The sequence below is a fragment of the Ictalurus furcatus genome, chromosome 20, assembly GCF_023375685.1.
Source record: "Ictalurus furcatus strain D&B chromosome 20, Billie_1.0, whole genome shotgun sequence".
Taxonomy (NCBI): Eukaryota; Metazoa; Chordata; class Actinopteri; order Siluriformes; family Ictaluridae; genus Ictalurus; species Ictalurus furcatus.
In genome coordinates, this window is record NC_071274.1 from 6,321,711 (window position 1) to 6,465,889 (window position 144,179).

The 144,179-nt window shown below is 38.1% G+C and overlaps 6 protein-coding genes across 12 annotated transcripts in view; 1 reads left to right on the forward strand and 5 right to left on the reverse strand.

Annotated features, from left to right (window-relative positions):
• Nucleotides 1–1,645: 1,645 nt before the first annotated feature.
• On the forward strand, nt 1,646–40,225 carry LOC128623923 (tyrosine-protein kinase receptor UFO). The gene is made up of 19 exons (XM_053651105.1): nt 1,646–2,516; nt 5,742–5,952; nt 6,578–6,678; nt 7,886–8,068; nt 12,320–12,400; nt 12,565–12,680; nt 16,184–16,379; nt 23,518–23,657; nt 26,426–26,567; nt 26,696–26,719; nt 28,252–28,381; nt 29,129–29,220; nt 34,017–34,112; nt 34,216–34,293; nt 34,460–34,552; nt 35,345–35,466; nt 35,901–36,170; nt 36,575–36,711; nt 36,811–40,225. Exons 1-19 carry the CDS (start codon nt 2,453–2,455, stop codon nt 37,265–37,267), a joined length of 2,733 nt encoding a protein of 910 aa, XP_053507080.1. The 5' UTR covers nt 1,646–2,452; the 3' UTR covers nt 37,268–40,225.
• Nucleotides 40,226–42,305: 2,080 nt separating this feature from the next.
• bace1 (beta-secretase 1) lies at nt 42,306–66,726 on the reverse strand. The gene is made up of 10 exons (XM_053652310.1): nt 66,662–66,726; nt 65,504–65,735; nt 60,437–60,525; nt 58,232–58,448; nt 53,821–53,958; nt 53,575–53,709; nt 53,291–53,392; nt 46,062–46,211; nt 45,623–45,794; nt 42,306–44,907 (listed from the first exon to the last, which is right to left on the reverse strand). The coding sequence occupies exons 1-10, from the start codon at nt 66,724–66,726 to the stop codon at nt 44,663–44,665; spliced, it is 1,545 nt and encodes a 514-aa protein (XP_053508285.1). The 3' UTR covers nt 42,306–44,662.
• A 308-nt stretch (nt 66,727–67,034) lies between these two features.
• On the reverse strand, nt 67,035–74,675 carry LOC128624536 (T-box transcription factor TBX1-A). Of its 3 annotated transcripts, none has more exons than XM_053652284.1 (8): nt 74,138–74,675; nt 73,841–74,012; nt 72,613–72,714; nt 70,230–70,401; nt 69,987–70,142; nt 68,255–68,322; nt 67,861–67,978; nt 67,035–67,362 (listed from the first exon to the last, which is right to left on the reverse strand). In XM_053652284.1, the coding sequence occupies exons 1-8, from the start codon at nt 74,142–74,144 to the stop codon at nt 67,204–67,206; spliced, it is 954 nt and encodes a 317-aa protein (XP_053508259.1). In that variant the 5' UTR covers nt 74,145–74,675; the 3' UTR covers nt 67,035–67,203. The 3 variants fall into 3 exon arrangements, with proteins under 3 accessions (XP_053508259.1, XP_053508260.1, XP_053508261.1); XM_053652285.1 differs by having other exon boundaries at nt 67,854–67,978; nt 74,138–74,673; XM_053652286.1 differs by lacking the exons at nt 73,841–74,012; nt 74,138–74,675 and having other exon boundaries at nt 72,613–72,911.
• Nucleotides 74,676–75,708: 1,033 nt separating this feature from the next.
• On the reverse strand, nt 75,709–77,609 carry LOC128624198 (apolipoprotein A-I-1). The gene is made up of 4 exons (XM_053651653.1): nt 77,547–77,609; nt 77,005–77,054; nt 76,770–76,914; nt 75,709–76,608 (listed from the first exon to the last, which is right to left on the reverse strand). Exons 2-4 carry the CDS (start codon nt 77,045–77,047, stop codon nt 76,014–76,016), a joined length of 783 nt encoding a protein of 260 aa, XP_053507628.1. The 5' UTR covers nt 77,048–77,054; nt 77,547–77,609; the 3' UTR covers nt 75,709–76,013.
• Nucleotides 77,610–79,439: 1,830 nt separating this feature from the next.
• On the reverse strand, nt 79,440–81,171 carry LOC128624199 (apolipoprotein A-I-2-like). The gene is made up of 3 exons (XM_053651654.1): nt 80,724–81,171; nt 80,494–80,638; nt 79,440–80,373 (listed from the first exon to the last, which is right to left on the reverse strand). The coding sequence occupies exons 1-3, from the start codon at nt 80,764–80,766 to the stop codon at nt 79,779–79,781; spliced, it is 783 nt and encodes a 260-aa protein (XP_053507629.1). The 5' UTR covers nt 80,767–81,171; the 3' UTR covers nt 79,440–79,778.
• Nucleotides 81,172–91,092: 9,921 nt separating this feature from the next.
• septin4b (septin 4b) overlaps nt 91,093–144,179 on the reverse strand; it is a 66,814-nt gene continuing 13,727 nt past the window's right edge. Inside the window, exons 1-12 of one of the 5 annotated variants that reach the window (XM_053651106.1) lie at nt 105,191–106,004; nt 102,984–103,295; nt 100,705–100,801; nt 100,514–100,600; nt 99,856–99,979; nt 99,160–99,294; nt 97,446–97,563; nt 96,590–96,691; nt 96,274–96,370; nt 95,942–96,104; nt 95,611–95,710; nt 91,093–92,887 (exon numbers count right to left, since the gene is read on the reverse strand). In XM_053651106.1, coding sequence (XP_053507081.1) covers nt 92,819–92,887; nt 95,611–95,710; nt 95,942–96,104; nt 96,274–96,370; nt 96,590–96,691; nt 97,446–97,563; nt 99,160–99,294; nt 99,856–99,979; nt 100,514–100,600; nt 100,705–100,801; nt 102,984–103,295; nt 105,191–105,358 — 1,572 coding nt within the window. In that variant the 5' untranslated portion in view covers nt 105,359–106,004 and the 3' untranslated portion in view covers nt 91,093–92,818. Of the gene's footprint in view, nt 92,888–95,610; nt 95,711–95,941; nt 96,105–96,273; nt 96,371–96,589; nt 96,692–97,445; nt 97,564–99,159; nt 99,295–99,855; nt 99,980–100,513; nt 100,601–100,704; nt 100,802–102,983; nt 103,296–105,190; nt 106,005–111,805; nt 112,409–129,953; nt 130,149–144,179 lie in introns of those variants that run through there. The other 4 variants (XM_053651111.1, XM_053651108.1, XM_053651107.1 and 1 more) reach the window with 4 other exon arrangements.

Sequence of the window (144,179 nt, forward strand, 5' to 3'; positions counted from 1 at the left end):
AAAAGCACAGCAAAATCAACCCTCACAGAACCTATTTTAAAATCAATTCAAGTTTGCTTCTAATTTGTATTGGCTATTTACTAAAATAAATAATAACTCTAACCTAAGCTCCAAAGTCCCATTGGTGAATTAGATTAGGGAACTGTTTAGGGAAAAAATGTTTTAAGGGTGTCATGGTGTCACATAATGCATCGTTGCTGCCTCACAGCTTCAGGCTCCCCAGGTTGGATCCTGTGCTCTACACTGTGTGTGTATGGAGTTTTGCATATTCTCCTCATGTCATCATGGATTTCCTCCATATTCTCCGGTTTCCTCTCACCTTCCAAAACCACACCGGTAGGTGGATTACCTACTTTAAATTGTCTATAGGTGTGAATGCTTGTGTGCATGGTATCTTTCAATGGACTCATCCAGAGTGTATGTTCCTTGGACAGACTCCACCTCCATTATAACCCTGACCAGGATGAAGCATTGACTGAAAATGAAGATGACAGAATGAACAGATAATTGTGGGCACTAGTGAACCTGCTTCTGTTTGGCATTCATTTTCAATTTAACACAAAAGTTTCCATTAAACTTAGCATTAAAAAAGTGGTGTCTATGTGCTGTTCTTACGATATTACCTCCCCAACAAAGACTGATGGTCTGTGACCTAGTGAACCAGTATCAGGATGCATTTACTGATGACTCATGAAAGTCACTCTGTATAAGGGCGTTTGCCAAATGCCATAAATGTAAATAGAAATATAAAAACTATATTATCAGCAACAAATTAAGTGAAAAGTAGAATCTAAGAAATATTTTTAGGAATTGCAGAATTTTTTAGTATTTGTCCAACCCTCCCCTACCCCCCCAACTTTTTTTTTTTTTTTTTTGCTTTAATGGTAATGCGCACTTAAACTGGCACAGACTCCACGAGTTTGTGTAAAACCTGATGATCCTTGTCCCTGATGATCAAATCCATCAGCATGTCATCGGAACACGTTTCAATAGAAGGGATAAGACTCATGGGAAATCTGACCTTTTGTACAAAGAGTTTAAATAGTGTAAATAGTGACCTAGAAATTCTGCAATATCTTGAACATTAAACAATCAAGATGTTGAACGTTTCCTTTTTTCAATTTAAAAATTTTTCAAAATTCTACAACGTTCTGTTTATTTCCAGTTTAATAAATACATAAAATATTTTCAATGTGGTATCAGACTTTTGGACGCCACTGTAGCGCTGTATAAAGTGTATGATATGATGTTTCTAACATTACAAGGCATTTGAGTCATGTTGTTGCTCTTTATTTAGAATGTTGGTATTGGGCTGAGTTTGGGGTTTGTTTTGAACGTTCTCAGCTGCTTTCTTGTACACCTGGCAACCCTAGTTGCAACTTTTCATAAAGAAATCTTACAGCTAACTTTGAATAACATTATTTCTCACATTAAAGCGCAACAAAAGCTGGTTCTTGTCGGAGAAATTTAATGCATTGTATATAATCGTTTAGAAATGGATTTGGAACACCAAATTCAAATCTAAATGGATTTAGAATATATTCTAATTCAGGGGATTATTATGATTTTTGTTTGTTTGGTTGGTTTTCTTTTCCCCGTCCATGAAGAGAGACAGAAGTTAAATTGTATTCGTCTTGTTCCCCATGGATGTTTTAAGTTTAAAAATAGCAGAGCTGTGATTTAATGCAGACTCGATGGGAATGAATCGGTAATTAAAGAGCATGAGTGCGCATTGTGTCCCGGTAAGTGAAGGCGGCCCCTCGGTTTTCTGCGTCCTCTGTGAGAAAAGACGGAGTCTCGGAGGGAGGGATGAGAAGAAGAGAAGGAGGAGGGGAGAGACAGAATGGAAAGAAGTTGTGTTGAGGAATTTTGAGTCTTGTGTGAAGTTAAAGGCTTTGGTGTTGTGATGGGAATGTCCTAGTTGGAGCTGTGGTCTTGAGGGGAAAAAAGAAGAAACAGGAATTTGGGGATCAAGGAGACACCTTTTTTTCCCCCCAGAAGCAAAACAAAAACTTTAAAACAACTTTGATTGGACAGTGAAACCTTGAAAATTCTCGCTTTGATTTTCATCAGTGAAACACTTGATGGACATACGCAAAACTTTCTTTTCCTCAGCTTTATTGTTTGTTAATGGATTTTTTTGTTTGTTTTAAATTTGAAAGAAGACTGAAGTGCTGACGCTGCTGCTGAAGTGCAGACTATTTTTTTTTTTTTTTTAATTATTATTATTTGGTGGCTTCCCCCCCCCCTTTTCGAAACCAGAAACGAGAACTTGGGAGAGGAAAAGCAGATCTAAATAAGACAGCGGACTTTAGCCAAGAAAAGACAGTTGTCTAAGCGCAACCTCTGAGCTGGTGTGTGTGTTTTAGGTGGATATGTTTATGAAGATGCACTGAAACAGAGACTCTGAATTATAACTAGAAAGCAAAGGAACCGAGAGGATTTCTTCAAAATGAATCTGCTTTTTGTGGTTTTTGCGGTTGTGCTACACATCCAAGCTTTCGAAACTGTCTCAGGTAAGGAATGAATATTGTTACTGAAAAGCTGTCCTAATCATATCATGTTCGTATTCTGAACCGAAGCTGAACCGATTTGGAATCGAATCGAACCGGAGACCAGGGTGCTAAAAAAAATTTTTGGAAGAAAAAAACAAAACAAAAAAAACCCCAAAACACTAATAGAATATTATTGAATAAAAGAAGTCATCTGATGCTTAAAAGATAAACATAATAAACAGATCAACAAAATCCAATTTTGGATTTGTTTTTGTTTGTTTGTTTTTGTGAACAGTATTGGTGAATCTGAATCATTTGAGAAATAAACCAAAATTGTGGCATGGAAAAGTTTGCATTTGATTCATTGATTTATTTTAATGGATTTATGAGAAAACTATGTTGCATCTAAATGCAACTAAGAGTTTTCCTTTGGTTATAAGCGTAGTCTGATATCATATACATGTCAAATGTTTCCTTTAGCTTTACAGCAAGTTGTAGATGTACCATATCAAGTTGTTCGTAGAAGCCGAACAGGTTTTACCTGCAAGTGAAATATGTCAGCAGGAAAAAAGGGCAAGTGTACTTTCAATTGAAACATTACAGCTAAAGATACACACTAAAGGTACAAAAGATATACGCATGATGGCATCACCCCAATGACAACAAAAACACAAGCATTTAACCAGTATCAGTCAGCACAATGGGGTACTTTTGAATGTCTGATGCATAATGCTGTTAAAGCCAATCCCTCTGATGTTATGCCAAGATATCAGAGCTCTAAACATTTCAAATTCAGTCTTATACCAGTGCAGAGTATCAAGTTAATATCAGTACAGTGCTGATACTCAGGAAAGGAACGGACAAGTATGGGAGTGGAGGAGAGTGACAAAGTTGTGAGTCAGGACCTCTTCTGATATAACAAAAAAAAAAAGAATGATACATTGAGCTAGAAAGACAGGAGAGATGAGCGCTCCCACATTCTTCTCAGATCCAGAAGAAAAGCCAGTAACAAGGTGAGAAGAATGAGAGAAATGAGGAGGAGGGTTGATAAAGGCAGTGCAGTTTGTTGTTCTCTCCCCGTGCACTCTGTTGTCCTTGGCACTCCACATTTCACTGTTATCACCAGGAGGGAGTGGAGATGACGGGGAAAACGAATGAAGAGGGAGAGAGTGAGAAAGACTGATGAGGCATGGTTACAGAGCGTTTGCATGAAGATCAATCAGCATGGCATACTATGATAAGGACATTACTGAATGGTTACGTACTTAATATTATGTTGTAGTGGTGTGAACGGTAAAATTACTTCTGAAACTCATGAGGTTTTTTTTTATTCTGAACTACTCATTTGACAAGTCTGTTTCAAAATTATTCCAGCTTGTTCCCTAACCTAATGATTGAATACGGTAATATACCAAAAATGGTTTTAATGGCTGTGTTTATTTTGAGACTTAATCTAGCTCATTCCTCAGAGATCAGGAAGACATAAAAGGAGAAGTACCAGAAGAAACAAGGCTTTTAGGCAGGAAAGGCTATACTACAGGAGAGAGAGCCCAGTTATGACAGTTTAGTGGGCCTCATACATTTTATCTTGGGAGTCGTGTATCTTACAACATCCTGATGTTTTTCTCTTTAGTCAATGTTGGGCATAGTTAAGTTTGGTTCTGAATCCCACAACCCCCAACCACACCTTGCACCGCCACCTCCAAATTTTATTCCTGACTTAATGATGGCAACAAACATGATCTCAACACATTTACTGAGCAGTCCAACAATTCCACAGTCATTCATGTTGTTTCTGTAGTGTATTGGTTATTATGTTCGCCTCACATGAAAATGGTCCAGTTCAAAACTGGGCAGAAACAAGCCATGGCTGGGAGGGATGGTGAAACTGTCTCTCTCCTGTCAGTCACAGCTACACTAGGTAATTGTAGGGGTTTATGAGCTCATGTATGCGGAAAAGGGTAGATAGCTCTTTCCTCTGAGTGTGTTATGTGGCCCTGTGACACACCATTAGCTGTGGTTTGAAAAGATATGGTTGGCTGGTATCTTGTCTCAGAGGAAGAACATGTTAGCCTTTCCTTCATCAATACTAAATTGCTGAACTTCAAACAGTTAAAGATCAAATCCAGTCCTGGAGTTAACATTAAAAAAGAGGAAGAGGAAATAAACACTTTGGGTTGTCATCACAACAATCCAAAGTTGATTCATTTCTAATAACAGCTTGTTTCGCCTTTCTGTTCACGCTGCTTGTTTTAGTTTTACAGTAATTGGACGTTCTTATTAAAGGTCTAACTTTCCTTAAATGTGTCTGTCTCTATTATGTCTTAGCTCTGCTTCTTAAAGGTTTGCCATCAATAATGAATGTTTATATGTATGTCACCATTAATGTCATGAGCACAACAACCCAGGGGAACGAATGATCTAATGGAGGGAGGTCGGAGTTCAGAGCTGTGATGTCAAAGATCAAATTGTATGACCAGCTTGAGGGGAAAAAAAAGTTAGCAATGCATCAAGACAAGTCAAATATCTTTGGATTAAACTCAAAATTAGATAAATTGGACTATTTGCTAATGCACGCTGAATTAGACATACATGTGGTATCTTTCAGCTTCAGTAACAGGGTCTTATCAGGTCCATGCCAGCAGAGGAATGTAAAACAATGCTATGACGAGACAGAAAACAGGGAAGAATCCAGTGATTCATGCTGGCTGTGTTAGTGGCCTTGCAAGTGTTTGATGGTCCACAGATTGCCAGGCCTCAGTCTGTGTAGCATCATATAAACCCATACTAGAATGGTTAAGTGATATTTTTGAGTTCTGTTACTCTTGTATGGATGTGTTTACATGTTGAGATTCTTAACACTCCGAACGAATTCATTCCAGTTGCAGATTCTAAAATGAATTCAGCAACCAGGTGAAAATCTTCATTTCACTTTACTGTATGCTACTTTAATGTAGTATGTAATCTAAACTAAATTCATACAAATATAAGAAGTGGCAGTTAGTCCCATCAAGTAGCTAACACCAGCATTTCATGAAGTTGGTTTCACTGTTTCTGTTGGTTTGAGTAGATGAAAGGAATTTGGATAAATTTGAAGGCAAAATTGCAGGTATACTTCTCAAACTTATGTAATCTAATAATTGTCCTAGAAAGTACTGTGAGGTTCTCTGTGGTTCCTTGGGGTTATTTAAATACCTTCATTTATAATACTTCGGAGCTGACAGGTTCTCCATGTTTCTTCTTCAGGTTTGCGCTTCAGTCAAAGCCCAGATAATATAACTTCATCACTGGGGAAGCCGGTGAAAATGCAGTGCATCCTGATGATGGGAGATGCAGGAAAAGAGGGCTCTCCAGACATTCTGTGGCTCAGAGAGGGGCAGCAGCTCGAGTTCTCTGACACCAACCAAGTGCAGATGCCTGTCGATGATGACACGGGGCTCGTCATCAGTACACTTCGGTACACTCAAATTGGCACATATTGTAGATAATCGATCACCAAATGACAAAATGTTTGATGGTTGACATGTAGCCCTATTTTAATTATGCTACAAGACTCATTGCTAAGTCTTCATGTTCTTTCTTCAAATGATATTTAACTAGGCTTGTAACTTTTAGATAATAAAAGTCACAAAACAGCAGGTGCAGTCTGTCTTTACATCCACGTTACTTCTTTAGTTGTTAGCTACATTATCCTTTAGCTCCAATGTACCCTGAAAGAAGCACATATTGGATATATATAACATAACATATCTTGATGGATGAAATACAACCGGAGTAAAGGAAAATGTTGCAAAGTGGCTTTACTGTAACTTGCCATACTTGTTTATCCATTTGTCTTATTTTCACCTGAAAGTTAGCATATTCAGTTTCATATGATGTTCTCACATGCTAGCATTACATTTCTTCTATTCTATTCTTCTATATTAGCAGTATTTAGCGATAAACATTAAATCCCCTCACATGTAGCATGGAATTTGTCTTATTTTCATAATCCTGTCATTTAAAAAAAAATCTAATTGACTGTTTTTCAACTAAAACAGAACATAAGAGTTAATTTAAGTAAAGATTTTATTTGTGTGCAGGATTGCAAAGGTCCAGCTGACAGACATGGGCGCCTACAGCTGTGCAGTGATCATTGGGGATAATCAGACAGTGTCCATGGAAGGACACCTTCAACTGGAAGGTAAATCTTAGTACATGTTGTCAGCATGTGCGGTCTAAATAAGGGGAAGGAATGCAGTTCATATACCGGTGTGGCATAAAATCTGACTCATCGACTGTTATTGTTAAGCGACTGTTCGGTGAAGTAACCGGTTGAGTCAGATGCTTTGAAATGTGACACAGTGCCAAATGAGTGAATGGCTTCGTTCAAAATTGTAAAGGTTTTCACTGAATCAGTGCAATATGTGAGCAGTTTTGCAGTCTTGTCCACTCAGGAACCATTTCTCCTTCAGAAAAGAGACACATCTTATTATAACTGGAAGAACATAACCACTACAAGTGTGTGATCTGGTTTGGAAAATACATTTACAATAAAATTCCTTTAAAATGCTAAAAATGCACTCCTTATACTTCATACTTTATGCATGTATGGTTATAGTTACAATGATAAAGCCTCATAGGTGAAATATTAAAACATGTTAATGATACAAGCCGACTGCTTTAGTATAGGAGGATTCAGTCCTATCAGGGACATCTGTGAGGCCATGTGTGTGGAACTCGACGCTTTCTTCCGAGTTTTGTGCACAACATGAGCAACAGTTTGAGCAGTACAAGCCATGTTGTCAGAGCAGAGAAGGTAAATAAAATGAAAAAAAAAAAATCTTCCATTTCTGATTTAATATCTCTAACTCTTTAGCTATTTTCTGTTCCCAAGAGCCACTTTCAAATAAATAGTTTACACAAATAAGCCAGCATAGAGGATCTGCTATAGAAGCGCTGCTAGTTCTTGTTTAAAAATCTGGCATCACTGAACAACCAGGTTTTTTTTCTCTCCATACATTGAATAGCTCAATATTTTTTTCAGTTCTTTAAGCCGAAATCATCTGCTGGGTTCACACCCTGACTGCATCCTGACATTTCTTTAATATAAATTAGGATGCATTGTCTTTATTACAATATCAACTCTTGTGTATCATCTCTTGTGTTGAGTCTATTAAAAATACACACTCTTTTTAAGTCTATCAAAATGAATGTGTATTGTCATTAAAACGGTCTATCTATCTCTAATGTATATGGCATGTATTGCTGCCTTAAATCTAAGGTTTTACAGATTAAAAATCGCCCGAGTACATTCCATAAATTTGTAGATTTGTTTTTTGTTTCTAAATTACAACACTCAACTTCGCATATTTATCTCTCTCACTCTTGCTCTCTTGTTTCTTTTCTAGGTCTCCCACATTTCTCTGTTGAACCCCACCACATGTCCGTAGTGGCGAATGTGAGCCTGAGTCTGCAGTGCATTGCTCACGGGCCTCCTGAACCAGTCCACATCATATGGCTTCAGGATGGAGCCCCTCTCAATAAGCTGGACGACCCCATGTCTCTGTCTCCATCCAGCCTCAACCTCACAGGTCCTACTGGCTTTTTCATTTAGCAATATATTTGTACAGCTCACTTTAAAATATCTCGGATTGTGAGCAATGACAAAATGACACAATCTACACAAGGAATTTTGAAGCCATTGATTTCCAGATCTGGAGAAAAAAAATATGGAAACTGAGAAAAGCCAGCGAATGTTCTGTTCCAAGGTTCTCAGTCTGTTATGTTTAGACATTTAATTATTTTCTGCACTAAAAAAGCTTCAAGAATGCATATCACATTTCATGTAACTAATGAGCTAAGCAACAAAAAAAATACATAGAAAGTATGGAAAGTTTAAAAATCCATTGAATAACTCATGAATGCTAGGAACTCTGAGCTCTATGATATAGATCTGGTTAATTAGATTATTTTGGCCAAAAAAAAAAGATTGTCTAGTGTTGCATGGTTTTTAAAACAGTATTCCTTTACTCTAAGTAAACACGGGACAAATGTAGACAAAAAGAATATAACGATTGATTAACCACAGTAAAAATTAATTCATAAGTTTATAAAAAATTTTATTTGATGTGCTTATATAAAGAATTTTAGAACACCATTTTCAGCATGAATGCAGTTAAAGTAAGTAGGTAAAGTAAGTACATAGTTAGTTAGTTAGTAAATTAGTTAGTTAATGATGATGTTCTTTTAGTGCAACTCTGGAGTTTCCATAAAACCAGCAAAAAAAATTTCTGCGCAAGAAGGAACTTCATATGTCTGCAATTGTTTTCTGTTCTGCTGAACAGAAAGACACACTAACATACCAGTTGACAAATTAAGACACTTTTTTTGAGGCAAAAAAAAGTCACAAGTCATTCCTTACGTAACATTCAATTCAGCAAACGTCTGTAACTTTTTTGTAACAAAAAACCAGAAAGATTAGTTTTCTTTGTGAAAATGAAAAACAGGTCTGTATAGAAATTTCGAACACTCTTGGTGAGACACTGGGCTTTTTAAAAAAAAAAAAAAAATAAATCAATGAAATTACAGTGCCTCTACAATCCACGTTCTTGAAGCAATATGTGACAAAATAAGCATTTAAGCATTTGGGCTACAAATGCCTTGTTTTTTAAAGTAGTGTTCTACTTAAGGAATTAGTAAATGATTCCTTATACAAAACACAGTAACTGACCGATGCGATTCCACAACCAATGACCGGCCGTACACACGTTCGTTTAACTTGCTCATTCCTTACCTTTCCATACCTAATCAATCACGTATCTAATCCTTATGCAAACAGTGTCACTACAAGTTGAATTTCATAAGAGTAGATTTTTCAACACAAAGGTAACAAGTATAGAAGGTAGTATGTTAGTTGTGTGAATTTAGAAATAGAATCAGATGCTTGAATGGGGTTTTGTGTGTTTCCCCATATGCTAGTGTTCATTGTTTGGGCTGGTGGCAGTACATATTGCGTTACAGTGAAGAATAGCTGGAAAAGAGATGAGAAACTTCACACTACTGTGACTAGTTTTGTAGCTCTCTAATATCCTGACAGCTAACTGCATGATTACTGTGTGAGCAGAGCAAGTGCTATACACTCTACACTTCGTTTCATTAATGCTACATTTGTCAACCGGCTTGTTACCATTTCTCAGTGCAAAAATCGACATATATCGACGGAATACGCTTCATTATAGTGAAGAAGCAACCACCCAGAGTACCAAGTCTCCATAGAATGGAATGGACTCTATGTACCTCACCGTTTGGCTGACATTCTAATAAGTGTTAACTAGACACAAACTCTAGCATTTGGGGTGGAATCAAGGTTTTTGAGGCCTTTTAATCGTTTCTTGATAAATTGTATGTTTTAATGAAACACTGGCACACAGGAAAACTTGTAAAGATGTTTAAGATCAAAAGTGGGGTATATTACTGTCATTCAACACATACTCCGCACACACACACGCACGCACACACATACATTTATGTGTTGGCTGCAGGCCAGCTTGAAATCATTCAGTAAGAATCTGCCCTTTGGTGGCTGCTGAAAGAGCGGCAGTGTGGAGGGAGATAAGAGGAAAGTTTGTCGCGGAAGAAAGAGAAGGAGAAAACGAGGGAGTGCATTTTGAACAGTTGCCCATGCCAGAATGATGCGGCGTCTGTTGTAGTTCCAGCTGCACAGACCTGCAGCTCTGAGCACTTACTCACAAAGGCGAGAGAGGGAGATAGACAGACTGGCAGACAGAAATGAGGGGCTGCTGAAGGGGCTAGTGGTTCTGAATCATCGTGAATGGTTGACCAGTGGACACACTCACAGCACTGGAATGGGACGACTCATGCCAGCCACCACACACACACACATCTGTTGGCTCTTTACACAGACCACTGGCTTCTGGCATAAAACTTAACAGCTCTGTTTTTCACCATACACATAAAGTATGTATTTGTTCACAATCAGTTATACCATAAGAAAGGAATAAAACTCTTCAGGACATGTTGTTATATGGAATTAATAAATGAAGGGCTGGTGTGAGGCAAGGATTACCGCCCTGAAGTGGACTATTTTCCTATAACAGCATACCTTGATGTCTTTGATTTCTTTTCTTCCACAGCAATACCATTTTACTTCATTCAAGAACGACACGTTGTGCTTTCGATGTGAATTACGTTTATTAAGCAGCTATAAACAGGTGTCCCATCACCAGTCACCCTTTTTCTTCTCATGTTATTGACAAATCGTAAAGCTCTGTACTGTGCTGGAAAATCTACCGAGCGCTCTAAGGCACTGACACTGAAGACTCCTTCCATAAATGTTAACTTACAGAAAGAAAGCGCCACCAAATCAGTGATTGTACATTTATCTTTGTTAAATATTAACCTGCTTGTTAATATTTATTATTAGGTTTAGATCATGTGGTGCATCCTATATATAAGTCCCTGTCAATTCCAGTAGCAGTTGCTGTGGAAATGTTAATGTATTAGAACAAGCATCATATTATATAAACCTTGCAGTCAGAACTAGTGTCAAAGCTGCCGCTATAGAAAAGTAGTCAACACCTTCTGACCAATCAGAATCAAGAATTCACCAGCACTGTGGAATAAACAGGGCACAACACTCAACATGCAAAACAGTAATAGAACTTTTTTGTTGTTATTATAGTGTATAAATAGTTGTACATGTTTTTGAAAACAGTTTTGTACTAAAGGCGTATTTTTTTGTACTTAAGACTGAGATACTTTTCTGAGTGTCACATACATGTGCCACTGCTCCTCCACTGTTACTCATGCTAGCAAGTTTTTCTCATCAATGTCTTTGAAGTTTTTTTTTGCAAATGTTGCATAAGAAAACTCTGAAAACTTTTTTTGGAATATGGGAACACTGTTGAACTGAACCCCCCGAATCCCCCTCCATCCTAACCAAATCCCTAACCCCCAACGTTGAACCCCCCCCCCCCCCCCCAATGTTTTGTCAATACTTTTTCTTGTTGCTCTTTTATTTGTCTGTTACAGTTTTTTTTTTTGTTTTTGTTTTTTTTTTACAGTTTTTTTTTATTACCTTCAGTGCTTTTTAACGCTACTGTAATAAAAGACAGTGCTTGTAAAGTTTACGGAAACTTTGAAAGGACCCTCACCTTGTTTATTATAGTAAACACATCAGCCTCTTGTGCTGAGGAAATTAGTTCACAGTTAGTTCACCTGTAAATGACGTTAAATGAGATCTTGAACCTAATGAGCAATTGGAGGGTTTCAGGGAATGAAACCAAACAGAGTTGTATTTTTTAACATTACACACAGTACACAAACGCAACTGTACACACACTCATGTGCACATCCACAAGTCAGCAATTTTAATCGGATCTCGTGACCCTCTGACCCCCTGTTTGGCCATAACACAAAGGAGGCACAGTGTTCCTTAATGACACCCTTGAACATCAGTTTTTCAGAACATGCCAAGATTCCAGTGTGTGTATAAGTGTGTGTATGTGTGTGTATGTGTATTAGTCACTCTCTAAGACAGCTTCTGTTTCACTGGGTTTTGTGAATGTCAGCATGTGTTAGAGTGTACATCTGTGTGTTTCTCACTAAGCGAAAAGCAGAAGCGGCACATTCATTCTCAGCTCTTTTTTAACCCTCGCATTGGATCACAAACTTCTTTTCCTTCTCCTTAAACACTTACTCACCCAACATCACCCTGTCAAAGATCATCAGGTGGGCCTGAATGATAAAACAACTGAGTGGTCATATACCAAACCATAAGCTTGCTGACACTTCTGAAGTATTATTTTTAACTTATTTTCCAGGCCTGAACAAGACAAGTTCGTTTTCCTGCGAAGCTCATAATCGCAAAGGTGTAGCATCATCCAGCTCTGGAGTGATAACGGGTGAGTGTGTTTTTTTTTTTTCCTGTGGCAGCTGAAGAACTGAGCTCATCCTCTTTCACATCCTTCTTTAGTTCTATTTTTTTTAACTTCACAGTTCAGAGGTTCTGTCACAATAAACATCAGTCACCCTTTTTTTCTGTTTTTCCCCCCATCTCTCTATACAGTCCTCCCTTCCCAACCACAGGATGTTAAAGCTGTGGAGATAACTAATTCCAGCATTCGTCTGTCCTGGTCCCCAGGCTTTGCAGGAATTTACACCATCAATCTCTGCACAGTTCAGGTATGAACTCTGGTAATGAAAAAACGTAAGATAAATTTCTTACTAAGGGAAAAAAATAACGATTATGCATTCTGCATACACACTTGTCTGATCTGATTGTATAGAAGAACCACCTGATGTTCTTTTATAGCAAAGATGGAAAAGAAAATGGTCTATCAGTTATCAGGTTACACTCTTCGAGGGGCCCTTTTCAGTCCTGTTGGAACTCTTCCTTTGTATGTGTGAATGAGTATATGTGGGTCTACGATTCACTGCAGTCCAGCACCACCCCAAAACATCTGTCTCTAATAAAAGCACCCCATTTTGTGCCCCTGCAATCCTGAACCCCCTAAGAGGGAGACGAAGGGGCTCGGTATAGGAAGAGAGAAGGGGAAACAAATCAAAACAGTCCAAAATGTGGTGAACGTGAAAACCTGAAAATGATACAGTACCTTTGGGAAAGAGAAAAAGGCGAACACAAAGAAAGAATGTGAGTAAGTAAACATGAAAACGACAGAACCTCAAAAGGTTTTAGTATCACAGAATAGGGTATATGGGTTACCTTCAAGAAGAAAGAAAAAAATCTGAACACAGAAAAATCATTTTAATCTCTGAAAGTATGAGCCAGGCCAGAGGAATGCCCTACAATATATGACTCACAATCCACAAGTGCTTGTCACTTAAACACCACTGTTTATTTTGAATAGATTCTGAATCATTGAACCATGACTCATTGATGACTCCTCCTGCTGCTCGTGCAAGCCTCATAACTTTCTGCAATTGTGCCAGGCCACGATCCTTCCTGTCTTCCAAAGAATGACAGAGGCTTCTCGATTAACTGCAGAACTCTGATTCATATATCACTCCACTTATCCATTCATCCTCCTGTCTGTGGCCACTCGTGCTCCATTTATCACTGGTCTGTTATCACCATCTTGGGTTTCGCTTGGCATGTGACAAAGTGTGCAGGCAATTGCTTGCCATACTGGCATTGAAGTATCACACTTGAGTGTATTGTATATCACAGAGACACAGGCAAAGTCTAATGAATGGTTTCATATCTGAAGAACAGCAATGAAATAGATTTGCAGGGTTGTGCTATGATTTGAGACATGGATGATAATTAAACAATGACAGGCAGTTTAATGGGGTGACAAGCAATTAAGAGATAGCAATAGATAGAAGATAAAAGAGATGAAATTGCAATAAGCAATAGATGGTGTAAATGACTTGTTAATGGTAATGTGAAGTAATAATAATGAGCGGTTAAGATTTTGGGCTATTGATCGGTAAGTCATGAGTTCAAACCCCAGCCCTGCCAAGCTGACACTGTTGGGCCCTTGAGCAAGGCCCTTAACCCTCAACTGCTCAGATGTATAAATTAGATAAATGTAAGTCGCTCTGGATAAGGACGTCTGCCAAATGCATAATGTAAATGTATATAATGACTTCATGGAAGATAATTATGGCAAAAAAAACACAAAAAAACAACTTACTCTGGCACTTACACCTCTACTCTGCACACTTTGCTTCTTCTGGAACTCAATTAATAGATTTTGTATGGTAGCACTACTTGTATTGTTCTCTGCTTGATATATCGCTTTGCTTGTATTTCCTCATTTGCAAGTCGCTTTGGATAAAAGCATCTGCTAAATGAATAAATGTAAATGTAAATAATTTGAGAAGCCAGATGATTGACGGTAGAGATTCATACTGGAGGGATGGGTGCAATCCTAGGGTCCTTGCTTCGGTCCTGTTTATTGCCTGTGCAGAATTTCTCATGTTTACCCCATGTCCACTGCATTTCAAGTGGGTTCCCAGTTTCCTCTTACCTTCCCCCACCCCCAAAAAAAAACACAAGGTGGATCAGCTACTCTGAATTGCCCCTAGGTCTGAATAATTGTGTGAATGTCTGCGTGTATGGTGCCTTCTGATGGACTGGTGTCCCTTCCATGGTGTATGCACACAGAATTCCTGGGATATGCTCTGGATCCACCATGATCCTGACCAGGATAAAGCAGTTACTAAAGTTAATACAGTTTTTACATTCAAAAATAAGAACCAGCCCAAATAAGAGCCAACAGAATTTGAAGTTCTAGTTCAATTGTTGTTCAGTTGATAGTTCTTGTCAAATTTTCACCAACTTGAGATACAGATTTTAAGTGTGTGGATTAATCCCAATTGATCAAGCCAGTGGTGACGGTGGTGAGGAAAAACTCCCTAAGGTGTTAAGAGGAAGAAACCTTGAGAGGAACCAGACTCAGAAGCGAACTCATCCTCATCTGGGTAATAACGGATAGTGTAAAAGCAAAGGAAATTTCATTATGGTTTTATATGAAGTCTGTTTGTTTTATTAATCCACTCATTTGATCAATCCTTTGGTACTTGTGCTCCAGCGTTTCATCATCTCCTTACTCACAGCCTGCATATAGATCTAATTTAGTGTTTGACACACAAAAGGAAAGAAAAACCATATAACCCTGGTTGCATTTTATCCTGTCATATACAACCTCTCATTAAATGTCTACAGAGACATTATGAAGGAAAATTAAGCTTGAAAGGAAGTAGCAAAGATTGTTGGTGCCTCTGGTGAGTGAATGTAGCTAGTACAGCTTGCTTTGCTAATCTGACAGTGCAGCTTGTCAAAGCCTAGCATGTAACATGTAAAAAAATTCTGAATAAAAATTTCACACTGATTATAGCATTATTTAATTTGTGTTTTATTATTTAGCGACAACAGTAGAGGTTGCTACACACCTTAGCTTACAGCTTGCTAGTGTGAATTTAGCATTATTCCCATAGCTTCAGCACAGGAAAACAGAGTATGCGTGTGAGAAGTAGTAAGATCTCCCGTCTCTCTGCAAAAGCCACCGTTATTGCATCCACTACACCGATGCAGACAATTTCGAGGCTTTATAGCTTTTTCATGTGGTTTAGGAGCTGATTCAGGGAAACTTTGGGCTGCTGCTCAGCTCTTTGATGCTGTTTATTGTGCAGGTTTTGCAAAGGCAGCACGTTCTTCCCTCCCTGCTGTTTTTTTGCTGATCTGAAGGGATTTCATTTGGCCTGCTGAGCCCAGAGTGTGTCTCGCGCTGCAAGCCGAATGCTAATGAGTTCTATCAATAAGAGTACAGTTCACGAGTCCGGAAGCAGCCAAGAACAGCAAGGCAGCTCCTCAAGGGCTGACTGTTTGCGTATGTGGCATGTAGATGACCAAAAGCATTGATTAGATACATGTCAGAGTGCTCACCAAACACATACACACACACACACTTACAGCCATAGGGAAGAGGGAATAATGGAGAAAGGGAAGTGGAAGGGGCTGCTTCTTGTTTGTAATGAATTGAAAGAGAAGGTGTAAAGTGTGTTGCGTTAATCAGGTTATTTATGTGGCTTCATCACCATTTTGCTCCTTACAAGAAATATATTAGTTATGATTACTTGCATAAATTAAATGTAGATGTATTTTCAAGGGAGTAGACATAACTGCATTTTATGTTAATTCTTATGGTTTGGTGTTTTAGGTTAAGCCATCAGGAGAGGACTCCATTTTGAATCCCGATCACATGATCCACAACCAAAATGTTAACATTCCACCTGCCAGTCACCTGATCTCCGACCTGAAGCCTTTCACCCAATACGACGTCAGAGTCGCCTGCCAGAGCACCCAGGGGGTCTCTGATTGGACGCCATGGGTGACCTTCTGCACCAATGAAGGAGGTAGGTCTTCACTAACTCAACTACTACAGATATATAATAATGTTTCTCTTATGAATAAAAATGGGAGTTATTACAACCAGAGGCAATGGTACACAACAGAACATCCTCTGACGTGTGAACAGCAAGAGTCAGTGAACTTTTGCTGAACTGCCTAACAATTGCTCATTATGTTGTAACTTCATTATGAAGTTCGGTGAACCAGATGTACTGTATAACTGAACTAATGCCGAGATAATAAAAAGTGAGAAGCAACTTTTTTCATATATAAAGTGAGAAACTTGATCAAAGAGTATAACTTATTATAAATCTTGTATTCAGAATGCGTAGCATACATACTGAGCATCGTTTTACAATAACTAATACAACCCTGTATAATTATTCATAAGTAGCACATTTATAGCTCATTTATAATAATAGCACATGTATTTGATTTATAATGTCAGGCCACATAATGCATTATAATAGCCATTCACAAGAACGTTGCAGACAATAATGTTGTAATGCACTTTATACCACATCACTGTTGAATTCTGAATTCCGATTGGTCAGAAGGTGTTGATTAATTTTCTCTAACATCAGCTCTGATAATAGTGCCATGTAAGTCAAATCCAGGTTTATAGTAATGTACTCGTAGTAAGTCTAATAATATATAATAATATATCTATATATGTGGATTAAAACATGTGTAATTGTTAATCGCATGATGATTTTGGCAAGGGGGTGGGGCATGATGACTTAATGGTTAACACGTTTGCCTCACACCTCCAGGATCAGGGGTTCGAATCCCACCACAGCCTAGCATGTGCGGAGATTGTATGTTGTCCACATGCTTCACAGGTTTCTTCCAGGTACTCCGGTTTCCTCCCCAGTCCTAAGATATGTGCTGTAGGTTGATTGTCATTTCCAAATAATCCGTGGTGTGTGAATGTGTCTATGATTGTGGCCTGCGATGGGTTGACCAGGCTGTCCCATGCCTTGTGCCCAGAGTTTCTGGCATAGGCTCCAGGCTCTCCCATGACCCTGTGTAGGATAAGTGGTATGAAAAACTGATAGATTGATGGGTAGAGAACTTTGGTAACATGACAAGCTGCTTTTTTTTGTCTTATTAATTTTAAGAGAGAGTTTTATTCCTTACATAACACTGCTTGTTGTACTCACAATCCAGAACTGCAATTTAGGACCGTAGGATTCATCAGAAGTGTTACCGGTAACTGTCATGGTGTCATGGTCTGGGTCAGAGTAGAGAAATAACGACTGCAGTGTTCACAGCTAAGGAAGCTAGAAAAGGTGTTTACAATCAAGCTCACACACTGCTATTTCTGTGCCCAGGGTAAATGAGCTATGGGATGTTTATAAAAAGTATGTGCAGGATGTTCGGCCGTTTCTCCTTCCCACCTCAAGACGCAGTTTCAAATGTAAACTGCCTGAGAAGAGTGTAGACCAAGCAGGGAGGGGTGAGAGGAAGAGGATTACCAAGGGTATAAGTAAAGATGTGTATGTGTGTGAAGATGAGCGTGCGGTTCTTTCAGAAATGTCCTGAAATGGCAAGTGTGGCTCCGTGGTGTCTGTGTGGCAAGACTGCGTTTAGGTTTGAACCTCAGCTGGGTTTTTCCACCCCATCTAATGGATGAAGAAGTGATTTTAGGGGGAGAGAGAGAGAGAGAGATCGAAAGAGAGAGGGGGGGGTGGGAAAGGGTACATTCCTTAAAATGCCATCAATAAAATCTTTGCCATAAACAATAGTGGGGTGCTGGAGTAAAAGGTTATAGTCATCTAGTAAAATCTAGACAAGGGGAGGAAATTAAGCATTAAGCAGGTTTCATACTAGTTTCTAAACAGCATCTTATGATGCGTTTGCCCAAATTATGACGTTCCTTCATGCACAATATCACCACTGGAGGAGAAGTGAAAAAAGATGGGTCAAGGATTTGTGTTTATTTGCTAAATTGAAGAGTAAGCAAAAAGAGATGGGAGTTGTTGTTTTGCTGCAAAAGAAGAAAAGAGAAAGAGACGGAATCTGTGTAGCAGTATCAAAATAATAAATAAAAAATATTGTTCAGGAGAAAGGGCAGGATGGATACAGGGTGAGAGAGAATGAGTTAAAGTTGACTCATTATTCCATGTGTGTTTTTTTACTTTTGTCCCACTGTCCTGTAATACTCTTGGGCAGCGTTACTATGAATGTGTGTGTGTGTGTGTGTAGCCAATGTGGATGGTTAATCTTTTCCCTGTGAGTGTGTGTAAGGTGTGTTTTGAAAATCAGGGGTGTGTCACGTGTTCAGTACACCATGTCAGTTGCTGCAGTATGATCGGATTATGACCCTAATCCCATTCTGCCCCTCCTTTCTCTCTCTCTCTCACTCTCTCTCTCTCTCTCTCTCTCTCTCTCTCTTGCTCATCGTGGCTACGGGCCGTTCTTCAAATTCCGGTCAGGAATGCACTTCCTGCGCTCCCCAACAGGCTGGCCATGTCCTTTCTCTCGATCCTTCCTTTCACCTCCGTGCTCCCGGGGTCCCTCTCTAATGACCCCGGATGACCCGGAATTTCTCTGCGCCCGAATAAGAAAAGGATGAAGCACAGGCATGAAGTGTGGGAAAAGGCAAAGAGATGGAGGGAGCAGGAAAATGTGGAGGAGGGAGTAAAAACAACATGCTCTTTGCTTGTTTCCCAGAGCCAGCCTGGCCCTAGGGATAAGTGTTATATAGAGAGAGAGGGATGGGGTTGTGTGTGTGTGTTTGTGGAGGGGGGGACGGGGGGGTTAGACAGAAAGAGCCAAGTCATTCATCAAAAAAAGAGAGAAAACAGAAATAAACTAAAAAATTATGAATCACAGAGAGGATTTTTCTTTGAGAGGATTAGGAAAATGCTTACAAGTCTTATATAGCTGCGTAATAGACTTCATTCATTTGATTCTTGAAACTAAAATGTTATTTCTCATCATGTCTTATTTAAATGTCATCAGTTGTATTGTCAGTATACAGAAATGTAGGCTATATTTCTGCTATACTGCTAAAACAGTCATGTTTTCAGCATGTTTGCACATGATCCACGTCTGCTGTGATCACGCCTTTGAAAATTGTTTCATGTAATGGTGTATCTAAGTGTAAATGCAGTGCCATTTTTAGTCACCCGATTTTCACTCTGCCTCTACGTTGTTTGTGCTAGCTAAATACCTAGATAGTCTCAGTAAATTCCAAGTATTTTTGGTCATGTGGCGTCTTTTCTTAATAATTAACTGATACACCTAAGGGAGATTTCTGAGTGGGCTTTCGCACTGGCAGTTTAGTCTAATGTGAAATCTGTCATGTGGACCGGGAAGTGTTCTGCGGTACTGAACCTGAAACTACCTGTAGGAGGTGGACTGAGTTCCGCTTGACCAAAGGAATATATAAAGCAGCATCTGCGTGTGAGTCATTTAACTTGATCTCTCACTGTTCTTTTAAAACGACTGCGGCTACAAACAGCAAACAACGCTGATTTGTGACTAATTGCAGGGAGGCTAAAAACACGGTTCTGGCCTCGTAAAGTGCAAGACGCAGATGTGGCGCAGGGCTTGATGGGAACCCTTTGACTCATTTAAAGCCTCAGCCGCCTGTGACTGCTTAGCGGTGTGCTAACGGTGAGCTGTAACGTGTTTGGAGCCAGGTCTCCCAGTCTAGGATAGAAATCACAGATGACTGCTGTTAAAAAGCGTGTTATTTTGGTTTTTTTTTGTCTTCAGTTCTGACTAATATGGACCGTGTACACAGTGAAGGTTCAGTTTAGGGAATTGCTTTTCCATTGAGCTGTGCCACGTTTTTGCACATGCTTGGCGAAAGAAAATATGACTCATACACATTAATCCCAGTGCAAGATCTGTCAGTAGTCTATGTCCTCCACATTTTTGTGAGCAGTTTGTGGCTTCTGTCAGTTATTCTATTTTCTTGCTTGTTTTTTCCTCCTCTCCGTGTTTACTTATTCCCTCGTATTAGTCGTGTTAGTCACATGTGGGTTTTTTTTGTTTTTTTGTTGGCTTGTCCGCAAAAACAGGAAGATTGGGTGTGTTCGGATAGACAGAAAGAGAGCAGTATGTGTGAGTTAAGCTTGAGAGTTTAAGAGATTTTGGCTCCAAAACACACCAGTTGTTTTGTTAGCGTTCCGCCAGATCCACATGTGGTAACAATCAGGCACGAAACGCTGCCTGATAGCATCGTCAGAGCTCTACCACGTTCAGAACAGCCCAAGCACTGCGACATGGGAGAGTGTGTTCCTGCAGGCCATGTAGAAAACAAGGAAACGAAAACCCACTGTATGTTTTAAGTGGGAAGAAGGAAAGAAAATTATACTTAACTGAACCAGTTTGTGGATACACACTCACACACGTATACACACTTTGCTATTTCTAGCCTGTTATTCATGTTTTTTTTTTTTTCCCCTCTTGCCTGATCTTGGCCTTCTGGCTGCCAGTGTGCGTTTTTAGTTTTTCTCCTTGTGCTCTGGAGCGGAGACAGAGGGACTGGGAGAGAAAAGGGACAGGGTACAAAAGGAAAAAAATAAAGAGGAGGTAGAGGGGGGGCCCAGACAGAGACACAGAGCCATGTGTGTGTGTGTGTGTGTGTGTGTGTGTGTGTGTGTTTGTGTGTGTGTGTGTGTGTGTGTACTGGGTGGGTGTGAGATGACTTTTCTCTCAATCAACCTAATGCCCTCGGTTAGACTTTTTTCCTTTTACCACTGACCTCTTTTCTCTAGTAAAGATACATTCTCTGAATTCCCTGACAGCACGTCCTCACAGCTAGGACAAACACACAAACAGCTGGAAAACACATTTTGTGGGTGTCAAAAAAGGACAAAGGCTTACTTGGTTGTTACGCAATACAATATTAAAATACCAGATTACGACCAAGACAAGTAAATTTTTACCGTTTTTTACATCTCGACTTCTGGATAATGACTTATACTTTATGTGTTATTGTTTCTACTCATTTCAGTCAGCAAGAACATTTAAAAAAAAATTATGTTATTGAAGACTTTTGCATGAAACAGACATAATATATGTGCCTATAATATAAAGTAAAAGACATAGGAGACAATGATTCTCATCCCAGGTCCTTCATATTTTCCATATTGTAGAAACACATTTGAGTATTTTCCCTGCTCTAAGACATCCTATTAATTATAGCAGGTGAGGTAAAGTAGAGAAAACAACTAAATACTGTGTCCAGGGCAACGGCAGAACAAGACCAGTATATATATAACACTGTCAAATATTAACACCAGTAATACAAGAGTGTTTCCAATGGCACGCTGAAATCACTATACAGCACGTATGGTATTTCCTGATACCCGGTTAATGAACCATCTCACACTCATCATGGCTCGTCAATGTATTTTGTTATTTTGGCTAAATTTCTCATTTTCGTATTAGCTTAAACATTACAACTTTTTCCCCTGCCTTCTCTACAGTGTAAGCGCCAGAGTGTGCATCAGAGGTAATTTGACAACTTGTATTTGTACCATTTACAAACAGAATTATGTCCATTTCACCATGGCACGTAACCAACAACTTGATCCAAGCCTGACAATCACACTTGCTAGCTAAGTGTGTTAGAAAAGCACACTTAGCTAGCAAGCTAGTATTAATACAGCTGACCACATTTGTTAAGCTGACTCCTTATTTACATAACGCAATCTTTAAATGAAGCCCAGGGAAGTTTAGGAAGTTAATAAAGTGATTCCAAAAGGTTTTGTGGAAATATGTTTATGGTTCATAAAGTAGATGTGTCAAATTATGTTCGGCGGGAGAAGAACCAAATTTTTGTCAATTTTTGTTCATTTGTGGCTGTTTGCCAGATTTCATCCAGCAGCTTTTCCCAGACCACAGCACATTTGAAATACAAAGCTGATATACAAAGTGCACCTATAGTATCAGCTAGTTTTACCTGATTCATTTACCAGTCAGTGTAGATACAAGGCAGGTACCTAATATGGTAATTAAATGTGTTTGCTTTGAAACATTACAGCTTAATAACTTGTTATTTCAAGATATTTCTGACTTAATATCTCATTATTTTTTAATTAATGCATTGTTATTCCAAGATATCATGTTATTATTTTGACTTAATATCTCATTATTTTGAATTAATACATTGTTATTCCAAGATATCATGTTGTTATCTAGACTTAATATCTCATTATTTCAACTTAAAGATTTGTTATTTCAATATATCCTGTTGTTATTTTGACTATAAAATACACCACATTATTTTTACTTAATAACTTGTTATTTCAAGATATTTCTGACTTAATATCTCTTTATTTTGACTTAATAGCATGTGATTCTAAGATATTATGTTATTATTTTGTCTTAATATCTCATTATTTCAACTTAGAGACTTATTTCATCAGGATATCATGTTATTCTAACCTAATATCTCATTATTTTGACTTAATAGCTTGTTATTTCAAGATATTGTTCTTTTGGCTTCATATCTCATTATTTTGGCGTAATAATTGATTAATATTACTAAGCATGCTTAATGACTTGTTACATCAAGATACTATGTTGTTATTTTGACTTTCAAATTAAGTACTCGTAAATTAAAGTTAATATCTAGATTATTTAATAGTTTTGGCATATTATTTCATTATTTCAACTTAATATTTAACACCCCACAATCATTAAGACTAATATATTGAATATAATAGCTTATCCAATAATCTTATTCCATATGCTGTTTTGCAGATAGTAAGTAAGTCAGTCTTGCTTTAATGGAATCCATGTGACAGATATATGTCGAATGATTGGTAAAAAAAAAAAAAAAAAAACCCAAAAAAGTTATTAAGCTGAAATAGTGAGGCATTGAGTTAAAATAATGACATACTATCTTGAAATAATGAGATTAATTCAAAATAAGGACATCATATATTGAAAAAAAAACAAGTTATTAAGTATAATAATGAGATATTAAGTCAAAATAATAACATATGCTTCCCAATGTACACATATCTGATATTTAATTTAATCGGAATAAGGAATAGGATAGAGATGTTAATTCCATTGCTAGGAAGCACAGTAACATATGTAACATGCACCAAAGTTTTTTCTGTGTGTGACGTATGGTTAATACTGTACTTAATGTGCATATGTGTGTGTTTTTAGTTCCAGAAAGTGCACCAGTGAACGTCACTGCTATGCTGAACGAAACAGAGTTGCTGATCAGCTGGGCCAAACCTGACGGCAAGATTAATGGAGAGCTACAGGGCTACATGATTGAGTACAGCACACCTAATACGGAACAGGTAAAGTAAACACACACACACACACACACACACACTAACCATGCAAATTCCTCACAGTTTTCATCTGTGTTGTATTTCCTAATTAATACTTCCACAGTTACTCTTGTTGATGTTTAAGCTTCCTATGAGTGCAAAAAAATCATCTGCATTTCCTCTGGAATTTTGTAACATTACACAATGTGTATAATGCGTATTGAACTCAAGTCAAGTCAAGTGGCTTTATTGTCATTTCAGCCATATATATATATATACAGCTGGTACAGTACACAGTGAAACGACACAACGTTCCTCCAGGACCATGGTGCTACATAAAACAACACACTAAACACATAAGACGACACAGAACTAAATAAGATCTACACATTTCTACATAAAGTGCACGTGCAAACGTGTGCAAACGTGTCTAAACAGCGCAAGACAGTACAGTAACTACTAAAACAGGAAAAACTCACAGTAAGTGTAGCGCCGACCAGTACACAGTTCTAGTGTTGAAGTATCCGATATAACAGGTAGTTCAAAGGAATAAAAATATAATAAAAATGCTGAGAATGTAAACATAACATACTATGATGTAGTATTCAGCAAATAAGCGTATACCATATATGGACATAGCAGTTATTGCGGTAGCAGCCATCCATTAACCCATTCACCTCATTTCTTAGACATTGTGATCTACTTCTAATTCTATCAAATGATTCTTTGCAATGTGTTACTCATGAATGATTGACTTTGTAACATTTGCTGTTTTCACCTTAACACTGCTAAGTCATTTTTTCAGTAGCAATTACATTGAAGTCATGTTCTAGCTTAATGTGAATGTGCTTGCTTAATTTCAGGTGTGTGGTGATCACCATTAAATATTTTCAGTCAGGGGTGTGACGATATATCTGTAATCTGAAATTGTTATATCAATATATATATTTATATTGATATATTTTTATATTCAGCACCACTGAATACTTCATTCTGTTTGGTCAGAAGGTGTTGATTAATTTTCTATAACAACAGCTCTGACAGTGGTTCTGACAGTAATTCTAATCACGTGTTTACAATAATACACTCGTAATAATGTTATCGTTTCTATAGTAAACACTGGTTCACTGGAACTTCTATGGTAGACATGACACATTCTATTAATACTAATAATAAATGGATTGAAAAAAAAAACATTATAAGAATATTCTATAACTGTTGATCTGGGGAAATGTTCTATTTTTAGATGCTTATTTGATATTTAAAGAATGAGTTTCCAGTGTCAGCGCTTTGTAACAGCCAGTATATTTTCCACTACGGGAAAGTCTTCAGGACAGAGGTTTTTGTGCCTAGCGGTTTCTTGGTAACCGGGCAGATTTGTCTTATTCACTTGAAGAGAGAGAGAGAGAACAAAAGAGGCTGGTAAGGGGAATAATGATTTATAGCTGTATATAACATAAGTGATAAGTTGTGAGGATCTTGACTCATAGACATACACAACATATTGTAACTGTAAATAGATAAAAAGTATGACAAGTCATTGTTTAACTTTAAAAATGATCATCGCTGGCAAACTGTCGTGGTATAAGAGGAATAAAACACTTTGGGAACTGCTGTTATTGGAATATAGTCAACTTTGGTGTGGTAACAGTCAGTGCGTTTACATGGACAGCAATAATCCACTATTAACCCGATTAAGACAATACTCTGATTAAGAAACTACCATGTAAACAGCAATTTTTAATTACCTTAATCCGATTAAGGTCATACTCGAAGTAAACACAAATCGAATTAAGACATGTGGAGTACTCCTGTTTTAGTCGCATTATCGAGGTGTATTACAGACATGTAAACACCTTAATCACATTATTAACGTCGTGTGAGAGTTTTCACCGCATTTTGCGACAGGACACAATCACACACGGCATTGCTCAACCGTTTTACGGCAAACAAGAGAGCATGGCTGCGTCCCAAACCACGTACTTGCCTACTATAGGCCTATAGCAGGCGAAATACATGTATCTCAGCTACTATACAGTAGGTAAGTACGTGGATTGGGACGCAGCCCATGGCTTCAAGCAGTCGTCTATTAGCATGTATAGCATGACAAATAATTAACCGCACTGGAAGCGTTCGTAAAAATTTAAATAAAAACACCCAAAACTATATATACAGTACCATAATGAAGATGAACTGTATGTTGATACGTGAAATTCTGGAGGGACGTCGGACGGCGTGGCGCGGTGACGTAATGACGTGTGCCGTTAATTTAATTATGTTCTATAACATGTAAAACAGGAACATGAAAGGAGTATTCAAAAAGCGACTCATGTAAACACCTTAATCACATTATTATCTTACTCAGAGTAAGGTCAATAATATTACTGCTGTCCATGTAAACGTAGTCAGTAACTCTGCTTCATACAATAACTACCAGGTCACTGGCTAATTGTTTTTCTATAACAGCACACCCTAAGTGTGTTATTTCTTACTTATTCTGCAAGAAAGGAGACAAATATACAAAGATGATGGATAGTGTGGCATGTCTCATGCTACATGTCCAGGTTCTTTTTTTGATAAGGATGAGAACAATCCTCTTAACAGCTCCATTTAAAAAAACATTCTAGCATATTTTCCACTTTTGCTTTGTTACATGGCATCCATTTTTGACATTTGAACTGTCATAAGAGAACTTTATTCCAGCATTATTACAATGTACGAACTGAACCTGACACAATGAAGCCTATGCATTTTAATGTATGATGTCCTGAAGTTCTGTCCTCTCTCTCCTCCAGGTCGTGTTGGACATAGGAATGGTAACGGAGCTGTCTCTTAACATGTCAGTCCCTTTATCAAACATAACCTTCAGGGTGCGTGCCTACACGGGGGCAGGATACGGACCATGGACCCCGGTGCAGACGTCTCTTGTCCCTGCAGGTATGAGACACAGAGTGAGAGAACAGTGGAAAAAATGAAAGAGGCATTGAAGCAACATTTAAATTTCAATTCAAAATGATGAAAAGGATAGTTTATACAATTAATGATGATTGCTTTGTTGCTTACAGACATTGGACGGATACAATCGTCAGGTGAGTGGGCACGCACGTACACACGCACACACACACACATGCAGATAGAAGTGATCTCATGCACTTTCATGTTCATGGCATTTTCCAAACGTTTTTGTACTTCCTTTTCATTTCTTGCTGCTTTCATTTTTGTAGGATGTTTCATAAGTTCAAAGAGGAAGGAAGAGACAAGACGGGAACAAAAATAAAAAGGAAGGGGAAGGGGGAGTGTAGAAAGTGGGAAAGTCATAAATATTTAGCACCATGTTACATCTCTGTTAGCTTAGTCTAACACTGTGTATGAGCTGAATGAAACAGACAATAGAGACTGAGAGGGGTGTGGGGCAGGAAAAGAGGGAGGAGGGAGTGGAACAGGGTGGACAGGGAGAGATTTCCGTTAGGAAAGAAAGTAAGAAAGGAGGAACAGTATGAGCTAAACATATTAAATACCGGGTACACACCCTGTAGTAAAGTCTGCACTGAGGTCATGTATGAGAAACTACAAGACATACCACAAGACACACACACACACACACTGAGCTGCTGCAAGTCTTCATCCAAACGTTTTTCAGTTTGTTCATTGCCTTAATGGTCCACATAATCGTCTAGGGCGGCACACCATATTGCGTGACATATTAGTGCTCCTGAAATTAAGAGGTGTATCTGCGTTCCCGCCTCATTAATTGACTCTGCTTAACGGTTTCCATCTGCCCCTTTATCTCCACCTCTACCTCCAACAGGCACAAATTTCCCAACTCTCTTCCAACTGATCTCACACCAGAAGAGAACTTTGAGGATGCAGTATGGATTGAGAAATGTGCCACTGCTAACTGTGTTTAAAACAATTTCCAAAACACAGTATTTTTGCTGAAATGTGCTGCTCAGTTCTGTGCTCTCTTGCTTTTCCTAATTCCCTGGATGTAGTGACTCGAGTCTGAAATTTTGAATTTGATGTTGAAGAACTGAGTTTGAAATTGAAAATAAAACTTTTATTAGAAAATCATAATTGAAAGCTTGCATACAAATTCTGGTCATGGAATGCAATTTCAGTTTGCTATCATCCAAATTCAGCTTGTATTTCATAATCCTTTTATTTTTGTTGTGTTTCTAGACCTGTCATTAGTGTATAATTTAAATATACCTAAGAAAAAAAGTAACATTCCTGTGCAGTGAAGAATTAGCTTTTCAAACCTCTATTTCATCCCAGCCCAGAAATGAGCTCTGTCCTGCCTCTCTAAAAGGCATCTGTAGAATTTACAGAGGACACTGGGTCAATTGAGGAACATGAGGAAACTTAATTGTTTGTTTGTTTGTTTGCAATTCACCTCATATGCAGCAGAGGTCTCTAAAAACTCCTCCTTTAAAATAGACAGTAATTTAATCAAAGGCAAATGACACATTACAGATCTGTATATTAAAAAAAAAAAAAAAAAAACGCACTCACCAGTTGACCAGGCTGTGTGCAAATGAGGCAGCAAGTAAAATGTTGCTGCTGTTTTTGTTATTCTATCAGCACCACTTAACTAAACCAGTCTGTTTTACCTTTCTCTCAGGTCACTCCTCTCCTCCAGCGTTGTCCTGGCACTGGTGGTACGTAGTCATGGCCGTGGCAGTAGCTATAGCTCTGGCAGTGCTCATGGCTGTATACATGGCCAAATTGAGGCGGAAGGAAACACGTTTTGGGTGAGTAAACACCAGGCTGATGCGCTGAAGGAAAAATGCAATGCCCACATGATCAGAGAAGTGATTTAGTTTGTTGTTTAGTAGTTTAGCTTTAGCTCCGGAGCTACAAGGATGACGTAGATAACAAATAATTTTTTCCAAATTTTTTTTTCTTTAAATAAATGACACCTTCAGACGAAATGATTAAGCTACGCAAACTAATCCATATTTGAGTAAACTAGTCCAAATTTAAGGTCAAAGTGGAACTATATTATCACCCGCATCATTTTCAGTGTTCTACTACTTCAGACTTTTGGAAGCGAGTCCTAGGGTCCTGAATTATCAAACCACACTAAGAACATGGGTAAAAACATTATAATGTGTTAGTTTTGCATTTGTTAGAGAATGCAGTGTCATCCAAGATAACATTAGAGCTTAATGTTTTATTCAGACTTACAGAGTACAGTAAGTCACATAAAACCACATTGGTGAGTCTGAGTGACATCGCCAATGAAATTGACAAAAAGATTTTGGATGAGATTAGGTGATAGCTATATTATCCATGTAGCTTTAGTAAAATTATGAGCAAACATATGTTGGACAACAAATATGTCTTGGGACTTTGAGTATATTTGAGTATATTTTTTCCTTTTCTTTCATACAATGATTTGTTTTTCATACTAAATATTTTCAGGCTAAAGATTAAGATTGAAAGGGATTATCTAACGAAACACTGCGGTGTATGCTGTGTATATTGTATGTTCTCAGTGAGGCGTTTGAGCCCATGATGGAGAGTGGAGAGCTGGTGGTTCGGTATCGAGCTCGTCGTACATACAGCCGCCGCACCAACGAAGCCACATGTGAGTCTGATTCTGCATCTGCCGATGTAGTATGTTAGTTGTACTACGTTCTCCCTACTGTCAGTGCTTTGCTTGAACCCACGAGTGAGATTGCAATCTCTCAGCATGTCCAAATATGATGGAAACTGAACGTGTGAATCTCATCAGTGTTCTCTGCAGCACTGTCTTGACCCCTGTACTTAGGGTGTATGGTTTCTACCTAGCGGTATTTTTGAAAATGCTGGAATGTGTTTTTATCAATAGCCTCAAGCTCTTAGACAGATTGCTTGAAAGATGCTGTCATGTTGGTACTGCAGTGATTTTGGGTTTATGTTAAAAACGTTCATCTAATTGCATTAAATATTAAATTTCATTATATTAGATCTGATTCTATTACAATTAGAAAGTATAACAAAAGCTTATTATTATTATTAATAGTAGTAGTAGTAGTAGTAGTAGTAGTAGTAGAAGTAGGCTTTTTTACAGTTCACAGTACAGAATGTTTTAGGTATTAAAAGACAGTTTAACTAAACACAATTTCTAGCTATTAAGCAAGTAATTGTGGTGTACAAAAACCAAAGAACAGGTTAATTGTTTTGGTGTAAAAAGAAAAAAAAAAAAGAAGTTAATACCAGCTTATAAGGATATGATGAAATTCCTTATAATTGGAAATTTATTTAAAGTACCAAGGACTGTAAGAACACTCTTTACTAGTGTGCTTTATTTAAATTGTCTAGTCATTTGCCAGCCAGCTAGCAAATTGGCTAAATAGTGCTTTGTATGAGATGAGACGAGCAATGTTTGGTGACTTCTCTGCTCAAAAGCCCCCGATCCAGTTCCTTAATTAATTACAAGGCTTAGAAAGTGTCTGACTTTAAAGTAATAATGTAACAAAATTTATGCTTTATTTTATTTTACTTTTGTACATTTGTAAAGTTTGCTTTCTGCTCGCTGTCAGTTCTCAGGGTTCAGGGTGATCAGGGTGTTTCTTAAAGGTGCAATTTGTCACGTTAAAAGTGTTTTTAAAAAGATTCCATAAAAAACCTGTGATTTGTCATTCAAGGCACAAGGGATCTCACTAGTTCTCACTTCTAGGGTTGTGAATCTCCTTCTTCCAGAAGATGCAATACACATGGTGACACATAGTAATGAATCGATACCTTTCAGTTCACTACTTTGTCCTACTACTGATTTGGTACAAGTGGATTTAAGTCCAATCCAATATGATTTGGTCCAGTTAAAATAAATATGTATTGATGTATCCTAGTTTAGATTTTTGTGAGGAACAACAATTTTAAAACATTTAGTCAATGTCATATACAATATATTGCCACCTTCATAGGTGTGTGTAAGTTTATGGTGCTGTCAGAGTATTTTACATTTTCTGCTCATTTCCTCTCCAAACTTTTGACTTAAGACGCAAGACTCACTCATGCACACACTCGCGCACATGCACGGCAGAACCGAAGACTGTGAATCAATTGCTGTGTGCTTCGTTGCAGTATGGGATTTTAACCATTATCCTTTTGACTGTTGGGCCGTTTTTCTGATTCAATTAGTTTTCTTTGCACCCCTAGTTTCTTTAGGTTTCTGTTAAGATTTAAGGTTTCTGGCCCAGAAATGAACTCCCACAGACCATACCCCTCCTGCCCCAACCCCCTATTGGAAAAAAAAGGTGCTTAGTCCTTCATCTTTTTTTTTTATCTTATTTCACAGCAGCCTGTGACATGTTGCTGAATTCGCCTAAAACTTGTATATCAGAATTTCCAATCTCTGACTATTCGACCATATTGGTCAACTTTGGGAAAGTCTCCACTAACCCAAGTTCAGCAAATGACATCAAATCAACATGGCTGCTCACAACACAAACAGTAAACAAAGTAACACTTCTTACATTTAAATGACTTATTGTCAGGTATTGTTTATTGGATCAGTCAACATACAAACATATTTGCTAACTCTATAACATTGATCATACAGTTTGTGTTTTGAGGAGGTAAATATACAGTACATCACTCATCACAGTTAGATGGGTAGCCTATTGCTAAGAAAGACAATCATGGAGGAATCCACGGAGGGAAATCATTGCTTGTCAGTGTTTTGATTTACAAATGTCCTCTCAAGCAGCCGAAGGCTCCAAACATTACAAAATGCTCTGTTAAAATGGCTTCAGTTTTAGTAAGAACACTTAGATTAGATATAAACCTTTTCCTCGGTGTGGAAACTTGGATACACACTATCTTCTCAAGAGTGGACACACACACACTCACACACGAATCGGCATCACATTTCATAGTGTCAATGCATGCTCTAGTTCAGACAGTGCTTCTTTTATATTACCCTCCCTGCTGAGCATTAACTTGCCTTTGTGACAAAGTGGCCGAGAGAAAAAGCTCAAATACTCACAACACAACAGTTAGAGTAGAGAAGAAACTCAGAAAAGTAACTTAAATGAAGAATGGAAGGAAGTAGATTATATTCTCTGGAGCTGTTCATCAGTTTCGTCACCTGCTCACGGGTACAAGTGGACGTTCCCATAAGAACAAACATGCACTTGCGCTCAGCATGTGGGAGCATGTTCGAGGACTGAGCACATACTTACGTGCACACCATAAACCCTCACAGCTGCAGGAAAACACTAGTGATCTACACATACACACCAGATGTGCTCCCGGACAGCTTTTTAGCAAGTTTAGGACAAGATGAATTATGGGCCACGGGGCTCTTTTCATGCCAAATTGCAGTGCTAGTTCATGCATAAAGTTGCTTGAGTAATTTTGTTCTACTGCTTGAACTGTTGAGTAAAATTTAGATAGATAAATAACAAATAAATGAACAATTACTCTGATATTCATCCGTACTGTAAAGTACTGATACTGATTCATCCGTACTGTAAATGTTTTGTCATTTCTCATCTATCAAACCGTGTCATTAGAGAAAATTTGCCTTTTTTCAGTAGTAGAATACTGCATGGGAAGTTTTGAAACTAAATAACTTTATCTGGCTGATCTGGATAAACTCTTGGTGCCTTCACATGCTTGTTGAAAGTTCCTTCATTTAACATTAGTTACGTAGGTAACCTGATTGATATCATTATCCACATCCACAGATTCCGACAGTGGAAAGTCTTCAGGACTGAGTGGGTATTCATTTCTTGGTAGCATGAAAAACTGCATTTTTTTCTCTTATTAACCTCATGAGAGGGAAAAAGGAGAGACTGGTGAGGGATTAGTAACAGGAACTAACTTGTTTTGTGGACGTTTCACAACATTAGAAGCAACTATAAATGAATAAACAGTACGCCGAGTATGACATGCCGTTCTGTGTTCTTCTCTGCTGTGGTATAAGATTAAGAACACCTGGGTCAAAAGGAAGGAATACATGTGAGTCAATATGCAGTAAGGAATAAAACTTTTTTGATACATAATGAGTCATTTATCACATACACACATGCACAGTGAAATTCACTTTTCTTCACATACCCCAGCATGTCAGGAAGCTGGGGTCAGAGCGCAGGGCCAGCCATGATACAGCACCCCTGGAGCAGAGACGGTTAAGGGCCTTGCTCAAGGGTCCAACAGTGGCAGCTTATTTTCCATTAGCAGCCATTGTGTTTTATTCCTTTAATATTTCCAACCTCTGTTTTTCCTGCACATTTGACTTACATAACTAATTCAAGTGGCCAAAGCTAGAGCTAGACTGACTGGCACTCTCTGAGCTCACTTGTTTTTGTGTGAAGCAGAAAGTTTAAGTGAAGTATGATGTAATGCTTTATCGGAGAACATAGACAGGGAGAAATGAAATCAGGCTTTTGTGTAAGATGAAGCACATGTTTTATTTTTCTTGCTTCTAGTGCGTGGGCATGTGTGTGTGTGTGTGCATGTGTGTGTGTGTGTGTGTGTGTGTGTGTGTGTGTGTGTGTGTGACAATCACATTCTGGCTAAATTCCCTGGCAGTTACCTCCCTTCCACTTTTCTCTCTTGTGGGAATGTTTAAAGAGAGAACAGACTTTTCCAGTATCATTTAGTCATGTTGCCTTCATGAGTGATTTCTACTGCATAAAGTCCTCTCCAGGATTCACTACAGCTGACCCGAATTGTTGTTTGATACAGTAATGACTATGAATAACTCCTGGCTACAGCTGACCGATATGATTGTTTATCATCTCTGCCAGTAAAATCAAATTTACTTCAAGGGCAATGACCGAGGATTTCACATGCACCACTGAGTTTCTTTGCACTCTAGGCACGAAAAATACAAGGAAGTTTGCAGTGTTTTTCAATTGGTACATTGGAAATTTTTAGAATTCAAATTTAGTGTAATGAGTGCCAGTTGTTTAGAAAATCCTACATTTGGGACAATGTAGCATATTGTACATGTGCATGTTGTCACGATTCAAGGGCGGAGACGGATGCAAGTGCAGATTTACTTTGCTATGACTACAAGTGAAACACAAGACAATAGCTACAGAGTTTGTGCCAAAACACTAAGGCAAAGAGTAAACATCAACTAAAGACCTAAACACAGCAACAGAGACAATGGCAAAGAAAAACAAATGTAAGACAAAGAATGCAGTGCCAACTGTGACTGATTCAGGTGCAGGTGGTCATGTGACTGTGATGCAGTGGCTGCTGGGAACTATAGTTCAGAGTTCCTTCTCTGATTTGCATGACACATGTAGGCTATTGAGCAGCTAGTCAGTCTGAATTTCGCTAGTTAACCAAATCTTGTCTGTTATCTGGGATTTTTTTTTTTTTTTAAAAAGGAGAGCTTAAGTCCTTACAAAGCCAGTCATCAGTATGTGTTTCTCTCTGCAGTGAACTCACTGGGAATCAGCGATGAACTCAAACAGAAGTTGCAAGATGTAATGGTGGACAGACATAAACTAACTCTGGGAAAAACACTCGGAGAGGGTGAGCATGGCTTCACATCACACAATGGCTTTACAGCCTTAGTTATACTCCAGGCATGTAGAATAATGTGTGTGTGTGTGTGTGTGTGTGTTTATGTGTGCAGGTGAGTTTGGCTCCGTTATGGAAGGCCTTCTGACTCAAGAGGACTCAGTTCTTAAAGTAGCTGTCAAGACAATGAAGAGTGAGTTTAGGACAAAACATATGAAAATGAATGAAATCCTCATTACATGGGCATTGTATAGTTGCTTCATACTCTATTCATAGTATTCTCTTTTAAAATAAGCTGTTCTTTGTGTGTGTGTGTGTGTGTGTGTGTGTGTGTGTGTGTGTGTGTGTGTGTGTGTCAGTTGCTATTTGTACCCGCACTGAGATGGAGGACTTTCTGAGAGAAGCAGCCTGTATGAAGGAGTTCGACCATCAGAATGTCATGAGGCTACTAGGTAAGAAAAGCAAATACTGCACAAGCAAGTGTATCATTGTCCTACAAACTATCTGGATCTAATGATTCGAGACTGTAAATAATAATGCATCAAAATGAAACACTGGTGCATTGATGCCGTTACCACACCAAGTGGATTATTTAACCATAAGAGCATTTTGAAGTGTTTTAGTCCTCTATTACCATATTACTAAAGAATGACACACCATTGTTGTGGCACATCTGTGAAACAAGTTAGTTCCTGTTATCACTTACATTCTATAAACAGTTGATCCCTGACCAAACACTCTCACACTGTCTCTCTCTCTCTCTCTCTCTCTCACTCTCTCATTTAATAAAACAAAAACACAGCTTGTCATTTTACAGAGAAACTAGACAGTGAAAAATTTTCTTTTCTAACACCTTTTTTATGTCGGGAACTTATTGACTGTATATCAGCGATTATACATGGTTCTTTGTTTTAAAAAACATAGCTTACTGACTGTTGGAATTACTGTGAGCAGTTACCCCCCCAAAAAAACATACAAGTGAAATCAGAGTCATTTAACAAACAATTATACCTTTTCTTTTTTATTTTATTTTTTTATTTTTACAAATGATAAAGCAGAGTGAAAATACTATAATAATATAAGTTTCTAACGTAACACTGTATGGTAAAAGCTGCTAAAAGCCAATAAAATGTTATATAATTATTAATCAAATATTAATATGCATGTTTACATACTATCTGGTAGAGATGGCTATTAAAACTTAAATGTGTGTGTGTGTGTGTGTGTGTGTGTGTGTTTTGTAGGAGTGTGTTTGCAGACTGTGGAGAGCGAAGGCTTTCCATCTCCTGTGGTGATTCTGCCCTACATGAAACATGGTGACCTACACAGCTACCTGCTCTACTCAAGACTTGGAGACTCACCTGTAGTGAGTGTCTTCTCTGCTTTGCACAAATCACACATCAACCCCCAACCCCCGACCACCCCCCCCCCACACACACACACACACGTGCATGCATGCATGGACACACACTTCCTGTATCATGCCTGCTAAATATCAGACCCTGATGGATTACAACATTATTTTCATTCATCCAAAAAAAATGGTTTTGAACGTGCTCAATAACAATGAACTCATCAGAAACTGTTGAGCTCAAGCTGGGACATGTTGTACCTTCAGATATGTGGTCATGCGCTGGTCACACTCATGTGACCAATCTAGTGACTTTGACTGAACAGTACTGCCCCCTAATGTACAGTAATGCATACAGCGCAGTTTTGTAGTGTTTTATTCAGAGAGATATCATAATAGTTACACTGTTGAAGAAATGTTCTTCTTTGTTTTTGTTTTTGTTTTTGCAGTATCTACCATCTCAGATGCTGGTGAAGTTTATGACAGATATCGCTCGAGGAATGGAGTACCTGAGCAGCAAGAACTTCATCCATAGAGACTTGGCTGCACGGAACTGCATGTTAAATGAGAACATGAACGTGTGTGTTGCTGACTTCGGGCTCTCTAAGAAGATTTACAATGGTGATTACTACAGGCAGGGCCGCATCTCAAAAATGCCTGTCAAGTGGATTGCGATTGAAAGCCTGGCAGACAGAGTTTACACCACGAAGAGTGATGTGGTAAGCCAATCGTGTGTGTGTGTGTGTGTGTGAGTGTGTGTGTGTGTGTGTGTGTGAACTCCCCCTAATTACTCCCTCTAATTTAAAATTAATTTTATTAATTTAAAAAAGTTAAGGAAAAAGTTATTTGTATTGTTTTTATAAATGTAGAAATATTTTTATATTTGTAAATACAGTACACTGATTTTTATCTTATGACATCATGTTACATATATTTATATATATAAAATTTTTGTAGGTTAAGATTTATATATACATATATATGCATCCCAAAATTAGAAAATACCACAGATGTGTTGAAATAAATTAGATAAATATAGTATGGTGTAAATACAGATATGATACAGATGTATTTTTTTCATTCTTATCCTCAAAGCCAATAAACTGTGTGTATCTTTTATCAGTGGTCCTTTGGCGTGACGATGTGGGAAATCGCTACACGTGGTCAGACTCCGTACCCCGGTGTGGAGAACAGTGAGATTTACGACTACCTGAGACAAGGCAACCGCCTGAAACAGCCTCCGGACTGCCTGGACAGCATGTGAGTGTGTTTTTTCAACAGATTTTTTAATAGAAGTTACATACTTCAGGAAATGTGCACATACAATATTTATGTTATACTGTAATGTCTTTCCTCTAGATACTCCTTGATGTTCTCCTGCTGGTTGCTCAGTCCGAAGGACCGGCCGAGCTTTGAGGTCTTGTGTTGCCAACTTGAGAAAGCCCTGGATGAGCTTCCTGACCCGCAGGACCCTGATGAGATCCTCTACGTCAACATGGAGGACTCATCAGGAGAGCTGGGGGCCGTTGGGGGACGGGAGCCCAACATAACCGGTGGCATGTGCTCTCTGGGGCCGTTGAAGGGCACAGAATCGGTGGCAACGGCAGAGATTCACCAGCCAGGCCGCTACGTCATCTGCCCCCAACACGAGAGCCAGCGCCTCCTCAATGCAGATTCGCTAGAAAGCCTGAATCTTACAGGCTCGACGCCAACTTTATTACTCCAACCGTCTGCTCGTGCAACTCCTGTGCCAACCTCTGAGATAAACATTTCTGAGGAGAGAGACGGTCCGGGGGGCAAGAGAATAATGTGGTAGTGACACTTAGACTCAATGAGAGACAGTAGACATATACAGGCACTGTACTGCCTAATCAGTTAGGTTGGAGGAGGATTCAGTTAGAGATTTGTCCTTTGTCCCACTGTCCATCATTTGCACCTCTTCTGTTTGTGGAAGCACACACTTACCCTGACATTCCATAAACAAACGCTTATTGTAAGTGTACCACATCCAATGTTTCTCTGAACTCATCATGCTTGGAGTAATGTTTTATTGTAAATTAGGTTTTGAAGTTTAGCATCCTCTGTGTCAATATTCTCCTAACTTTCCACACAGTTCTACAAGGTGTTCCAAAAATCTCCATACATAGGGGAAATTAATACTTTTTAGCAAAATGTCTTCTAAATTGTTCATTCTTAGTTTATTTTAGAAATATTTTTTCAGATAGCCTTTAAGAATGCATTTGACAAAAGTTCTCATGACTGGATCGGGAAGCTGTTGTAAGGTTGCGATGGACTTTAACAGGAAACATGGCGAGCACATCACACACGACACTGTTGCCAAACTTATTAACAAATTCAAAAAGACTGGAAGTGTTACAGACCAACCGAGAAGTGGAGGTCCAACATCCACTGATGAAGGCACAACTGATGTGGTGCTGGCGTACATAGTCCCCTATGTATTGAGAATTTTGGGACACCCTGTATTTCAAGTTTGATTGAGGGAGTTCTGAATTTTAAACTTTTCCATTCATGACAGGGCCCAATGCACACACACATGTACATGCTCAGTCACACTTAGGAGCAATTTATTGTAGCAAATTCACCTATATGCATGTTTTTGGGAGGTGGGAAGAAACCAGAGATCCTGGAGGATCCTGGTGGGCATGCTACCCTCTGCACCAACCAATTACATGGCTTCAGGGGCCCCGAAGTTGTTGGCAGAGCCACTAGACCTCTTCCATCAAGGGGATTATAAGCTTCTGAAATATTCTGAGGCTCAGCTTGGCCTAACCATAGCAAATTTGTATTTGTATAATTCACATGAACCAAATAGCAAATAATAGTTGTAATAGTCATATCTCAAGGTTGAAGTTTTCAACTAGTGCAAGCCCCATTTAAAAGTCAAATTCACATAAAGACTGCTGACACACACACAAACATCTACCTGTTGAACGTAAAAGCCATTCAAAAAAGCTAAATGATGAGAAGAAAGTTGAATCTGATAAGCTAGCATAACACCAAGCTAAAGTACCACATGTGAATCAAGTATTTAAGAGGTCCTCAGGAGATACTAGCTCTCGAGTAATGTGTAAATACCAATGGCTTAAGAGCAGCTTTGCCAGCAGATCACTGCCAATCTGTAGAAGGGAATCAAACATCTTTAAGCCTGTTTTCACTTTAGGACAGCTTAAAGTGTCTGCACTTGATTTATTATTTTTTTTTAACTGTATGCTTCTTCAGATCGCTTCAATCCAACATTTCCAAAGATGGTAACATGAGCCAACCTGAAGCACTTCTGGCTTGCTATACAAGCCATAGACAGAAAATACCAAGTCCAAAGTTTAAAAAAAAAAAGATTTGTCAGTAATTTAGGAAAACGCAAATGGCTAAATTAATCTAAGTTGGAGAAAATAATCACTATACACCACCTGTGTTTGTAAACTAGTCAAAATCTGTATATAGATTTGCTCTAAAGTTCAACACAACCAAATCCTCTGTACAATGTTGGACACCATTAGAAGAAATTCTGTCACTTTACCAGTCTACCTACCTGGCAGTAGAATAAAATAATTATGAAATGAATACACATTTTCTTCAAAAGGTACTGGGGTTTTCTTAACATGTCATGTCTGAGACCAGTTTTATGGTTTCTGTAACGATGGTTAACATGGGGTGTTTCAAATCAGCCTAAATAGGTCAGTAAGTAAGACATGGTATGGTTAGGACATAAACACCAGGCCGGGTACTGCCATGGTTAACCAGGGCCTCGACTCAAGCACAGTATTATTTGTGTTTGTTATTGTTGTTTTGTATATATGAAATCATTGCACTAATCATTTTCCACACGTTTTTTTTTTTGTGTGTGTGTGTTCTTCTATTACGCATTTTGAATTCGTTTGTTCAATGTCCCTTTTAACGCAGAGTATGTTTGTAATTTTTTGTTTAAATGAAATCTTGAATAATTGTGTCACTGATAGTATTGAAAATTGAAACACCAAATTTTTTGTTTGTTTGTTTGTTTTACAAATTATAGCTCAGAAATCAAAGAATGTATGTTCATTTTACATGAACTTTGTAATATGGTACTTTTTCTCAAATATTCATACAATGTCACAACAATTAAAAAAAAAAATAATTAAACCCATATTGAATTATATGTATTTGTATGGAGATTATGTCAATATTCAAACTTGTTTGTTATCAGAACAAAGTCATAATCAAAATCAGATTTAAGTTTGTCTGGTCACGTGAATTTGCCTTAGATTATGTTTCAGTTAAATACATTATACAGGCCAAACCATCCACATGTCCTTAACTGAACTTGATCTTGATATTTGCATATATTCAATGACTTTTTCCCCCCAATATAATGAAAAATATCTTCTCTTGAACTGCAAATTCTTATGCATCTGTTCAGTTTTCAAATACTGTTCAGTATATGACTGTGCAAAACTGTTCGGTTCAACTGATCAGTTTTCATGAAATAACATGTATGGTCATTTATACAAGGGGTTGTTCCCCCGCATTATAAGCTGTGCATACTTTGGTAGAAATATATTGTATTACATCCATATCCACATTCACCTGTGAGCTACACACTTCAGAGTGCCTTGGGAAAGCCAGTATTTTTGCCTTAAGATAGTTCTTTAAATGTAGCATTAGGCATTTATGTCTAGATAATATTAATATTGCTGTTATGTTTTTTGTAAGATTTTGATACGCTTTTATATGAAATAAATGCTATCTGCACAATTCATAAATCTTAGTCTGTTTTTGTTGGTTTGGAAGTCACAACATTCAGTATTATAGCAGCTAGTGTTGACTGTACTTTTTACAATCCGATTGCATAACATCTTAGATTTATTACTAACAAAAGGTAAAAAGTTGAGTGTTAGCTTCGAATTCCTTCCTTCTTGTCAAGTTTATATACTACACCTTAAAACATAGAAGCAAAATGGCTTGTTCTGCTGAGGTAAGCCCTAAATAGCCTTTTAAATTTGTAATCAGTTATCTACAAACTTTTTCAGATTAATATTTTGTTATATTATACTATTAATGTACGGGTACTATCATTTTCTAAATCTATCACAACCTGGCGGAGGCTTTTGACCATTGAATCCCTTTATATCTAATCCTTGTCTGTGCTTTTATTACTAATAGATAAAGGACATTATTGGTTGTGGGCAGCTTGGAGACCTAATCAAATTCTCATATCCCATTGGTTTTTCACACTGGGGGTATATGAGGGAGATGGACAAGTGGTCCATTTTGCAGTTGCAGGTAACAAGCAGTCCTTTACATGGGGCTGCACAACTGGAATCACAACTTCAGAGTGGACAATACCACTGGAATCTAATACAGGCTGGACTATGCCACTAAACCCATTACTTAAGACTGGACTGTAACATTTGTCTTTACTTCAGACTGGACTGCACCACTGGACTCTATTTCAGACTGGACTGCACCACTGGACTCTACTTCAGACTGGACTACACCACTGGGCTCTACTTCAGACTGGACTACACCACTGGGCTCTACTTCAACTGGACTGCACCACTGGACTCTACATCAGACTGGACTACACCACTGGACTCTACTTCAACTGGACTACACCACTGGGCACTACTTCAACTGGACTACACCACTGGACTCTACTTCAGCTGGACTACACCACTGAAATCTACTTCAGACTGGACTATACCACTGGACTCTACTTCAACTGGACTACACCACTGAAATCTACTTCAGACTGGACTATACCACTGGACTCTACTTCAACTGGACTACACCACTGAAATCTACTTCAGACTGGATTACACCACTGAACTAACTCTACTTCAGAATTGACTACACCACTGGGGCCTACAGCAGACTGGACTACACCACTGAAATCTACTTCAGACTGGATTACACCACTGGACTCTACTTCAGACTGGATTACACCACTGAACTAACTCTACTTCAGAATTGACTACATAACTGGATTCACTGGAAGTGAATAATGGTTTGTATAAAACCAGGGCCATGGTTTATATGGTTTGTTCTTTAATTTCAGATGAAAACGAGCTGCAGAGGAGGTTTCATGTGGACATATTACAGAAAGTGTTCCCCACATGTGGAAGCATTCTTCTGGGACAAACTAAAGTCCGGCGTGAGCACATCACTCATATGACCATACCCAAAGGAGCGCAGATCAAAATCAGCAATGACTGTCATCACTATCCAGCATCTTCTGTCACAGATATGTGCTCTGTAGGATGTTCAAACTTGGAGATATTTTTTACATCCAAACCCTGATTCATATTATTCCAAAACTTTGTGATTTGTTTGAACAGCTCCTTGGACTTAAGCTGCTGTTTGTTTAGGTATGCTCGCTAACAAACTCTGGGGTTTATTTATACTGAGCTCTTGTGACACTTTACTTGCCCACAGCTGGACTCCATTCAACAAATTATGTGACTTCTGATGACACCTGTTTGAACGAGAACTAATTTAGGGGTTTCCCAGCGATGGGGGTGAATACTTACGCAGTCACAACTTGTTAATAATTTGTATTTTGTTTAATGATTTTGCAAACTATATTGATTCACCTACTTCAATATTATAGGCTATTTTGTGTAGACGCATGATATATAATCCTTATTAAATCCATTTTAGTGCTATATTGTAGCATTACAAAATGTGGAAAAGTTCAAGGGGGTAAATAATTATGCAAGCAACTGTATAAAGGTGGATTGTATCGGGAGCACAGTTAGAAATAGCCTATATTGATAAATGTAAGATGTAAAAAAAAAAAATTTAAAAAAGGGAAATATTTTCTATAGTCTTCCAGAAGAATTTCCTGAGGACATTATGCAGTGTATTTGCTTTATTACTGAAAAATGTATAGAATCAATTATACATGAGACATAACACTACTGCTGCATGAGACCACATAACATAGACATGGTTCACAGAACTGAGTGGTATAAATAGTTTATGCTCAAGTTTCACGCTTGCTTCAATGGATAATCTCACCTGAATACTGTATGTTTGTACCCATAATTGCTGGTGTAATCCTAAAGACTGTCCTGTGCTCATCCTAGGACTCTTAATCACAATATGCTCATACTGAACATCCTTTAAACACACTCTTGGTCTTTATAGTATGCAGTTGTAGAAGATTAATGATTTATAATCACCCTATCCAGGTTCCCTTTGGAGTCTGGTTTCACATCAGGTTCCTTCCTCATGTTGTTTCGGGATGTTTTCCTTGCTAATATCACCTCGCTTCTATCACTGTAACCTCACCAGCTTGCTCAATAAGGATTTCTGCAAAGCAGTTTTGTGACATTATCTATTGTTAAAAGTACTATACAAATAAAATTGAAGTGAATTTGAACTATTTGATTAGAAAGTGGCTTATTAAACACAGACTATATCAGCTTTTCTTTGGCTCGCCAGATTTTCCGGTGAATAATTTAATGGAATAAGTTGCACTAGTGCTTCATCACTATATTGTGTTCTTCTTCCTATTTTCACTGTGAATATAGTGATCTACGGTACTGTGCAAAAGTCTTAGGCACATGCAAAGAAATGCTGTAGATAAGATACCTTAAAAAATAATGAAATTAAATGTTTCTATATTTAAAAAAAATACTATAAAAATCAGTAGACATGATTAATAAATGAAACGAAGAGAATATTTCTGTGAAGATACAGAAATCAGGTACAATTTATGCAGTTTTATAAGGAAATGAGCTGTAAGTTTTATTGAGCATCTTGCAGAACCAGACACGGTTCTTCTGGAGACTTTGACTGTCGCACTTGCTTCTTAGTTTTGTAGCAAAACCCAGCAGCCTTCATTGTGTTTTTTGTTTGAAAAGCGTCTCTTATGCAATATGCTGCTTTCTTTACTGACATACACACATTTTTCTGTAACATTTAATTTTGTGTTGGACAACTAATGTTTGGGAATCTAATATATTTTTGTACAGACTTGATAATGTAGAAGTCATATAATTAAAATCTATAACAAAGTTTGTATTAAAAAATTAGTGTGCCTAAACCTTTTGCACAGTACTGTATTGAGAATATGGGCAGCCATATTGGTTAGAGTAAAGATGTAAATTTTAGTTTTATTAGATATTACAGTTTCCAGCTTTAGGCAAGGAGACTGTGGATTAACATGTTGTACAAGACAGGAACTAATTTAAACTAGCGAGAAAGAATTACTTTAAAGTTTTCACCATCTGCCCTGTTGATATTAGAGATTTCAGAACAGGAAGCACAGAAGAGTCAGATTTGACTTTGTATTCAGTACATGTTGAATAGTGCTTTGTATGAAAACGCAAAATCCAAAAAAATATTTATCCTACTGTAGTATTTCAGCATAGTCCAATATAATTCATGTAAAAAAAAAAAAAAAATTGTTCCTGATTTGCACTGACTGGAGTGCAGCTAGCTTGACATACATAACATACTATTTTACTGCATAGGCAATTCCAAACTTTGCATGTATCTCAAATGCCTTCTTATAGGGATTAAGGGCTTTTTGAACGCTAGATATGTGCCAGTCTGTGCTTCTGTATGGGTGAGAATGTGGAAAAATACATTAATATTATCAGATTAGTGTGTGTGCGCACGTATATATTCCCATATGTCACACATTAAGCCAGCACAAAACTACTATTCAGCTTCACAATCAATGAAATAATAGCAAATACAAGCAGCTTTTTCTTACATAGATGAGCTATTTCCATCAACAGACCTTTAAAATAAATGTTCATCTTCATAAGCTTTTTATAATATGTTCATAATAGCAGGTACTCTGTGTAGTTAGTGAATGTGTGAGTTCCTTTTCAAAGGCTGGCATTATAAATTACAAATAATCAAAAATTGCACATAATTATCTCAGGTTTTAGTAAAGGTTATGACATCATAGGGGCTCTTAGTCACACATACACACACACACACACACATACACACTTGTCATAGAGATTATACATTTAGGAAGCCTCAACATGGCTGTCCACACTTGAAAGATTAAATAAGATGGGACCATCCAACAGGAGGTTTTCAACTCCCCATATCACAACAGTCTAATCACATGCCATATAGATGCATTTGTCTATATACAGTACACCATCACATTATTTCTGACCCCCCTTTCTTATCAAACTCTTGGTCCCAGCCGTGACCTGGTTGTGACTCAAGATGGTAAAAGAATGGCTCATTTCAGGAGATTTAAGTCATCGGCGAAGTCGCCGGAGCCAGGTGGGTGCAGGCAGCGGGCAAAGCGCCACTGGCACACCATGAGGCAGAGGGGCAGCATGAAGAGGGCGCAGATTCCCGCCATGACATAGGCGATGGTCATAAGGGTGGACTCGTCTGTCTGGGGCACGTTGTAGCCGCAGTCCTCCAGCTCTACTCCATGGAAAGGCCCCTCCACCGACGCTGTGCGGAACTCATCATGAACTGAGGACAGTCGGATACAATTTTTTTAAAGCTTATCATCAACGCAATCAATCAATTCATTTATTTATTCAATAAGCTCAATTTACAGGAGGGTGATTAAGCAAGCATAAGAACAGTAAGATTGTCTATTTTAATGTTCTGACTAGGGCTGGGTGATATGATAAAAATATCATATCACGATAGTTAAGGACATTTCTGCGATACATGATACGTAACACATTATATAATTTAGCTAACAAACTGTCTGCAAAACAGTAGTAAAATAAACCAAAAAAAAACCAACAATGTTAAACTGAGTTTGATGATACTTAAAAATTGTGTCAAATCAACAGCATCGATTCAGTACCATTTAATATGTAATTGTTAAAAACGTATAAAATACATCACCATACCAATGATATCTCAGAAAAGTGTATCATGTAATCATTTATAACGAAATCGATATTATATTGATATATTGCCCAGCCCTAGTCATGGCATCTTTAAATTTTCTGGATTTGGCAGTTTATGTCTTTATGTTTGGTAACTATCCTATGGCTACAACACAGGTTGTAGGTGATAAGCCACTTGAAATGAACAATTAAACCCCTCAAACCAGAAGTTATTTAATGCACAACCAAACCAAAAATGCTGAGGCTGAGGGTCGTGGGTTAATCTGAAAGGTGTAGATCGACAGACACCTAAAACATACAAACAGCTTCCTCTAGTGTTTTACCGTGACAGGTGCTCACGGCAAAGCCGATACGTTTACGTTCGCGGTCAAATACGACGTAGAATCCCTCCATGATGACAGCACCCATGACAGTCCCTGTGCTCGACTGAGACACAGCAAACTTGTAGCAGTCCTCCTGCGCTGAGGCCACGTCCTCTACGGGCCTGAGATACTGCTGCAAGAGCAGAGTAGGACGGAGAACAGGTGTGAACTCAAAACACGCACACACGCACACATATATACACACATACACACACATGCACGTTTGTCATACTATCCTACTAATTCATGCTATGCCTATATGTAAAACACACACACACACAGATAAACGCACCACATCTTCCAGCCTCACTCTATACAAAGCCTCTTTCTTCTTTTACACAGTCAGATGTGCATGTAAACATAATCAAATACTGCAATAACATGCACAAAACCTACATACCTGGGGCAGAATGGAGATGCGAAAGGACTGGTTCCGGTTTTCACTCATCAAGTATAGGGAAATGACGGGGAAGATGTGCCAGGGTGTGGTGCCAGCCTGCCAACAGACTAACTGCTCACCCAGCCAGAAGCCTGAAGGAAACTGCTCCGTCTGTGTATCAGAGAGACGAAGCGAATTAGGGCAAGACAGATAAAGAACATGTCACATGTCTTCAATCAGTACAGTACATTATGGCTATTCTGTATTGTTACAGATCACCTGCTACGCAATTTAAGACTACAAACATGTACAGAATATTCTCTACTGTTATCAGATATAAGAACAGAATGGCTACCAATACACAGGCATATTGAGTGAGTAATGTTTTGGTTTTGCATGGGTGCCAGAAAGATTTGCCATTCCCAATAATATTTATGCCCATACCCTTACTTCAGTGGATCATCTCATCTGGGTGCTGTAAATTTGTACCTAAGAGCTGCTACCGTAATCATGAAGACTGCAAGACTTCAATATGATGTTTTATTATTTTGTATAGATTTATATGACCCAATAATCGAGTGTGACGTTGCTTTTTCGGACACAACATGAGCAAATATTTCGTTTATATTTGCTCTGCTAGTGGAAATAGATCCCGAAGAAGCAACAGATGGATAGAGTGTTGAGTGCAGAGACACAATGACAGCCCATTAGCTTGCTGCTCGTTGGGCCCATACTGATTTGGATATTTCCGTTAAAGGCTTCATTTCATCCTTTTCACCTTCATCTGACGAGATTCTATAGTTTAAGTCAAATATTATATTCTTGGAAAATGTATAGTTTGCTAAGTCTGCTGATGATGTCACTACCTCTACTGCAGTAAAGGTTTCAGTGCAACAAATTGTCGCTAAAATTGGAACTTTCTGTGGCGGTCACAGATGAGTGGAGTGATACAAACCGTGAAACGTCCCAGTGCAGTTATACTAAATACAAGCACTCTTAGAATGCCACTCTACCATTCAGATTGGTGTACTGGAACTAACTGTTGTATAAGTTCCAGTTAGTACACATATTCCATATATTATCAATCGGTTTATGAAATCAGTGTACCTTTCAGATACGTAAGATTTTCTGATAAGTGTACCTTTTTTGGTCTGTCCCACCTGACATTGGACTAAATGTAAAGTAGACTGCTACCTGAACTGGATTTAACATGCCTGGACTATTGTTAAAAGAACCACACAAATAAAATTAAACTGAATCATGACCCAATTCTGATGATCCAAAATGCATAACTGCATCTTTTCTAACACACACACATACACCCACGCCAAAATTTTCAACTTTAGTCTAGTGCTCAAATAGTGTGTAGAGGCAGTTAATTAACTTGATCATGACCTAATGCTGGAGTATTCTCTTTCACACTACATGCTTCAGCAATCTGCTATTCCATACACCACAATAAATCTTCTAACCAATATGGAGCCAAATATGACCTATGGGTGACATTTCTGCCATGAGCTGCGAGAACTGTTTTATCTGGACCCTGAGGTTGAAAAATTATTCCGGATATTTCATATTTATGCCACTAGATGGCGTACACATATGCTTAAAATTAATTACTGCGTTGGAGAAAAATGTCCTCATTACTGCAAGTGAACCTGCAACAAAATAAGCAGATTAAAGTAGTGAATTGCCAAATACTATTTGAAAGAAAGCATGAAACAATGACAAAGAGCACAGCCTCAGTGTGGCTAAGCTTCCAAACTAGCCACTAATTTCCAGACTCGATGAAATTTCATTTTTCTTCTAACAACCTAGAGGCAATGAAACTTATCATACAAGCTGCCTGTATAAATCATAATAATAAAAACCCATACATTCTCCTAATAAAAGAGCAAAAGAAATGAGAAAAAAGGTTAAAATTGTAGGTTTTTGTGAAGTTAAAGAATGACACTAAGATAAATCATGTCAGATTCAGTTTCTCACATTTAATGTGCAACCACAAAGTATACAAATAAAATAAAAAACAATCAGAAACTTTTATAGGGGAAAAAAATCAAATAACCTAGTTGTGTAAGTGTGCACACCCCTAAACTAATACTTTCTTGAAGCAGCTATTTATTTTATTACATCACTCAGTCTATCAGCATGACACAGCTTGACTTGGCAATATTTTCTAAACATTCTAGGTTCATCAAACTGTAAGGGCATCTCCTGTGCACAGCCGACTTCAGGTCTGGGCTTTGGCTAGGCCATTACAAAGCATTGATCTTCTTTTGGTTAAGCAATTCCTTTGTTGATTTGGATGTATGTGTTGGGTCGCTGTCATGCTGAAAGATTAAATTCCTTTTCATCTTCAGCTTACTAGCAGACACCTGAAGGTTTTGCACTAAAATTGACTGGTATTTGTAGCTATTCATGATTCCCTCGCCTTGATAGAAGCCCCAGTTCTGGCTGAAGTAAGGCAACCCTAATGCGTGTTGCTTCCGCCACCATGCTTCACTGTGGGTATGGTGTTCTTTTCGTGATGTGCCTTTTTTTTTTTTTTTTGCACCAAACCTACCTTTTGGAATTATGGAATTATTATACCTTTTTTTGAAATGGTCTCATCAAACCATAGCAAATTTTGCCACATGGTTTGGGTTGAGAAAGGGCATTCATCTAGCCACTCTACCCCACATTCAAGACATGTGAAGAATATGAGAGATTGTTGTCACATGCAGAGAGTAATCAGTACTTGTCAGATATTCCTACAGCTGCTTTAATGTTGCTGTTGGTCTCTTGGCAGCCTCCCTGGTAATTGTATGTCTTGTCCTTTTGGTACATTTTGAAGGGACGTCCTGTTCTTGGTGATGTCGCTGTGGTTCTCCATTTTCTCCACTTGTTGATGATGGCCTTCATTGTGTTCCACGAACATCTAATGTTTTGGAAATTCTTTAAACCCCTTTCCCGATCGATTCCTTTTGACAGTGAGACCCTGTACAGGCTTTGTAAACTCTTTGCGGACCATGGCTTCAGCAGTCAGATGAAACCAAGGAGATGTCAAGAAAATCCTACAGAAACAGCTGGTCTTTAATTGGGGTTAATCTGAATATAATTTCTTTGATAACAGCTGGATGATAAATACTTTTGAACATGAGATTGGTTCATTCTGAATACAGTCACATCCCCAAATATAAAATGGTGTGCACACTTATGCAACCTGGTTATTGTAAGTTTTTTTTTTTCCTCCTATTTTTCCATACAAAAATGTTTCTTACTGATTTTCACATAATTTTTATACGTTGTAATTCCACACTGAAGGTGGAAAAAGTTTTGACATGATTTATCTTGGTTTAATTTTGTTTCCATCACAAAAACCTGACATTTTAACAGGGATGTGTAGACTTTATATCCACTGTAGATGAAAGTATTTATATGCTCTCACAAACAGAAGCCTTTTGGGTCAGTGTATTTCTCTCACTCTTTTGTCAATACTAAACTATTTTATTTTTATTTGTTTTATTCTTTCGTTTCTTTCCTTCTGTCTCTGGTGGGTTACTGATCAGAAGGTTGGTACTCAAGCCCCAGCATGGCCAAGTTGCAGGTGTTGGGCCCTTGAGCAAGACCCTTAACCCTCTCTGCTTAAGCGGTGCTGTATCATGTCTAACCCTGTGCTTCCTAACAAGCTGGGATGTGTGAAAAATAGAATTTCACTGTGCTGTAACGTATATGTAACAAAATAAAGGCTTCTTCTATTCACAAACAACAAAGTTTTGTCCTTTTCAAAGAGATGAGAGGGGGAGCTTAAAAACAAATAATGATCCAATTAAATCCAATTAAATCCCAACATAATGAATGTTGGGATTTAAACTTATCTCTAAAAACTATGTGAAATGGCCGGCCTACTGTCTCATCAATTTATGTGGTTCTCTGGAAAATCCTTATCCTAGACCAACAAATGTAGTACCACAAAAAAACAACAACAGTTTTTAGAAAGTTGGTGACCTGTGATGGTGCCTCACTGAAAGTCACTGAGCTTTCTAACACATCCAAAACTGTCAGTGAGTTTCTACTGAGATTACATGGCTGTTCTTCTAATTTGCACGTGCTTAAAATAGTTACTACTGCATGTTGGAACACCTCCAAATGGGTGGACCATAACTCCAAAAGGGACACATAAATCACAGTTCTTTGCTATTGGTTGGTGAAATGTCTGGTTGTTGTTGTTTTTTTTTGTGATGCAGTGTTCTAGCAGTCTCTTTTTAGAACAGAATTATTCTGCTGATAAAATTAAAAACTGCATTAACTTTTTTTTTTACATGCAATCAATAAATCAAGTATACAAATTCAGAGATCACAATGTCTACTTGATTTTTTTTAATATTCTAAAATATGTGTGGTTAAATGGGCTAGCTGCAGGTTAAACCCTACATCATAGTTAAACAAAAAACCCCAATGAAAGATACAGACGGATTTTACTTGTAACATACAGTACTGTGTAAAAGTCTTAGGCACATGCAAATAAACACTGTAGAACAAAGATGCCTTCAAAAATAATGAAATTAAATGTTTATCCATTTAAAAAATAAACTATAAAGAGAAGTAAACACTAACAATTAATCAAAGGCAATATTTGGTGTGACAACACTTTAAAAAGTAGTCTCAGGTAGAATTAGTGCAGTTTTATAAGGAAATAAGCTGTAAGTGTTACTGAGCATCTTGCAGAACCAGCCTCTGTTTTTCTGGAGACTTTGACTGTCGCACTTGCTTCATATTTTTGCAGCAAAATCCAGCAGCCATCATTATGTTATTTGTCTAAAAAGTGTCTCTTACCACTCAATATTCTGGTTTCTTTACTGACATACAAACATTTTTCTGTAATGTTTAATTTTGAAAACTAATGTTTGGAAATCTAAAAAATTTTTTGTACTGACTCGATAATATACAAGTCATAAAATAAAAACCTATAACAAAGTTTGTACTAAAAAAAAATACGGTGCCTAAGAATTTTGCACAGTACTTTACATGTATACGATGCTCGCTTAGATTAGACATGGCTGAGTGATCAGACATGGAATATAGCATATGTTAAGCTGCATATTTGTTAGTATTTTGTCTTCTGGGAGACATGTAACTATCTTATTTAGCGTCTGAAGGGCAGTACTAAATGAAAAAAAAAAAGATCTTTAAACAAAATAATAACAATTTACACTGATCATCCTGTTGAAGAGTTTATATCCCCCTAGCTCCTAATGTATCGTGTTGCGATATGATCTCAAATCATATAGCCGCTGTTGGAAAGGGATCAAATATGCAGAACATGCTGGAAAAGCAAGGAATGTGCAGGACCTGGAGGATTTTTCTGAAGAACAGTGGGCAGTTTAACTGATCAGGACAAACAAGGGACTCATGAACAACTATCACAAAACATAAACACAGTCTTTGATCATCCAGGTAACAACACACAGTATTAAGAATCATGCGTATGTAAACTTTTGAACGGGGTTATTTTTATAAATTCAGCGATTATCTTGTCTTGTGGACCATATGTGAACATCTGTTACATGAAATAGCTTATTCAGGACAGAACTAAATAATAAACAACATGGGATTTTTATGATCCCTTTTATTTTGTTAACAGTATTAAGAGTTAGCAGATTCTGCAAGGGGTATGCAAACTTTTGGTCACAACAGTAAATTGTGAAAGCAATCCAGTGCCGTCCAATGATGTCTGTGTACACAGCTTCATATGGCAATATAAACGATTTGAAATGATGCATGTTTAATTCACATTCTTTCTTATAGAGCATGTTGGATTTAGTTTACCCCTACATCTTAATAAATACATTAACTAACAAACGTACTCACATCTAGTCATTATTCACGCATGAATTCATAAGACTCACGTCGGAGTTAATGGTAGCGCTTCGTTAGTTTGTATTTAAATAAATATCAATTCAGGTATTAGTGCATGATTATTCATGTACTGTTATTGTAAAGTGCTACCGCTTTTTCTCGTTGCTCAGCGATTGTTAATTCTGACCCGCTATGAAATTCCATTCCTGATATTCAGAAGAGGGGTAAACCTGATAAAGCATACACACCAGGACAGATTACAGCAGAGCCTAGTTGCATACATTTGAATTAGACCAAAATAACAAAGCATTAAATACAATAGTCCACTAATTAGAAGGAGTTTCTGATAGGGGTTACAGAGACTAGTCGACTAATACATTAACTAGTTGCCACTGTAAGGATTTCAACTAGTTATTGTAGACAGATGGTCAAGAAATCTGCTAGTCTGAAAATATTTCAGAGTAGATGAATCTGATTCTTGTCCGTCTGTCTGTGCACCTGACCGGCATTCTCATTAGTGCGATATCTCAGGAAGAGTTGGTAGGATTTATAGGAAATGATCACTGTAACCAGCAGAAAAAACTGATTAGATTTTGGAACTGATCTAAACAGGGTCAAGGTCACAGCAAGAATAAATGTCTTTTTTCATTTGCTTCCTTCCTGTGTGAAAAATATTATTAAGGCTATTTCAGACATACAAGGTATAGTATAGTATCAAGAAGGACCAGACATGTTTCACTGGCACCATCCCTGTTGATTTCTACTTGTTTTATTTTCTTGCTAACTGGACCGTTAGCACTTTCATATCATTTTTCAACGAATGAGAGACGTTTGTTTATCCCGTTCCCATCCATACCCGAAGGAATTCATCCCGCATTGTTTTGTATCCTTTAAAAGTAGATAAAATTTCAATAAAACCCTTGCACTGTGGCAGAGGGAATTCCACTGTTACCAGAGCTGTGTGAAAGCTTTCAGAGCCGCAGGTTGCACATCACTATCCATGGCAGCTCAGAGAGTCTGATTTTTGGATTCTACTCAGACTGGAGTCAGACTCCAGAACATGGAGGAAAAAACTTCCAGACATTGCTGTAGACATTCGTGCCATGTTGTGCGCTCTCAGTTTCAGAATCAACAAAACAAAAGTTGTGCTTTATATCAAAGCACAACTTAATGCTTAAAAAAGCAGGACTGATCTACTTTAAAACGTCAGTGTGCAGAACATAAACACCTAGAAAAGAAACACAAAGGAATTAAAGAGCGACACAGTTCTACCTGGGGACTGAGCAGAAGCGTTGAAAGTGCTAAGCTTGCAGGAAATGACTGAACGTCTCATTTTTCTCTGTCACGGAGAGTAGGGGGAAAAGGAGAGCAGGCAAAACCCAAGAGCAAAAGGAGAGAAAACAGATACTGACTGAAGAAGCTGCTTCGATGGCCTTCACTGCCGCCTGGAACACTTTGCGAGGCAGGCGCAGGTTTGTGGTGCCGCTGTCGACGATGCTCTTATCATAATTATACTGTCAGACACAGAGAGACACACAGAAAGTGACATTTTAATCTGAACTTCAATTGTCTACCGCCTTTCACTGCTTGTTTGAGGAAATGTTAAGTATGTAAGTAGTAATAGTGTCAGTAACTGACAAGTCCTTAAAAGAATAGCTGATCTTGATTTGCATAAAAAGCTTCCCCACATTCATACCTCTTTGCAGTCCATGTTGAGATCTTGTCCGTTGACTTCGATGCGAACAATGATGACCTCATAATACCATTCACGGCGAATCGGAGTGTACCACAACTCTCCAACGTAAAGCGAAGAGTCAATTCCTCCAATGATCTGCATGAAAACATGTTACCATATCCCTCTACTATATACAACTAATATACGGACACATTCAGCAAAGTGTATTTCTTTCAAGCTTAGGCATGAGTAAGAATGCTCTCATACCATACTGCCTCCCACTGTGGCACTGCCCAGGCTGTAGTTCTGAGTGAAACCCGCTCCACAGAGCTGGAGGGAGAACAGGTCGGGAACACTCGTCTGCCTCACCAGAGAGTCAAAGAAGGGCTCGAGATTCTCATCAGGCTGAATTAAAGGAATGGAAAGGAAAGAAAAGGAAAGAAGGATAAAGGAAATGAAATAGAAGAGGAGAGATTTGGAGATGTCAGGTCCATGCAGGCCACAAACTCCACTTCCCAGAATACACCACGGCCTTCTGAGATGGCCGCTCTGAACTACACTCCACAGAAACCATGACAGTTAACCCGCTCCCAATCACCGGACTTCTAATGACACACACACCTGCTCCCAATCACATGCACTCAAGCACAATATATATAAGACTCTCACTCATGTTCTCTGCAAAGTAAACACTCAGTTTGTAGCCTACATCTGACTTTACCAAGCCTTTCTTGCCTGTGATTGTTGTTCTGGTTTTTTGGATTATAGCCTGTCTTTGATTCACGAGTTGGATTTTGCCTAGTATACTCAGTTTGCACATCGCCTGATCCACACCCATGTTTTGACCTTGTTTTTGCCTGATGTTTTGGATTATTCTACTTTGCCCTCATTAAAGTGTTGAACTGCAATTACATGCATCTCTACTCACCATTTGTGATGAAAGGAAAGGAAAGGATATGTAGAGAGAGAACAGAAAAGGAAAGAAGGACAAAGGAAATGAAATTGAAGAGGAGAGAATTTGAAAGGAAAGGACCAGAAAGGAAAGGAAATGTAGAAAGAGAAGAGAAAAAAAAAGAAGTGGAGAGAAAAGGAAATGTAAAAGGAGAAGAGAAAAGGAGAGAAAGATAAAGGAAATTAAATGGAAGAGAAGTGGACCAAAAAGGAAAGGAAAGGGACTGTACAAGGAGAAGGGGAAAAAAGAGAGAAGGATAAAGGAAAGGAAATGGAAAAGGAGAAAAGGATAAAAGAAATGAAATGGAAGAGGAGAGGAGCGAAGAAGAAAGGAAAGGATGACAGACATGAATAAGAGTCTAAGATAGAAGAATTTATTATTTATTAACTTACTCATTTAAGCATTGGTTAAGATGTAAAACTCAACATATACTAACACTGGGGTGGATGATGTGACGGAATGCTCTTGTTCTCTCCTGCTCCAAGATGGCGGCGCGGTAGCACACAGTGGCCACTTTGGTTCTACTAATATGGTGCATGTTATGTGTATCCTACACCCATTGGGAAACTTTTTAAACAGATGTACATTGGAAGCACTGGTGAACATGTCTATCAGGTATTTTTTTCAGCCAAATTTTGCTGAACATTGGAGAACAAAGCTCAGGAGGAATAAACAATTGACTGTGTGAAGAGCTACACAACCTTGGGCTGCTATGCGAACCAGGCTCTGGGATTGCGGTATTGCCTTATGCCACTGGCCGGGAGAGAGGGCACCGGAAATGCTGCACAAGGCAACAGATGCACGGAAAGCAGCCGGCATCCTTGCTAGGCTAAAGGCTAACCCTAGCCCTCTGGCTCTACCATCCATTCTCCTCTCCAATGTTCGTTCTCTCGACAATAAACTGGATTTACTCAGGCTTCAGCTAACTACCCAGCCTGAAATCAGGGACTGCTGTGTTTTAGTTTTTTATGGAAATATGGCTCAATGACAGCTAGTCGGGCTAACTGCGCATCGCGCCGACAGGATAGCAGGATAGCAGCACTGTCTGGTAAGACTGGTAAGACTCGCGGCGGTGGTCTGTGGTGTGTTTACATAAACAGTGAATAGTGCAGGAAGCCATTGTGGTTTCAAGCTACTGTTCGTCGCTGGTGAAGTTTATGACTGTGAAATGCCGGCCATACTACCTACGCAGAGGGTTTACCACTGTGCTCATTGTTGCGGTGGACATTCTACCCAGTGCTAACGCAAAGGATTTGCTAAATGAACTCTATGCGGCTATCAGTAACCCACAGACAGCGCACCCCAATGGAGACTTTAACCACGCAAATCTGAAATCAGTGCTGCCAAAATTCCACCAGCATGTTGATTTTGTAACCCGTGGTACAAACACTTAAAATCTTGTTTACATCAACATTCACGGTGCTTACAAGGCTGCACCCCGCCTCCACCTCGGCTGCTCGGACCACATCTCTGTTATGCTAAGCCTAGCATACAGACCACTTTTGAAATGTGACAGGTGAGAACCTGGTCTGAGGGAGCCATCTCACAGACTGGAATATGTTCAGAGAGGCTGCTACATACCACAACACGACAGACTTGAAGGAATACACCACATCAGTGACTGGCTAAATCAGCAAATGCACAGATGAAGTGACTTCCTTCAAGACCATCACCACAACTAGAAACCATGGATGACCGCAGAAGTGTGCTCGTTGCTGAAAACCTGAGACACTACCTTCAGGTCTGACAACAAGGCAGTCCTCCGCACAGCAAGGGCCAATCTGTCCGGGGTTATCAGAGCGGCGAAGCAGAAAGAATCCCCAGTCACTTCATAAAGACCAAGGAGACAAGGTGTATGTTGCAAAGCATTCAAGCCATGACAGACTGCAAAGCTACAGCACTTGTCTTTGATGGTGGTGCCTCGCTCCCAGATGCGCTGAATGATTTTTATGCATAGTTCGAAGCACAGAATAACATGATAATATGCCAGCATGGAAGACAACCCCAACTCCTGTCGACCAAGTACTATGTCTGTCTGCAGTAGATGTCAGGAAAACTCTGTCCAGAGTTAGCCCATGGAAAGCTGCAGGTCCTGACAACATACCTGGCCAGGTGCTCAGGGAATGTGCTGATCAGCTTGCAGATGTCCTCATAGACATCTTCAACCTTTCCTAGAGCCAAGCAGTCGTCCTTGTGTGCTTCAAGATGACCACCATCATCCCTGTGCTGAAAAAGTCCCGCATGAATGATTTCTGTCTTGTAGCATTCACACCTATTATCATGAAGTGCTTCGAGTGGCTAGTCATGACACATATAAAGAGCAGTCTTCCCACCACACTGGACCCATTTCAGTATGCCTACCACTCCAACTGCTCAACTAAGGATGCCATATCTGCTACCATCACCTTTCTCTGACCCATCTGGACAAAAAGGACAACTATATAAGGATGCTGTTCATAGACTTCAGTTCAGCATTCAACAAAATTATCCCATGACAACTGATAACAAAGCAGCGCCTGCTGGGTCTGACCACCTCCCTCTGCAACTGGATCCTGGATCTAACTAGGAGACCCCAGTACATCAGGATCGGCAACTCCACCTCCAGCGCCACCACACCTAACACCAGTACCCCCCAGGGCTGTGTGCTCAGTCCACTGCTGTTTACCCTGCTGACTCATGACTGTGCTGCAAAGTTCAGTTCTAATCACATCATCAAATTGCTGATGACACTATACTCGTGGGACACATCAGCAACAATGACGAGAGCGTACAGAGAGGAACCAGCTTGCAGAATGTTGTAGAGACAACAATCTATCTCTTAATGTTGATGAGACTAAAGAGATGATTATCGACTTCAGGAGAACCCAAGTGGACCACTCACCACTGCACATCAATGGACCAACTGTGCAGAGAGTCAAATGCTCCAAGTTTCTTGGTGTGCACATGACAGAGGACCTCTCCTGGACTCTCAACACCACCTGCCTAGTCAAGAAGGCCCAGCAGTGCCTACACTTCCTGCTGAGGCTGAAGAAAGCCAAACTCCCATCCTCACCTCCTTCTACAGAAGGACATTAGAGAGCGTCCTGACCAGCTGTCTCACCGTGTGGTACAGGAACTGCACAGCCTCTGACCACAAGACCCTACAGCGAATTGTGAGAACAGCTGAAAGATCATCGGAGTCTGTCTACACACCATTGACACATCATTCAACAACCGCTGCATCCGCAAAGCACAAGTATTGCAGACGACCCCTCTCACCCCTGCCATGGCCATCTGGCAGAAGGTACAGGAATGTCCGTGCTACCACCATCAGACTCTGCAACAGGTTCTTCCTTGAGACAGTCAGATTACTCAACACCCTGCTGCCTCCCAATGCTCACCTGAGCTAGTCATATACCTCACCCACTGCACACCGCCCTTACAAAACTGCATCAGTCACTTTTATATTATGGAACTCGTTTTTGCTGCCAATATTGCTCCTATACTTGTGCTGCTACATTATACAATAGTTTAGTGTTTACAGCCCGTACGCTGTGTATTTATCTTCTTGTGTATTTATTTTCTTGCACTCATCTCACACTGTTGTGTATTTGCACTTTATGTAGTCTTGCATATTGTTCTGTGTTGCACCATGGTCCTGAATTTAAAAGTGCATAAAAAGCCATTCATGAACTATGCAGTTAATTATTGCACACACACGCACACACACTTGCACCCAGAACTGACCCTGGCGATCTCAGCATAGGCCAGCCCCAGGATACCCTCCCAGTTAGAGCCGTTGATAAAGAAGCGATCTGATTGGGTGATGGCGGCGATGTTGGCCCTCAGTGTGACATTGGGACCGTGGGGGACCGATACTACATCTGTGCCCAGCTCACCTTCCCAGCGCCCTTGTGTGTACGGCACATACACACCTTGGCCCAGGTCCTTATATGACACAGATCTAAAAAAAAAATACAAACAAACAAAAAAAAACAAGATTGAGTTAGAAAAATTCACTGGTATCCAAGGAACAAACTTTTAGTGTTACAACCTGGAACTCAAAGAGACTTAATTGGCATTATAGGTCATGAATCTACACAAAACAGCTCATAACTTTAAACTTGGGGAACATCAATATAGTTTGCAAAATTATTTACAAACACAAATCGTACAAGTTGTAACTGTATAAGTATTCACCCTCATTGCTGTGAAACCCCTGAATTAGTTTTCTTGGCACTAGTTGCCATCAGAATGAACATAATAAGTTGACTGGAGTACATATGTAAAAATAAAATTTTACATGCCTTCAATATAAATATACTTGTTCTTGGAAAGCCCCAGAGTTAAACAAACAGCATCAGGAAGAACATGGTGCTATCAAAACAAGTCCAGGACAAAGTTCAGGAAAAGTATCAATCAATCAATATTCCAACCTTTGAACATCCCACAGAGCACCCAAAAATCCATTATTAAAACTGGAAAGAATATGGCACGACTCTGTCTAGAAGAGGCATCCACCAAAGGTCAGTGACAAAGAAGTTACAGAAGCAACCAAAAGCCTAAGTCTGGGTAAGTTTGAAGGAGCAGTAGAGATCCATACCACAAAAGAGAGAAGCTGTTCAAAAGATAAACATAACCTAGGCATTCCACAAAGCCTGGCTTTATGAAAGAGTGGCGAGAAGAAAGCCATTATTGATTAAAAAGCCGCATGAAATCCCCGTGTGCCTAAAAGGCATGTTGGAAACTCAGTAACATGTAGGAAAAAGGGTTGTCTAGTCTGATGAGGGCAAAATTGAACTTTTTGACCTTGTCACAATGCACTATGTTTGGCAGCAGCACTGCTCATCACCCTCAGAGCACTGTTCCTGCAGTGAAGCACGGTGAAGGTAGCATCATGTTGTGATGATGCTTTGCATCAGCAGGGACTGAGAAACTGGTCAAGGTGTCCTGAGATTGGACTGGTGGTTCACCTTCCAACCAACAGGACTACAACACTAAGCATACTGCCAAAGTTACATTGGCGTGGTTCTAAACCAAAAACCTGAAAGTGTTAATAAAAACAGTCAAAGCTCAGACCTCAATCTGATTTACAATCTGTGGCATGACTCGGAAATTGCTGGTCACCAACAGTGCCCATTAAATATGACAGAGACTGAGCAATTTACCAAGAAGAATGGGCAGCAATATAAAGATCCTTATGTGTAAATCTGACAGCAGCATACCTCAGAAGACTTGCAGCTGTAATTACAGCCAAAGCTGGTCCAAGTATCGACCAATGTACAGCAATCACTAATCAGTGGGTTGAATGCATATGCTACCAACAAATACCTGCTTTTTTGTTCATTAAGCTTTATGTCATAATAAATATATGTTGTCATGGCTCAGTGGTTAAAGACTGGGTTACTGATCAAAAGACAGAGGTTAAAGCCCCAGCACCACCAGGGTGGTACTGTTGGGCCCTTGAGCTTTAATTTTACCTGCTCCAGGTGTGCTGTATCATGGCTGACCCTGTGCTCTGACCCCAACTTCCTATCAAGATGGGATACGCAGTGAAAGAATTCACGGCATTGTAATGTATATGTGGCTCAAATGGTTAAAATCCCAGTGAAGTCAGTTTCAGAGGGGTTCAATAGTCAAGGGGGACTAATACTTATGCAAGGAATTGTACTAATGTTCTTGTAGAAATGCAGGAAGTATTTCATTGGTACTGTTTACACTTTATCTGATATTAATTCGCTGTTTTGAAAGGGAAATGGCGACAGACCACACTACTTTCTGGGAAAATTCTACTTCTGAAGTCCGCAGTTAACTCAATCCTGTATGCCTCCAGGGGTTCTTAAGTTGACCTTAAGATGGTGACACAATTTTAAAGGGAAGTCAGCGAGGTATTGAAAGGCAGTCAGTTGTGCTATACTGATCCTTGCTGCAGCCCTGTCAGGAAATACTTACAGAGAGCGATGGTAGTATCGACGCAGGAACGGGTGAGCTGCAGCTCCAACTGCAAAATTACTGCTCCCCGTATCAACCAGGATGTTCAACTGCAACACAGACATATGAACACATAAAATGAATTCAGTACTTGGGTGACTTCCAGATGGTATTGTGAGTGTCCTTGGAAACCCAGGCTTCTTTAGCAAAGATGCATTATTGATCATCTTCCTGCATACCACCAGAGACCGGCTGCCTGACTGCTAGACTCACTGACTGTGCAAAATGTGATGCAGAATGAGAGAGAGAGAGAGAGAGAGATGCCAGGAATCAATGCTCACACTCCCAGTCCCAGCAGTAGAACAACATTTCTGAATCAGAGTGGAGAAGTGTTTCATGTCAGTGTACTGTTGACGCATTCATTTAGCTCATGCTGAATTGAGCAGACGCGTTCGGTTTTTAATTGTAGAGTCCGTTCTCTAACTGAACTAAATGATTTTTATTACAATAAAAAAGCAAAACGACAGTGTGGGCGGTGCAATGGTGAGCAAGTGATGTAATCAGTGTGTGGCCGAACACCGTGTAACACCGATAACACGGACTATCGCAGCAAGCCTAATGATGGGGTTCTGTGATGTGGCCTGATACAAATTATTGACGAATGACACTTTTTATCCATTTATAGTTATGGGACATCTGCAAAACAAGTTACTACCTGTGACTACTTACATTATAACAGCTATAAACAGTCATTTCATTCCCACACCAATTGCTCTGTTTTCTTAATCTTGTAGTTAAGACAAAAAAACATGCATCTTATCATATTACTGAGAAATGGGATAAAGATAATCTTCTCTGAACTGAAGACTTTCCCATGGCGAAAAAATGTTAAATAAAGGTCTCCTCAAAGAAAACGTCAGCATATCCATAAGTACATGTTTTATGTGGAGCGGCCGCCATACAAGTGCATGTGTAAATTGGTACAATAGAAAGAATGTATTAGAATGGGTGCATTAATATTGTCCTAATAAAAGCCAGGCTTTTATAGAAAATGACCTGCAATCAAAATCGAGAAACTCAACAGTGCTGTAGTATACTCCATATATAATAAAATGCTAATATGCTAGCAAGTTGCCCTATTTTATTACTACCACAGTCATGTGAAAAAATAAGTACACCCCATGGAAATTATTGGCTTTTTTTGACATAATTGGACAAGCAAACATTTGATCCTCTTTAAAACAGGGCTTATTAATAAAGTTGATATACTTGAACAAAACCACAAGGATACACTTGAACAAAACCATTTATCATTTATTCAACATAAATATCAATACATGTGATATTCTTCTGTGGAAAAAAGTAAGTGCACCCTTGTTCTCAGAAGCCAGTATTTCCCCCTTTAGCAGAAATAACTTCTTTAGGCATTTTGAGTTTTTAAATCCCTATAAAGATATAAAGATATAGGATGAAATAAAGATTTCAATGGGATTCAAATCCAGGCTTTGACTAGGCCATTCCATAACCCTCCATTTCTTCTTTTTGAGCCATTCCTGGATGGATTTGCTGGAGTGCTTAGGAACATTATCCTGTTGAATGGTCCACTTTCGGTTCAACGTCAACTTTTGGACAGTGGCCTCATATTATCTTCAAGCACTCTTTGATATGATGCAGATTTCATAGCTGAATCAATGAATGCAAGCTGTCCAGTCCTTGAGGCAGCGAAGCAACCCCAAACCATAACATTTCCACCACTGTGCTTGATGAGGTGCTTCTGAAAAGCTGGTTTTGGTCTGCGCTAAACATGTCCGTTGTTACTGTGGCCAAACAACTCTATCTTTGATTCGTCTGTCCAGAGCACATTATTCCAAAAGGCCTTGTTTTTGCCTATATGCTCACTGGCAAACTGTAGTCTTGAAAAGGCTTTTTCTTGGCAGGCCTCCCATGCAGGTCAAATTTGTGCAATCTCTTTCTGATTGAAGAAGCATGCACTTTGACACCAACAGTTGCAAGACTTACTAGCAGTGATGAAATTTTGGGGTCCATGGAGACTTCTTTTTGTATCAGACGACATGACTTTGGGCTGAATTTGCTGGGACGGCCAGTGCTGGACAGATTGGTAGTCATTTGAAATCTGTGCCATTTGTAGATTATTTTCCTTACAGTGGAATGATGTATTTGAAATAATTTGGAAATCTTTTTAAATTCCTTGCCACACTCACAGACATCCACAGCCTTTTTTTCTGAAGGCCTTAAAGAACTCTTTAGATCTTGGCATGATGACATCACACACCTCAATAACAAAGGGAACTCCAAACACTAGATATGAGAGGGGAATAAATAACTCCCTAAGCAGGTTCTAATCGCTGGCACCCAATCTTGAACACCTGATTCTAATTTTATGGATTTGAAGGTGTGATAAATGTAGGGGTGTTCTTATTTTCCATGTGACTGATCTGTTTTTTGCTCATTTAAATTGTGAAAATGACTACAAAATGAAAATGTTATGTGTCATTTGATAGAGTGTATCACCTTTATTAATAAGTACTGTTTCAAAGAGGATCAAATGTTTGCTTGTCCAAATATATCAAAAAAGCCAACAATTTCCATGGGGTGTACTTATTGTTTCATGACGAATGTATATACCATTAGTGACCATCATCATTCATGAATGCCTGTTGACTGCTCATCCCTATTTCTGACTCTTTATCTGTGGCTTCTCTGGTCATATGTCCTGTGCACAGGCTTCCTGCCCTTTTTGCCAGCTAAATCCATGTCAGCAGTCTGCATCCTGCCATCATGACACCCCAACAACACACACACACACACACACACATACACACTCTGCTCATGGAAGTCGACCCCTACAGCCTCAAAACTCCTTCCTATTTATTTTCACTGGTTTTCAGCGTGTACCCTAGCAGTTTTTAAATAACACCATAGAGGACTGCATTAGAACACTGTGCCAGTTTCAGCTTGAGGAGGTTTATTTAAATGTGCTTGGTACAGAATCAAGGGTTCAGACTATGCCAGTGCTGGTGTGGTCTTCAACTAATGGCTTGTTAGTCATCTTTGGTGGCAAGCTGTGCCCGATACCACAGCTGCAGCAGCAGAAAAGGCCAATTATGCTGGTTCTTTCTGAAACCCTTGGTCTGAAATGCTGGTGTGCATAATCCGGGCCATTTTTATGTTTAATTTTTTATGATTAGGACTCATCAATGACAACTGGTTGTGATTTCCTAATATCTATCAACAGCTTGACAGTTGTCATATAATCAGTGGTGTAATAATGATGATAGGGCAAACTATTACACAAGCACTCACTTAAAGGAAGATCTGAATTCATAATTTTGTGGTTTCAAGTCGGTAATGTTCTACTGGGTTCATGCAGTCTTTATTCTGAATACCAAACCTGGTAAAGCTGTAATAACCTTTTCAATCAAACAAACAAACAAAAAAAACCCCACTGTGGTCTGTCCTTGAGTGTAATTTCTACTTCGACCGGACAGTGTGTGCTTAGTCTATCTACGTTTAGTTTCTCCTTTTGGGGGAAAAAAGGATGATGGAGTAAATAATCCACCTGATACATATTCATTCCACTGCTTTCTCATCACATACACTTTCTCGATCAAATGTTAGTTTTACAGTTTACTATAACAGTATGCGCTTTGGCACATACCTGTGTAGTATAATACAGTAGTTTGCAGTATGATAGATTGCATGTAAAATCTCTTTATATATGTGACAGGATGAGGTTACTGACATAACCTGTATAATTATCTATATTGTATAGTATACAACAGTAGTATACAGCTGAATCTAGCAAATGACTAGTATCTATAATATTTTGTATTATATTAGTATTCTAAGGTAATAGCATCATTTTGAATATAGTCTGTATCTTTTTTCTAATAGGATAAACTAAAATAGTTTGTAGTGCGAAAATTTAGATTTTAGAACATTGCCACCTCATGAGCTTCAGTCATGAGCTTGGGTTAATGTCTGTGTGGTGTTTATGTACATGTTCTCCTCATGTTTATGCGGGTTTCCTACAGATTTTCCAATTTCCTCCAACCTTCCAAAAACATGCCAATTGGTGCACTGGCTATGTTTGTGCATGGTGTCCAGCGACACCCTTTCAATGTATATTCCTGCCACACGCACAGCATTCCTGGGATAGACTCCGGATCTATCGCAACTCTGTATATACTCAGCAAAAAAATTCATATTTCTTTGTCAGGAGACTGTATTTTAAAGATAATTTTGTAAAACCCAAATACGTTTTACATACCTTTATTGGAAAGGGTTTAAACAATGTTTTTCATGCTTGTTCAATGAACCATAAACAATTATTGCACACGCACCTGTGGAACAGTCCTTAAGACACGAACAGTTTACAGGTGGTAGGTAATTAAGGTAACAGCTACAATAACTTAGGACACTAAAGAGACCTTTCTACTGAGTCTGAAAAACACCAGAAGAAACATGCCTAGGGTTCCTGCTCACCTGCGTGAACATGCCGTAGACCTGCTGCAGGGAGGCATGAGGACTGCAGATGTGGCCAAAGCAATAAACTTCAATGTCTGAATTGTAAGATGCCTAAGACAGTGCTACAGGGAGACAGGAAGGACAGCTGATCGTCCTTGCAGTGGAAAATTACATGTAACCATGTGTCCCCCCCCAGACATGTCCCACCAGATTCTGACTGTCCCTTTTAATATTGACCCCCCTTTGTTCAGGGACTCATTATTCCATTTCTGTTCGTCAAATGTCTGTGAAACTTGTTCAGGTTATGTCTCAGTTGTTGAATCTTTTTATGTTAATACAAATATTTATACATATTAAGAAAATTGCTTGGAAAAAAAGCAGTTGAATGTGAGAGGACATTACTTTTTTTGCTGAGTTTATATATATTTATATATATTTGGGTGAATCTCACATACTATGTTTCAGTGGTAAACAACTACATAATAGATTATTATGGGATACATATCAGTGATAAACAGGCTACTGTGTATACTTTACTATATAGTAGATTATTATGGGATATTTGGGGCGTAACCAGAGGGCGGCCTGCTCAGTGCTCACCTTCTGAGGCGGCGTTCCTACCGCCATCTCCACGTAGTAGCCCTGTCCTGACTTGCCGCGGAGGTTATCCACCATGTCAACAAAATTAACTCTGCCGGTGGCTCTCGGTTTCCGAACGTGCGGACCGTGTGCCGCGGGAGCGCGCGCGAGGCCTTTGCGCACGGGCACGCGCAGCAGGACAGAGCTCGCGCGCGGTGCTCCAGGGTCTGCAGCTCCAAACACGGCGGAAATGCTCCAGCACAAGAGACAAATGTGCCAGGACGTTTTCATTTTTATTATTATTATTTTTTTTATTTAATTGTATTGTCTTTAATTATACGGGTCCAACTGTAGCGTGTTCATATGCAGATTTAAAGGGCGACCTCTGGTTTGAGTTATTATCTGAGAGAAAAAAAGATTTAAAAAAATAAATAAAAATGACACGACTTTTCAATATGAGTAGATTAAAATGTAAAAATAAATCCATGAGATTTGTCCATATCGCGGTTATTGGGTTTTTCGCCCTCTCTCCGTCTCTCTTTCCCTTCTGATTTATAATATTTCCTATAACAGGTTACAGTATCCGATGCTCCGTTGTCAAGCCTGGCTTCGTCTTCTTGCAGACGAATTTCCCAAAAGAATTCAGTCCACGTTTTGCTAAAACGCATTTTAAACACCTGAAAAGACGCCCCTTTTGCCCTTGGTCTTCTGATTCAATGCCTAACCATCATAATCCGCATCTCTCCGTCCGTTAAACACCTCCGCCTCCTCCATCTTTGCCCGCATCCGGATGCACGAGACGCGTCTCGAGGCGAAATGATGTGATGCGCGAGGAGCATTATGGGGTATGTAGTTTCGATGTGATATAGGATCCCCCCATGTGGGGGGGGGGCGCTTCTTTGGGGTGTTTTAGCGTGTATTAAACATACCCAACGGATTAGCTAGCTCTAGGTAAATTTGAACTGACACAAGTTTAAATCTTACCAGAATATCATCATCATTAATGGCAAGAATTCTCATAAAAACATGAGCTGACTGGTACTGGACAGTTGAAGATTGTGCGGGGAAAAAAGACCAGATGATGTTTTTTACAGTCAACTGTCCAGATTTCGGTTCTTGGCAGACAGGAGTAATGTGGTTTACCATAAATTGTGTGTTCTGAGATGCCTTTCTGCTCACCATGGTTGAGCAGAGCTGTTAAGAATCACCATAGCCTTCCTGTCAGCTTGCACCAGTCTGGCCATTCTGCTGTGACCTCTCTCTCATCACCAACAGAACTGCAACTCACTGGATGTTTATTTCTTCTTCATGTAAACTCTGTTTTATTGTATGTTTAATTTAATTCATCTGTCTATAAAACATGCTCATCGATTAGGTTGCTATAAAATAAAATAAAAATGTCTCTTAATATATAAAGTTAAAAAATGAGGCAATGATTTACGCTTTACTTGGTCTACCGTGCATGTTAAAATGTTAGTCTGATGAAGTAAGATAAAAGGCTAGATATTTGGTTATACTTCACAAATGTGTTACAAAACACAATGTTGATTGATTCAGAGGAAAATACCAGCAGTTTATTGTAAGTCATTGTGAGAGACAATCGTGAAAGCGATGGAGAGTTTATAGCGTTACACAGGCAAACAAAACACTTCTCATAACACACATCATGCACTATTAGGAGATTATAAGACGGCTTTACAAGAAAACAGTCAAATGTAAGTTCAACATAAACACACTGACTTTTCTTCAGTCAAGATGTCTTCTTTCTGGTCTCCGAAGACCATCCTCCCACTGACAGTTAAACAGAGGGACAATAGGAGCAGTGTGGACATGAGCATGTCTCCCCCTCTTCTTCCTCTCAGTGGTACTGGCCGCTCCCTCTGTGAATGACAGTTTATTTAGCATTTATGGAAGGAGTCTCCAGTGTCAGCTCTTTTTAACAGTCACTAAATTTTCTGACAAGGGAGGGTCTTCAGGACAGAGGCTTTACTTATTCTTTTTTTTTTTTATAACATGACAACATGTTATTAACTTCAAGAGAAAGTGAAGAGAGAGGCTGGTGAGGGAATGATGGTTTATAATATAAGTAATAAGAGGAACTAACTTTTTGCAGCCGTGTCACAACATTAAATTTAACTATAAACAGATTTTTTAAAATGACATTTTTCTGTTGTTAATTTAAAAAATGTAATTGTTGGCAAATTGATGTGGTATATGAGGAATAAAACACTTTGGGACATATTGTTTTAAGAACATAGTTATCTTCATGTTGGGCCGCATCACACCTTCCCATATATGATTAGATTTAATACTGCTCTTATTGTAATAGGATTTAGTCACATGGAACTCTGGAGAAATGGACAGGCCTCACGGTTTACATGCTGTTTTTCTGTTGTCCTCTGCTTCTTAGAAGAAGTGCCTGGGTGCTGGGTGCTCTCTTGAGGGTGCAAGGGCAAAAAGGAATGAGAGAGGTGAGACTTGGTCCCTTCTGCAGACCTGTCCAAGAAACATAGTGCCACTTTAGATTATATCACAATGCAACTTGTGTGACTGCAGACTAGGCTTTAGGTCTTTGCTCTGACCTGTTTCAACTGCATTAGTCTCTGGTATGACAGATAACCAGAAATAAAGATAAGTAAGCATATACACATTTACAACATTTCACCAATTAAAGGTTAATTATGGATTAGGAAAGAGGAATACATTAACTTGACAATAGTCTAAACATGAGCATGAGAGTTTTTTTGGTTCTGCATTGGAAAAACGACCTACCAGTTATTAGCATCTGTAGTGCGGAAGCCTTTAGCAAAAGGATTGCTGGCTATCTTCAGCTGTGTGATCTAAAGAGGAGAAAGTCATACACCAATGAAGAAAATAAACAAAACATGTTTTTGCTTCTAATCTTTTCTAGTCTTTTGTGGTCAGAAACTTGTTAGGCCCCATTCAGACCTGAATATTACCATCCATCTAAGGTGACAATTACAGGCGGACAGTGTTAAGTACAGTTTTTTTGCGACATATGATGTCGCAAAAAAATGCATGGCCATATTACATTTGTACCATGAACAATGTTTCCTGCTCCATCCCGGCCAAGCAGTAGAGTTGCCCAAAACCTTCCTCAATAAAAGTACTGCTACTTAAATATAATGACTCACATAAAAGTAAAAGCCATCATTGATTATAAAAGTACCTGACGCTGCATTTCACTTAATTTAATTTAAAATGTTTACTATTTGAATGCATTTGATGATCTACCAATGACAGTGCAAGTGGTTTATTCCTCTCATATCACAACAACTAAATAATTTGATCTATTAAAGAATGTTACATCGTATTTCTATCTGTTTATAGCTACATTTAATGGTGTGGAACATCGGCGTGACATGTATAGTTCTTGTTATCACTTACATTATAACAGTTATATGCAGTTGTTCCCTCACATTAATAATGCAGCTTGTCATAGCTTGTCCTGTGGCTTTACCCCTTACTGTTTTTAGTTTAATAAAGCACTCACACTGGAGACTCCTTCCATAAATGTCTTTATGGAATCTTCAGCATATCAACACTGTAAAAAAAAATTGCTGTAAATTAAAAAATTTTACTGGCAATTTTGGTTGCCAGTACAGTACTGTAAAATTTACAGTAAACATGTTCAAATTAAAACATATTAACAGTAAAGTACTGTATAAAACAGGGGTGGGCAATCTTATCCGGAAAGGGCCGGTGTGGGTGCAGGTTTTCATTCCAACCAAGCAGGAGGCACACCTGATTCCACCTGTTTAATCAGTTGATCTTGGCTTTCAATAGATTCAGGTGTGGCTTCTGCTTCCCACACTGGCCCTTTCCGGATAAGATTGCCCACCCCTGATATAAAATCTTGTAATGTTGTATAAAATGACACATAACCCAGTACACTTTGTATACTAGTTGAGCTAGCTGTGGTGGCTCAATGCTTATGGCTTCAAGTCATTGATAAGAAGGTCACATGTTCAAATCCCAGTACCACCAAACTGCCTTGATTGGAAGACCCTTCAGCTCAGCTGTATCCTGCATCAATAAAATGTGTTGTGTTATTTTATACTATGTATGATATTGATTGATACTGCAAGTAAATTACTGTAAAATCTACAGTATTCACCCAAAATTATGCATTTTCTTTGTTAACTAACAACATATTTTCTAATCTGTTTATCATTAGTCTCATGCGGAGATTAAATTATGTGCCGCAGTTGCTACACGAGTGAATTAACTGGTACTACAGAAACATCATTAATATAAATCTGTAATTTGCTTTGCAGCCATCACTACTGTCAAGAGCTGTTTGATACAGATAGTGTATAATATAATAATAACACCTTCTCACCAATCAGATTTGATAATTCAACAGGGCTGAGATGTGAGGCATTTTATTTCCTGCCCCTATCAATTACATCGAAGCCCTATTCAGATTTGATACACGGCCAAGGCAAACATTAATACAAGGACTAAATGGGCTTTTAGTTACCCGGTGGTTCTGGTAGGCGGTGACTGCAATGAATCGTGTTTCTGGGAAGGAAAAAGTGCAGAAGTTGCGATGAGCTGAGCGTTGACTATCCGTACTTTGGTCCACGAGCACTACATGCAGCCGGGGCTGATACCGGTGCATGGAGTTCAGGATGATCTGCACAATCCAAATACATATGTACACTTAGCTAATGCACATTTACATACACATAACGTTGTTTTGAATTTCTAGTATGCAACCTACATGGCCGTTATCATCCAGAAGGTTGTTGGTAAGTTTGAGACGGTCAAATGAGACGGTTTGTTTCATCCACTGCGACCCGCATGCTGGCGAATCTGGGTGAAAGTGCACTCTTCCTGGGATTGCAACATCTCCACGACCCGCCATGAGCCATGAAGAGCTATGGAAGGCGTACCTGCAAAAACAAACACCGCAATATCATCTCAATGTCAATTGAACTATTTTCAGTCCAGCCTGATGATTAGTTGTTACAAGAGATTGGTTATCCCAATATGTTGAATTCAGTCATACAGGTCTTTGAATTGTCTAGTAATAAGATAGAAATAACAGTAAAATATTATCCTGATATCATACAGTTGATAGTAAAATTGATTGTTTGGGAAATATAATGGACTAAGTTCATTAGTAAATATTGTGGGCAGGTGCAAATCAAAATAATAAACTCTGGGAGCAGGCAGGATAGGTCAAACTTTCTGTGGATCCTGGTCAGAATTCCTTCAGGAGTGGGATTAAAAACAGTCACTTTTCACATAACACATCAGAGTTCTGGATAAATACAGCTGAGAAAATCTAAAAGATGCTCAGAGGATTCAAAAGAGGCTGGATGCAGTTAAAAATGTTATTCAACAATATTTATATCACATTCAGAAGAGAGAGAGAATTTTTCACTAATAATATCTCAACATATGCTTGTACCATGGTCATTTTTGTGATAATGAAGGCACATGTGTGAAAACTAACAAATTAAATGACTTGTTGGGATAAATTAAATTTCAATGTCTTCATGAAAAAACCTTTTGCACTCATTTGTATGAACTTGAGTCCAATTATGAACGAACTCGGACTTGTCACACACTTGGGTAAATTTGTACTCTAACTTGGCACGGACTCGGAAATTTTGGAATCAGAAAATTTTCCGAGTACAGTTGAGTATGCGTCATGTGTAACATGAAAAGAAAGATAAAAAATAAATAACAACATAAATTTAAGATAACAAGAGATTAATTTTTCCTGCCTGAACAGGGGGCTTTCTGTGCGCACACACTCGAAAGCCGCCTCATCGTGCAAGTACCGAATTGAGTTCTCTTTAGCAGCTTATTACACTCGGATGGTCAAATAAATACACACACATCATGTCAAAATTCAAAAAGTGCCAACATAGGCAGTAATGTCTTAAGTGAATGTAAACAGTTAGGGAAAATTGGAGGTGTGTCAATACAGTATATTGGATCTGTGCGTTAGGTCTTAATGACCGCAGTCTAATAAACCTGCTGTTGTCTGTGTCATTAATGTTCATCAAACAACAAAAGAGAAAATCACTCACTCACTCATTTGTCTGAATAACTTCAATAAATTTAATAAGAATCGCTGTATATATCATACAGTGGCCTATTTTATTTTATATTTAATTACTTTATTTAATTTCCATAGTATTTCTTACTTGAATACTACTGATAGACCTACCTGAGAAAACGTATTGTTATCGTGAAATAAGACTGTAGTCATATCGCCCACCCCTAAACATTAGCATTTGGTGATTACAGTCTCGAATTTCACGTAAAATGTTAAATGTACTTCTTAACGTAGTAAATATCACAAACCCTGCTGATAGGATTTTTTTCATTTAAGGAATTAAAATGGAAAATGGAAAAAAAAAAGATACAAGAACAGAGCTGTGTTCAGAAATGAGTTTGTTGTCATTCATAGACAGATTAAAAGCCGTAATAAAGCATGAAGCTTCTTGTTATGACATGCTGCTAAATGTAACTCTACTCTGTCTCTCTCAGCCGATATAACTGTGGGGGCGAGGCATCAAATCATTGAAATATTAACTCGAACGGACACAATATAGTGTAATACAATAATGAAACAGGTTCATTTGTATTTTCATACACTTGTAATATAATAAAAGTTCTACATATATCTCTACATCCATTTTTTCCTTTGAAACCGTTTGTTGATAGGAAACTAGATGAGGTGCTGATGACATGAAATAAAAATATTAAATGGCAATGGCAAGATGTAATAGTGGTATTTTTTTGTTACATTTATGTTGCCATTTGTTTGTGAAGGTTAAAATATTAATTTTACAGCTCAGTGTTAAGTTTACAATTGCGATTTCAAATCTTTTTTCAGTTTAATTACTCTCTGGACTTGGCTCGGACTCAATTAGTTAAGGACTTGGTCTCTACTTAGACCCAACACTAGGAAATTCACACAAATTCACATCAGTTCCCACCTCCAGATTTTAATTATCTTAATGGCATTATAGGATGAATCACACTTCCCTTTCTGAGACACTGTTGTATATAGTTCTACACAGAACAGTTAAGTGTTCCTCCAGAGAGACAATGAAAGAACATTATCATCTATGAGAATCTCGTACCTGTATCTCTTGTCATCCACTGGAATGAAGTCCATGAGGAGGACGTACTCTGCTGCAGGGTCCATGTCTGTGATGTGCACTTGAAATGTAGGAAACATCCTCCTTTTGGAACACACAGGAGCATATTCATGTTAGAAACCACTTGCCTACTTAATAGTTCCTCAGGTGTTCTTGTGATGGCTTCTGATAATTCCCTTCTGATGGAAGGGAAACCATATGTTTTAGGGTTCTTTCTCCAAGGTGACAAGATAAAGAAACCTTAAAGGTACCAGAAGGATCCTTGAACTCACAGTCCTGTAGTAAACACATAGAAAGAACCCCCCCCCCCCCCCCCCAAAAAAAAAAAAAAACCTTTATTTAATCAGGTAAATGTCAGATTTAATCAGATTAAATGTCTCTTTTTTCAAGAGAAACCTGGAATAATAGGTTTCAACAAGCAAACAGTCTGAGCAAATATATACAATTAACATAGCACCATAAAAAAAATATGGTGAAGAACTCAGCAACACTTACTAATGAGGCAAGATTTCATGTCCCTTAAAATTTATTTGAATTCTCCCAATGCAACCAATTCAAGTAGATTAAGGTCTTTTTGTACAGGTTTAAATGCTGAAGAAGGAGAATACTTATATCCTTTTTTTCCCCAGTTCCATCCTGACACAAGGAACAGGCTGTGTTTTGACATTTTTGACTATATATAGTTCCTATTTTCCTGTTTTGTATACACCTCAATCACAAAGTAAATTTCTATCATTTCAAAGTGAGAAAACTCTATTTAAAAATTTCATTCCGACTGCAGAGCAGAAACATCAAGGACATTTTGACAGCCGCTATTGGAATACAGTCTGCATTGATTAGGATTATGTGAATTTCTCTATCTAGATTTTTATATATTCATAGATAGGCTGGCTGTTTTAACCACTGTGTTTGTGGTACCAACTGGCTCCTTACTCAATGTGATCTTAAAAAGTAGATTAAAAGATTTACATTTAAAAAAGCATTTCCACTTAATTTTAGTGGAATGTATTTATGCGTTCTTAAATATGAGGTCTCTTTTGGCCAGAACCCATTTTCTCGTCTTTTTTGACTGTTTACACAAATCCATCCACAGCGACATCAAATGAATTCTCCCAGACTGTCCCACAAATACATCATGTTTTATAAACAGTATTTGTAGTGTTGTACGTGTACATGCAGTTCCCTGTAATGATTAAATGTTTGTTCCAACCTCCCAGCTTTTGTAACTATCATCTCAGTGCCAAGCTGGTCAAACTGTTGCCAAAGCCTATATGTTTCCAGCTGAACTTTGATCCTTGTGACCTGAGGGGCTTTGGCACATGGGTCAGTGTCCTCTGGAAGGCAAGGTGAGCCCATTGAACAGGTCTGCATGAGTTTAGAGACTAGGAAAGAAGATAAAACAAGATGTGATCAAATAGGAACATATTGCACATATGTCTAACACAGCGAAAACAAGCAACAACTTTTGGTATTAATCAAAATATTAACAAAGTAGATAGCAAATTACCATTCATCAGGACTTCTATGTAAATGACTACAGTTTCAAATCTGGTTACTTCTTGTGTTTCCAATGAAATCCAGATTTTGCTAGAATTTGCTTCAGAATAAGGGAGCCTGTATGTGGCACCGAACCAGCCAATCTGAATCAAGCTCAGATGGCTGCCTTTTATATGCTCTGAGATGCTAATTCAAACTTAATTCAACACCTCGTTCACTGACGTCATACTGCTCCTTTGAGACAACATACCAGAGATCAGATACAGATTAATTACAAATATATTGCCTTAGAATATTGAGTGAAGACAGGGCACCATCTGTAGACATAAGTCTTGGTGCCAATTGATCAAACGTCCCTGAAAACCACTGGCAGCACTCGACACACAGCTAATTGCATTTTTAGCATGACTCCCTGGTGGAAATGTAAAACAAGGAAACAAGGGTGCTCTCTGATGCCATGGATCTGAACTTTGCCCTTAGCATTGTCCTAAATAAACTGACCTCTAGGTTGCCTGAAGGGCCTGTCAGACTGAAAAAATGGATCAGGTAATAATGTCCTACATATGGTCATACAAGAATCCATGACCATGAACTGTCTAATTTCATCAGTTATCAAAACCTAAAGTGCAATTTCACTCAAAATGGACATGAATATTCATCAGATGTTGTACTACAGGTTTACTGAAGTTTGTCATCTTATTAGTCAGAAGGTTTTGATTAATTTTCTATAACAACAGCTCTGACAATAGTGCTGGCTGTATTTAAAATCATAGGTTTACAGTATATTAATGAGCTCATTCTAATATGTTTTCATTTCTGTAGTAAAAAAATATATATATATTCACAGGGACTTGTATTGGCACCCTCATAATTAATATGTGGTGACATATCTGTGACTAAAACGATTAAAAAGAGCATAGCAGTTATTGCAAAGCCAACTCACAGGTTAAGGATCTGTGATAATGAATGGACTGTATTCTACCTCATTTATTTGTTGCTTTTGATCAAATTATCTGCTAAATGTAAATGTACATGCCAAACAATTACATTATTCTAATTGCAAATTTAAGCATCAGCGACCTTCTGCTTTTAAGGAGGTGATGATCAATTGAAGAGGCTTTAGCATAAAATTGAAGGCTGAATAACATGTTCATGGTGCAAGATTATGGGTTAGTGTTGACATGGCTTTGCCTGAGGCAATGTGTGTGGTTGACTAATCCATCTAATACTAATAGAAACAGCTCACTAACAAAAAAGCAGGGTTTGTCAGTTCTTGTTGATTTATTATCCTAATTATCTGATTACTCAGTGCCATGAATGTTGCTTTCTCGTGGATGCTTGTGTAAATATGTAAACCTTTTAGTTGATCAGTTTTATCATCAGAGTCTAAATAATTAATTATGGTCAGTAAAATAAGTGATATTTCAGTGGTACATGTGCATTACGTACTGTATGTAGTTGTTAATGAATAGTTTTAAACGCCACTGAACTGATGTAGTTCATATTGAGTGATTGTAATAATAATTGAGTAGGAGGCAAAGCTAACTCATTTTAAAATACAACACATGAGGCATGAGGAAATTAACATGAAACAGTTTGTATTTTATTGAGCCATTCTTTTAGCACAGCAAAAGCATTTAAGAATGTTACACAAAAATGTTTACATTAGCATGTGCTTACTACAGTAGATTAAAAGGAATGGCATTCTGGAAGACAGAACATAGACAGAAAGAAAACTCCAGTTTTTGCATCAGCCCATGTGGTGAATGGAAAGTGGAGAGGTCCTGAAGAGACCAGGAGACAACTGATGTTAACAGGATCTAGGGCAATTAAGATGGAAGCTTTTAAGATTGCACTGTGGGCAAAAATAAGGTACACAAGAGTGGTTACTCCTTGAAAACCTTGTCAATGGCGGTGTAGATACCCTGCAGGTGGGGCCTGATCTCTTCACCCAAATTCTTGAGCTTCTCCTGCAGCTCCCCAGATTCATACTTTTTACGCAGACTGTCAACGACACCTTCAATCTGCTCCCTGTACTCCTGGACATGGGGTCCATATTTGGTCTTCAGCTCCTCCAGGATCTTGGTCAACTTGTCACGAATGATTTCCACAATGGGGGTCAGCTTGGATTTGGTCTCTTCAAAATTAACCTTGATCTTCTCCTGCAGATCCTTGACTACAGGCTCAAACTTGGCCTTGAACTCATCCACCACCTTCTGGTTCTGCTCAGAGTACTCCTTAAGTGCGGGCTCCAATAATGTATGGTATTCATCGAGATGCTTCTTCACAACCTCGCGCAGCTCCGCATACTTAGGCTCAAGCTCCGTGCGCAGCTCCTCCAGATCTTTGGAAATCTGCTCACGGGCACTAAAAATGAAGTCAACAATCTGGGGTCCGATCCCCTCACGGACTGGTGCAAGGGACTCACTAACAGACTTGAGGGACTCCTCAATTTTGTCTATGCCCTGAGTGAGGCGTGCCCTGTGCAGGAAAGAGAAGAAGAAAAAACATGACAGGTTAATTATCTGTCCAATAACTTTTGGTCAAAATGGAAAATACTGAATAATATGTCTGCAGCTGATAAGTGTTGAGCAAAGGCCAATGTTCACCGAATGATTTATCATTCAAGCTTTATCTCTTACTTGTAATCCTTGAACTCAGCATCATCAAGACTGTCGATAGCTTTATGTGCTGACACCTTAAGCTGGGTTAGGTAAGTCACCACCCCAGCTCTGATGTGCTCATACTGAGTTGGAGCATCAGCCTGCCATAAATCACCTTGGCAACCTGGACAATAAATTTGTGTAAGAATTTGCTTGTTCATTTGGCTTGTAAGCAGTATGCAAAGATTGTAATGTGCTAAGAAACAGTGTTTACCTGCAGCCAGCAGAACGGCTAGAGCCAGAGCCACAAACTTCATGACGGATCTATAAGAAGACAAGCCAAAGAAAATGTCAACTGTATGAGGAACCTATTTTCTTTTTAAGTTTTGTAAGTAATTTCATTAACTACAGTGGCAAAAACTGAAAATACATCATATAGAATACATAAGCAAGACATGAAACTGCCTTAATCATTAATATTATGCCGAAATTAATCTAATTTCCCATGCAAATCTATACTTATCAATGAAATAATGTATGTTAACAGGGTATATGCACACTGATGCACATTACATTTACACAAATATGGAGATATGAAGATCTTACACAAAGATATAAAGATCTTATTAAAATCACATAAGTAAGGTTCTATATAGCTATTCGCATTCACCCTAAGGTACAGCCTCAAGACCCGTGAGCATTTAATCTTTCAACAAAAACAGTTCAACTTAACTCTATTTAACAGTTTAATCATCCTATTTAAAACAACCAATGCTCTTCCCAGTGATCTCCAGCAAAATGTTGTCCTCAGCTTACCTGTTGATGGTGGTCTGGAAGAGACTGGCGAACTTAAAGCAGAGGTGACTATTTTATAGGGCCCTGGTGAGGGGGAGGAAGCAGAATGGAGGTTGTGAAAGTACCTCCATGTAGGTGGACCTCAACCCTCCTGCCCCAAATGATCCGTTTGAAGAGCTGGGTACAATGGTCACCAGTGTAGGGGGGTCAGTAGAGGCTAAAAAGTGCTTTGAGGACATGTCCGAATCTTAAACTCATCAGTGACCTAGCTTTTTATGTATATTTGATGTCGATAGCAAAAGGGAATGAGTACTTTCACGGTGCAATAAACTCGATGCTGTAAAAAAATATGCTGAAAATGTTGTGTAATATTGGGCTAGACCATAGGATTCCAACCTAGGTCCTAGAGAATCCCCTGCTGTGCACATTTTAGTGTTTTCTCTGCTCTATCAAACCCACTTCAATTCGAGAAGAGCTGATTAATTGAATAAGGTGTTTTGGAAACAGGGAAAGCACTAAAATGTGCAGGACAAGGGGTACTCCAGGACCAGGGTTTGGAACCTATGGGCTAGAAACCCATTTGGCAGAATGTACTCTAATCAGACAATTATGGGAAAAGATATTGCCTGCAGTGCTTCATTTTGTGTCTTTTGTGTCTTATTACAGAAAGAATTAACATATTTACTGTCCTTTTGATGAAGTTGCATGTCTGATTCACTGGCACCAATGAACAAAATACTATTTGACAGTTGAAAGCACACATAATTTGGATTGGAGTGCTTCTGTTTTAAACACAAACCACAATACATAATATCTGTAATTGTACATCATGGAGTGGTTTGCAAATTTGATTATTTTTAAATAACATTGATGTGTGATATATGACTGCCATATATTTTTCTGTTGTTGTTATTATTATATTGGCACCCTGTCCAGGGTGTACCCCACCTTGTACCTGATGTTCCCTGGGATAGGCTCCAGATTTCCCCATGACCCTGAAGGAAAGATAAGCGGTATAGAAGATGGTTGGATGATGGATGTTATTATTATTATTATTATTATTATTATTATTATTATTATTATCCATCCATTTTCTGTAACGCTTATCCTACACATGGCTGTGGGAAACCTTTAGCCTATTCCAGGGGACTCAGGGCACATGGTGGGGGACACCACGGATGGGGTGCCAACCCATCACAGGGCATAATCACACACACTTTCACATTATTGACAATTTAGAGATGCCAATCAGCCTACAACACATGTGTGTGGACTGGGGGAGGAACCGGAGTACCCAGAGGAAACCACCAAATCAAAGGGATAACATGCAAGCTCGTGCACACAGATCGGCTGTGGGAATCGAACCCCCAGGTAAACGTGCTAACCACTACGTCACCATGCCTAATAATAATAAATAATAATAATAATTGTTATTGTTGTTGTTATTATTTATTTATTTATTTATTTAAAAAATTTAAAGAAAAAATACAACTATGTTTTTGTCAGTTATTGACATCTATGTTTTTGGATTTCATCCCATGTCCTTCTGTTTATTACAAAAGACCAATCAGTATTTATTCTAGTTGATTTTATTATCCTAATAGACTAAGTAGTCAACCCCATAAGTATTGCTTTCTTGTGGATTCTTGTGGATTTATGTAAAACATATCATTCTTTAGTTTTATTAATGTCTCAGAAATGAATGGTGGTCTTAATATTTGTTTGAGCTGAACAAAAATATTCAGTAATATAAGTGATATTTCAGTGATTATAGTATGTGCATTTGTTTACAGTACCTAATTGTTTAATCACTTGTTTTAAATGACACTGAACTGATTTAGAATATATTAGGTAATAAGCTTAAATCATAAAAAATAAATCTCATAATTTCATGAGACATAACAAAAATGAATATGAAACGTTTTATTTTATTGAGCTATTCTTTTAGCAGTTTTTGACAAAATAGAAGCACAGCAAAACATTACTTCAAGCATTTAACAATGCTACACAAAAATGTTTACTTTAGCATGTGCTTCATTCAGCAGATTCAATGGAATGACATGTTGTAAGACAGAAAGCATAGCTCTAGCTTTTGCATCAACCCATGTGGTGAATGGAAAGTGCAGAAGTCTTGAAGAGACTCTGTGTGATTTCAGGCCTTACTGGTCCAGCTGATGATAACAATGTAGGGAAATAAAGATTTAAGCCTTTAAGACTGCACTGTGGGCAAAAAAAAAAATTGAAGGAGAGCGTTTATGCCTTGATAGCCTTCTCAATGGTGTTGTAGATACCCTGCAGCTGGGGCCTAAGCTCATCACCCAAATTCTTGAGCTTCTCCTGCAGCTCCCCAGATTCATACTTGTGGCGCAGTTCAGTAAAGACACCTTCAATTTGCTCCCTGTACTCCTGGGCATGGGGTCCAAATGTGGTCTTCAGCTCTTCAAGGCCCTTGGTCAACTTGTTGCGAATGGTTTCCACAATGGGGGTCAGCTTGGACTTGGTCTCCTCCACATTAACCTGGATCTTCTCCTGCAGCTCCTTGATTACAGGCTCAAACTTGGCCTTGAACTCTTCAACCTGCTTGCGGTTCTTCTCAGAGTACTCCTTCAGCACAGGTTCCAGCTTCTCGCGGTACTCATCAAGATGTTTCTTCACAACCTGGCGCAGCTCCTCACGCTTAGGCTCCAGCTCCTTGCGCAGTTCCTCCAGATCATGGGAAACCCTCTCACGAACACCAGAAAGGGCATCAACAATCTGGGGTCCGAGCCCCTCACGGACTGGGGCAAGGGATTCAGAGGCAGACTTGAGCACAGTCTCGATGTTGTCCAGGCCCTGAGTGAGGCGTGCCCTGTGCAGGAAAGAGCAGAAAAAACAAAACTGAAAAACGATGATCAATATATAATCAATTGCTAAGTTGTGAACAAGGATAAATGTTCACTGAATGATGAATGCTAGCTTGATTTCTTACTTGTAATCCTTGAACTCAGCATCATCGAGATGGGCAATAGCTTTCTGTGCTGTGTCCTTAACCTGGCCAAGGTAGGTCACCACCGAAGCTCTAATGTGCTCATACTGAGATGGAGCGTCAGCCTGCAGGAATCGTGCCTGGCAACCTGGACAGTCATTTTAGTAAGAATTTGTTCATTTTGCTGAAAAGAAGTATGCAAAGTTTGTACTGTGCTATGTAAAATTATTTACCTGCAGCCAGCAGAACGGCTAGAACTAGAGCCACAAACTTCATGATGGATCTATAAGGAGAAAGAAAAAAATAAGAAAAACGGTCAAGGTTTGAAGCGTTGAGAAGTTATATAAGTGCGAAATTACATTTACTACAATAACAAAAAACAAACCTATATAGGCCAAATAAGCAAGAAAGTAGTCTAATTTGGTGGGCAAATTTGTATGCATTAAGTAATTAATTTGTTCCTTCATTCATACAAAGTATATGTTCCTGAGACAGAGATTCAATTTATAGTAAGAACCAAAAACAATCAAAATCACATACTGTGTTCTATATGCCTAAACATGAATTCCCATTCACTCTAAAGCTAAGTCTCAGACCTGTGAGTATTTAAGCTTTTGCTAAAAGCAGTACAACCTATCACTATTTCACAATTCAAACATCCTATTGAAAGCAGCCAAGGCCCTTTCTCAGGATCTCTTGGACAAAAGGTTTTCCTCAACTTACCTGTTGAAGATGCAGGTCTGGAAGGGACTGAGGAACTTGAGGCAAATGTGGCCATTTTATAAGGATCTAGGAAGGGGGAGGGAGTAGAATGAAGGGTGTGAAAGTGTCTTCGTGGAGCTGGACCTCAACCCTCCCGCCCCTCACGATAATCCATTGGAGGAGCTGGGTACAATGGCCACATTCTGAGTGTAAGCAGTCAATAGAAGCTAAAAAGTGCTGTGAGGATGTGTTAGGATCTTAAACTCATTAGTGTCCTATCTTTTGATACCTTTTTGATACAGATACTGTGAGTGAGTTCATTCTTGAGGCAGTAAAAACGCTGAAGATTTCTTAGAATATTGGGTTAGATGCGCAGTTAGAAGAATGAAAATATCCTTTCAGACATTTGTGGGAAAGGCTTTTTTTTGTCTGCATAAAAGAAAGAATTAATGTATTTTCTGTCTTTCTGAGGAAGCTGCATGTCCAATGCACTATTTCAGCACAAAATATTATTTGTCAGGCTGAAGCACACATTAATAGGATTTGAATGCTTTTGTTTTAAATGCAAGCCACAGTGGATAACATCTGTTGTTTTACATCATGATTGTGAATTTGATCATGTTTAATTAACACTGATATATGACATACACTACATGGTCAAAAATATGTCGACTCCTGACCATCACACCCATGTGTGCTTGTTGACCATTCCATTACAAAGCTGGTCCCCCATTGCTGCTCTAACAGACTCCACTCTTTTGGCATCGCTTTCTAGTACATTTACTAGTAAATGTGGCATTTATTAGTAGATGTGGCTCTGCGAATTTCTGCCCATTCAGCCACAAGAGCATTTGTGAGGTTGGGCAATGATGTTGGGTGAGAAGACCTGGAGCACAGCCTGCTTTCCAGTTGATCTCAAAGGGGTTCAGTGGGGTTGAGGTCTGGGCTCTGTGCAGGCCACTCGAGTTCTTCCACACCATCCTTGACAAACCATGTCCTAATGGAGCTTGCTTTGTGCACAGGGGCATTGTCACGCTGGAACAGGTTTGGGCCTCTTAGTTCCAGTGAAGGGAAATCTTAAAGTAACAGCATACAAAGATATTCTAGTCATTTGTGTGCTTTTAAATTTATGGTAACAGTTTTGGGGAGACCTGCATAGGTGTCTGATTGTGAGGTGTTCATATACCTTTTCTCATATATTGTATCATAGTGACAAATACTTAAATTTTTTACAGAGTGGATATTTTGTTAAACTAATTAGCAACCCTAACATTTTATCTGGTTGTCCCTGAGCAAATCTTGACTTTTGGAGTTCATCCCCTGTTACTGTCTTTTTCTCTATCCTTCTTTGTTTTCTTCCTAATCAGGTCGAAAACTCGGGTGCTTTCTCATTTTAGATTGCATTTGAAAAGGGCATTGGGTCCAGCTCAAAGCCATAAAGGAGGAATGTCGCAATTGCCATGGTACACACTGTTACCATCAGTGCATTACACACATTTTCTGTATGCTGTGGCAAAATGGTTTAAGGGGACACTTTTGGTGTCCACCAGACATGGATTTTGAAGCATGTGTGTATCTGGATAAACACTACACACCATGTTTTTATTCAATTAAAATACATTGTATGCTTGCATTTTTTTTTTGTTACTGCATATTAACATATTATATAATGCATTGTGAATCTACAGCATTGTATCTACAGCCCGGATCAGTAGTGCTGTCCTTTGTGGCAGTGAAATTAATCAACCTACAGATGTAAAGTAAAAATCAGCTGTGTTCAGGAAATCTTTATAGACATGATGTGTGTCCTTAGTGCTTTGCAGAGTTGTGATGACATTTTTTTTTTTTTTTTTAATTCCCAAACTGTAATTGTGATATAATATGACATGATAAGAGTGTTTCGAGATCCGGTTTACTTGTACATTGCTTACCAGACAAGTTTTCAAGATGCAAATTTTCATGTGTACAAATGGACTGAATTTATGTATGTGAAATACAATGACAGTCCTGTTTTTGGTCTGCAGGAGCTATTTAGCATCTCAGGCTCAGGGTGCTTGTTTCTTTTGTCAAGCCTACGTGCTACAAGACCAATTCAGCCGATTGATCTTTTATTGATGGGGCCATCGAGCCAGCTGTCTCCAGCGACATGCTGAGTGAACGAGTGACCAGAGCTATTAACTCCACCTTCAGCCCTTTTTGTTTTATCATGTAATGAGGGATTCACATGTGAAGGCCTGGGTGTAAGTGTGATCATCAAAGATGTGTTAAAAGTTCTGAAAGGCCATTTCAGGGATCAGCTATAAGGGTGTTCTGTGAGAGTTTACAATGAATGCCTTCTTTAAAAATAGAAAAATTCAGATACCATGACATACAGAAAACACTGATATTGGGTTGGCTAAGAAGAAATATTCTTTAAGTAGTTATTTTGGACTAGGTTTGTCAAAAAAGCAACAACAACAAAAAAAAAAAACACACACACAAAAAAACAGAACAAAATGTAATCTTAATCAAAGCTTCAGTAGACCACAAAAATGTAGCCTCTCTGTGTGTGTGTGTGTGTGTGTGTGTGTGTGTGTGTGACAGTGTGATAAAGTGTTAAACCTTTGGTCTGGCATTATCTCAGTAAGCCACAGAAGCCATCGCTGAGGTTGAGTATCTTATCAAACATTTATCAGTTACACTGTAGCTAATCTCATACATTGCTTTAATTGCTGAGCTAAAGGTTTCCCTGATCTACTTTGTCTGCTGTTACCATTATTAAATGTAATTTATTTCTATAAAATTAACTCAGTGAGTGCCAAACATACAGTAGCTTAACATGTATAAACAGGAAGAAGAGATGTTGCTGAGCCAATTGAAGTGATTACTTTCTCAAAATTAACTTAAATTTACACATTAAAAATAATCCTGAAATAATTCATTCAGCTATGGGTTTGTGTGCATGGTGTCCTTTATATACTTACAAAGAAATTAAAATCACATAACATGGTTAATAATATTTATTGTGCATTTATGTGCATTTGCATGGCATTTAACGATCCCTGTGTTTAAATATGTAGTAATTATTAATTACTTTTCATTAATTAATTTAAAAAATCAAATCTAATTAACTGAAAGACCTTTTAAAATATTTTTTATGAGACTTCTTCTAACTGTAAGGAACCAGAAATAGGAGAATATGGGAAAAGAACAGCTTTGACGGTTTGTTGTTGTTGTTGTTGTTGTCGTCAACATTTTGTTTTTTGTTTTTACAATCAAGTGAAGTAATGGAGTCAAATTGTTACTGCTGCTCACAATTTTTCAATCAGTCTTACAAGCCAGATATACTAGAGTTTTCATTTTACCTTAACTTAAGATGGACACAAAAACTGGTTCTATTCACTTATTTTCTCTTGAATCCAAAGATACAGCCATAATAATATACAGCAATAATCATTTTGGATCTTGAACTTTTTTGAAGTTGAAAAAGAAAAGGACAAATACCTTCTATATATAGAAAGTACTATATATATATATATATAGTAAAATATATATATTTTAAACCCAGAACCAGTTATCAGTTCATTGACCTTTTCCCTAACTCTTGGTGATATGAGTCCTTATGTAATCAATTTAAAGCTTAAAGAGTGATGTCATTTGTCAATTTATCATCGCCACCAATCTGATCCACTCAGTTGTCTTTGTCACAATATCAGGATTCACAAAGTACCTACTCTGTAATATTTACATATGTTGTCATTATAAGTCATTTGTGGTACATGGTACATGGTAAATGGTCTGCACTTTAATTTTATAGGTATTATTTCACAGCGCTGTTGAATTCTCGACTATGATTGGTCAGAAAGCATAGTAGTCCTGGCTGTAATTCAAATCAGGTTTAAATGAATGTGCTCATTTTAATACGTTATCATTTCTATAGTAGCAACTAATTCACAGGGACTTGTATGGCAGACACACCACATAATCTAATTAATTATAAAAGATGGATAATAAATTATGTGTTTAACAAAGAAACACGTCTAATCATTTATATGGTGATGCTTTCAGAAAAAAAAAAAAGTTTCTGGATGGAGTCTCCAGTGTCAGCACTTTGTGTCAGTCAGTAAATTTTCAGAAATAGGAAATATCTTCACGGTGGAGGTTTCTTGGTAACTTGACAATCTGTCTTAACTTCAAGAGGGAAAAAAAGGAGATGCTGGTAAGGGAATTAATGTTTTATAGCTGCTATAACATAAGGGATAACAGGAACTAACTTGTTTCACAGATGTATCACAACATTAAATATAACTACAGAGTAAATAGATCAAAAGTATCACTTCTTGTACTGTAATTAATAAAAGATTGCAACTGTTAGCAAATTGTTGTGTGTAAGAGGAATAAAACACTTCAGGATATGCTGTTAAAGGAAAATAACCAACTCTTGGATGGTAAAAGTAACTCTGCTTCATGTTTGGCCACATCACACATCCTTATCATTTTATTCCTTACAGGTATTTCCCTTTTATGCCCAGAGTTCCCTGGATAGGCTCTGGATTTACTCCGATCCTGATCAAGATAAAACACTTAGCAACACATACAGCTGTATAATCTCAATAGTTTTCACCTAAGCTACAATATACAGCCAAAAGTATGCGGACACCTGACCGTCACACCCAAATATGGTTCTTCCCCAAACTGTTGCCACAAAGTTGGAAGCACACAATCGTATAAAAAGTTTTTGAATGCTGTAGCATTACAATTTCCCTTCCCTGGAGCTAAGAGGCCCAAACCTGTTCCAGCATGACAATGTGCACAAAGCAAGCTCTGTGAAGACTGGGTTTGCCAAGGTTGCCCTGACCTCAACCCTACTGAACACCTTTGGGAAGAATTGGAATGCAGACTGCTCACCAGGCATCACCTCCACCCCCAACATCAGTGCCTGACCTCACTAATGCTATTATGGCTGAATGAACACAAAGACACCGGAGATGCCTTCCATAAATGCTAATAAATAAATAAATAAATAAACACGGCATCAACAACCTTAATTTGTTTGATTTATTTTTAGTTTTTTTGCTAATACGTGTTACAAATGTGTATCAGGTTTAGGGTAGCAGTAGAAGGGGCTATTGAGAACAGTGGACCTGTTTACTTTTGCAGTGACAATTATAACATAATGTTTCTGTTCACTTTTAAAGTTTTCATTTGACTCACCCTTGTATGTTCTTTTTTTTTTGTTAAATAACAGCAAATTTTCCTTTTAATTGTACATGTTCCTGTGAATTTGCTATTAGTGTAGTAAAGATGACATCGAATGAGCACATTAATATAATATGATTTGTCTTGCAGATTGCCAACTGCCGACTGAGCTGCTGTTATATAAGGAATAACACACGACAGATCTTACAGTTAGGCAAAGATTACAATGTTTAATTTCTTAATGCACAATATGTCAGGTATTTTAATGGTATATAGTTATATTTAATGTTGTAGAACATCCGAGAGACAACTGCGATAAACAGTCATTCCCTCACCAGTCTGTCTGTCTGTCTGTTTGTCTCTGTGTGTGTGTGGGTGGGTATGTGTCACACACTTCATCATATCTCAGCAGCGATTTAGTTGCAGTTTATGCTCATTTGACAAATCTTAAATAAATCATAGTAGATACATATTTTCCATATACATATATAATATATATATATATTCTGATTAATATTTTTATTAGCAGAAAATAGAAAGAAGGGAACAATCAATTTACATGAAAGTATAGCTAAAACAGCACTGCCCAAGATTAGAAAATTGAAGAAAATAAAAAAGTAATTATAATAATAAAAATTAAATAAATACAAAGGGGTACGAGGGGGTGGAGAAGTAATTTAAAAAATATTTTAACAAAGATCATTTGTATTACCCATCTGCTTCCTTATGTATCCCAAAAATGTTACTCATAACCTTAGCACCAGAGGAAATAGATCTATCTTCATCATGTTGATGGAATTTTTCCTCTCAAATTTCCTAGACAAATCAGAGACAATTTACAATAAATGTTATAAAGGTGAAAGGGACTCGGATTAATTAGAACTTGTAAGATTGAAAACAAAAGTCACTTTGTAAAAACCTGTCCACTTGGTTTAATTTGTGGTTTGGAATCTTGTGTGTGATATCCATGTTGACTGTTTGCTGGTCATTTGGATCACGTAATATGTGGGCTGATAAACAAGGAGAAGTAGTCCGTGTGGAACACAGACCTTGACCCATTACCTACATGGCTACGAAGAAGGCCAGAGGGCAGATTGTCAGAAATCAATAGTCAAAATGTGACGCTAAAGGATCGGGGGTGCAAATGGTGTAAAAGGTCCACAGCATATATAATAATATATTTATAATCATTTAATTAATTTAAAATCAATAAAAACATTTAAGTGCATCAAACAGAACTTCAGTAAGAGATTAATCCTGAACTCAGTTCTAATACTAATATTTAGATTGGCAGTTCTTGAAGTCCAACTGTGCTAAAGGAACAAAGCACAAATAAACACCCACACATGAACTAGCATTTCTGATATTTGCTTCTGAGAACTTTGTTTTAATGCATCACAAAATCCCTGGACACTGCTGTATGATCCGGTAGAGAAAGAAAGGAAGAAAGAAACATTACAATGAGCACTCAACACTACAGTGACCAGATGTTGTGTGTTATGTTGGTAAAATTATCAAGCTCTACAGTGTTGCTGGATATTTAAATGAGTTAACATCATCCCTGCAAGATACTTTATTCTCATGTGGTGTTATTTATCTATTTATTTTTGGGTTCTCAGTTCAGCCCTGAGGCGTGGAGTTTTTCATGTTCGCCACATTGGTTTCCTCTCATCTCCTTAAACAGTGGTAGTAGATAAATTGGCACCTCTAAATTGCCCCTAGGTGTGAATGAGTGTGTGAGACACCATATAGTAAACTGTGGCTCCGGAGCCACAATGACCCTAACAAGGATAAAGCGCATACTGAAAATGACTGAATGCTGATGTCACATCAACAACAAACCAGTGAGCATTCAGTAATGCTAGGTGATTGTATTTTAAATGTGTACAGTCATTTCCTTTTGACTTAAGGGTTTAATTCTCTTACTTACTTCACTTACATATTTTTGCTGACACACTCAGGACTAACTTCATTTGGAACACCATGGCAACAGTCTTAGTGTACTTATGGTATTTGTTTACTTCACTTACTTACTTTACTTTACTTATATACTTCACTTGCTTACTTGCTCAAACATCAAACCAAGTTTCATTTAGTCATGGATTGCTATAGGTATTCATAAAAACCTAAAAAAAAAAAAAAAAACCCAAAACAAACAAAAAAACAACAACCCTACTTTAAAGACATTGAAGTATTTAATGTAAGCTTTGATCAAATACTACATCAATTTTCATGTCATGACATCACCTTGACAAAAGCAGCCTTTACACTGACAGTGTCTTTAAAGTAAGCTTTATTTTAACAAGTCTTTATATCAACTGATTTCTACTGGACTAAGCCCAAATGTTTATGTAGGATTAAATCAGTTGTCATTAAGGGCTAAAGCATGTGTTATACAAGTTTATGAACTTTATCCCTAAGGAGTGCGACCAATGACGTTTTAATATTTTCTATTATATTTAGTTCTGCAAACTATACTTTCAATAAACAGAACAAAAACCTGTTGACTTTGTAAAAGTCAGTAGTTTCTGTCATAGGGGTTAGTTCCTGTTATCACTTACAGCAACTATAAACAGTCGTTCCCTCACCAGCCTATGTTTTATCTCTCTCTTGAAGATAATGAAACAAAAGACCACAGCTTGTCATGTTACAGAGAAACTAGAAAATGCGAACTCCTCTATCCTGAAAACTCAAGTCTCACAAACATTAACAAGTCTCTGTAACATTAAACGTGAAATTAAACATGTTAACATTTACTGTGAACTGATAAAAAAGCATTGAGTTGTTTATTCATCAGTTAAAAATTGTAATTGTTGGCAACACACTATTGTATAAGAGGAACACCATCTACTTTAGTTAATACTAATCTCAGAAACTACACCAAATTTTAAAGCTTGTTTAGCATTTTACTTTATACCCTGATCACTCTTACTTTGCATGTCCTTAACCACGTTTGTTAAACTGACTCCATACCCAACTTTATGTTTGCAGGAAGACAGCCTAGGCAAGATTCAAAAATTAATAAATACATTTCCACATCATTTTTCTGAAATATATTCATTGCTTCTTAAAATTGGTGTATCAAAGCATGTTACAGGTATATTTTGCTCAAAACTTTGTCGACCCTTTGCTAGAATTCAGACACAGTGACTCGGACGCATTCGACTGGCCTTCTCAGACCGCCACACACATAACAGACAAATACAAAGTTAAAAAAAATATTTACAATATAAGTATGGCTGCATGAGTGTGTTTTAAGAAATTTCTAGTCAATATTTCACTGCACAAGGACTGTCCAACTAGCTTTCTGGAAATAAGACTTTGATTTTATTGTTTGGACCATTTCATTAGGTCACTATTAAGCTAAAAACACAGCTCACAGTTTCAACATTGTTCTTTGGTGTAGAGATTGACTGTAATACACAGTGTGTGATATTCTTCTTAGTCCAGATGATCTGCAATGTAGCTGCTCACGGATGGGCCAAGATGTAGGAAGGAATTAGCTAAAACATTGTTAAAAGTATCAATTGTGAACAACCTGTGTATTTGAAATAAAAAATGAACGATAATGGCTGTTTGTTCAGAGTGCTAAAGTAGTAATACACTGGACATTTTTAATAACTCAGATCTGACAAGAGCAACATAAAAGAAAAAATTCAATTCAAACTAAATTTTAGCAAATAATGTATGGATTAAGTCTGAACAAAACATGTTTGTATCTCTCTAATGAATATTTAGAGTTGGAGCCATTTTGGACTGTATAAAATAAATAAATAAATTCCACCAGGTGAGATGAGATTTATTTTTATTACTTTAAAGAATATGCTCTAGCCATATTTATCTTCACAAATAACCCTTATACAATAATGCATTTATGAAACCCAAGTAAAGACGTAAAAAAAAAAAACAAAAAAAAAAAAAACACCTGAATCCAAAACCACATTATTGTTCCCTTTATAACACAAGAGCAACTGCTGAGGCCTAAAATAAAAAAAAATAAAATTATATATATATATATATATATATATATATATATATATATATATATATATATATATATATATATATATATATATATATAATCAAAACAGAATGAAGACATGTAACAAAACCATGGGGCTAAAATCTAAATAATTACATTAATAATATAGCTTCAGACGAAATGCCCATTCTGCCTCTACTAGTTTTTATAACGAATGTAACAAAGTCTTAAACAATTGGGTGAATATAACCCATGATATATTTCAGACACCCCATTAAAATATCCTAAAGTAATGAGGGGGAGGAACTGCAAAAAAAAAAAAAAAAAAAAAAAAAAAAAAAAAAATTCAATGGACTTATAATCCTTCAAATTAAAGGTACACTTGCAAAGTATGTTTCTCACAGTGGACTTCTTAATAAAAAAAAAATGGCAGTATCTAAAGACCTAGATATGTATCAATCGATATGTTTTTAGCATTATTATAATATTAAAGGGCTGAATTATGTATTTATTTAGAATTCATTTCTCGCTAAATGTTTTTATTATAATTACAATTTGGCTGAAGTTTCAAGCTCCAGTAAGTGATTCATTTCCAGAATGGATTATATAGTAACATGAAGGTATTTAATAGCAGGTTTTTTGTTTTTAATTCATCCCAATTAAAAATTAATTCTAACTTTGTAAAGCTGATTTAAAATTAAAAGATGCCCTAAATAATAATAATAAAAAAAAACAGCCACTATATTGATCGTTACTTTATTCGCATTAGGCTTATTTTATGTACTTTGAAAAACATCACATTGTATATTATTTCACTTTAAATTGTCCTGATTTCATTATTGGGCATTCCCATGATCATCATCTTGTTAATTACAATGTTTAGTGACAAAAAAAAAGTATTGCAACTGCATTTCATCTGTTATTACACCATTAAGATAAAGACAATGTTATATATTGATAGTTTCCTCTGTACGCACATCACTAACTGTCTTCTCTTTTGACTTGTTAGTTAAAAGTCTGCACTTAAGGAATGATGTAATTTTTTCTGGAACATCTTTTCCAAAAAATAAATCAATAATATGTCAGCTTTGTTAAGAAAAATATTGTTCTACAGTACTTCAATTATTACTATTACTCTCATAAGAAAATAAAACAGTGTTGACCTATGTAAAGAAACCTTCTGTTTCTTTTGTAGCCATACAAACAAAAGCATGTACATACAGTACGACGAATGCATTCATTTAACAAATAAAATACCACAATGTAGAAAAACAAACATTTAAATAATTTGTTGTTTTTATCCTATGAAAACAAGCTAATCCAGGGAATTATATATGCATAATGGCGTATAAACAAAGTTACTTAAAGAATGCCACTTGTAGCTTTCACTTCCACCAATATAGCCATTCTGAAAAAATAAGTTTTCTTAAAACAAAATCCAAGTGTATTTGCTGTTACAAGAAACACAGACACAACAGCTGGGTTTGTTGTTCTCTGGGAATTTCATAAAGATTTACAAAATTGTATCTGTAATATTTTTTTTTTCACTTTGCACAAGCAGTTTTATTTATGTCTATGTTTTGGAAATAAAGGTAACAAACTGTACTTTTCCTCATTACTGGGGTGGTACCATCAAGGGTACATCTTTTGTACCTGTGGTAGGTATCATTCACCTGGAAATATGAAGCATATAATTTTAAAATGATTTCAGGGTAAATAATTGGACCTTAAGGGACCAGTAATATAGCTTTACACTAAACACTAATTCAAAATGTACCACATACACCTTCCCAGACAAAATATACATATTAAAGGAACAAAAGATGTCCCCTTGTTGGTAGTATAGTTTGGTAAGTTTATGTTTATAGTATGTTATTTCTGAAAATGAAATGGAAAAGTGATCAAAAGATGTACAAATAATTGCTTGTTCTCTAAGATAGCTAAAATGTTTCATAAACTATATGAAATCCCCAGAAAATAACATTCTCATTTGTTTCATCTGGCTCTTTAGTTCAGTTACTGTTTTGTCTGTAACAGCAACTACATTTGGACTTTGTTATTTTAGTACACTGCACAAAAAAGAGCCCCCCCCCCCCCCAACCTCTTAAGCGAGAAATATGTTCTTTTGATCTCTATAAGCAGGCCAAACTGTTTCACAAAATACAATACGTTTGTTTTTGTGTGAAATTCTTTGTGTCTGTATCGGCTTTGATGCTAGTGCACTCAAACAAGGGCATGTTTTTTTTTTTTCTTTTTGCAGCACTTAATGACACCTAGTGGAACTTCAAAGCCACTAGACTCACACACAAACTGAAGACAAAGTGGACCAAGACATGGAGCATGCTTTGTGCACTACATTTGGAGCTTCACTGAGCAGAAAAGGGTCTCATCAGATGGTAAGGTCCCAGGCATAAAGGTCAGGCAGTAAAGTGGCACCGTGGCAAACGTGAATGGCACATGCAGGGGTTAATAGGCTTCCTTCTGGGTGTGCATCTGCTCTTGGATCTTCTGCAGCATCTCCTGCATCCGCCGCAGCTGTGAAAAAATGGGGTGGGAGGGTTAACAGATTTAACCAACTCATCATTGGAGGGTTGGAAATGCTTATGCAATGCATTTCAACTTGTCACATGTTCACAGGGGAACTTTGGACACAGCTCAATGGGCAATCGATTAACTTTTTACTGCATGACTGCTTTTGTGGATTGCTTAACCCTTACTGTGCAAGAATTGCACCCGGTGATAGTGCAGAATCAATATTAACAGTGTTGTTCCACTACAGAATCAATGTTAATTTAGGGTTTAACTTCCAAAATGCACAAAAGCAAAATGATAGGAATGTGCAAATGCTGACACGTAAAAATTTGAGTCTGCCAGGTATGATGCACATTTTCACAAACTACCAGTGTAAAGTTTGGACAGGGTAGACTGAAGAAGTATTTTTCATCTTCTTAAAAAGACGACAGATTTTTCATCTGACCAAAAAAACATTTGAAAAAAGGTTTATGGTTGAAAGACAAATATATATATATATATATCATTTTAAATAAATGTAACAAAAGTTTTCACATTAATATTTTACTTTTTTAAAGTTCACCTGAGGGTTTAGGAACTCTTTAAGTTGTTATTTAAAGTAGTCATCTATAACCTTCACACTCATGGTGGGTTTGGAGGAAAAGTAAGGAGAGTTACACAGAAAATATTCTAATCCTAACTGTTACACATGTTGGAGGATCTCTTATTGTGTGTCTGTTTTCCTCTAAAGTCCCTGGGATGCTTGTTACGATAGATGGCATCATGAACTCCAAGAAGTACTAGAAGATGAAAATCTGTCTTCTTCTGCCAAGAAACTAGGTTGGGGTTGGACCTTCCAGCAGGACAATGATCCATAACATACATCCAAACCCACATAAAAATGGTTAAATGACAAGCTGTTGATAAGGCCGTCCCAATCTCTGACCTAAACCCCACTGAGAACCTCAGGAGGAGAGTCCACAGGAGATGACCTAAGACCCTGGAAGAGCTAGAGAGATTTTGTATTGCTTTGTGTCCTCCTCTCATCAAGCATTATAAGTAAAGTCTCAGTGCTGTTACAGTGGTAAAGGGATGTTGCACTAGTTGCACTAAATATGCCAACAGCTGTGACAGGTTTAAAAAAAAAAAAAGAAAAAAAGTATTTTTAGTATAAATTTACATAAATTAAAGGTTACATTTCCCCCTCATATTTAGAGTGTATCCACAAATACATTTTTCCATTACCTTTTAATCCATCTTTTTAAAATAAATTTTATTTATTATTAGTGTTTTTTCTAAAAAGTAGAAAATACTAAAAATAAAGAAAATCCCCACTATGACTAAGCGTGCCCAAACTTTTGACTGGCAGTGTATATATTGATTAACATCAAAATATGTCTTATAGTATTACTCTTTCAATAAAATAATATTTTTAAAAATAGTATAATAATAATAATAATAATAATAATAATAATAATAATAATAATAATAATAATAATTATTATTATTATTATACTACATACAAAAGGATTACTTTAAAAGATAACTTAAAACTATATTAGAATTACATGCAAAGATGTTGAAAAGTACAGTGTAAAGCAGTAAGGTGGCCATGCTTGTGAGTACTGAGTTTCAATGTTAATTCAGACTGACAGAAGTAGGTTTGGAAGATTTTAATGACCCATAACGTTTTGGTTTCTGCCTATTAAGCTACTTCAGCATTATATAGTGGGTTCTGTATAAGACTTGGAGAAATACAGCAGTTTTAAAATAGGAGAAGCATCAGTTAATGAAGAGTTAAATAATAAATAAACAAACAAACAAATAAGCAAAGCAAAAGAAAGAAAGAAAGAAAGAAAGAAAGACAGCATGAAAGAAAAAGTCTAACTGTAGGCATTATGTATTATTATTGACAAACAAGGTAAGAAAAAATATTTAGACAGTTTTAGAATTTTCCCGAGCCACAATATCTTGAATCCTGGGTCTAAAGTACATAAGTGAGGAAGTGTGCAGGCTTCCAGAACTAAAGAACTAAACTTTGGAACTTAAGGCACATTTTCACTGGGGGAAGCAGGGCGGTGAAGCTTGTTTGGGAACAATCAGCAAAGCAATGTTCAAAAAAATGTCAGAAAAATTCCTGAGTTTTTTTTTTTTTTTTTAAAAAGTGAATGTGCTGGAAACTCACCTAAAGAGGCACTCAGAGAGGATGCAGACTAATAACCTGATCATTTCTGTGCTTGGGTAACTACACAGCATGCTGTGATGTATTGGATTAAAACTGCTTTTTAGATTAAAAAAAGGAATATAAACCTCTTAGTTGAGAATTCAGCTTATTAAGAGCATGTGTGCCAAATCTAATATATTTAGATTTTCTATATCTAAGGATGGGGGCAGACGAATGATCTGATGTGCAGTTTTGAATCATAAAAACTCCCAAATTAATATTTTACCAGTCATGAAAGGGGGCGCTACTGCTCTGCTCTATACCCCATTTTCCTGAACGCTTGTGATTTTATTTCATTCCCAGGGACACCTGAGGAGCAAAGCCCTCTTGGTTAGATGACTGTATTTGAATTTTGCAAATATGTGGCTTTAAAAAATGGCATTTCAACCATCAGGACCCAACCAACTGTTGGCTCTACTCGACTGGACTTTTTTGCAGGTCAGTGTGTGTGGGTGACTGTGGGAGGATCAGAGTGTGGCTTTGTCTCTGCTTCGTGATTGGCCAGGTAGGATGGCGGCTGTACCTCTTCATCTTTCTCGCGGATCAGTTTTTCTGTCTCTGCGTCCGTTACATTGGGAGCTGTAGGAATGGGGAAGTCCGTGCCACTCTCTCTAGTGAGTTTGCTTTATGAAACACACACACACACACACACACACACACACACACACACAATGAATAAGACACTTGTATATCTATTTTGCAGTGCTACATCCTGGAATCTGTACAATAAGTCTATATTGTCTATAATGTATGTCTATATACAAACACATATATAGACAATACGTGGTAGAACTTTGTCTACATCTCTTTTGATTAAAAGATGTGTATGAGAAGAGCGTGCGTGTTCTTCATACTTGCGGTTGCGTTCTTTCACCACCATGCGTGTCATGCTTTGGATGCACTGAGCTCTGTAGTTCTCATAGTGAACATCCCGTGTCACGTCCTTCAGGTCCTGCATGTGTGTGCGCACCAGCATGTTCCTCAGCTTTATGAAATCACAGTGTGCAGAGTTCTCCACTGGAACACACACACACACACACACACACACACACACACACCATCTGATTAGATGATCAGACTTAATGCTAACAACATTGTTTTATTTGAAGGATGTGCACTGCAAGGCACAATTTTTTATATAACATTTTATTCAGCAATGGTTTATACAAGTTCATCAATACATTACCTTCTACAATGCCCCAGGGATAAAGTCGACCCCGCACTCTCTTTCCTTTTGCCTCAACGACTGTGTTACTGCCGATCACTGCAAATGGGATGCTCTCCTGCAGAGGGAGTCGGGGAGAGAGAGAGAGAGAGAGAGAGAGACAGAGAGAGAGAGAGAGAGAGAATAATTATTAGAAGAAGTGAGGCATTGCAGTAGCATCTGCTGCACTGCAGGTAGTTCTGCTGCTACATCTTTCTCTGTTCACTTCTCTTCATAAACACACACACACACACACACACACACACACACACACACACCTCTGATGAATAATACACACCTTCAGTTCCTGGTCTTGCTGTTTGAACTCCTCGTCCTCATCTGAATCACAATCAGGAAACTGGTAGATTTTGATCCCGAATTGCTCGATCTCCTCTCGAATCTGCGAGAAAAAGCGTTAGACTGTAATTAAAGGTATAAAAGTAAATGTTCATGATAAACAAAAATGCTATATAACACTGCAGCAACATTGCAGGTATTAAACCAGTTGCACAGGTGAAGTCAGTGATTTTGAAGGATGTCCTAAACCCAGGACCTTCCCTTCAGTGTTTGCTCCAAAGCCACACCTCAAAACACATGCCTGTACAGCCTGGTCTCCTGGTCTAGAACAGCACAGTCAGTAAAAGATGAGGAACACCATTATTTTAAATGAACACTGCTGGTCAAGCCTTGAAACATGTTCCCCTGTACGTGCATGAGAAATGAAAAGCATGATGCTCGTTTCGTTTCACAAATTTCATACCACAAATTTAATTTAGGAAAATGACTGTAAAATTCAACATGAATCTGTAATTTTGCTGCTTGATCTTTTACATTAGGCAGATTGCTAGCTATGTAGATCACTGTGCTAAAATAATCTCAGCACTGTATGGATTGGTGTTTATAAAGTCCTCTGTCCAGTCATATCTGCTTATTGCATGTCCTATATGCTTGAAAAGATCCTTTTCCACACTCTTACTAAAGATCAGCACAATATTGCAAACAAAGAAATATATATCCATTAGACGCATATTCATTAGTTACAGTCCATCCATATTAAAACATCTAATATAGGGTTAATAAATACGTTCTTGTGATATAATCTCAACTAATACATCGCAGGACTGAAACGATCCAGTTTATGTTTGCGAACTTACCTTAATTTTCTTTTTCTTGACCTCACTGGGGGTGAGAGTGTCTGCCTTGGCCAAAACTGGCACAATGTTGACCTTTTCATGTAGGGCTTTCATGAACTCCACATCCAAAGGCCTGAGACTGCAAAAAAGTCAAGCAAACCCACTCTCATTACACACACAGATAGAAAAAACACACAATACTAGATCGATGCTAGGGTATAAAATGCATCACTGTCTTCTCGTGTCGGAATGAGACAACATTTTGTTCCTAGTGATTTCCTGTTCCACCTACTGTACAGTTTAAAGGGTTTGTACCCAAATAAAAACAGTGAAAAGACCCGGGCTGTTCCAAAACACATGGATAATCTTTCATATTGGGGACGGACGGATGGACTAACTTATAATTTTCATTAAGCAATTTTGTCAAATTGCTTGCCACACTCACTTCACGTTGCTAACAGTTGCACTCTTGATAGGAATCAAATTAACAAATAACTTTGGGCTGCTTTGTTCTGTCTCATTCATGCTGTACATGTGCGGTAAATGCATTAGTAATTTTATGCTAGGGTGAGTCAAATGAAAAACCTTAAAAGCGCAACATAACAAAAAAAATTTAGATTTTTTTTTTTTTTTTTGTAGAGGAATCCAGACACTCGTTAAGTGTGTGCACACTGAATGCACTGAATGAAATGGAGATTACGCAGAAAAACTATACACTTTCGAGACACCTATTTGCAATGAACACTGCAATTTTTTTCATTTGACGCACTCATACAAACAATATACAGTATACATCAGTCATAAGTACAGGGAAATATAAATACAGTACAAATATAAATACAGTGTGCTTAAATATATAACTGCTCAAATAGGAAGGATGATCATTTTCTATTGAAGAGTCAGTTTCCTGTCTGGAGAGCTTCAGGAGAAGGTGATCTTTCAAACAGATGTAATTACTACACTTTGACACTAGAGGGCGAACTTGGATTAAAAAACAAAAAGAAAAAAAACAAAAAAAAAAACAAAACAAGGTCTCCTATACTGGCTTATGAGACTTACCCTGTGCCCTAATTGGCATACTTATACTATGTACTGAAAGTATGTACTCTTTTGGTGAAGAACAAATACATATTTTTGAATGTGTATTAAAAGCATGTGCAAGTATTGGGACAAACCAAAACATTTAATGGCGTCGTTGCCCGGAAGAGAACACTGTAAACAAACTCTTCGTTGCATTTCAGATTTTCTTCATTCATTATTCCTTATCTAATTTATAATTTAATTTTATCATTCCCTTAATTTATTTTTCCACATTTCATTTACACCTCTCTAAAATATGTCAGCAAGCAAACTGTCACAAAAGTCCTCCTCCCTCACACAAGGAGTTGTGTGCAATATTAGCTGAAAAAAAAGTGTCCACAGTATAAGATAAGGTAAGATAAGATAATACTTCATTAATCCCCAGATGGAGAAATTAGTGTATCCACACTTTGAAAATCTACCGGAAATAGTAGACCACCCGGGTACCTTTGGGATACTAATTTCAACATACTACGATTTGGGACACACTAATTCATATCTCAGATACTATTTAGTATGGATCATATGCAATTGGGATGCAGGGTTAGTGAGTCACCGAAACCCATTACAACATAAATGATTTTAATGAATCTTATCTGTGAGTCTGTGTATTTCTGGCAAATTTTGTGTGTTGCGTTAGTGTGTGTTCTCATACCCATGACCAAAGGGTGAAATGAAGTAAATACAGCAGTGCACGCGGTTGTCCTGAATGTTTTTGCGGTTCAGGCCACTCTCATCTCTGAAGTACTGCTCAAACTGTTGGTCAATGTAGTCGGCTACTGACTTCCAGCTGAAATCATACACGCACTTGTTAACTACTAAATAAGTTCATTATTATTATTATTATTAGTAGTAGTAGTAGTAGTAATGCACATTATTCTTATTTCTTTCTTTCATTTAATAAATTATTTATTATAAGGTGCATATAATAATAATGTATATTGTATAAGGTGTAAATTTATATGTATATCTGATAGGTAATGATAATTACATTTTTAGTTAATCTTTTAGTTATATTATTAAATTAAATACCTAAATTATCAATCACTTTGTTTAACTACAATTGCTAATAAAGACAATTAAATTTAATTACATTCAATAGAAAGAAACTATATTCTTAGGTAAAATCTAGAATCTGTGTTAAACCCGATGTTAAATAGAGTCTTATTCTATCAGAAAAGGTTCCAAGCAGAACCCCTATATGATGCTAAGAACCTTTTGAGGAATCCTTTATTTTATACTCATTTATCATTTTTAAAAATAAAATTAAACAGGTTAGAATAGATTATTTGTATTTTGGTTTATGTTTATTTGTAAATATTACAACATTAATGGGACACAGAGCTCGTACCACTCAGTGTTGTTAACTGCATCCCCAAAGCCTGGCGTGTCCACGATGGTGAGCTTGAGTTTGACACCCTTCTCCTCAATGTCCACTGTGTGCTTCGTGATTTCCACTGTCTGGGTGATCCGCTCTGGAACAAAAACAGGCTAATTGTTTCTCCAATTAGACTAATACAGAATGTAAATCGGCAAATTCATGTAGGCTAGATTTCAGTACTTCTCTCGATATAATGTACTGTAAGTACATACTCTTTCAGTGCATATTTGGTCATCCATTAAGAAATACTGAAAAAAGGGGAACAGTGGAAATGTTACTCAGTCGGCTACGGATATGGTGACCCAAGTGTTTTTTTCCTTTCAACTCTCAACTAGTTGTTGGCTATTTGCCCTGTTGACTTTGGTTGCAAAACAAATTATTCTATTTGACATGTCTTTCTGAAAGCAACACGCTCTATTACTTTGGTAGCTTAAGAATAGCTTATAAGACAAGGATATTATCTGAATTTGTGAGTACAGAGCAGGAAAAAGCATGAAAACACAAAATCTATGCTCATTTGTGTACAAAATAAACTAAGGTTTCTGAGCAACTGATACATGGGATTTGGCGAACATACTGAAGCATTCAGTTGCATAATATATTTAGGATTTGACCACATCTAGATTACCTTCAGCATTGAGAAGTTTTCTGTCTTTATACAGATCTGTGAGGAAGAGGCTGTTGACCAGGGTGGACTTGCCCAATCCAGACTCACCTAAGAAAACAAAAAGGGACCCAATGAGAAGAAACAGAAAGAGTGGGGCAAGGAAACACAAAACACAAGACTCCCCAGTAGAATTCCAATCAGGTTTATTTTACCTGCTACCATTAAAGTGAAGTCGAAGCCCTTTTTCACAGATTTGCGGTGCACTTGATTTGGCAAGGTTGCAAAGCCCACATACTCTTTATCCTGGTCCTGTGTAAAACAGAATATGAGAGAGAGAGAGAGAGAGAGAGAGAGAGAGAGAGAGAGAACGTGAAGTTAGCTATAGCTCAGACTGAACATTTAGGCATTCAAAGAACCTGGCAAGGAACAGAACTGACTGTGGTATTTCAGAAAATTACATAATATATGGGATCCCTTCAGCTCTTGGCTATTTTAATCTCAAAAGCTATGCAGAGTTACTCTGTATTTGGGAAACCAAATGGTGACAAAATTGGGTGGATATAATGGAGGTTATAAAAGCAGCCACCTTTAATTAGTTCAAACTATCAAGTGTGAAAAGGACCACCAGCATTTTAGACATATACAATCTATAGCATTTCAGACATGCCATCAAAGCTCCAAAGCCATAACGTTCTCCCCCAAAACACAAAAAATATAGATCAGTCATTCATCTGTATCCACTTATCCAATTCAAGGTTATGGTGAATCAAGAGTATAACACAAGAGCATTGGGTGCAAGGAAGTCATACACCCAACCCATCACAGGGCATCACACACATATAGTACACACTCCAGAGCCTGAACTTTAACTGTGCCAGAAACCAACCCAGACGGTTATGTTAATCATCCTGAAGTAACTTTTAACTATCCCAAATAAAAATTCCACAGTTTTATGATATGCCAAATGAATACTGAACATTTTTCTTATTCATGTATCATTGCATTAGTCTTTACATTTTTAAATTGTCTCTTGTGTTTGTTACATTACATTACACTCAACAGCAAAGAAAAAAAATTATATTTTTCAGTCTGCATTTTCTATCCTCTTATTTTTGGGGGGCTTAAAGGCAAGTGCTTGTGTTTAAAGGGAGTGGTTAAGACTCCATTGAAAAACCCCATCTCAGACGCATCCAGACGAGAAAAATCTGTAAACCTATGAGCATGAACTACATGCATAGATCTGAATTACTTTAATTACTTGTAAAGGTAATTTAACTACTAATTACTCATACAATTGTAAGTGCCTGTGTAACCCAACCCAACATATTGATGTAACTTTGAAACTTACTTCAAGTCATGAACTCTGAATACTGCCCACTGATATTAACAACAACAAAAAAAACTAGCTAGCATTCAGCTGAACCAAATGAAGGATGTAGTCCTTTGGAGGGGGTAATGACTGAGAAATGGAACTTGACGTACCATTACTCCAAGCTGCAAGGCTGTAATATTTGTTTAAGATTTCCACTGTCTGTCAATTACGAAGTGTGTGAGCTAAAGATTTCAGTTGTAAAGTACACCATGTTACGAGAATCCAGTCCCTGCATAAACACATTTTGGATGGCTTCTGCCAAAAGGCAATTACTGATTATTTTATTTATGGTCTCGTAATCATCCCAAACAAGAACTTGCATCAACCTAGCTTGTTTCTAATAGTCTTGGTACAATGGGACCTCACTCCAACATAACTAGATGTAAATAAACTCCCATCTGGCGCATATAAAAATATCGAATCCACTTGGAGCATGTTTTTGGAGGTGGTAGAAAACCAGACTAGGCCAAACTGAAAGCATAGTGAAATGCTACCTGGGATTGTTTAATTGATTGATTGAATGATTTATTTATTCATTTGCATGATTGAGTGACTGATTCATTCATTTATTCATCTTTAGTAACCACTTTATCATGGTCAGAGCTATGGTGGATCCAGTGCCTATCCTGGAACAGTGGGTACGAGGCAAGAATACACCTTGAACACTCATTCACACATGGGGCAATTTTGAGTGGCTAATCCATAATCCACAGCATGTTTTTGGGAGTTGGGAGGTAGCCAAAGAACCCACAGGAAACCCACACAGACCCAGGGGGAATATGTAAAACTCTACAAAGCCGGGGACCCTGTAGCTGTTTTACTACTATAACATATTACTGCATGAATACACAGAAAAGTAAAGTATGATCTGAGGTAATTTGGGCCCTGTGCCTAGGCTAAATCCTGTCTTTAAACTGATGTCCCAAAGCTAAATGCAAAAACTCAAAATTACTCAAACTATGGCCAATCCTTGTAGACTGTAGCTGTCACGCATACAGTTCATCCTGAAACAATTCCACCATCATTCTTAAAATATGTTTTGTTCCATTCAAATGCAATTTGGATTGTGAAAACCCCTCCTCTCTGTTTCAAGACCTATACCAGGTCTCCCAGCATTACCTCAGTGGAGTCATAAGGGTCAAAGCGACCCCATGGACTCTTGGGCCTGGAAGGGCTGATGGGTGATGGGCTGAAGGGAGGTGGCAGATCCACATATCCAGTCTGAATGTTGTGCTTGGGGTCAGGCTCGACCTCCCCAAGGGTTCTGCATAACGCAGGAAGCCTCAAAAATGTGGATGTTTCCTCTGTGTGGGGACTCTCATGACTTTCATCCTCACAAGGGGCAAACAGGTGCCTCTCTCTCAAAGAATGGTGTCCCATGATATTCTCCAGCTCAGAGTCCTCTGAATCTTCCTTGGTGTGGCTTGATTTCTGGGGGTATGTTGGATGTGGCATAGGTTGATGGTATGATTGGTCAAGAAAGAATTGTATAAGGGGTTAAGTGTGCAGATTGGGAACATAGGGTGGGTCAAAGGTGGGGGGAAGTAGAGAGATGTTTTAGTGATTAAAAGCAATGAGTTTATGGGTTGCAAACAAGCATCAAGGAACAAATAATACAAAAAACACTGTTTTCTTTCTTTTGGGTCCCTTATCTACTTTGGGTCATTAGAACTGCCAGTTATATGGGTGCAAATAAAAATATATATTAGTATAGATGATATTTGGCCAAATTCAGAACTAAAATTAATGATTTTAAATGCCAAAGTTCAAAGACAGTTAGTAGTATAAGCAACAGTCTCTGTTATAACAAAAAGAAATCAAATAGTGCATTGGTTACATAAGGATTGCCCTGTTCCAGATGTATCAAGAGGGCTATCAAGAGGGTTATGAAATAAATAACTGTGATATATTGCTTCTCAAGTGTATCCCGATAAGAATCTATTCATATTTCCAGATGGCGGATTAGACAAGTTTCATTATAGCAGGTGTTGATTGAAAGTGTATCCAAATCAAACGTGACAGATCCTGAATCGACACAGAAGTGTTGTAGCTTAGAGACCATGTGAAGAATGAAGCACAAAAATATTACTGCATATTATTAATTGCCTCATTAACTAGAGGAGGCAATTTAAAACACAAAATTTCAGATACTCTCGGTTGATATAAAGTACAGAATAATCTGACATGAGTACTCACAGAAATCCTCAGCTTGCATTAATTACATTTGCTACATGAACATGTTTCACAGGGCCAAAGAGCACAGAACTGAAATCCACTGATAATCAGCCATGGTCTAACTGGGGGAACCATTAAGCAGCTCAGGTTCCGAGGTCGGTCCATCCTATATGAGGTTGATGAATAATACAGTGTCTCAGAGAGAGCAGGGATGATGATCAGGAGCTCAGGTTAATCTCTTGACTGAGTGACATTCTATAGAGCTTAAGTTAACATCCCTTGAACAAATAAGCAAGATTGAGTGGCAAATAAACAAGTTAGCTGTTAGCTATGTACAGCTAGCTGCTTTATTTGCCACACAGCCTATAAGTTTGTGTCTATATGTTAAAAGGTGTTCTAGTTGAAAAAGTTGTCAATAACTACATTTGTCAAGAACTAAACTAATGTCAACCAATAAACATCCATCTATCCATCCATCCTGTACCACTTATCCTATACAGGGTTGCGGGGAAGCCTGGAATCTATCCCAGGGAACTCAAGGCATTCTGGACGGGGTGTCAACCCATCGCAGGGCACAATCACACACATTCACACATCCATTCATACAATACAGACAATTTGGAAATGCCAATCAGCCTACAACGTATGCCTTTGGACTGGGGGAGGAAACCAGACTACCTGGAGGAAACCCCCAAAACATCGACAGAAAATGCAAATTCCGCACACACAGGGTGGAAGCAGGAATCAAACCCCCAACCCTGGAGGTGTTAATAAACTATTTATTATTATTATTATTATTATTATTATTATTATTATTATTATTATGTGCTACATTTAAATGTATCTAAATATATTTTACATTTATTTAATTTGCAAAACAGTTAGGGTGCCTTATTTAATCCAAATAGTAACAAAATGCTAAAAATCCTCATTAAGGCAAAAAAGGGGAATATCATACAACACTGTTTCAGAAACTACTAGCTGATAATTGTATAACTGTTGAAGGTTTGCATGCCATGTATTGTAGCATGCAGGAACACTGCAGCTTATCTCCAACCAGTAATAAACTGGATGGGCAGTAGTGTATTGACAAGGGTGAGTGTCAAAATCAGGAAATGGACTCATGAGGGGCGAGGAATGGTTGCCAGTACCTGCTCTTCCACAAGCTTCTTTGGTTTAGGAGATGCTGGAATGGAGTCCTGGTCATCAGACCGCACACCACTGTGACAGTCCTCGATTGGTTTCCATTGCTCACTGTCCTCCATTGCTACAGGGGCTACTGTGCAGTCTACCATCTCCAAACAAGACAGGGCATACATGTAGATTAGGATGCAAATGGGGCAAAGATGAAGTCAAGGTAAATGTGTAAGAGCGACAAGTGACAAGAGTCCATTATGTCACAGCCATTTTTGGAAGATTGGACAGACAGGGGAACGAAGAGAGAGAGAAAAAAATGAGCTGGTAAAACACATGAGTTCTGAACCCCATAACTTTATGCTAAAAATGGTGAAGGATGCCAGAAAAAGCAAATCAAGCTGTCTACATGAGTTATGCCTGGGAGTGTGCAACATTCAAAGTGGTTTGCATATAGCAGGCATTTCTACAACATCTAAAAAGATTATATACATCAGCAAGAGTCTGTTAGTCTAGGCCTGTCAGTGTTCATTAAACTATTTATTTTTGAAGAGCTTATAGTCTAAGTAAGTTCCTAAAATATACCATGGTGACCAAAGTCGAACCCAAGAACTGAAATTTATTGAAACAAATATAGTTCCATAATACCAGAAAATGTCAGTACTACCATATAGAGTATGCTTTCCTTTCACTCATAAACATCTCACAAACTATTTGCTATTTGCTAAAAAGTCAGACTGAAACCCTAAGGCAAAAATATTAATCACTGAAGACAGCTAGGAATTTATTGCCAGACAGTCTTGCAGACTTGTTCTTGATTTTGGACCAATAACAAAAATTAATAGGATCTTTCAAAACTTGAAACTTGAATCTAAGAACAAAGCACTTGTCATTTTAACAGATTCAATTTTGATTTGATTAGAGGTTGCTGACCTGTTTCAGCTCTGTGTGATGCAAGATCAATGGTCAATCAGCTTACTAACACCAGGCTATACTGACCTAATTTCAAGACAATGGTGATTAGTCTAACCACAGGCTTCCGTCATTAAAAATAGTGAGGTAGAAACAACAAACCATACATAAATGTTTTTTTCCCTAGTTCCAATAAGTAATATGTGCTGTTTCTGTCAGCTGTGAACAATAATAATAATAATAATAATAATAATAATAATAATTCTGGAGATTTATATAGCACTTTTCATTGCATGGGGGGAAATCTCCCAATATCACAGTGTCTCAAGTATAGAGTCTTTAAATATTGCTCAGCCTACTTTTCAGTTGGATAGAAATAGAAACCACTCCTTATAATCCATGATAAAGTCTCAGAGTAGGTCAAGACAGCGATGTCCTCCTTTCGGAAAATAGCTTAGGTGTCTATGCACAGTGAACCAAAATGCGCCAATCTCAGGAAGCAAAACACAGAAATAAAGTGGGAAGAGACATACAGACACCTATAAGAGGAGCTTACCTTGCTCACAATGCTTACCTATAGACCTCTTTAACCAATGCTCACCTGGGGAGCCTCTGTGGAACAGGATTAACCAATTGAAATATATTGGCTCTACAGATCCAGCTCCACATACCTTGTCCAAACCCAGATACCAACCCAATGGCCGGCCTTTTATACCAACATGCTCTGGGTCGTGGTGTCCTTCAGCTTCATCGAGCTGCCCCCAGGGGGCCAATCAACAAACTCTAATCTGAACCACCCATTATGATTCCACAGTTAATGCATGTGACATGTCACAGAGTTTTCTGTCAAATAATGATGCAGTAAGTGAATAACTGCAACCCAGCCAAAGTTCTCTATGATGGGATTTTTGTTTATGTGCATTTTTAATGCTTCTAGTCACTGGTCATGCTCTAGAAAGTCCCAGTAATGAGTACTGCAGAAGGAAGGTAAGGAGACTGGCAGACCCAACAGCTAGCGACCTCTTACTGTAATTAAGCCTTTAACCAGCTTTTTTTTGTGTGCAATTCTGCTTTTTTCCACATAGTGGAAAATCTCACCAAAGTTACGAGCGGAGAAGGCAGCACTTGAAGAGATGCATTTGCACAGGAAAGTGGAAAGTTTCAGAGAGAAAGACATCTACAACACTAACAAAAGCAGCAATAAGAGCTTTTCTAATGTTATTTTCCTCTTCATCTATTGTTAATTTCCTCCAGTTAGCCTTAATGACTAAAATCTTAAAAGAAGCAGAATGAAGTAAAATCCAGATATTGCTGACAGTGGTGGAGAAGTACGTATAAAAACTAAACCAGGTCAAGGTCTCCATGAGCCATATAGAACTAGACTAAAAAGGAAATCACCATAATAAGAAAAATATCACCTTGTTATCATTGTTAAAACATTTCTACATCACTGGGGTGAAATATAGTGATGGTCGGATAAAGTTTAGATGTCAAAGTACAGTATATAAAAGACTGTGCACCCCTTAATTTTTGAAGTGGAAAAAAGTAAACACAACCTCAGCAGCAAGCTATTAAAAAACATTATTGTGTAAATGTTAATGCACAGTTATTATATATGTGAATAAATTTTTTTTTTAAAGAACAAAAAAAAAGTATTTGTGGCCTGTGTAAAAGTGTGGATGCCCTTGCAGTTGAAAATTCAGAACTTAATGAAATTGTTAGGAATTGGCAGCTATAGGAAACTGTGGAAGTTAATGTAAGATCTGGAAGACCAAAAAATCTTTTAGTTACGACTGCTGGTGTGCTGGCCAGAAAGACAAAGGAAAACCCCCATATGACAATCCAGACCTGCAGGAAGGTTTAGCTGACACAGGAGTGGTGCTGCTCCGTACTACTCTGCAGCATTGCTTGCACAAACATGATCTGCATGGAGGAGCCATCAGAAGGAAACTTTAGCTGTGACCTCATCACAAAGTCTACATGTGAAATATGTAAAACAATATCTAGATAAGCCAGAGGCAAAAACTGCTGAGGACTGACGGAGTACAAAATGGAATACTTTGGCCACAATCTACAAAGGTATATTTGGAGGAAAAAAAGATGCAGCATTTGAGGAAAAGAACACATGGCAACTACTAAGCATGGTTCTATTCTAATAGTGGATCTATTATGCTTTAGTGTTGAGTTGCAGCCAGTGGCTCAGGAAACACTGCACAGTGGTAAATGGTGCACTTATATAGCGCTTTTATCCAAAGCGCTTTACACGGTCTCATTCACCCATTCACACACACACACTCACACACCAATGGTAGCAGAGCTGCCATGCAAGGTGCTAACATGCCATCGGGAGCAACTTGGAGTTCAGTGTCTTGCCCAAGGACACGTCGGTATGTGGAGTCACGTGAACTGGGAATCAAACCACCAACCCTACGATTAGTGGACAACCCGCTCTACCACCTGAGCCACAGGGATTCCAGTAAATATCTGGTAGCATGTGAGACACAGTCAGTCAAGAAAAAAAAAAAGCAGAAAAGAGATCCAAAACATGCCTCAAAATCCACCATAAACGACACCATTTACTTCTTTTCACTTCAAAAATCAACTAAATATGTCATTTGGCCAGGAGTACCCAAACCTTTGCATATGAACATATAACTCTGGCCAACTGGCTGTTTGCCAGAATTCAGCCACAGCAACATCCAATGGATTTTCCCAGACTATCACACAAGTGTTGCAGGCATATTTAGTATGTAATCAGCGCCTCAATTCCATACACTATCAATGTTCATACAATGTACCAATACAATGTATCAATGTATCAAAGTTGGGAATTGTCTCAAGAACTCATAGTAAATATAACTGAAACTACTTCTGCTACATTATAGATTGGGAAAATTATTTCCCAAGACTGTGAACACGTGTAATGAACCAACATCATGCAATGTGTACTTAAACTTTGGTTTTACAAGCCAGGGTTACAGCAGCTCATGCAAAACATGATCAGAATGTACCTTATCAACCATATAAATGTAGCATCCTTTTAAGTCTATGATAACAAATTCCACCCGGCCGAGTTTTGTTTCTGGGTGATTTAATGTTCTCAAAGGCTCTATTGTGTAGCTGAAATAAGTACTGTGAAAAGCGAGGGAGGCGGACATGCCGCAATCTTGGATATTGGATGAGGTAAAGGTTGTGGTTTTTCTAGCACCACACAAATATACAACTGAAGAACATGCATTCAAAATATACAGTCAAGTGTATAATAACAAAAGCCTCCACTTTAGCAAGCCTGGATGGCACGGTTAATTTGGGAATGCTTCAAGGAGGTACTTATCTATCTTCAGCCAAAATACACGGAAACAAGTCATGAAGAAACAAAATCTTTTGGACACATGCTGGGTAATTTGCTTAGGGGAATAAATTATGCAGCAGTTAAGCACTTAAAGCATCATATAAACTCCTTTGGGTTCCATTCTATATTTATTTTCTAAGATATATTGGGCAGAGAGGAAAAAAAGCTGCCAGAAATATCAAAAGGTTGAATGTGATGTACTGGATATAGATTACAGTTACACCTTGCCTGTAAACCTTTAGAGCTAAATGTGGCTCATAACATCATCTTCATGGGCCTGAGCAACATGGGTGGGCCTTCAAGAAGACTTAGGAGTGAAAGTGATGACATCAAGCATCTGAAAAAAAAAAATAAATAAAAATAAAAAACTGTCACTTGAATGTCTGGTAATTTCCATCACTTAACATTGCCAAGAGCATTCCATGCTTTCACAAGCAGAAGGCATCCAACTGGCAATGCAGACCACCAACCACAGGCTTTTCTTGCCAACATGAACACAAGGGTAAGGGTCTCGTTTACTCAACACCAAGTGTTTCACACAAAAGTCTGGACTTTAACAGAGAGGATGCTGTGAAGTTCTTTAATCCAGTGACTATATCAGGCACTGAAAAGATCGCTGTGTCACAGTGTTCAAATGTAGTTTTTGGGGCTCATGAGTGGCACAACAGAAAAAGCATTCATATTATCATTGGGATATTGTGAGTTTGAATCCCGACAACGCCACAGAGTCAAGAGAGTGCTCTCTGTGTGGGAGGATGGTGTTATCTCTCCTTAAAACAACACCAAACAGTTGTGGGTTTCTGTGAACTCATGAATGCAGGAGATGGCAGATAGTGCCGCCAACGGTTCTGCTGTCATGTGAAGCAGCAAACGCAGCATTTTGAAAAAATTTGGTGGTTGACTTCATGTGTTTACGAGAAAACACATGCTTGCCTCACCTTCCCTGATTGATAGCTGTGGTGTCATAGCTAACTGGTGTGTTGAAACTGGCAAATTGGAGAAAATGGGGTTAAAAAAAAAAAAAAAAAAAAAGGTTTTGGAGGTGTGTATAGTTGGTGAGACTGTAACCGTCAAGATTGTTGCCAGCTATGTTTATGATTCATCCACCCATGTATTTTCCATACTGCATATACTACACAGGGTTGCAGGGGAACCTGGACCCTATCCCAGGGAATTTTGGGTGCAAAGTTGGGGACACCCTGGACAGGGTGCCAAACCATCACAGGGCACAATCGTACACACATTCACACACTACGGACAATTTGGAAATGCTAATCAACCTACAACACGTCTTGGGAATGGGGGAGGAAGCCAGAGTACCCAGGAGGAAACCCCCGAAGAACGAGGAGAACATGCAAACTCCACAAACACGGCAGAGGCAGGATTCGAACAAACAACCCTGAAGGTGTGAGTTAAACATGCTAACTACTAAGCCACTGTGCTCCCTGATATGATTAAATGGAACCCCGCAACATCAGGTTGAGTAAATTCTCAACCTCTGGGAAACACTGATAGTACATCAAGATGTACATACAGATCCCTAATGATCAAGTCAGGGGTGAGAATGACAAGGAAAAACCTCATGATTTGACATGAGGAAGAAACCTTAAGAAGGAACTAGACTCAAAAGTAACCCAAAGCATTAACTCTGATATGATGCTTCATAAACTGTGGGAGTAGCATCTGAGGCTGGAAAATCTGAGGCTGAGACACCTGCTCCCAATGGAGTTGTGATCATTTTCAGGTATCTGGGTCATTCTGAAATGTCTCGCAGTAACAGGCCAAAGTAACTTGATAATTGTGGCAGAATTTTGTGAGAAGCTACATCTCTTCCAGCAGCGCGTGTAAATTGGCGCTGTGAATGATGCTCTTGTTCGGATCGGCACAGCGGAGCTCTTTGTGAGTCAGACCAATAAAGGGCACATTGGTGCATGTGTTTGTGTGAGAGTTAAGAACACAGGGAGCCTCTTATACAGCAACTCAGGTGCACACAACACTCTACTCTGTCGGTCCATACTCCATTGGTGCAAGTCTTTCTGACAAACATTCATGTACTTTTGTATGCTTGTATGTGCACATATGAAATCATGCAAACATTAAAGCAGACCACGTTCATGATGTCCTTTTGAAAGGACACTCAGCATAAAACATCCTACAGGTGCTTTTAGACAAGTAATGATCAGATCAACTAAACAGTAATTGTTACAATATTACATATCAGCCACACTGAAATAAGATTCAACAAAAAGATTCATTATTAGCAGCCAAGAAAAAAAAAACACTTGAGCACTATCTCCAGCATCTCAAGGATAACATATCAGCAACCAGTCAACGCAAAATCAAACAAGCATGCAAAATGCAAACATACCTCAGAGTCACTGTTTACTTCGGCAGTTGCTGCCATTTGCACGGTTGTACCACCAAACAAACAAACGAAGGTGTTATCAAGCAGTCAAGAGAAAGACCACACAGAAGGCAAGTAAACATGGCCCAGCATTCGGCTCTGTCTGCCCGTCAATTCCCCACAATTCCTTACATGTGGTCTTATTTGCATAGACACGCCCCCAACACATGCAGCTACAAAAGTCTCTCTCTGTCTTCCCTCTGTTGGAGGTTTTTCCACAACATCTGCCCAGCTTTAACAAGCCACCATGCCCTCATTCGTTCAGGTGTATTACTAATGTACTGTGGATTTCTAGTAACACAATAAGATTTCTAGGAATACAACCATTTCTTTAAATACTCTGATGTATAAACCTTACTGCTTACTATGTTATTAATAGAAAAAAAAAATCAAACTTTGCATGAACTCAGAACCAGCAAAATATCCTCATCTTCGCAATTTCCTGATCTAACTGTTGGGTCTTTCATCTAGCCGTGCTAGGCTGTGTGTGTCACCGCCGCCAACCTCAGTAACCCCACAGTCTTGCCACATCTGTAAGATCTAAACACAATGATGTCAATACACAACCCCTGTCCATCAATGGACAACATTCAAAACTGTTTTTCCTACAGAATTAGTAGCTGATCACACTTGATTTGAGTTTTAAAAAAACTTTTAATACAAATCATATGTAGTATTCACAAGCTGTCTCTAGGGTTTAGTCTTTTTGTTGTAGCAGAGATAAATGTGAGGATTATCCATCCATCCATCCATCCTGCTTATCCTACACAGGGTCACAGGGAGCCTGGAGCCTATCCAAGGGAACTCAGGGCACAAGGCAGGGCATACCCAGGATAGGTGCCATCCCATCACAGAGTATAATCGCATACACATTCACATGCTACAGACAATTTGGAAATGCCAAATCAGCCTACAACACAAGGCCTTTGGACTGGGGGAGGAAAATGGAGTACCAGGAGGAACCCAAGAAGCACGGAGAGAAAATGCAAGCTCCACACACACAGGGCAGGCCCGGGATTCGAACCCCCAACCGCGGAGATGTAAGGCTGATAAACGAACATAATCAGTGATGGTGTGTTGTAGCCCATTGAGAAGTGTTACTGTTTCCAACCTGAAGCTGATTATTTTCCTATAACACACACCGAAATGTTTTATTCATGCTACACACCATCACTGTAATTCATCAACCATTGCGATTTGTTGAACGTTCACAAGACAGGTAAGCTCCTGTTTTATCAATTACATTGTAGCAGCTATAAACATTCCCTCATCCATATTTAGTGTTTGCTTCCAAGTTTAAAGAATTTTAGGATATGAAAATTTGGTGTATTTGACCAGAAACAGTTCTTTTGCTTAGAAAGTGAGGGAGAAAGCTGGTCATCTGTACAGAAGCTATTAGCAGATCAGCATATCACAATTGATACAGCAATCAGACTTAAATTTGTCTTTTGTTGTTGTTGTTTATTAATACTTTACTTTTTAACTGAAGCTTTGGTGTACGTTTTTAAAATCTCAACAGGATCCAATCTAGATACCACATATAGCACAACTAGACATGAACTTGGTTTAAAAGAGATCTAATCTAAGGCCCAGTATTCATCATATTCTTATGTCTAATCTATTTTAGTGTCTGCTTAAAGTGTCTGAAAAGTGTCTGAAATGCACAGTGGAGAAATTCCATTTATTCATCATGGACAAAAAAACTGCAAGAACATCTATCCACAATAGATCACTGTAGATTAAAAGATAGAAGTAGATTATGGAGAGATAAATGTTGCAGATTAAAAAGATTATGGCTGATTGTAACGCATAGGCAACTGCAGCGTTACAATATCGCGTTAAAATGTCATTAAATCGGTCTTCAAAATATCAAAATTATAATAAACTCTGCAGATATTATTATCTCTATTATTATATATATATATAGCAAGATATTATTATCTTGAAAGGGTTTATATAAGCCTCTCCTATTTACAATCAAAGCAAGACATTACAGGTTAATAGAGTACTAAACAATAGCAATACCTATCACAATGAATCACTGCCTGTTAATTACTAATATTCTTAGAAATATTCTTTGTATTTGACATTTTTCTAAAAATTAGCATTTGTTTATGCAAATAAGGCTTCATGTAATTAGCTTTGCATGAATTTGCATACTTAAGAAAACTAATATCCAGTGTCTGGGTGGGTGCTAGAATTAAAATGTTTATTTCACTATGAAGACAAACTCTAGTGAAAAGCTTTTACATAACAGATTATTAGGATATATTTTTGCATTATTTATATAATTATGAAAAAAAAAATTAATTTTGTAGTAGGAAATCTAGCATAAAGTCAACAATTACCAAAATATTGGGAAATCCTTCTGTAATATCCTTGTAAAAACTAGAAACTACATTTGGTGCTGAATATAAGAATAATCTGAGATAACCTTTGGCTCATTTTATATGTGCATGAACTGCTTTCAGAAGGTCAGCACCATCTTGACAGGACTAGTTTAACAAAAGAAAAAAAAACCCCAAATGAACACAGTTTCTTTTTACCTTAAATGTAATCAATCAGCTACGAAATGTTTGGTAATGTACCAAATACAGATTTTTTTTTTATGTCCAAATCATCATACATTTGCACAATGTTCTTCAGTTACTTTTTAATTCCGCATTTTAATTTCATAGTGGGTCTATTATCACCTTCGAATTTTGGGAGACAGACCCCAAGGAATGGGAGAAAATTATGCCAAAGGAATAAAGTCATTCTGGTTGTCCAAGATGGCTGTCTCTATGGCATTACAATGTTCAGCTACATAGTAAAGTTTAGTTTGTGTCCTAAGTCACATCGGTGAGTCTCAGTGTAACAACACTGATGAACAGAAACCAACTTAAAACAGAAAAATACAATTTATTAAGATGTGTTGTTTCAGTAATGGTTAATTATGTTAGTTTATGAATTGATATAAAATAACACCCATTTGAAGAAAGAGGGTTGAAAATAAAAGGGAAACATGAAAGAAGAAAAACTACTTTACACGCTAGTTAAAGGTCAGTTTTTGCTGAAAGTTTCGATAATAAAGCTTGACAAGGACAATTTTGGACTTATTTGTCATATTTGCTCACTGGTTAATGAACTGAATAGCTTCATTTAAGATTGCTAAACATAACAGAGGGAGAGAGAGGGAGAGAGAGAGAGAGAGACTGACTTTGCAAGAACACAGTGTCTGAAGGGAAAAAAAAAGTGGGACTTGTCTACTCTACTTTAATCCCAAACATAATTAAAATGCCTATCTTATCGATGTTTACATTGGAAGGTCAGTAGGCAGTGGGCCAGAGGGCTACAGTAGTCTCCCTGATTATACTCACACACTCACACAAATTTTTATGTAAGGAATAAAATACAGGAAATTTATTTATGTGAATATGATGTTAACATTAATGAAGGTTAACATGCCCGTTTTTACTGTTCACAATATTCCACCAGAAATACATTTTTGACTGGCACATGTGCAAAAATGGGTGTTGTATAAACAAAAATATTAACATAAAACATCTGAGTAATTGTAGGTTTTTAAAAATGGCGGCTTTCCAGCTCAGTCATTGTGTGCAGTTTGTATTTGACCAATGATCATGTTCATTGTCCACAGAAAATTTCTGTTTTTCAAGCAGGGGCTCAAAAAAAGTTCACAATCCCTGGTTCCTCCAAAACTCCCTGGCTTCCTGGAAAGATTCCTGCGATGCACTCGCACCCATTCACAGTTCTGCTACTTTAACATAGAACATAATATGCAGTTAGCAGCAGATTAAAAAAAAAAAAAAAAAATCACTCACACCCTGGTAAAAACCCTAGCGTCTAGACTACTTCTGGCTGATAAAAACTATTACATTTTTGTTTTTCACCCTGATGAGGACATAATGAAAAAGACAAATGGATACAATGAAAAGACCCTTCACAATGATTCGTGAGAGTTTGTATGCGGATAATTCACTAACATAAGACTACTGAACGAAGGGGAGTCTTCTCTATTCTTTAAGAAGTCCCCCTTTCCAGATGTGCCTACGCTACACACCTAACATCTGTCCAGACGCAGTAGCACTTCTGTCTAGCTGACAGTTCTTTATGATAAGTTGCTTCCATTTGCTTCCAATTAATCTTTAACTCTCCCTTATTTCATCTTTCCTGCTCTTTTACAACACACATTGTACTCATTATCTCACTCCACACTGCTGAGCTTTAAAGACCTCCTTCTCTCTCCCCATACACTTTTATAGCCTGTCGCATGTGTCAACGTATGCATGTCCATATGTCTCCTTCATACTGGTGAAACATGGCAGCCGATGAGAGACAGTGGCTCAAAATGCTATAAATAACCAATTTCCCTGCAGTTCCACAAAGTGGCAGTTGGAAGAATGACAGCATGAGATGAAATCGCTCTCTCTCTCTCTCTCTCTCTCTCTCTCTCTCTCTCTCACACACACACACACACACACACACACACACACCCCTCAGCCAAATTCTCCAGTCTTATCATGCAAGCCATCATATAAACAAAGATTAAATGGGGAACAAAATTAATTGACTAATTTTTGATAAATTAAATGATTAATTGCAGGAATGAAATACATCATGTTGCTGATTCTCAGAAAGAGAGAGAGGGAGAGAGAGGGGGGGGTAAAAGAATGAAAGAAAAAAGGAAAGTGTAAAAGAGTGAAAGAAAAGGCAAAAGACCTCAGATAGGTAGATAGGAAAATATCAAATAAATAGTTAAATGAATAGTGAAAGAAAGAAAATAGTAAGAGAAATCAAATAAAGAGTGAAAGAAATAAAGAAAGAAAAAGAACAGAATGAGCAAAATAAAGAAAGGATGTGTTTACAATTTGCTGCTAAAATTCTTCTTACACACACACACACACACACACACACACACAATATATATATATATATATATATATATATATATATATATATAAGTATAGTTATTTTAATATTTAGTGATTTCCTGTGTGAGTGGAGAAAACATTTTGGACCACTAAGCCTTTAAGACTAATCCCCTAAGAAAGGCTTTTGAGTTACAAAAGAATTCGGATTCAGGCAGTCCCTTAAACCTCTTACCAATTTTTCGTTTATGGTTCGTTGTCTTGCATCTGTTGAGAACAAGAAGAAGACTGAGAACACTGGGAGTCTACGGCAATGCTGCGTCTAGTCATCAGCTACTTCAGTTGGTGTGGATGACATGCAACGTCACACCTGGTGTACTGCACTAAACAGTTAGTCCTCTCACATTAGCGCTTGTCTTTTTAAATACTTTACAAGTTCAACACATACTATTAAAATAACAGTGATAATGTACTTTAACGGCAAATATGTGGTAATAATTCCTTAACAAACATGTGTTTTGGATCAGATTTGTTTGATTATCCAAGTTTGCTCTTGCTGAATGCTTACACAATAAACAATTTTAAAGTATACAGCTATAAATCTAACCAGTTTCAGTTTGTTTCTAAAAGAGCACTATTAACTGAACGTGTGATAAGCTCCACCTCCTCTCTCCTCTCTTCAATGGTTAACGAACATACATCACCTCAGCTAACCTAATGACTCTTTTCCTCCTTTTTCCCTTCACACTAGTCCATTTTTTCTACAGATTACAATGCGTACAATAGAAATATCTGGCAATACATCATTCAGTTTCACAGACGTGAATTGCAAATAAACACAAGTTCCTTTTAACGCTTGTAATTGGCGGAAAATGCATTCAATATCTCAGAGCATTGTTGTACTGCTTCCCGCATATTTGGCTACTGCTGTTTCCTTATCATCAACAGCCTCTCTAGGAGACTCAGACTGAGAAAAACACTTCCTCTGCTTCCTGTCCCATTCACTTAGGTCCCTCTAATTGTGCTGGTTTAATGTTCCTGTTGAAAGTAGCTGCAGCTCGGGAGTTTTTCTACTTCCCCTGGCTTTAGAGTCGAGTGAACGATCGCTTGTGTGGGCTCTGCTGATGAAGCACTTCCCCATGTGGGCAGAACAGAGACTATTCTAACTGAACACAGAATGATGCGTGGTTATAGCATGCCTGTGCAATAAATTTATTTACAGCACTGCCGTTTCACATTGTAAGCTCTACCAAAGAGGATCCACCTTCCTTCACATACTTAGTGCATTGATTCACTATCATAATAACTAACCGCTTATAGCTGACTGTGGATTAGAGTGCATTTCAAGGTGGAATTGGTAGTATTAACCTTTAATAATCATATACGTTAAACAGGGGTTCCCAAGCTAGGGCTTGTAACCTCACTTGATTTACAGTTGGGAAAGTAGCTCACAATTTCCTCTTTTTGTTTCAATCATGTTTTCAATCAATTTACATATGAATATTAGACTAATATTTTTGAAATGTTCACATTCAGTAAGCCATGTTTAAATTAATAGGGTATATTTTATTTGAGTTTTTCACTATAACAACATACAGTAACAGAGTTCAGAAATAAAAAATGGACATATTTCCCCACCTAGTGACCTCCACGAAGCATTGTGTCTCAAGTGGTACACTTACGTACTATTCTAGACTGTTATTGAGTACTCACATTAACTGGTTTTTCTGTTACGGTTAAAAACTCTCATATACCCATCAAATCTACTGAAAGGTCTGTTTTGCGTACCAGTCTTCTGAGGTTTCTTTATTTAGTAAATATCTTTGAATGTGAGGTCAGAGGTTTCGATTTGAGGTGCAGCCCATAACAGCAATCACAAAGACTGTGTAGTTTTATGAGACACACAGCTCGTCAGTATGTTTAATGTCACTGAGCATGAAATCTTTAAACATTTTACAGTTAGACTTAGAAACCTGATGTACAGGGATGTTTTGGCTCTGATGTAATATTCTACACTTATACTATACGCAGTGAACGTATGAATAATCCACTTGCGTCGTTGCTGCTTCTGTATGCGCTCGCAAAATCATGCGTCAAGTATAACCCAGACCCCCCCTTTTTGTTCACTTTTATGTCTCTGTTATAAACCTTTTAATTAAACTCTTTTTTATTCACTATACATGATTACTACATAGGTTCTAAAACACAGTTGTTTCATACCCTATGTAGTGCACCCTATGATGGAATGACATTTGATATTCAGCTACTACTACTTACACCACATATCATTTGCCATACACATACATTATTTATTTAATGTTTAATTACAAATGTTTCAAAATGTGAAACATTCTATAAAATGACTGTTTGCGCTAATTCATTTGCAATGCAATGACAATTTAGCCCAAGCGTTTAGGAAATTTTGAATAGACTTAAAATATTGGATCTTTGTTAGGACACTTGAATGCCATTTTCATTTATTTATTTATTTATTTTTGCCTTCGAGCACAAATCTACTGATCAGATTCACTCAAATAACCCTACTACAGTGCATATGGTCAAAAACATGAGACTTGTTTGTCTTGGTATTGCCATATTACCAAATGACTTCCTCCAGGTTACGGAGCTCACTTTTCATTTAGCTCAAAACATGTTCTGGGAAAAAAAAAAACATGCCGTTACAGGATATTCAGTGTGTGAAGTGGGATAACTAGTTTGTGTGTCAACTTCTGACATGCAAAACTATAGACATTAAATATTGGATGGTCACACACATCCTGATACATAACTACAGTGCACTCCATTAATATTGGCACCCTTGGTAAATATGAGCAAAGACGGCTGTGAAAAATGTTCTATATTGTTTAACCTTTTTATATATTGTTCATACAATTCACAAAAATACTCTGCTCTCATGGATATCAAACAATTGGAAACACAACACAGGTTTATTTAAAAAAACAAAAAAACAAAAAAAAACAAATATAGGTGTGCTACCTCCCAAGATAACAACTCCAAGTCTTCTCCTATAATGCCTGATGAGGTTGGAGAATACATGGCAAGTGATCTGAGACCATACCTCCATACAGAATCTCTCCAGATCCTTCACATTTTGAGGTCCATGCTGGTGGACTCTCCTCTTCAGTTCACCCCACCGGTTTTCGATGGGTTTTAAGTCAGGGGACTGGGATGGCCATGGTAGGACCTTGACTTTGTGGTCAGTAAACCATTTTTGTGTTGATTTTGATGTATGTTTTAGATCATGTCCTGCTGGAAGATCCAACTACCGCTCATTTTATGTTTTCTTGCAGAGGAAATCAGCTTTTCATTTAATATCTGGTGATGTTTGATAGAGTCCGTGGTACCATGTATCCTAACAAAATATCCAGGTCCTTTGGTAGAAAAACAGCCGAAAAACATTAAATCACATTTTGTGTAAAGCTCAACAACCTTTTGCCACACATCACAGCTATATTCCTTGGTCTTACCCATTGTTATGAATGACTAAGGGAATTTGGCTTATGTGTTCGCTCAAATTTGTACCCCTGTGAAACAGGAAGTCATGTTTGAACAATTTCCTGTTCCATGTCACCCAGGTGTACTTAAAATGTTTTAAATATCAATGGGAATATACTTAAAATATATTTTTCTCATATGAATTCATTGGGGTGCCAATAATTGTTGTACACCTATATTTAACAAAGATTTTTTTTTTATATAAACCTGTGCTATGTTTGCAATTATTTGATATCCATATATTTGTGTGATATATTTTCGTGATTTATTTATTTATTTATTTTTAACAAAAGATCAAAAGGTTAAACAATAAAGACAATATTTCACAGCCTTCATTGCTCATATTTACCAAGGGTGCCAATATTAGTGGAGGGCACTGTATATTTTGCAGCAATCCCGTATTGATTTGATTGGTTGAGCTTGGGTTTTGGTAGGCAGAACTGCAGAACTTCTTCTACTAGCAATGTAAGGCCTGAAAGTGAAAAGGCTTGAAATCAATAATGTGTGACTAACCTTCATGTTCACCATCGCCTTGTCTTTTTCTGTGTAAAAAATCTGAAAAATTACAAAACTGTTTCCTATCTGGTTGCTTTTTAGTACCTAATAGCAAAGTAAGGGTCTGGAAGTGGAGTCTTGGATCAAGTCTGGTCTCAAGACATTTTAGCCACTTTTCCACTGCACGGTATGGCTTGACTTGACTCGGCTCGCTTTACTTTTCTGCGCTTGTTTTTCCACTTCAGTTTAGTGCCGCCTCAAAGTGGGTGCCATCTTCCACTCGCCTTCAAGCAGGAATAATGTTGTTTTATCGCAGCCCTGTACATACATAAAATACACGTTCAGGTGGTATTCCAAATGCCTGTCCTGTTCACTGAACATGGACCCTATTAAGGATGTAAAATAATGGCATTCTAGAGCCTATGCAGTGCTCGATATGACTAACGTCTATATTGTGATTTTATATTTTTGTCATATCACCCACTCCTAGTATTGACCCACTTCAAGCACCAAGGACATGATCAGTCTATTGTCAGTACCTCCAGGATTTTGCGATCGCAGAAATTAATGCAAAATCAAGCAAACTCCGCAATATTCTGAGAAGCTTCATGGTTACCGCAGATTTGGGCCAATATTCGTCATTTGACAACATCACAACACCCATTCAACCAAAGCTCTCTTGGATTCACGTGTCTTGAACATGAGTACAGCTAAAAGGTCTCATTTAGAATGCGACCTTTATTAATCACATATACATTACAGCACAGTGAAATTCTTTTATTCGCATATCCCTGCATGTTAGGAAGCTGGGGTCAGAGCGCAGGGTCAGCCATGATACAGCACCCCTGGAGCAGAGGGCTTTGTTCAAGGGCCCAATAGTGGCAGCTTGGCAGTGCTGGAGCTTGACCTCCCGACCTTCCGATCAGTAACCCAGAGTAACCGCCAAGCCACCACTGCCCCAACAAACATCACAAACATTTATCAACAAACATCACTGTGAAAGAGCATACAAAACTATTTCATGCAATTGCAATTTCACCAATTCAAGTGGTTTTCCGCAAGTAATGCACAAAGAACTCAGCAAGTTGCATTGCAAATAAGAAAAAAAAAAGCCACAGCAAAATCAAACATTTTTGGCAGCAGCAATCACAAATAAAAAACTCTGCGAAATCCTGTACAGACTGTATTGTATAGGCCTACCTAATATAACAAAAATAAATGTATAAGGATGCTTGATTTGCTATATAAACGTTAATAAGAAACACAGAAATCCATCCATCCATCTTCTACCTCTAACTCCTTTTCAGGGTCACGGGGAACCTGGAGCCTATCCCAGGGAGCGTCGGGCACAAGGCAGGGTACACCCTGGACAGGGTGCCAGTCCATCGCAGGGCACAATCACATACACACTCACACGCCCATTCATACACTATGGACACTTTGGACATGCCAATCAGCCTACCATGCATGTCTCTGGACTGGGGGGAGGAAACCGGAGTACCCGGAGGAAACCCCCGCAGCACGGGGAGAACGTGCAAACTCCGCACACACATGGCCCCGGCGGGACTCGAACCCTGCAGGTGTGAAGAGAACGTACTAACCACTAAGCCACCGTGTGCCCCACACAGAAATTCTGTTTTCATTATCTGAAATCAGATTGTCTGAGCAGAAAAGATCAGTACAAACAGATAAAAACTGTTCCTATAAAATCCTGCAAGGAAAAGTGCAAACACATTATGAGAGACACTAAAATAAGACTTGTTACAAAAGTGATTAATGGGGCAAAAAGTGTGTGCTGATTTGAGACCTCCAAAGAGCAGTCTCATAGTGCAATAACATCCTCTGAAACTTACGTGTGGTGCAAAGATATTAATTTATAGTGCTTATTCTGTGCTATTTTGGTCATATCCAACTTTAAGGCAAGGCTTAAGAAAACACTGCCTTATGGAGAAAGACTTGGATTGCTACCAAAGGTACAGTTAGCGGAGCTACATACAAAAGATCGTTATGTGATATAAGTAATTGCACCCAGTAGTATGCCTTTAAAAGTGTGGCATTCAATAAATCAAAAGGATGGAGGGAAACACTAATAAGCCGTTTATAATAATGAACAGGAACTGAGCCATTCACACAGCTGCACTCTTACTTTCATCATCTGCAAGGTTCCAAAGGAAACCAGGGATTACTCTGTCTATTGCTTTTCAATGGACCTAAAGTTACCGTAAAGGTGGAATTTCTCTTCACGCAGGAACGAAGCGCAGTGGGGGGTGGGTGATGTTTGAGAGCTTAAAAACGATGACTGCAGGCTCTACCTGAGATGAAAACAATAGAAGTAGACATAACAACTGTGGCATGCTTGAAATAACAATCTGATTTTGGCCTTTGAACAAACGTCTCTATGTCCCTGAATGGGGTCAAAAGCATTCTAGGTTGCCTGCAACACCAAACAATACACAAGCTCTTTAAAAGCCATGTCAAGTCAAAATGGGTGACATGGTATCAGCTTTAGGATAGCTTTAAGTTCTTTGATGTGGCGGAGTAGTTGCTACTGAATAGTGGTATTGAGTCATATAAATAGAGGGTGCGTTTCACCACTGAAGGAAGTAAAATGTGATTTTTGCTCCACTGGCTGGCAGCAATAAAGGAAAAATCCTTGCACGTTAATCTCTATAATTCGTTTTTGATCTTCATTAGCCTTTATGATGAAATTCTGCATTTCTTTTTTTTCATTGACTATTTTCAGTTTGCTTAATGGTTTTCTATATTACCCACAATGCCGTCGGACTACATACTGATATACTGAATGGTGCCAATGGGAATTATCCCTTGCTTCAGCAGTACCTAAAGCGACCAGTGCAGCAGCGCTTTAATTCATCCAGCTCCCTCACCTCGTCATCTGTACACTCTACTCAAACAAGTCAGATTCCAAGGCTTCAGCTTTCAGTGGCATCATTCTTGTCATGTCCTAGATCACTAACTAGCTGAGCTGAGTCTCTGCCGTAACTCACGTGCATCACGTTGCATTCTGGAACTTCAAGTCTAACGTCTGTCTTCTCCACTACTTCTACAAGTATTACTTCTCCATTTTGTCCCCCACCCCCAGACAGAAGCCTGTCCTCTTCTCATCTTCCATTAATGTACACTTATAACGTTCATGATTTCACAAGACTAATGTCCAGATAGATGAAATTGGCACAAAGCAAAGCGTAATTAACAGTAAGGTCTGTCTAAAGATCACAGATCACAGAAGGAGAATCTTTGAATTCATATACAGAAATGTAGACATGACATTGAGTCCATATATGCATCTTCATATAGGAAGGAAAACATAATTGGTGTTTATACAGACATGTGTATGTTCACAGGTTTTGTTAGCTAGCTAGATAACATGAGGTAGCTAGTCCTCTGAGATACATGAGCCATCTCAAACCTTCAACCTTATAGTGAAACTGTAATACTACACCTACTCAGAAACATTGTATGGGTTCAAAGACAAGGTCATCTGTATCACTCAGAGAAACAGCAGGCAGTCCACAAATAAACTATTGGAAGCGAAAGACTTTCTGCTTTTCCCCGAAGCACAAATTTTATTCAGATATGATCTGCTGCTTTAAGGCTTACCTGCAGGTCTGTCATTGGAACAGCACCCAGGAGCTCACTCATTTGAACCTACACTCTATTTTGTCCACTATAATCTGTGCCTCCTAAAACAAACCTTTTACAGTAATGCAGACATCAAATGCTGACAGGAAACAAAACTAATCAATAACACTACTGCAAGATGTAATGATTAGTTTTGAAGCCCATAGCTGCTTTTAAAGATGTTTTACTTCACTGCACTGCTGTTTACCTTTCACACACACACACACACACACACACGCACGCACACACAAATGTGGTATACATTGTTTTCTATGTGTGCGCGCACATGTTTAAACACATGCAGTATATGTGAAATTACACTTGTAATTACACTTGCAGTCATTTAGTCTGATATTCAGTTGTAATTCAGCTTATAACACTGACAACTTCCTGTGGTGTTCCTTCTTTTCCAATGAATAATCTGTAAAATAGAACTACAAGTGGCTAATAATCCAATCCGGATAAAATATGCATGAAATGAATAGGTGTATGCAGGGTCTATGGTTATTTCCAGACTAAAACAACTACAAAAAGAAAACAAATATCAGTTCAAAGTCCAAATGTGGGCACAAGTGTAAAATGCAGTGTGGCAGAAGGGAAGTGGTCGAGTGTCAGGTATGGCTGGAGAGAGGAGGCGGGTCTAACCGGCAGGTAACTTGTGATTGTTACCAACTGTGTCTTATTACCAGTAGCTTACTTACAGTGGTGCTTGAAAGTTTGTGTTTTATATATTTCTGCATAAATATGACCTAAAACATCATCTGATTTTTACACAAGCCCTAAAAGTAGATAAAGAGATCCCAATTAAACAAATGAGACAAAAATATTATACTTGGTAATTCATTTATTGATGAAATTTGCTCAGATGCAGCAAAACAGGCCCAAACCACGATACTTCCACCACCATGTTTCACAGATGAGATAAGGGTCTTGTGCTGGAATGCAGTGTGTTCCTTTCGCCAAAATCACGCTTCTCATTTAAACCAAAAAGTTCTATTTTGGTCTCAACTGTCCACAAAACATTATTCCAATGGCCCTCTGGCTTGTCCATGTGATCTTTAGCAAACTGCAGAGCGGCAGAAATGTTCTTCTTGGAGAGCAGTGGCTTTCTCCTTGCAACCCTGCCATGTACACCATTGTTGTTCAGCATTCTCCTGATGGTGGACTCTTGAACATTATCATTAGCCAATGTGAGAGGCCTGTAGTTGCTTAGAAGTTACCCTGGGTTCCTTTGTGACCTCACAGACTATTACACGTCTTGCTCTTGGAGTGATCTTTGTTGGTCGACCACTCCTAGCGAGGTTAACAATAGTCTTGAATTTCTTCCATTTGGACACAATTGCTCTGATAGTGGATTGGTGGTTTTGTAACCTTTTCCAGCCTAATGCGCATGAACAACTCTTTTTCTGAGCTCCTAAGAAATCTCCTTTGTTCATGCCATGATACACTTCCACAACCATGTGTTGTGAAGATCAGACTTGGATAGATCCCTGTACTTTAAATAAAACATGGCGCTCACGCACACCTGATTGCCATCCCATTGATTGAAATCACCTGACTATTTTCACCTTCAAATTAACTGCTAATCTTAAAGGTTCACATAATTTTGCCACACACAGATATGTAATATTGGATTATTTTCCTCAATAAATAAATAAATGACCAAGTATAATATTTTTGCCTCACCTTTTAATTGGGTTCTCTTTGTCTACTTTTAGGACTTGTGGACACTTTTAGATGATGTTTTAAGTCATATTTATGCAGAAATATTAAACATCCTAAAGGGCTCACAAACTTTCAAGCACCACTGTATACATGCTTTCTTTTCAGTAGATGCTGTGAGCCAGAGAGAGACAAAGCTGACAGAGCAGACACAATACACATAACACACTCAGCTTGAATTTGAATGAACTTAAAGTTGAATTCGGGGGTGACAATCCATGAATGACAGAGTTTCTGGTTTCTTTTCTTTTTTTTCTTTTGTTTTAATTGAGTGGAAGAAGTGTACAGTGAAAAGTGCTCGTGGTAGAAGTACTGAAAAAAAATAATAAAAGAAGCACGGAACACTGTAAAAATTCACCTGTCTCCTAGGTGCTCCTTCAGCCAGCCAGCCAGCCACCCACACACACACACACACACACACACACACACACACACACACCCACACACACACACACACACACACCCACACCCACCCACACCCACCCACACACACCGCTGGCTGGAAATCAAGCTTGCAATCAAAATATATAATTCTTGGTAACATAACAAGTGGCCATGTTTTTGTCTTAAGTTCAAGAGAGAGTAAAAAAAAGAGAGGCTGGAGAGGCTGGTTTAAAGGTAAGTGATTACAAGAACATGTTTTACATGCATTACCACATTAAATGCATCTATAAACGGATCAAACGTATGCTGTGTCAGTCTTTAATAAAGAAAGAATGTGGTTTAATAAAGACAGAATGCCGTTATTGGAGATTAATCAACTTTGAGAAGGTAACGAAACCATCACACCACCCTGTTGTTCATTATTTTCCTACAAAAGCATGTCCTGTTGTGTTTTATTCCATATATACCATTCAAATCCTAACAACGTAGTAGTGAATAGTTTATGCTTTCATGCATACAGATAGTTTTGTGCCAAGACTACTGTGTTTACCATCCTTTAGTTTTGACTCTGGCCTGTTTTTTAAAGACTTGTTTTGATTTGCTTGTGTTTTGACCTTCACCTCTCGTCTCCACCCACAACCCACACTGCACCAATATTCCAGAGCTGGAGCATGTAGCAACAAGAACAGTATTAAAGCAGCAAAAAATACAATGAATGAAAGAGCACTGGTTAAAGCTATATCTGTATCTATGTACGTACTACAAGATATATAATATATATTATATATATATATATATATATATATATATATATATATATATATAAATAAAACTTCAGTAGGATGGTGGTGGGTGGCCATCGTTCCCCTAAATGCATCCGTGGGTGGAAAGAGCGTAGAGATTTTTGGATTAAGATAAAGTAATAACACATGGTGAGATCCCATAATCATTAGTTTAGAGAGGGCAGCTCCAATCCACAGCCATATACACACACTTCCTAAAGATAGATAATGCATAGCACAAATGCTAAGATAAGAAGACTAAAACAATTACACACAGTGACTCCTATTGCCACGATCTCTGTCTGAGTGCAAATTGCTGTTGAAATATAATCTTAACCTCTAACTTCTACCAACCAAAAACTCTGGATACTGAAGCTGTCTCCATTATACCCTCCATGTTGTTGTAAATATACGTATTTGCAGTTATTAGCTAAGAAACTATTTAAATTATATCCTTGTTTTAAGGAAAAATCCAACCTGAAAGATGTTCCACAAGTTCCACAATGCAATGCAGCTCAAAGTCTCAAACTAAACACTGCTAGTTATCAAGCTATAAGATGACAAGCGCAATGCCTTTGACGGTGGTATGAGCATGAATGTTGGAACCTTTCGAGATAAGCTTTGGGATTAGGATTAGGATTAGGAGATTGATGCGGCAGTGCTTTAGTTCTTTCGTCTTCTGTTCAGCTCTCTCAATCTCTTTGAGCACCACAAAACAGACCATGACAATGAATGAAGTTTAAACCAAAAACGCCAACTCAGAATTTTTAAATAAATCTTGGACACCACTGGAGATCATGTTTGAATTATAAAGATTAATTATCTAAGTTATTCAGGGTGGAGTTTTCCTTTAATACCCAAGAAATGTTTTGAAATCTGTGCCTGTTTAAGAATCCATCGATTTTATGAGTATACATTTGTTTGTCTAAGAACCACCATAAACAACACTTCTTCTACTAAAGCAAGAGATGTTTGGAGAAGTCCAGACAGCAGCAAACGTTTGTTTACCTGCAAGACAAGTGCACTTGGCAATCAGCACAAATGGGACGAACACTAACGATTGATCTAAAGAAAACAGGATCCATCCTGAGATGTGGCAGAAAGCAACAATGGAGCTGACAAACACTGGTTTACCACAAATCCCAATGACAGTGACAGTGTGAGATTTAAATAATGAAAAAAATAATTAAAATTTTTTTTTAAAACATTTTTTTTTAAAAGAAAAATTATTATTTTTTTGCTTCTTTCACTTTTCCTCAAACCTTGAGAAACATTAATTCTTTGCAAGTATGATCTTGCTTTTATCTCTGGAGCCTCAAGGTAGAACACAATGTAGGCTGATGTCATATAACATTCCTGAAGTTTTGTTAGGGATATCAAATGTAACCACCTCAGCTACACTTGATTTTTAGCTTTAAAACTGTGTAGCTCTTAGTTGGCAGAACCATACGAAATATCATGGCTTATCATCATAATTACTGGCACATGGAATGTTAGCTATAGGCATTTGGATGAATACGGATGTCCTAGCATAGCTTTGGACTCGCTCCTGAAAGTCATCTCTCTCAAGGTTCAACATGTTGTGCTATCTGAGATGCTTTTCTGCTCACCACAGTTGTAAAAAGTGGTTATTTGAGTTGCTGTACACTTCCTGACAGCTCAAAACAGTCATTAACAAGGCATTTCTGCTTTAAAAAACGGAAAGTTTTTTGTTTGTCGTACCATTCTGTTTAAACTCTAGAGACTGTTGTGTGTGGAAAAACCCAGATCATCAGCAGATTCTAAAATACACAAACCAGCCCATCTGGCAACAACAACCAGGAGGAGAAAAACCTCTGTCTTTGTACAGAGGGTTGATAACAATTAACTAGTTCAATTTAGCTAATGTTAGCAACACTTTCTGCCAAGATAAACCCCAGTTATCCATCCCATAATGTACCGTACTTAACTAGCTAACATAGCTACGAAGCAGCATGACAAGGAGGATCCACTCCCAAACATTGCTTCTTGTTAAAAACATACTGCATATAGTGAAGGGTATTAGGGCAGTCAATTTTCATTATAAATGAAAGATAAAATCACATTAATATAATCAGTGACATATTCGTTCCTCAAGATGGCAGCAATTATATGTGACATTACATAAACTGGAAGAATGAATAATAAAAAAAATAATCATGGAAACCTATTCATTGATGCAGAATTGTTTAAAGAGAGAATTGAGATGCATCTAAGATTGTTTTTCTCAGCCCTAATGACCATGCTGTTGTGCATATTGCAAAATCCTGCAATTGCACAAAGCCAATAGTTTGATACTGATAAGCATATTACACATGTAGTCATGCACATCTGTGAAACATCTGCAGTGCCTACTTTAGCATTTTCTCCAAACCACACACATGCCTGCATACACCTGCAGGGCTAATAAAGCCCATGTTTGAGCCCAGAAGTGATTGTTGTCTCTTGTATACATTACCACCTGTGACATAAGCGCAGACCGTCTGTCTGCAAAGACACATAACATTATCTACTAGCTAAGTCTGATTCAAAAACCTAGATCCTGCTCACCAAAGCTACATATATCAACTGACATGACCATCCTGTACTAGCTGTTACAAGCAGACACATCTAATTCTGCAGTTTATCAGCGATCTAGTCAAAGCTGAATGGTATTGCAGACGGATGCCTTTAGCCACTTACCATGCTGCAGATTGCTGATGCTCAGACTTACACACACACTCTACCAGCGCCGGGCAGCAATGACCTCAGAGGAGAGAAAGAGGCTCACTCACTTACACACACATGCACACCGGAGGATTTGTAATGCGAGACCCGAGCACATTTGCTAAAGATATAAAAATTTAGAAGTAAGAAGAGAAATACTGAAGAGCAGGAGAGAGAAAGAATGGCAGAATGCTTATGATCTCGGGGTAGGAGGGGACCGATCTTGCCCAAATAAAAGTACAATCGTCTTCAGGAAATACCAGCTGCAGGATAAGGAAGGTGGGGATGAGACTGTCTAGGAGGAGACCAAACAGCAAGAAGTCTCGAGGAGGAAAAATGATTCCGGATACGTGCCAGTTAACATTTTCAGTAATGGGAATCTTTGGTGGTGGTGGTGGTGGTGGTGAAGGGGGGGGGGTTTACAAAACTTATATATAAAACTTACATGACTGATTTAATCATTTTAATAAATACGTTGTTTATTACCAAACAGGAACAGAAAAAAAAACCCCAGGAATATTTGCCTTTGCAAATTCCAGGGTCTATGAATATAAATAAATATATATGCAATTTGGAAACACCATGAGGAAACACCCCCATGTTCTCCTACTAAATAGCCCAGTATAACTAGCATTAAATCATTTAGTTAGCAAGCCAGCTAGTTAACTGCTAGGAAACTAGCTCACATTTGTCACAGGTCGACATGATTGGGATTTCCCTATCTGAACATCAAATTGCCTCTTCATATGCTTAGATATTCATTCATTAGCAACCTAGCAGAATATAACAGACCAATCAACACAAGTCAGTTAGTTAGCTAGCTTAGCACACATGTTCTCAACGGTAAAGGTTCAGGGTGATCTCCTATGTGATTGGTCCAAATCCTTGATGAATCCAAAAGGAATTGAGCATTGTTTTATAAAGAAACATATATATTTAAAAAGTGGTTCTGTCAGATTTTCCGAGTGTTCGGAGAACATTTTTTAGAATAATTTTTTAGAACATTACAGCTTTCAGCTTATTATAACCTTTTAAATACTTACTGAATGTTCGGATAACATTCTCTCTTAAGGGTCAGTGAGACCTCTTGGGAAGTTGCACGTGTCCCAACATTTACCAGCATATTCAAAATGACTGGCAAATAAATCTTGCAGTGTGAGCACAAATATGACGCGTAGTAAGAACAGTGATGAGGAACAGTTAAAGAGAACGAGAGGAACTTGGAGAATGAGTCGGAGCAAAGAGTGAAAAAGCAATGTAAGCAAAGTCATACTGCTTTTATCAAAAAAAGTTATTCTCATATTAAAGTACCATCTGACCTCTTCCGTATATGTGAGCTCACATTAGTTAGTTTTGCTTTGATTGACAGGGCAGAGGGAGTATGTCAGCCCTCCCACCCAGACAGCTCAGATCATTTCTGCTCTCATGGCTATGGTATCATTGAGATTCAAACTTGCAATCTCTGAATGATGGCACGAACGCTTTTCTGTTGTGTACTCGGGAGCCGTTCGCATTTCTTGAAATCACTGAGATTTAGTTGCTCGACTGCTCATTGTTGCAGGAATCCCCAGGTACAGTGAGGGAAAAAAGTATTTGATCCCGTGCTGATTTTGTACATTTGCCCACTGACAAAGAAATGAGCAGTCTATAATTTTAATGGTAGATTTATTTGAACAGTGAGAGACAGAATAACAACAAGAAAATCCAGAAAAACGCATGTCAAAAATGTTATAAATTGATTTGCATTTTAATGAAGGAAATAAGTATTTGACCCCCTCTCAATCAGAAAGATTTCTGGCTCCCAGGTGTCTTTTATACAGGTAACGAGCTGAGATTAGGAGCACACTCTTAAAGGGAGTGCTCCTAATCTCAGCTTGTTACCTGTATAAAAGACACCTGTCCCCAGAAGGAATCAATCAATCAGATTCCAAACTCTCCACCATGGCCAAGACCAAAGAGCTCTCCAAGGATGTCAGGGACAAGATTGTAGACCTACACAAGTCTGGAATGGGCTACAAGACCATTGCCAAGCAGCTTGGTGAGAAGGTGACAACAGTTGGTGCGATTATTCGCAAATGGAAGAAACACAAAAAAACTGTCAATCTCCCTCGGCCTGGGGCTCCATGCAAGATCTCACCTCGTGGAGTTGCAATGATCATGAGAACAGTGAGGAATCAGCCCAGAACTACACGGGAGGATCTTGTCAATGATCTCAAGGCAGCTGGGACCATAGTCACCAAGAAAACAATTGGTAACACACTACACCGTGAAGGACTGAAATCCTGCAGCGCCCGCAAGGTCCCCCTGCTCAAGAAAGCATATATACATGCCCGTCTGAAGTTTGCCAATGAACATCTGAATGATTCAGAGGACAACTGGGTGAAAGTGTTGTGGTCAGATGAGACCAAAATGGAGCTCTTTGGCATCAACTCAACTCGCCATGTTTGGAGGAGGAGGAATGCTGCCTATGACCCCAAGAACACCATCCCCACCATTAAACATGGAGGTGGAAACATTATGCTTTGGGGGTGTTTTTCTGCTAAGGGGACAGGATAAATTCACCGCATCAAAGGGACGATGGACGTGGCCATGTACCGTCAAATCTTGGGTGAGAACCTCCTTCCCTCAGCTAGGGCATTGAAAATGGGTCATGGATGGGTATTCCAGCATGACAATGACCCAAAACACACGGCCAAGGCAACAAAGGAGTGGCTCAAGAAGAAGCACATTAAGGTCCTGGAGTGGCCTAGCCAGTCTCCAGACCTTAATCCCATAGAAAATCTGTGGAGGGAGCTGAAGGTTCGAGTTGCCAAACGTCAGCCTCGAAACCTTAATGACTTAGAGAAGATCTGCAAAGAGGAGTGGGACAAAATCCCTCCTGAGATGTGTGCAAACCTGGTGGCCAACTACAAGAAACGTCTGACCTCTGTGATTGCCAACAAGAGTTTTGCCAACAAGTACTAAGTCATGTTTTGCAGAGGGGTCAAATACATATTTCCCTCATTAAAATGCAAATCAATTTATAACATTTTTGTCATGCGTTTTTCTGAATGTATTTTTTGTTGTTATTCTGTCTCTCACTGTTCAAATAAATCTACCATTAAAATTATAGAATGATCATTTCTTTGTCAGTGGGCAAACGTACAAAATCAGCACGGGATCAAATACTTTTTTCCCTCACTGTACATAAGTGAACTTTATCTATGCTTGATTGCTACATTGACAAAATAACAGATTGTAAGCTTTACATATTGTGCAGTAAAATTTATTCCATACAACAACACACAATACAGATAATTTAGCGAAATATATCCAACAGTCATAAGTCACAATAGGACTTATAAACTTACATCTGTTCTACCAATGAATATTTATGGCCAGTGATTGGTTTCTTATTCAATGATGGAATAAACAAACAATTTTTGGAGAATGTGACTGTGACTACAAAATGGATGCTACTCACATATTAAGCATATCCATTTGCTTGTGATGTACCCATGCAGTTTGGTGAAGTGAGACACATCATGTTGAGTCAGTGTTTTGAAAAATCCAGTCAGGCATGCTAACATTTATTCAACAAGAAAATGCATTAATCATGCATACGGCTTCCCTCAGGGCTGGCGGTGCAGAGGAGCCAATACACCAGCTCGGTCTCATGATCTTCAATCTTCATGAGCTGCTAAGGAAAAACACACTGTGGACTTAGAAGACTTCTAAAGCACATTATCAATGAATGCTTCAGAGATTCAGGTAGTGCTATCCTGCTGTCCTATTGAGCACATCAATACCTGAGAGGTGGCGAGATCAAAGTCAAATCATTAAAGTCAAAGTACACTATAGTATATTAGAATTGATACTGATTTGGCCAGTAAATGTAACAAAAAAGGGGACCTGAAATATATTACCGATTTGGATATTAGCTTAATATACAGATTTTGAACAAGCGTGGTTGAGCTTCTCATACCGAGTGACATTTCAACAGAACTGGAGTCGTACTGTTCAATAATTAGTACGCTAAAGGTCAGATGCGAGTCTGTCAGCACTTCCTGTACTTTAATATAAGGATATTTCGCAAGTTAGGAATAAAACACAGTGGGGTGATGTGATTTTCCAAGAACTGCACATTCCAAAGTCTTTTACTCCTCTTATACCGCAACACTTTCCCAACAATTTTTTAAAAATTCATTAAAGAAAAGCACGCCATACATTTTATCTGAGTACTGAGTATTTATTGTTACTAATGTCCACGAAACAAGTTAGGTCCTCTTATTAACCAAGTTATAACAGCTATAGAAAGTTGTTCTTTCACCAGCCCCTCTCTTGAAGTTAGTAAAAGAAAGCTCTATCACTGGAGACTCCTTCCAAAAATGCTAAACATCCCAGAAAGCTTCACCATAGCAACAATGACCCAAGGTTTTTAAATGTGTATGTGGAGCATATGCCATACAACTCCCTGTGAATGTTGTTACTATACAAATGATAATGTATTAGAATTAGTGCATTAATGTCAACAGTCCCAGACATTACGTTACAGAATATTTATCAACACCCTCTGACCAATTAGAATCAGGAATTCAACAGCATTGTTGTACATGGACAATCAGAATTTATCTGACCATGGGACATACAATTATTAGTCAAGAACTCTTTGATTCATGGAACAGACTACAGCTAATAATCATTTTCCATATGAAAAGCCATGTGAAAGCTAATTATACAAGAATATATCTATGGCATCAGTGATTGTAGTTCATGTTTAATTCAATGAACTCACGGTTAGAAGTCAATGAATTAATAATCTGCTGTGACAGGAAAAAAAAAAATTGTTCATCTGAATGATGAACAGGATATAAAATCAGCATAGTATCTCATAAAGTGATGTGAAAAACAAATGATGGGAAGATCACGCATCGGTTCAATCGTATGGCTTCAGGCTATGTGTTTATGTAGGCAATAAAATAGTAATAATGTGAAAGATACAGTACCTAGAATCCAGCTGATTAAAAAAAGGTGGTTTGTTTACCATGCGTTTTATTTCTGACCTGGTATCTGATGCTAGTGCATAGTCAGGACTAATAGCGATGTGACAAGTTGAAATAAGAAGGCAATGTGAAACAGGTGAGGCAATTGTCTAATCGTAGTATATAAGGAGACTCCAAAAAGGCCTAGTCCTTCAAGAGCAAGGATGGGGCGAGGCTCGCCAATCTGGCAACAGATGCATCAGTGAATAACCCAACACTTTGAGAACATCCTTCCCCAAAGACAAATCGGTAGGATTTTCAGCATTTCACCTTCAACAGTGCGCAATATAATTAAAAGATTCAAGGAATCCGTTCAAATCTCGGTACGTAAAGGGCAAGGCCGAAAACCATTTCTGAATGCGCGTGATCTCCGATCCCCTCCGATCAGTCACTGTCTTAAAAAACCCGTCATGAGTCTATAATGGAGATCCTGACATGGGCTCGGGAATACTTTGGTAAACCTTTGTCAGTCAACACCATTCGCCACTGCATCCACAGATGCAAGTTAAGGCTTTACTATATTCAATATCTGAATAATAGAATGCACAGGAGGAAAACATGAAGTGAGCAAAAAGGTCTTAAGAAGAAAACAGAGAAGCAGTACCACATGCTCTGCCAGTAGGTTTCTGTCTGCCGAGAGATCAGTCATAGGAACCTTTATATGGATGATTAAATGTCCGGAGAAGCCCCGAGGCGCCCTGATTTTGGAGTGTAGTCATGGTCAAAGACCCTTTCTGAGATGAAATGACATTTCCTTATAAACCCTCGGTATAATCACATATAAGGCATTGTCACATGTCTTTTTTCCCCCCCAACAGCTCAGGAGAAAAAGACAAGTTAGTTTGAATTCAAGACAACAGCCCAGAAATTTCCTACTACCTTGCTATACATGAACCTAAAACTTTGACAGACTAGCAGGCTGGATTTCCTCTCAGGCTGGACACCAACAACAATGAACCGGTATTATATTTAAAGAGGGCATGTTCTCATCTCTCTAGTGGGATCAGGTGTGGGTTCTCCATGTAGGACAGAGCTGTTAGAACAGAACAGACAGGACTGACAGCCTCATGCACTTATGCACACAAGTGGACTACATGGTCACTGGCCGCATTCACACCGCGTATAAACGTGCTACTAGGTGATCAGATCACAAGTGAACAGCTGAGAGACACAGCTGTTCACACCTGGCATTATGAATGCATCTTCAGTGACTACTTGTGATCAGATTTCCAGAAGGTTGGTGCAAGTTAAAAGGTATAATAGTCAATATTAGTACAAATGGTATGAAAAATTATGTCAAAATTATCAAAAATAATAGTTTAAGCCATTGTCTCAGAACAAGTGTATTACAAAGCTAAATAAATAAAATATAATAAACAGTTTGGAAATCTGCCTTGCAGTCCAGAATTCTGTTTGTATTTGGACTGGTCTCTTGTCAGTCATTTTATAGACATGCCCCCAACGCCCCTTCACATCCTCATAAATCAGTATGAGGAGAAGTTGCATGTTTATAGAGTTGTAACTTGGTTTTCAAGCAGCTGAATGTCCAAGTGCACTTGAAAGTGATGTCATGACGGTCTTAGGGGAGCACTATGGCCAAGTGATTAGCACATTTGCTTCGCACCTTCGGGTTGGGGGTTTGAATCCTGTCTCCGCCCTGTGTGCATGTACTCCCCGTGCTTAGGGAGTTTCGATGGGGTACGCCGGTTTCCTCCCACAGTCCAAAGACATGCACTGTAGGCTGATTGGCATCTCTAAATTCTCCTTATTGTGTAAATGTGTGGGTGATTGAGCCCTGCAATGGGTTGGCACTCTGTCCAGGGTGACCCCTGCCTTGTGCCCCGAGTTCCCTGGGATAGGCTCCAGGCTCCCCCATGACCCTGTGTTAGGATAAGCATTACAGAAAATGGATGACAGTCCTTGCTAACCCTAACTCTTGTTAGCATGCTAAAACTAGTTGAACCACCATAAGTTTGAGGGTGGAGCTTTGTGTACATGGTTGGGAATGGGGGGAGCTCAATGAATTAAAAAAATCATTCAAATCTATTCAAATACACCCATTTAACCATTGGAGACCTTTTCCCCGAACAAATCTTACCTGAGGAGCCTCTAAATCTTAAAGTTGTGGTCTCGAATGTCACGCTTCTACCTTATGTTAATGACATTGGAGTTACCTCAAAAAATTTCACAAATCAAGAAAAGTAAAGCAATCAGTACCTGTGCGTATGTGAGAGGGTCCACCGAGAGAAAACTTGGAAAATTGGTCTCCATTTTAACATGGTGCCATGTTTGCAAATTTCAACAAAATACCACAAAAGTTTCATTTAGGGTTCTAGACAGGGTTAGCTGTTTGAATTCTTCTGACTCTTGCATAAGATGAAGTTCCTACAGTGTTTATTGGCTCATTTGGTGCATCTTTTTGGTTTTTTTTAACATTAGAAGCATGATTAATGCTGTCTAGAATAGTCAGCGATGATGCACTGCCTAAAGTGGGTGGCATGACAAATCCAGTATAGACCCATGAAAAGTACTTCTCCAGACCTTGGTGGTTAACTGGGCAGTGAACCACCAAATCCAGGTTTATTTTGAGAGGTGAAAGTCTTGAGATATCATCTGACACAAATAATAATTTTCAAGTGACTGGGGTTGTTTTTCTTACCATAATGAAAATAGATCCTAACAGGTTCTTTTAGGTGAAACGTGGAACCACATATTACTATTCCAGATCACTCATAAAATAACTTCTGAGGAGAACACACACAGTTCACATTCTCTAGTAAATCAAAATAATGTAATATAGCACTGAAGAGTTTAAAGCTCCTAGGAGGAATTGAATCCACAGCCTTCCCAAGACTTGGTGGAGGTGATGATGATGATGGAAGCTTGGTGACAAAGTGTGTAATTCTAGTTTTTTTATTCAGATAGGTTTCAATTACGGTTAGTTATGGTTTGCACCAATAAGAGGAGCATTAGGAGCAATAATTGTAGCATAGCTAAATCTGCTCAAGATGATGAGCTCCTATTTATGTGTGATTTGACACAATTACAGAGAAAATAACTCATTCGCATAGAAAATATAAGATTTGACCTCCAAATCATTTGTGACCATTATCGTAATTTAACATAAATAATTATCCTGATTTCTGTTGCTGTCTTTGGTATATCTTAGAAACTTTCTACACAAAATCTTTCTACATAATTTTTTTTTTTGAAAGATTGTTTTTTATCTTTATTTTCTACATGTCAAGAAGATTACTATATTTTGTGATGCTCTCTTTCATTAAATCAACATTACATATTGTAGACTTGAGTGTTAACAATTTTTATTCTTTTTTTCCCCCAGGTATAATTGTTATCCTTTTTTTATTGTATTCTTAAACATGAACAATCAATTTACTTTTGCCAATTTTAAGTAGTAAATTTATTTAAAGAATTTGATTATTTTTGAATAATTTGTACACAAAAGGGTTACGATCACACTTAATCACACTACCAAATATGTTTGTTTTGTTGCTGTTTTTTAAAAAATATATAGTTTCCTAATGAAATTCTTTTCTGAAACAGCTTACAATATAATGCACTCAAAAACCACAAATTCATCCTTGTCCTCATACAAGAGCCGTGTTGGGACTATTCCGGTGGTCTTGCTCTAATTCCTATGAAAACAAGTGTGACCACAACTCTCCATGAGGCCCAAATTTTGAGAAATATCAACAAAAGGCACTTAGCTAAATCAAGAGGTCATTGTACAACTGAACCGTCCTGTGCAGTTAAAATACAGAAATATCTCCTGTTTTGAGTCATCTACAGTGCTGTCAGCTTCTCAGTTGCCCATATTATTATATTAATATTATTGTGGTTGTGTGACTGCACAAGAGTGTCCATGTGGTCAACATCCATTGTCTCAGCTGTGAATGCTGTAGCTAATCACAGCAGTGCTGATATTCAGTATAACCACACTCTTGCTCATGCAATATTGCGTTTATAAAAACAGTGTAACATTTCGTGTGACATTTCAGACACAATATGGCCAAATGTTCTGGCTTCCTTTCTTCCTTTTCATCTTTAGCTGATGAGCTTTCAAATTTTAAGTCAGAAGTTATATTCCTGAAAAGTATCGTTTGCCATGTCTTCTCATGCAGTCACTAACACTACTGTAGTAATGGTTTCAAACTAAGAAGTGTGATTTTATGTGGTGAACATGGATGAGCAGAGTTAAACGTCTCACTGCGGTTATACTAAATATAAGCACTCTTGGAATGTCACTCAACCAATCAAATTAGTGGACCAGACATAAATGGCGTACAAATATACTTTAACTCAGTCTAAAAAAAAAAATGTAAGTGATCAAAATGATCTTCAGGGTCAGACATTACAGTCTGTACATGTTTCTAAGCACACTATAATAATATATTTAAATATAAATTATTCACTTTTATTTTTTATAATTTCGTAAAATGATTGTACATGTTCTATTCTGTTGGGGGGGGCTCTATTTAAAAGTTGAACTAATATCAGATATAGATTTTAGTATATAGAAGTGTTTAAGGTTAGGATTTGTGAAGAAGATAAAGAAAGCAGAAAATAATTGTAGCTAATAACACACCGACTACAAACCCAGCCTCAACTTTTTTTTTTTTTGCATTGAGAGACCATAACATCCATGATGCCATAATAACAGTGTTTTCTTAGAACAAAATAAATCCATGGTTATGTGGAATGACATGACATGCATGGATATGACAGTACTTGAGTACAGGTGCTTGAGTAATCAGTGAAAGTGAAATCAATGACTGATCATCATATACATGAAAGCAAAATAAACTAAGAGAGAACAGCCAGGTAGAGCTAGTATTACAGTATATAGTAGTATATTCTCCTTTGCTATTAATTCCTAAATGCTAATTACCATATGATTTTGATTGCTAACTAGTAACGTCCAATTAATTTTTAAATTTTTTTTTTTTTTTTTTTTTTTTTTTTTTTTTTTTTTTTAAATGGGGCAGTGGTGGCTCAAAGGATAAGGCTCTGGGTTACTGATCAGAAGGTTGGGGGTTCAAGCATGGCCAAGCTGCCACTGTTGGGCCCTTGAGCAAGGCCCTCTGCTCCGGGGGTGCCATATCATGGCTGACCCTGCTTTCTGACCTTAACGTCCTAACAAGCTGGGATATGCGAAGAAAAGAATTTCACTGTGTTATAATGTATATGTGATGACGACTTCTAAACGATAAGTATGGAAAAATCAAATAAACTATACTAGGTGAAGCGATACAAACAAGCAACACCGCTATCTATTCCGCTAACTTGTAATACAGTGGGTCATTGCCTTGTACAGGCCAAGTTATATAGTTATATATTTCATATGATTCTGAAAACTAAAAATGTATCATGGTTTACAGTTTGATAAGTATAAAAAGCCATAGTAAAGCCATAATGTGTCATACAAAACCCTTAGGGTGTGCTACTAAAACCATAAAAATTGTGAAAAGTTTTGTAAAGGGATTGAGAAGCCACAAGCTCTTGTCCTGCACTTTGTTGGATAAGAGACCACTCAAGGCTCCATTGGGCTACACGGTAGAGACACTGTAGCATTGTTCTACCTCAACATTTCAGACAGTCAAGTGTCTTCACATCAATTATGCTCTCTCTTCATGTAGAAGCAAAAGATCTTCCACTCCACTGGTTCAAAATTCGTCAGAGGTAAAAGCACCAATCACAATCAATCAGAGATCAGCAGTCAGTCCCATCGAGCATGCTCTCTTCCCAAGCACCCTACATCACAAACTCACTTCAGATAAGGATCCACAATGAGTCTTTTCAAATTCAGCGTTTCTACTGAACCTGAAGAGATGTGACTTTCTAATTAGGCCAAAGATATAAGCGTTCCTATTTCAACCTGCAGTCTATGTAATACCATTTATCTAAGCATCTAAGTTCATACAGTGGAGCTCCATGTTTAGATCTCAAGCATATCATCTCATTAGATTTGATTTACAAAAGAGGTGCCTGGAGCTTCAAACCAAACCCAAGACTTGCACTTTAACGATTACTAATTTTAAATAATTAATCTTGCCTTTAATAAGCAAGGAATAAACCCAACAGGGCTCCAAAGCTGATTATTTTCTAATAGCAGCATATGCTTACGTGTTTTATCCCTCTTACGTTACAGCAATGTGCCAGTTCTAACATTTTTGTAAAATTATTAAACAAAAGACAACATACTTTTTATCTATTTAATGAACATCCGTGACACAGGTTAGTTCTCGTCACTTATGCTATAAAAGCTATAAAAAGTTGCTCCCTCACCAGGCTCAAAAAGAAGTCATGTTACCAAAAAACCACAAACTCCTCAGTCCTGAAGGCTTTCTCGTGTCACAAAACTGATGGGAACAGCTTTTACAAAGCACTGACACTGGAAGCTCCTTTTATAACTGCGAAATATTCGGCTTTTTCACCGTGCCCAAAATCTACATACATTTTTAAGCCATTTATGCAGATAAAAAGTATACTATAAAAAAGCACACCATATTTGAATAAGCACATAACTACAAACAAGAAGTCAACATAAATAGCTATAAAGTGACATGAATGTTTCCTTTACATCATTCATCCCAATAACCAAAGTGAATACACACCAGCCTATTATTACTGTTAGTTCACAGAGACAAAGAAAACAGAGCACAGCATCCTTAAATTACTGACCATCTGACACCAAACAACACACCTCTGTGGGTGGGGAAGAAAAGAGAGGAAAGAGAGAAAAAATAAAGGGAGAAAAGAAAGAGAGAGAGAGAGAGAGAGAGAGAGAGAGAGAGAGAGAGAGAGAGAACAAGAGAGGGGGAAGAGAAAGAGAGAGAGAGAGAGAGCGAACAAGAGAGGGGGAGAGAGAGAGATAGAGAGCGAGAGAGGGGGAAGAGAGAGAGAGAGAGAGAGCAAGAGAGAATGGTCAGAGATGGTGCACTTGTAGTGTTTGTTGCACAGCGGTGGAAATTGCACTAGGTGTGTCTGTGTGTAAACTGATTTAAGGGGAGAGCTGTTTGCCCGGAAGAAAGGGGACACACATATACACATGGCAATTTAGAAAGACAGGGGCCTCGGGTCTCGCCTTTGATCCGACAATGAAAAACACATGGTGGGTCTCAGGAATATAACACACAGAAGCAAACACACAGACACACCCCGATCACTGACTGTACACAATTTACCACTGAATTATGTATTAATGTAACTAAATAGTGTCATGCCTAGGCCTTTTGTTTCCTCACATGGACCAGCAAAATATTACCATCATGTCAGTATTTATATGCTTCCTGATTCATCAAGGCTACAAGAAAAGAATAAAGTGGTTATCTTAGCACTCTAAACGGAATATTGGTTTTATTTCAAATGTGTTTTTTTTTATTAATCATTTTAATTATTATGATTTATTAGCCTTTAATTCAGACTGAAAGATGGCACTGTTAAATGCATTGCTTTGCCTAAATGACAGATTTGCATTCATTCACGCTGCAAATATTTACACACGATGACAAAACCATGGACATTATTTAGAAACTATGGATGACACATTGATGCCAACTTGGGTGAAAGGCTTGCTGAGCAATTAAAAGTTCATTTGAAATGGCAGTATTTATTGATCTGTAGTACATAAATACAAAGAATTCCAAAATAACATTGTTTAAATGTTTTAATGTTAAAAAAAGATCCACTTCAATCAAAGAAGCTTCGAAACTATTTCTACGAACACTCAAATCAGCGTAAGAATATTCAGATGAATATATACACATACACACGCACACACACACATACCTATACACGACTAGAAAACAAGAAACTCAATAGTTTTAAGCCATACATATAAGCAGAAAAATCACAATAGGACATTACGTTTCTGACAAGATTAATAAGCCCACATTTTGCTTGCCTGCTCTTTCCTTTTTTCTTTTGCTTTCTTGTCTGTCTGTCTGTGTCTGAGGGTGCTTGGAATATGAAATGTAGCACACTTAAAAGGTGCATTAGGTAAGATGACAGGACGTGCATCTAAACAAACAAGCAGTCCAGGTTTTCTCAACAACTTAATACACTTTACTAAGGCCATGGCTTAATGCATTGTTTATAATGTTCTACATATCTTCCATAGTTAATTCTATAAATGTAAGGAATACAAGGAATGCATTTTTAAGCATTGTAGGAGAAGTGTCTCCCTCTTTCACCCTGGTTCCTGGATAAGTCATTTAATGAGTCAGTTTGTGTGAGTGGATCCTTTCAAATGTTCTTGCAATCCCACATGACCAGGAACTGACCCTGACCAACCAGACACAGGCAAGAAAGGAGTCATTTCACATGATTATGACAAAACTAAAGACAAATCTCTGATGTGAATGATGGCAGAACAGATGTTGTTATTGTTATTTTTAAAGAACATGTGAACATTGGTTTTCTATTTGGTGGTCTAAACCACTTATGTAACTGAGACATGAACACTGCTGTGTATGAGGAAAAAAAAAAAAACTTACCACATAGGATTAAATTTTAAGCTCATTATAAGACTATTCATATGGCCCTCATACCACAACATGTGCCCGCATTCTACACATGAATGAAACAGCATCTGTTTCAATACATGCATTAACCCTACATGCAGTTACTCTGGCTCAGCAGGTAAGCTAGTTGACTAAGAATGAACTGAAAAATGTGGCTTCCTTACGAACTTTACCCAAATCCTGGGAAAGATAGAAGGATGGAATATGTCTAATTGACATGTTCATGATTTTTTCAGGCCTCTGTCTAAGCAGTCAGAATGGATCATCATAATACTTCTGTATATGAAAGTTTCTGTATACAAAGACAAGCAGTGCACATTTGAATGGACACGAATGGTTATATACACTCAGTGAGTACTTTATCTATAATTATTGAATCAGCAGATACCGGGTCAGCAGTTTCGGGTTATGTTCACGTCAACCATCAGAATGGGGGGAATTTTGATCTTGGTGATTTTGACTGTGGCATGATTTTTTTTTGGTGCCAGACTTGGAGTTTGAATATTTCTATAACTGCTGAACTCCTGGGATTTTCATGCAAAACAGTCTCTATAGTTTACTCAGAATGGTGCGATAAAGATTTTTTTTTTCTTAAATTAATTAAATATAATTATATAAAAAGTGAGTGTCATAAAATT

What these genes read in the sequence shown, in the direction of transcription:
- LOC128624199 (XM_053651654.1), bottom strand. Translation starts at nt 80,766, where the DNA reads ATGAAGTTTGTGGCTCTAGTTCTAGCCGTTCTGCTGGCTGCAG. An exon ending in AGCCGTTCTGCTGGCTGCAG is followed by an intron (nt 80,639 to 80,723) that starts GTAAATAATTTT and finishes ATGACTGTCCAG; the next exon opens with GTTGCCAGGCACGATTCCTG. An exon ending in GCTGAGTTCAAGGATTACAA is followed by an intron (nt 80,374 to 80,493) that starts GTAAGAAATCAA and finishes TTTCCTGCACAG; the next exon opens with GGCACGCCTCACTCAGGGCC.
- bace1 (XM_053652310.1), bottom strand. Translation starts at nt 66,726, where the DNA reads ATGGCCAGACTGGTGCAAGCTGACAGGAAGGCTATGGTGATTCTTAAC. An exon ending in CCTATGCTGAGATCGCCAGG is followed by an intron (nt 53,959 to 58,231) that starts GTCAGTTCTGGG and finishes CCTTTAATTCAG; the next exon opens with CCTGATGAGAATCTCGAGCC. An exon ending in TGCCGTGAGCACCTGTCACG is followed by an intron (nt 44,908 to 45,622) that starts GTAAAACACTAG and finishes GACTGTCCTCAG; the next exon opens with TTCATGATGAGTTCCGCACA.
- LOC128624536 (XM_053652284.1), bottom strand. An exon ending in ATAGTTACAAAAGCTGGGAG is followed by an intron (nt 72,715 to 73,840) that starts GTTGGAACAAAC and finishes GTGTTCCAAAAG; the next exon opens with GAGGATGTTTCCTACATTTC. An exon ending in GTGGATGACAAGAGATACAG is followed by an intron (nt 70,402 to 72,612) that starts GTACGAGATTCT and finishes TTGTTTTTGCAG; the next exon opens with GTACGCCTTCCATAGCTCTT.
- LOC128624198 (XM_053651653.1), bottom strand. Translation starts at nt 77,047, where the DNA reads ATGAAGTTTGTGGCTCTGGCTCTAGCCGTTCTGCTGGCTGCAG. An exon ending in AGCCGTTCTGCTGGCTGCAG is followed by an intron (nt 76,915 to 77,004) that starts GTAAACACTGTT and finishes TTTATTGTCCAG; the next exon opens with GTTGCCAAGGTGATTTATGG. An exon ending in GCTGAGTTCAAGGATTACAA is followed by an intron (nt 76,609 to 76,769) that starts GTAAGAGATAAA and finishes TTTCCTGCACAG; the next exon opens with GGCACGCCTCACTCAGGGCA.
- LOC128623923 (XM_053651105.1), top strand. Translation starts at nt 2,453, where the DNA reads ATGAATCTGCTTTTTGTGGTTTTTGCGGTTGTGCTACACATCCAAGCT. An exon ending in GCACACCTAATACGGAACAG is followed by an intron (nt 23,658 to 26,425) that starts GTAAAGTAAACA and finishes TCTCTCCTCCAG; the next exon opens with GTCGTGTTGGACATAGGAAT. An exon ending in GGGAAAAACACTCGGAGAGG is followed by an intron (nt 34,113 to 34,215) that starts GTGAGCATGGCT and finishes TTATGTGTGCAG; the next exon opens with GTGAGTTTGGCTCCGTTATG.